Raw genomic sequence first — 141,654 nt, 5'->3', positions numbered from 1 at the left:
GGGTCTTTTTACACAATTACATATGCTTATACTGAAAAGGATAGCAAACTTGAAGTAAAAATTCATATATTGTTGGATTAAGCTAAAGTAGAAACACTTTTAACAACCCTGACAAATTTGACTGAATGAAACAATTAAGGAGAATTTTCAATAAGGCTTTTAAAAATGGAGAAAACAGCACGCTTGGATTCGGTGAGTGTGCGGATCGAACCTTCGACCCTGGAACTGTCGCCATGTAATTTTACAAACACTAAAAGCAAATTATTGATATATTGCATGCGTCCCTAGAACAACACCATCAACACTAACCATTAATTGAATCAAGAAGAGTTTGACATATATACTAATTGATGTGGTTGGACAACCTCACTTGGAAAAATATGTACATGTTAATAGTGTCAAAGGACACACTGTGTTGCCTTTTTCTAGCAGCAGCTCTTGTACGTGATCGGCTTGTTCAATACCCCATTGAACTTTTGCTTGTTAGATGGTGGTCTAAGGTCACAAGGGGTGCATGACTAGCTCACAGTGAAGTATTAAAAACCTTGTGACAGACACAGTCAGTATGTAAGGTCATAGAAAATGAAACCATAGCAAAATATTGACAGTATTTTACAATATTACAACAAATTAAAGGGCGGTGGTTGCGTTATTTGTGTAATGTTATCATTTTCGTCGAATCAACAGGATAATAAGAAACCTCGTCATGTGAGGTGCCCCAGAAGTCTTTCAATTGGGAAAGAATATATAGCGATGGCTTCAGCTTGAGCTAATGGGAATAAAATAATTACTGAATTAAATAAGACCAGTGATGATTTTTGAATGGTTAGCCTGTAATGCACATTTACCCCTTTTATCACTTTAGAAGTTAAAAATGAAAAACAACATTTAGCATGTACGCCTGTGTCAACATTATGCAGGGAAAAGGCATTCACATTGTAATCCCAATATTGTGTACATGAAAACAAATTCTTCCTTTGGCATTCATGAGTTTGAGCAGAAAAAAATAAATCAAAGTCAAGTCTGAATGTGTTTAAAAAGAAAAAAAGTCCTAGCTTCAAGACAGGATTGCTGTCACAAGTGATAAATTGTCGCAGAGCTTCACTTATTGCCTCAGAAAATCAGAAGGAAATAACTCAAAAGGCAAAGAACAGCTCTTTTACCCAAATGATAGCTTTTCAAACTTTCTGATTGCGCTCACACATAATGCATGTTTCCACGCGCTGGGGTGAAAACATTGTCTGATCTTAACAATGACGTTTGCATTTGAAAACACAGCCTACAACAAGGGGTGTCAAAATAATGTCAAATCTTGAGTGTGGCCAGCAAATTGCAGTTGAAAGTGGAATAAAAATGATGTTGTAACTTTGCAGTTAACTGTTGAGGCATTTACAATGCACTCTTGTCACATTTGATGAATGAAGCTAATTAGATTTTTTGCATTTGTCTGTCCCTTTGTGTTGAATTATTTTTTAAAGTTGCAAAGTGGGTGAGCAGGCTAATTCATAAATTTGAAGAAATATTTAAAAAATTGTCATTTACTCTGGTCCTCAAGAGCAACTATCCAATCTGTTTTCCATATTTTTCTGTCCAACACACCTGAATCAAATAATCCGGCTCATGATAAGTCTTCTGGACAGGTTGTTGAGGAGTTGATCACTTGATTCAGTTGTTGATGACGATGACCCTCCGTGTACAACTACAAACAATGAATGAAACACAGTTTGTCAATCTATGTTTTGTTATAATTCTTGAACATTTCAAGTTATGAAAAGCATAGCAAAAACAAAACTCTGTGTGAGCGTGAATGGTTACATTAAAATCAATTATGAGAAGAGAAGAGAGTATCATAAAGGACAAAACACATCCTGTCTTCCACCACTTCAAACTGCTGCCTTCTGGAAGGCGCTAGAGAGCCATAACAGCCAAGACAAACAGACTCAAGGACACTTATTTATGTATCACTATTTCTTGATGCTTTTTCATCATTATGTGTTTGTTTGTTTGTTTGTTATTGTGTCTATAGACTCAGCGAGTGGTGCACTCAATAACTTGGCTAAGGAACCTCTTTGAAACCATGGAACTCATCCTGGACCTCAAAAGAAGACCGCTCCCCTCTGCTTATCTCGCATGGATTACCCATTTATTTATTATTGATTATTTATTTGTTTGTTTGTTGTTGTCATTTGCGCACTTCGTGATGTAAGCTTTAAATCACATTGTAATTGTATAATGACAATAAAAATTGAATTCAATTTATCTAGTATGAATGTATTTTTTTTGGCCACGTGGGAGATGTTTAGTCCTCTCATTCTACATTAGCTTAAAATCTAGATCCATTTCAATTATGAATGCTAGCCGCATAACCAAACAGCAGCAAATCGTATGATTCAAAGTGTTTTGGGCATTGTCAGCATTATATTCAGGATGAGGTGAGAGGAGCTGCTGAGGAATGTTGACAAGCAGGCAACATTAGAAGGAACCTTTGGGCCGACTCGGCAGGAATTACAAAAAGGGCTAACCGTGATGCCTGCTGAGAGGATTGAGTTGCTTTTTTTTCTTCTTCTAGTCCTGCAAGCGGTCTTTTGATCATCTGGTTCCTCATTACGCCTATTGTTGTGTGCAGCGTGTCACCATTTTAGTCTGGAGGGTTTAAACAAAAAAGACTTCTCTGGAAACTCAAATCACGGGAATTGTCATCCTCGAAAGGGAGGGCAAATTATGTCACCTGTGTAAAATTTCAAATAATCCACAGACAAAATACAGAAACATCCACTTGTGTAAATCGTAGTTGTCCTATGAAATCAAATATCAATAACAGAATACTTTTGTTTAGTGCTAACCTATTGTGGTTCTTTGTTTTATGTATCTGGAACGTACTGTAGGTAAACAAGATCATTATCATTCACATCATTATAGCGGAAAGATGAGTTCTGCTCATGCTGTCGGCGCTAAGATCTTGATACCAATGTATTATTTAATGCTCTTCCAAGTAAAAGTCAAGGTTACTAATCGCCTTGAATAAAGAACAGAACTCTTCTTGTGCCTGTCACTGTTTCCAGCCATTATTAATTGGACACACTCAAAAATTACTTAGAGAAATCATAGTTGTAAAATTTAAAAAGCACCCCTTTTCAATCCAATAGGAGGAATGGGATGCTAACACCTTTTGTTCATTCCACAATAGTCAATTTTTATGAGGATTTACTTTTTAGGAATGCTCTTCTTGTCCCTCTTTAGTTCTCTATTTTTATACGTACAAACACGTCGAAATATAGTCAAAACGCATTCAAGTCCAACCCTCGACACATGCAGCATTAAAAAAAGAAACATGCTCAAAAGAATACAGTGAAGCACGTACGGGGTAATGAATGAAAACCACAAATCCAGTGGTGAGAAAAACAAAACAGCTGGTCCTGTCAAAGCTTTAATATGCCTCACCGCATCATGGCTTCTATGCTTCACAATCTGGTCAGTAAATCCTTCTTACCTCCTTGTTATTTTGTTTGTTATTGTTTGTGGTGACCATGTCCAAGTCAATGCAAATGATTTTTGTTCAACGCCCAATCCACTTTGAACTGGGAGAGTTTGGCAGAAAATATTCGATGTTGGTCTCCAACAGTCAAGAGAGAGAACGTTTTTTTTTTTTAACAATTGTATGTACCTGTACCAAAATATGCCATCTGAAAAAGACGCCTAATTGAAAAAACACCGCCACCAAGAATAAAAATTGTGATAAAATGGGAAAACATTGGAATTATTCAATGATAAACTCATCCCCTGATTATTAGGTGTTCAAAATAAAGAGCAATAAAGTGATTTGGAAAAAGTTTAACTGTATTATATACTATATTATACTTTTAATTCTGAAAAAGAGACATTCACACGTTGACCCAGCTGGCCTAAATTATGGCCGTGAGACTTAAATGTCTATCAGAAAGTAGGTTTATGGAGAATTCATTTGATTTTCAAACTAAATGAGAGCATCACTGTCTGCAACCATGATTTGTTTAAACAGAATATAATCTGATGCATTACCTCTCTCTACTAGAATATTTGACAGGCTGTGGCTGTGTCTAGCTCCTCTTGGTTTCTTGTTTTGTTTTTGGAGCCATTATTAACTTCCATCCTTCAATGAGTTTGTCTAATAAGACATTTTAAGATATGAAAAGTGAAAGAAAAAAAACACTTTGTGCCACGTGTTGTTTGAATGATTAAAAACCTGCAAAGAAATAAAAGATTAAATGCAGGATGGTACTATCTGTGTCATGTTCTGCTGCTGGCTGCTTGTAATTTTCCATGACACGCTCCAGGTGTGTGGCAGTGGGCGGAGCACCCTGTATAACACCTGCGTCCCATCTCGTCAGGACGACATTTAAAATCAGGCCAGCCAAGGGAAAGGTGTCGAAATATTGCCTTACTTGTTGCCATTGCCCATGCGTCATCCTGTGCATTTTTTTGTTCATATTAGTTGCTAGATGTGTTTGTCTTGGATTTTATGGTGTTTTTATGAGGTATTAAGAGGGTTTTTTTGTTTTAGTTTTAGATCAAGTCATCTGCATTAATTTCTGCCAACAACCTCCCCTGTTATCATTAGTTTTATTTGAACATGTCTTTCCATAAATGCAAATTATATGTAATGAAGGTTGTAATGCTGTTTTGATTTTCAAACAATGTAACCCTAACTTTCCTCATTAAGTGATTTATGGAGCACACAGAACAAAGTTTCTTCTGCTCCCAAATACATGAATTTCAATTACACAATAAAATACAAAACTGCAAGAAAAAAAAAATCAAATTCACCCACAAAGTCAAAAAATGACTCGAATAGAAACTCACCTGTAGCCCTTTTGTTTGTCATTAAATCTGAATATCAGTATTTCATAGCATAGACTGACCTCAATGTCAAAGTCTTATACCCAGTCCTTTATCCTCTTTGTATGCCATACTCACACAAGTATGCACACACACACACACACACACACACTCACACACACACACACGGTTTTCTCTTAGCTCCAAGGAATTTTAAACCTCCCAATGTCCTGACACTATTGCATTTTTCATTGGTATTTTAAGCAAAGAGTTATGCGGTCTTAAAAGAGCGTTGGCATTAATTCCTCTGAGGTAGATGGATTCAACTTCTCCCTGGAAAGAGGCTTAACATGAAGTTCTCCCCCAACCCAAATGATTGAACTACTCTTTTCTCACATTTGACTGGCCCGTAGAACAATAGAATGACACTTCAATGTTCGATGAATTGTAGAGAGACTAGCATTGTTGTGCATAGACTTGAACACATTTGTGGATTTTGGTCTCCCCGATGTTACACAGAAGACACCGAAGTCTACACCTAAATTGACGTGTGAGACCCTACCAGAAAAAAATGATGCTTAAATGTTGTTTTTCTTTTCCACCATGTTTTTTCTCCATTTATTGTATTAAAAAAAAGAATGATTTTCAGATTAATGGACAGGTTGGATAGGAACAATCAATCTAATAAATCACTACATTTTTTGACCGCAACTAGATATTTAATGATAAAGACACTCATTACAGTGCTAACACATCACAGTGTTGCATTGATATTAATTAACACAAGTCCCACTACATAGAGGATAATGACTCAACTTTGCCTTTATGAATCTAAAGGCTGGATGCTAACATGAATATGAACACATTTTGTAAATAAATTCCATCAACTTTGCAGAAGTGAAAAGATTTGGAAGTAAAAACTTACAAGTGCTGGCCTTTTGCAAATTGTATTGATTTATATAGAAAGTGGTCAAGTTTGCCACCATCTTCATTGTATTACTCTTCCTTCTTTCTCTGAGCCTCCACATAAAACCTTTTCTGTCCTGCTGCATTCTCTCAATAATTAAAGCAATATAATGACGGGACTCCAGGAAACTCCCACGTGGCACATTAAACCTGGTCCTCCCTGTAAAGACATTCAGATTTACACATTTTCATGTCTAAGAAGCTGAACAGGACAGGTTAAGAATGAAAAAATGCTTTGTGTGGCTTGTTGAAATAACATTTTTTTATCTGCAGTCAGACCCAATGCGTCCAGGGAAAGGTCAACAATGTTGCAGTCTAAGGTTGTGGGTTCAACTGCAGTGCATACACACATCTGAAACATTTGTTAAGATTAGAAATCAAATGAATAATTAAATAAAATAGCTTAATCAAGCACACAGTATACCCTAAGTGCAATATGATGTAAGGACCAAGTCTTAATTTTTAATGATTGATGATGTTAAATACCATCACATATTTATTGGTGAAATATATTAAATCATTAAAAAAATCATAAATAAGCACAATTTGTATATTAAATCTATCCATACATAGTCTGTGCCATTTTTTTCAGTGTTGTGGAATCTAACCATTTTTGGTGTTGTGATTAAATAATGAATTGAAGTGTTGGGGAAAGAAATTTCACCTTAGTTTGTTTTAGCACGACCACTCGTGTTTGTTCCATATGGAATAAATGTGTTCTTTCTTTTCTGCCTGTATAAAGGTCCATGAGGACATTTGACAGAGCTTTTGTTTTATTTTCGATTTCCCAAATAGGACTACTTTTTCTCCTTAACACTCGACCGTCAACTGCAGAATTGCACATTATGACCACTGTGAATGTATTGAACACAACTTAGAAGCAGCTTGTCCTTGAAGATATTTTTCTATTTGAGGAATGGCCATTATGATTGCCTTTTTAGATCGAATCTTAGTTCTGTCAAAAGATCAATGACATCATTTAAACTTGTTTTTTTGTTCATTGAGTGCAAAAAGATGTTTTGCGCTTAATTACACCTCATCGTTCATTAATATTTAAACGGAGGTCATTAAACCGTTTGAGTTTTTGTAGAAATTAACTAATGGAACATTATTTTTTATGATTTATTTTTCAAATCATTCCGCTATTGGGAAGAGAGGCAACTGACAACACAGGTCAACGACCACCATAGAAAACTGAATATCGCCTAACTCTGGACTATGTTGGCAGTTCCCTCATTCTTTGCTTGATTCGACTCCTTCAAATCAGTTTCCTTTTCCATCAAGTGATGTACAACCAGTGCGACCGCTCATTTTAAGGGGATGAGATGTTGACTAGTGAGTGGCAGCAATGGAGAGGGCTATTATTACACTCACACCAGTGCAAAGCGCCCTCTTTAAAAAAGCGGCTGATAGTCACAACTGTACAAACCTACACAAGATCTAACTTGAGATGGTCACAAAAAGAGATTCCAATGATTTTTCTCATTCATTCATTTCTCGACCGTACAAAAAGAGGCGTCTACTTGAGAGCAGGAATTTATTTCGTACGGTGGGCCGGTAATTGATTTTGCCGTGGCATTTCTTTGAGTCGCAGACCCTGCTTGAGCCATTACAGACCATTTTTTTTCTTTTTTAGCATTGAAGTGAAATAATGTGCTGCGCCATCCCAATTTGAAGAGGTCTTTTAGAGGAATTTCTCCATGCGCAACACACTGATTCTGGCCAGTTTGGAGATCCAGCGATTGCCATGGGTGTTACTGTGGGACGACGTCTGAATAAAGCCATTTTTTCGTAGGAGGGACATGGCCCCCGTTTGTGGTGAGCTGACATCCAGTATAAGGCGAGCGAAGCCCCGCTCTTTGCAGAACTCCAATGCCCTTTGGGTCAGTTGGTAGCCCAGCTTCCTACGACGCCACAGGAAAGCCACCGCCAAGTGGGACATCTCGCCGCTATCTCCGCTTCCGTCGGCCGACGATCCCGTCCCCACACCGCCGTTCGAGTTGCCGTGGTGCTCGTCTTCCACTCTCCTTTGCGCCCTAACCGTCACCATGCCGACCACCCTGGACGTCTCGTTGTCTCCTACCTCCGCAACCCAGAAGCCATTATCTGGGTTGGTGAGGTAGTTAGCTTGGATGTCAGCCATGTCTGTGGTGAGCCTTCTCAACATGTAGCCCTCATAGATCTCATGGCAGCAAAAGTAGATGAGCCCTGCCCAGGCTGCGCCGAAAAGTAGCGCCTGAAAGTACGAGCTGCCTCCCAGCACGTAGCCGGCCATGGAGATGCTCAGCGCCACCCCCACGTGGTCCGAGTGGCTCATGGATTTGAAGAAGGCCGGGTATATGTTCTCGCGGATGCTGTCAAGAAATAGCTCTGTGACCATAGCTTGATCGGAAGGCCGGTATTCCCTGATGGCCAGCTGGACTGGAAAGTAGGAGGCAAAACTTAGTGGGTCAGCTTTAAAGCTTGAAAAACCTTCATCATGAGTCAACTTATATATGCCTTTCCCATATTTTAGATGTTGGTTTACTCATTTAAAAAAAAAATGTTTTTTTGTTGTAAAATTGATCTCATTTTACCCATTTCAGCTCTAAGCCTTGTCAACTTCGACTGCATATATTGTCATGCTTTCAGCATGATATGCGTATGGGCATTCCTCTTTCACACGTCTGCCTTTTCACTATATAAATATAGCGCATCAGCAAGCAATATGCCCAGAGAGTCAAGCTGTCAGCGTCATACAGCGACATCTACAGAATCTTGAATTTAGTCCATACTGATTGGGCACCCGGTCGACTTTGGAGAAAATTCTATACTTTAAAGTGCACCCTATGTGAGTAAATATCTACCAATGTACGTTTTTTTTAATCACTTAAAAGGAGAATTACAACCATTAATAAGGGGAGCAATTGATAGGTATGGATATGTAAGCTGCCAAAATAACTTGTTCTATCAAAGCCATTTCTATTCTAGATAGTTTGGAAGAAAAAAATCCACACACACAATAAAAAATAATAGAATAACTAGATGACTAATGCCTAACTCAATTGTGTGCAAAGTTCAAAAAAAATTAAAAAACTTACTGTTGTTTTTTTGGGCCATGATGACGGCTTTTCTTCCACAATTTCCGTGGACTATGAACTTTTCGACGCTGTGCTTGGCCCACAGACTTAAGCTATTGCTAATCAGCGAATCACAGAGGGGATGTAAGTTATTTGGAACAAATCCCTTTTACACCTCCCTCCAAACACAAACACACATTGCGATCATCAAATGAATCCGCCGCCTAAGTGGACACGCTTCAAATCAAATAAATCAGTGTTGTTTAGAAGAACGGAAGTCTTTCCAAACTTAATTACTATCTCAGCTGAAAAACTCTGCAGACGAGGAGGATGAACACAAAACCTTATTAAAGCAAAGCCTAATTTGAATTGGATTTGGCTGTGCGTCACCCCATGAATGAACGTTTGTTGCGGTCACGTCCTCCCCCGTGATTTCTTTAACACACCTTAGTGAAAGTAAGGGCTTATAAGGTAACGGACACAGTGGCAATGTCCGTGTTTTGCCCAGTAATGCTTCTCCCTCATGTGTTCTAATTTGCTCTGCAGTAAAACGGCCTTTGGACCCGCTTAAAGCAGTAGAGTCCTTCATGAATGCGGAAGTGTTGGAAGGGGGTCAAGCCTGTATCTTGAGCCATCTTATAATGACTTAGGTTCACACAACCACGTCTAAGAGCTCCTATCCATCCAATAAGGTCTCATCGGCATTCATATTCACCAACTTTTCCAGATGTTTACAGTGCTAGGTTTTTCAGAGGAAAAACAACTACCGTATTTTCACGACTATAAGGCGCACCGCATTATAAGGCGCACCCTCAATGAATGACATTTTTTCCATATATAAGGCGCACTGTATTATAAGGCGGACTGTCTATTTTGGAGAAAATTTAAGACTTTTAAGTGCGCCTTATAGTCGTGAAAATACGGTAATTGCTATTGACTTCCAGGTATGAAGCACTCACTACAAAGTCACCTCTAGAGCCAGCCATTGTTGATCTTTTGGATTTTTTTTGTATAAAATCTTGCAGTGGGGGAGGAGCTATATGATGGAATATTTTGTAAACTAAGATGGCATCAGCATATTAAAGAGTATTGTTTCAGTTCAGGCGTTTGTGTTTTTTTAATATCCGACAGTGGTGGTTTTTCGTTTTTGGTTTTCTGTTTTTTCCATATATAAAGCGCACTGGATTATAAGGCACACTGTCTAATTTGGAGAAAATTTAAGATTTTTAAGTGTGCCTTATAGTCGTGAAAATACGGTACATTATCTTTGTTTATTTACGTTTGAAAGGCGAGTGAGTCTGTTTGAAATATTATTTCCATATAACCTCAGTGGACGCAATAAATCTGAGATCCAGATTTGCTGTTTTGGTTGAAAAATACAACTGAACACTTAACAGACACGTGCATGATCTTCTGTTTATCAACAACTAAAACAATGAGCGGGCCATTCACAAACTTTTTCCTTTTCCCATTTTTGTGTGCAGAAGGTGGGCTTTGTCCTGAATTGGTTGATAGGCAATTGAATTTAGTTTTTTTTTTTTTGTTTTTTGTTTTTTTAGCTTAGGCATTTTCTCTCTATTGTCCGAGGTCTAAAAAATGCAGAGTTGGAGTTAATGCCTTGTGGCTTGATTTGACTCTGCTTATAACATTCCTGCTATGATTACAGTGGTTAGAAAGCATTAATCAGGCTTATTTACATATGTACTTCAATTCTTTTGCTTAAAATGATTCAAAAGTACTTGGGTAATTTGATATTGTCTTGAGCAAAGTTCGGGTCAGTATGTTGCTGTGGAAACAAGCCACTGTATGCGTTCACACTGCTTGGTATGCTTGACACATTGAAGATGCATTAAGAGTGCAAACCATTAAAGTCCTCCTCATATGCAGGCATCATTTAAACAAACTCCAGCCCACTTTCCCAAAACTTTGGAATTGGACCCAACTTGCCTCTAAAGTGGATATACATATGTCGTGCAAAAAAATACTGCATAAATATCCATTTAGTCCAAATGCCTTTCATTATTTTATGAACCCATTTCTCCACGTTCAAAGAAATGTTTGGGCTCTAAAGGAAAGCTTTTTATCTGTGAGTGCTCGTCAAAGCTAATTGAGGCAGGGAGGGTACTTTTTTTTTTTTTTTACTTAAGGTGATTTTTGGAATATGCTGGAATAAAAGTGACCTCAAAGGTCAACGGCATCCCCGAATTTCAAATATATTGGGGTTTGTTGTCAAAATAAAAGGATAAATAAAAACAGAATACAATGAGTTTCAGGGATTTAAAGAGAAACATAACAAATATACAATATATTAAATAGTCAAAGTGATGAACAATGTTTTGGGGAGCTGAACACATTGACACAATTCGACTTTCAATCCATTTTGATTGGGAGACGCTGCTTGCGAATGGTAGCGACCAAGCCCCCCGCTCAACATAGATTGGACATCTATTTGCGTCAATAATACTAAAACACGAGCGCCAATCCTTCTAGTTCAATATTTTGTTTATAACAGTACAATCCTGAACAATCTTAAACACATTTCAGTAGCAGCAAGGCTGTAGGGGAAATTATTATTGTTATTTATTTAGAACTTCCATTACCTGACGGTATTCAATATTCCTTTTAAACATCTACTATCATTTGACTGAGAGCATTTTAATTCAATGCATAATCTGTCAAACTCTGGCAGAGTCCCTAACTTTATTGATGCAAAAATTAAGTGCCAAGTTTTCTATGCATCAACTCATTATATCTAATGTAACAACTATAATGCACTCAGCTTTCCATAAAAGCCTGACTCTGGGTCACCTTTGATGAGGGGAGAGGAATGCAGATTAAGCTGAGGGGTTGCTTGAGTGCTTGTGTGAATAAATATTGTTTATACCTGTTTATCAAATTTCGATACTGCTGGCTGATATAAACAATTTCCAACACAGGCGGATCAGCGGATGAGTGGTTCGCGCCTCACAGTTCTGGGGCCGTGGGTTCGATTCTAGGTCGATCCTGGCTGTGTGGAGTTTGCATGTTCTACCCGAGCGTAGCCAGTCATAAAGATTTATGGAGTCTTATGATCAGAACCTGAATTTTTACCCAGACATGGTAAATGCTTAATATGTGATGGTAGTAGTTATAGATAACAAAAATGATGACAATATTCATTTTAATATTGTTTTGGCAATACATAGCAGCATATCTGACAGCAGTGGAGCCCGGCTGAGCTTGAACATGGAAAGGGAAGAACCCCTGACAGTTCATGATGCAATCGTGGGGTAGATGCAGATAAAAGTGACAGAGCAACACAGCCAACAATTCCAAAACAAGATCGCTTAGCTGTCTGGCTGATAGGATGAAGATTGTGTGCATGCTCTTTATTCTAAGGAACTTGTTGTTTTCACCATTGCAGTGCCACTAATGTGGTGAGGTGTGTTCAGGTTGCTACTTCTTGGGGGTCAATTTTCTATTCCGGTCAATTTTCGGTTCCAGGTTGTCTTTTTTACACAAAAATTTTGATTTCTCACATTCACTTATGAGTGCCACTACTGTAATGGCATTTTAAAAAAAATGTAATCCTATTTTCCCGGAATCTGGCACAGAAGTAGTGTGAAATAGTGTGAAAGGCAGGGAGCTTAAAAAAAGAGCCGAGTGGGGGCCAGTAATCAGGGGGATTGAGTCTTGACGTCATTCTGACCAACATGGCTCGGCTGTGGTGACTGTGTTAAAAATCCAAAGCATGGAATAGCATTAAAGGATAATTTCTCAACAAGTGGTGGTGGAATGATGTTGCTAAAAGCTTAGCTGAAGTCAACTTTCGATCCCCCAAAAAATGTGTTCATGCAATGAGTACTGAGTGCAGTGCAGTTGCTTAATTGTGCAATATAGTAACACTAAAACACTAAATTATTGCTCGCCTCTCACTCAACAACTAGGGCCCTGTTGGCGGAATACATAGTAGAATCCATACACCGTGTACTGGTGCACTTTTAGTTGTTCTCTCTGCTAAATAAAATTTGCATAGCAGAAAAACAGAGCCATACTGATTCTCTGCCTAGCAAATTGTAAACATATGTTAAAGCCACAGTGGAGATGCTTTTTGCTACAATGTGGAGTGGAAATTTTGATTTAAACAAACAAACAAGTCATAATTTCTCCTTGTTATCCCTGGGTTGTAATGTACAAGTACGCTGTAAAAAGCGTGCCCTCGTGAGAACGACGACGCTACGTGTTGCTGCAACATCAATTGAGGCTAATTGGCTGACAGCAGAGCTGAGTCGGTGCGCGCTAATATGACTGATCTGCTCTTTTAAATGTTTTCTAGAACATAACCCTGCTGGGTTGAATGCAGAGTATTTATCCTTCGCAAGTAAATGCCATCGCAGGAACACTGCGTAACAACATGCACACATTAAATTGGCTCGCTAGAGCCACCCAGAGGTCGTCAGCTTGGCCAATGTGGCCCTACTGATTGTCACCGGCATTGTCCACATCAATGACATTTTGCAAAGTTTGGAGAATGGACTTTTTCATTTTCTGTACCGCTTATCCTTACAAGGGTTGCGGGGGGTGATGGAGCCTATCCCAGCTGAGTTCGGGCCATAGGCGGGGGACACCTTGAATTTTTGGTCAGCCAATCGCAGGGCATAAGGATATGAAAAAAAAACATTTACGTATAGCTAGGGGCAATTTAGAGTGTTCACAAGCCTACCATGCATGTTTTTTGGAATATGTGAGGAAACTGAGAAAACCCACACAAGCCCAGGGAGAACACACAAACTTCACACAAGAGAACAAACCTGGGATTGAACCCATCACTCCAGAACTGTGAGGCCAATGCACTAAACACTCATCAATTAAAATTCAAAATGAGGAACATTTTTAATTATCCAAATTCCAGTCATTTACTGGTGCCACTAATTGGCTCTATGACCAATGAAGTTATTTTTCTGATGGAAAAAAAATACCTGCTCATTGAGTAGTTTAATTTTGGACCTTCAAATTCATACACCTTTCCAAAATGACACAATTATAACAACCATTTTTTTTCATTTGTAAATCCAATTCATGGATTTTGGATAGGACATTTATGGAAAACAAGGGGTAATTCATGCAGGTGTTTTCCTCAGTCAGACAACCCCAACCCCAGTATTTGCTCACTCTTATATTCTAAGCAAAGTTTACACAATGAAACGTAGACATAAAAATGTTCAAAATAATTGCAGTTCTTTCATACCGGCACTTACTTGCTCAGTTGTTCTGTGACACAAATGGAAATGCAGGCAAGACTTTATGTTGCACAAGGGGTATATGATTGTTAGAGTGGGAATTAAAAACTCTGGCTTCCCTTGATTTTCCTTCAAGTCCTTCATAAATGAAGATAAAGAAATCTTTAAATAAACCACAAGCTTTTAGCTTGGGGACCGCAACACGTTCCCAGTGTACTCGCCATTTTTTATTGCAAATACACACACAGACTTGTCTCAATGGTCGCGATGCTTTGTGTCGCAGTGTTATGTTTGTTTTTAGTCTTGCCTGATCAACATGACAGATGGAAATAAAATGAACAGCATCTCAACAGACCACTGTAGATGTTCATTGAAAGCAGAGGGACTGACCTCATTATAGACAAACTAATAAAAGTTTCAAGCATAATATATCTTCTTCCAACTGTGTGTGTGTCATTTGCATTTGTCTTAAATGATCGCACACAGCAGGCTTGATACATTTCAAATTTCAAATCACTACACAGCTCGCACGACTTAATCTTTTCATGCATCATACCTCAGATCATCGGTCTCTGTGTTATCACTCAGAACCTCAGTGAGGTTTATCATCGAGTCAAAGCAGGTGTAATACAACAAGAGCACGCTACTACCTCAGATTTTAGACAACAAGCAATCCCCAATCTTGTTCCTTTCTGGCCACCAATCTAAAAAACAATTGCTTTTCAGCTCATGTGAGATGAATAAAAATTTGGTGACTGAAAATGGTCTGTTCAAAAGTGATTGAACATATGATTTTGGTCCAAAACGCTTCTTTCACTGACAAACACGACCAAAATCAGATACCCGGTGAATGAAGGTATATTGGCGCGATGCAACTCGAAGCACTTAGACGTCTTTGATTTGGTGGATTTACGCACAGAAACCGACTCATTGTTTGTGCGGGAGGAACCATTCCTGGTGGCAATGAACATTTGTGACCAAATATACAGTACATTTGCAAAAAAATAGCCGGACTGAGATTCTTTGAGAAATCTATTCATCCAGCGCCTTCAAAACTTGCTGAGGTCTTACGAATTCTTTACATATGGCAGCTCATTTTAGGGTTGTTATGACTTTTACACCCCCAGAAATGGTAATATTGTTCCAGGATCTATCAACAACCTCAGTTTCATGGTACTATGTATGAGTTTTGCACACGTTGTATGAATCTCATTCATTTATTATCCTCACAAGGGTTGCAGGGGGTGCTGGAACCTATCCCAAGTAACTGTTGGCACCAGGCGGGAGACCACCTGAAATGGTGGCCAATCAATCGCAGGGCCCAAGGAGACAGAGAACCAATTACGCACGCTGGTACTTTGGAGCAATTTAGAGTGTCCAAACAGCCTACTCTGCATGATTTTGGGACATGGGAGGAAACCGAAATACGCAAAGAAAACCCACGCAAGCCCCGGGAGAACATCCAAACTCCGGCCCAGGTTGTTGTGGATACTTTGGTTTCCTTCCACATTCCAAAAACATGCATGCTAAGATAATTTTACACTCTAAATTGTCCATAAGTATGAGTTAAGTGTAAATGGTTAGTATTTCGTTGTGCCCCTGTGATTGGCTGGCAACAAAGTGAAGGTGTCCTTCGCCAACTGCCCATAGTTGGCTGGAATAGGCTCCAGCATCCCTGCGACCATTTGTCAGAATATGTGGAACGTAAGATGAAGGAATGAATGAATGAAAAAGTCTCAAGGCTGGTGCCTTTCCATGAATGTAAGGCACAGCATGAAATCAGTAAACAGTAGTTCTCTACGTGGATTTGTTTGACCATCTTGACATTTTGAATGTGCGTCTAAAAGCAAAGGGCAAACACAATAATGTTCTTTCAGTGTAGCATCCCAACAAAGAGCATGCAGCTAATACTGAGGAACATAAAAAAAATAAAATGACCTCCACACTCGTATTTCTGTTGTCACAATTCATTTTCCTTATGTTTTGCAGTTTCGCTAATCATGTTTTACTGCTGACAGTTTTAAAGAAAAACACCCCTAAAACAGTGAGGTCACCTTTCTCAAAATGTTTTTGTTGTTGTTATATTAGCTTCAAATTGTTTTTTTAAAGAATATTTTTTGTGTCATTGTACAATATATATATATATATATATATATATATATATATATATATATATATATATATATATATATATATATATATATATATATATATATATATATATATATATATATATATATATATATATATATATATATATATATATATATATATATATATAGATATATATATATATATATATATGTTATATATGATATATATATATGATGCGTGTTCGTTTTATCTCATTATTTGAAGCACATTGTGTGGTATTTGGATGTACTATGAAAGTAGCTATACATATACCACTAGTTTTATTTTATTTGACTGTCACTTGTTTAGGATTCACCGCTGGAGAAACAGCGTCGCCATGTGGTGTATTTTTGCAGCCACCGTCACTTAAATGAGAATGGCATATATAAACGAAGGCTGTCAAATTCGTTGAAGTTCAGGGGGTGCATTTATTCATTTATTTTCCGTATCGCTTATCTTCACTGGGGTCGAGATGGGTATTAATGACGTCAGGAGGAAGAGGTTGAGAGACAGGATACTTGAATTTGAAGGATGCCTCCACTCATGATGGTCACTTCCTGAGAATACTGGATTTCATTGACATTTTTGTTCACTAATTTGAAGATAAATTCATTGTATAAATCAAGATGTTTTCTGTTAGGTTAGAGAAAATAGAGGAAGACAGACTGAAAGAAATACAGTTGAAAGGCATTTATTCATTCCTGCTCTTTTTCTTCCATCATTGTCCTTGTTATTCTTTGTGTTAACATTGCAGGTCGGCTCCAAAATGACCTCCTATTGGTGTCAAATGTTCTGTAAAAGTCCTGAACTGGGGGTTTGTCCAAAATTCCACTTCAGCTTTCGTCCGCTTCCAAGTTGATGTTATTGCCAAATTTGGCATAGAGCTGCACCTTCAGTTCTGAAAGTAGTTGCAGGATGGCTGACACTCGCTCTTCTAGTTTTTTGACCTCCAGCTCCAATTCTTCCTGTTCACAGAACCACAGGACTAGAATTACCCACGTTGGGGTCCAAATGCAATTTTCAAGCTATGGCCGTATGTCATTTTATCTTCCAATTGTTCATTTTAACAAAATAAATTTTGAGGGCACATTGGGAGAAACCGCATGAATCTTAACAAATGAATATGAGCTTCCTAAATGTGGTTTCCCTAAATGTGGTGTCCATTGTCAAAAGTATTTGCTAACCTGTCTAACTTATTCTTAGGCTGTAAGGTTTAATATGATTTTAACACCTGAATGTAATTATTTGGAACGCTGAGCGATTACTTTTGATGAAACAGTGTACATAAAACAATAAGAACCGAATTGCATTCATTATATATATTTTTTTCATCTTACATGTACCGTAGCTCAGTTTTGAACCTACCTTAGCGACCTCCAGCATTTCTTGTGTTTCTTCTTGCGTGTGACTAATAAATACGTCGCCAATTTGATATGGAACCAACAGTGAGTCGTCATCAAACATCATTATGTCATCGGAAGCATCCTGCAAGTTCTGCAATGACTTCTGCAAAGCACAAGCATGCATCAGTGATGGGAATTGGAAAATAGCTAACAATATATTTCAGTTTTACAATTTAAAAACTATTCATTTCTTTCCAGTGTGCATTTGAATGAAGCAGTTCAGAAAATGAATGAATGAATGCTCTCTTGACACAGGATAATTGTTGAACAGTTATACAAAAATTTCAGGTAAATATGATTATCCGGCCCTTTAAGATTTAAGCACAAAAGAACAAATACTAACTAAGCTTTATGAGGGTAAAAATGGAAAAAAACTCACCTTCTTTAACTCAATTTCTTTTTTAAGCTCTGTCATTTGATTCGTGCTCCTGGCGAACTTGTTGATCTTCTGCTGGTCCTCGAAAGTGACATTGACATCTTCGACTCCCTGCAGGATAGAGAGAGATGGCTTTGGTGCAGTCTGAACAATAAACACTGTCAGCTTGGCTTTGCTGTAGCTTGCATCAATTTTGCAAAATTGTCAGTAGTCTTACATTTTCTTTATGTAGGCTCCTAATGCGGACTCTACCCTTAAAATACTGAGCATTATGCAATTATTTTTAAAGTAACTGGTATTACAATATGGCCCCAAGATCTTGCAAATATACTTTTTTAAAAATATATTATAGACAGTATGGGTACTGGTAGTATTGGTGGTGCATCCCTATGCATTTAAAGGACGGTTATAGCTTATCTGCATCCACGAGAAGATGGAATTAGATAATAAAACACTGCAATCAATATAAAAAAGGAAAAATTAAGGCAAAAGTAAATGTTGATTTGTCTAGATCTCCCAGAATGACGATGAGCAAATTTATCTCTAGAAGAATAGATGGAAAATCAGCTCTGAATGTCTAAATAAGGCGAAATACGAAAGGCGAGGCAGCAAATTGACGATTAACTATTGTGATTGACATGAGGGTGTGACTGCGATTTAGAAATATTCGAAGCTCGGTCTTGTCTATCGTGTAAAGTTCTTGTTTATAACAACCGATCCACCGCTAATCTAAATATGTAAAAGAGAGACAATCGTCGTTTTGAATGTAGACTTACCACGGCACACTTCATGGTTGCAGCCATCATTTGTACCTCGTCTATCCCGTTTGCCACAATAAAGCCACACAGCTCCCCTAGCGTACGGAAGACCACAGCTTTCTCCCCTGGAAAAAAAATGCCTCCAAAACAAACAAAATCTAACAAAATACTTTACTGATTATGTCAACTATGCATTTCCAACACAGGTAAAAAAAATAGAAGAAAATACCTGGGGAAATGTTCCAAAGATTAATAAATTTGCTTGTTCTGTAGTCTAAATTCATTTTTAAAACGGATCCTTTCTCATTTTTGGTTGTTAATTTATCATCTGTCATCATTTGTTTCCCCCTCTATTCTTAATGCAGTACATGCCAGCATCACTTTACCCTGCAATTCAATGTGTTTGTGCCATTAAGCCTAGAAAGGAGTGCAACAATGGAACAGTGGCTGGTTTGACCACCCCACAGTGTGACACTTTTCATCATGCCCACCATACAGTTCTGCTTGGCCAATGGTAATAGGACTCCTGTCAGAATGACAAGCAATGGCAGGATGCTGCTCATGTATTCTGACGCACAGCCAAGAAATTGGAAAGCAACCGCCCTGGACAATGAAAGCATCATTGTGGCCCATGAATACATTGCCAACCACTTTGCACTTCCAATAACTTCGAAATGCTCGTCTTTCTTTACCTTCAAAGCTCAACAAAACCTGTCCCTACAACACATGTCAGACTTCATCCATCATTACACCTCCTCAAATAAACTTGTGTTCGATCGATTTCGGTATCGTCAACTATCCCTCGCAGAAACGGTACATACGTTGCTGGAAAAAAATGTCTCAGGTGTTACAGAATGAGTGCATTGTCAATATTTCTCCAGCAAACAGTACCGCACCCAAACTCAAATATTTACTGAACACATCTGTAACAGCATCATTAATTCATTCTAAAATATGTGCTTGGCATCAAGGCAATGATATAATAATAAATATATGAAGTGAAACTCTCAAAGTTCAACATATTTCTTTCTAAGTGCAAGTTTTAAATTTTATTTTTATGAACAATTAAATAATTTATTAGTCTAAGAAAAATCACAATTTGATGAACCTATTATTTTTCACTTTTTTTGTTATACAAAGTTGTTTATAAATTACAATTATATATGTATTATATGTATATATCACAGAATTTGAAAAACCACCAGACTTTTATTTTTAGTTTTTAAAGTCAATGCAATGTTTTTGTAGTTTTTAAATGTAGTAATTTTTAAAATTACACAAATAATAATAATTTCAAAGATTAAAATAAAAGGAGCCACTTTAATATATTGATAACTTGTAATATTTGGACTGTATGTCATTTTCTTTTTCAGGTTTTTACATGCAAGATTTGCACTGCAACTTAAATTCTATCATTGGTCTGTAAAATTGCAAATAAACATTTTTTTTCTTAAAATGCTTGAGTACAAAACAAAAGTTTTATTTACAAAAGCAATTACCGTCACTGGCATACACTGTCATTATGTTAACCTATATAAAGTGTAGAAAAAATCCAAAAGGCGGGGAATCCAACTCCCACCTTCTTGTACATAGCACATTCCACAATCCTTTCTTTGTACTCAAACATTCCAACAATTACCATCAATACAGCACATTTAGTGTTCATTTAAATAAAATGTTTATTTTTCCCAGTGTAACTGACGTGGATGTTTGCTTTTAAGCAGAACAAACACAAACATTCAGGATCTTTTGTCCCTATAATCATGACACATTTCCATTGCAAAAACAAAGAGTGATGAAAGGGAGGAAAGAGTTGATGAGTTGACGTCTTTGACAGCTGAAAGGTTGGCAGTATTGATGTGCTGATGCCCCACTGTGTGCCCTCAGGGAAGTATTGTGCTACGGATGCATTGCTAGATGATCTCATCACAGGGCTCTCTGTCTTTTCTGATGAGCGCTGATCAAAAAGAGCCATTACTTGCTCTTGACAATCTGCAAAACTATTTGCTTTGAGAGGAAATATTGTGATTTTAGATATTTTAAGCCACATGTCAATTTTGATTCCATGGAACAGTAGTCCTACTTTGAAAACAGCATCAACAACAAGAACAGTCAGAATGTCAGTCAGTTGCGCAAAAAGCCAAAAAGGCAAGAATGTTCATACACTAAACTTTGAAATAGGATTCTAGCAGTATTTTTTATTGGAGGGAGGAATGAAGTCTTTTTCTTTTTTTTTAATGGACCTCAATAATTATTAATTAATTCAAAAGGTTAAGTTGAATGGCAACTTTTACTCTCCATTGTAGTGATTGGTCACTTTTAATGCTAGAATATATACTTATTTCATATATAACAACAAAGATTACTAATTGAGTTTCTAAAAGAGTACTAATTCTCTCCTAAAACACAACTAAAAGGGGTGACTTAATGCCGATAAAGCCAATCCGTTCTAACATTTTGCCATATTTTTAAAGTACTGTATTGTCTTTACCTTTTAATTCACTCACGGTGAAACCCAAAAACATGCTTTGTGTGCGGCTTGCCATGTAAACATCCTCAATACACATCCTGTTGCTTCACAATATACTGTGCTCTTGATGAAGTAGGCTCACAGAAGGATCAGTTTGAACTAATCATGTGCCGTTGTCCATCTTTTGGGTTTTTCAAGAGGAGGAAATCCCATTGATTTTGGTTCTTTAATAGTCACACCCATCTGCAAAGCACACATATAATGGCCTGTCAGCAATAGTCGCAAACAAACTTGGGCAGGAGCAGTGAATCCACCCCTTTGTTAGGGTGACACTCCACCTGTGGTTGACTTCCAGAGTAAGGATTTCCCATACTTGAAGACTTGAAGAGCAGCTTGGGTAAGGAAACTGATAATTACTTACTATTAAATGCTAGGCTACAAAGTATATGACCATTTGTGTGCTTATGTTCTCTTGGCTTCAGTAACGCTGAATATTTAAATCTCAAGTATGGGCAATGACCATTCCAACACCAAAGATCCAAGCCAGGTAAAATGCTGAAATTCATTTGAGGGCAATTTAATAGTACTGATAATGAAGTGTATGATGGTAATAATACGGGAAAACCATTCACGCTATATTACAGCAATTATTTGGTGTATTTGGATATGTACCCAATTGTCGAGATATTTGTTTTTACAGTTGTTGTTAATTACTATTCTCTGCTATTTGTTCATAGATTACTCAAGATGATAAACATGGAGAGTTAAATGGCCAGGCAGTGAACATCACATTCAATGGATCTGATATTGATGGTAAGTTTTTGACATGTTTGGTCCATACAACAATTTTTCAGGGATTTGGAAATGGTTCTCTAATGTGTTATATGAGCTATACCATGTGAAAAAACTTAAATGTTAGCTGACTTCCTGAGTATATGAAGAATAACTTTCTTAACTACAGTACATGACATATTGGTTGGAAATAAAACTTGCTAAAGATTGTATTTTTATGGTTAGTGTCATTGGACAAAAAATCAATAAATGTATTAATTCATGAAAATATGATATAATGTATCATGTCAAAAAAGTCAAAACATTTACGATTGTATTTTCTGGAACTTTTAAAAAAAGTGCAAAATAACATTTTTATGATATCACACATTTCTTTAGAATCATGTCTTCCATACTTTTGGTTTACTATGACTTGTCAAGATCATTGTAGCATTCCTCCTTTTACTTTATAATTGTAACTTGTTAAAAACTGAAAACTTTTACTTATCTAAAACCAATTTCTTATCTAAAACCTATCGTTAGGTGACCAATCAATCTTCTATTTTCAGAGTGAATCCTTTGGACTTTGCAATGCTGTTTATACAATGAATGTTTCTTTTGCTCTCTATTATGATCTATAGGCGTTGTCGCTGAAATGGACTATTTAATCTGTCATGGTGCAGTTATTGTCCCTGCAATGAGAATTATCTCAGGAGTAGATATTGACACACTGCTGATCGAGCTAATCTCGTGGTCATGGGCAGACCAACCTATGTTTACTTCTGGGAGGATTGGCCTTTAAAATGAAAATTGCTGTATCATACTATGCTACGCCTACTCCAATAACTTAAAAATGCAACTAACCAACCCTTCTACAGCAAGAATTCAGTTTCATTAAATCAATCCAGTGTACAATCCACATATGTAAACATGCAATTGGCTCCTCCTGTTTAAAGAATAAATGAATCAGGTTGTAAAGGTCTTAATCTATGGATTGTGGAATCCCGACCTCGAATCTCTGTTTATTTATCCCTCTTCTATTCATGTAGTGGACAGTTTGCTGCCAAAGCAAATAAATGGCAATGCGCCAATCTTAAACACTGACTTGGTCGAATCGGGAAGTCAACATTTTGAAGCGGAAGACAACCCCGAGAAAGAAGACGTAAAACAGGAGGAAAAGGTGCCATTTTTTGACAGAATTTTTACAAAGAAGGATCTTGAGGCCACGGTTAATACAGAGAGTGTTGCCGAGAAGAATGAGAATGTTTCGAACGTGTCCTGTGTCCCTGCCAACGAAACACAACTGGTGAGTATTTTCCTTTTAGGGTTTGGGTCTGGGTAATGAGATTTGAGTTGAGCTGATCTAATGTGTTTGTAAGTGTGGGTCAATTTTAAGGCCAGGCTTTTGGCTTCATTTTTAACTTTAGTCCTCAAATTCTTATGAAATATTTTGGCTTCAGGATGGAGAAGGAGGCTCATCAGATGAAACACTAGTTAGGGAGGCTGAGGTCAGAAGGACAATAAATGACGCGCCATGCGTCTACTTTGAGCCGCTGATCACGGTGATGGAAACAATCTCAGAAGAGGAAGAACAGTTCATTCTAGTCAAAATGGAGCAGGTCTACGGAAAAGGTACCAATATTTCTCAAGAAGATATGGTGCTTGAAGACTCTTCGAAAAATTATGCTGCTTGGAACCAAGAGTTGTCAACCATTGATGAAGTTCCTGAAGATGAATGATGAGTTTGTTACATTTCAGAAACCCAGAAGTGAAATCTACATAAACAATGCTGCTGATTCCGACCCGCCCTTCTTAGAGACCAATATTCTTCTTAAATTTGAGCTAAACTCTGGAAAACTGATATACGCATAAACCGGCGGAGTACTGGAAAGTATTGAAGACAATACGTACACCTATCCGAGAATCCTCTCCCCAAAGTGAAGTTACCGAAGGATCTGCTGAAACTGTACCAAAACACTCAGAAGCGCTCATCCAAATCCTAACAGTACCTAAAACAAGCTAAGGTGTCTCTCCTAGGATAATGAAAGTTCACATGAGGATGAATCTGTTGTGGTTTTGGAGACTATTGTTGAGGGAATGTCCAAGAACCCTAACGTTTGTAAAATGGTGTGATTTGACAGCAGAACCAAGAGGAGCTGGTTTTAAGAAGCTCAGTCGAAGAGGAGCCAGTTGAAGAGAACATTACTCAAACTAAGGAAAACCAGGAACAAAATATTTTTTCTTACCTTTTTCTGGTGACCTGTTAGAGAAGATTGAGAGCAGCTCAAGATATTTTTAAGACAATTCTTGAGCCCGTTGATACCAGAATCAGCATCAGAGATAGCCGCATTAGAAACAAAGTCTCTCTCCAGACTTGACAGTTGAACATATTATATTTTGTCAATCGATTATAGTAGGAGTGCAATACAAATCCTATTTTCTGCTGTGATCATTTTATTGGACTCATTGTTATAATACTGTTTTTTTCTTATGCCGTGTATGTACTGTTACAAGTACATGAAATGTGACTGTGTGTGTCCTGTGAGGAAATATTTTTCTTTTCTAGCATAAAGTTTCTAAAACATATCTGAGTTGGCACCTCTTGTTTGAATCTCTGACGGGATCTTTCTGTGTTGACTTTTTCCTATATTTTAACAATTGAAGATTATTTCACTGGAAACTAAAGGGAAGTCTCTACCTTTAAGGGGTAAATAATAATGGAAAGTTAAGAGTTAAAATCCAAATAATATTAAAATGACACCATTAAAAACACTGTCCCTACATCATGGTTTACCAACATCGGCAGAAACAGCAACAGCATGAAATCAGCTCCTTTTACCCACAAAAGCCAGTAGGCCGACACTCTCTGTTTCTTCCTTGACAATGTTTCGTCCTTTCTTTCTGATTCTGATTGGTGAAATGAGGCTTTGTTCTTCCCACCTATATTGTTGCATTCGCGCACTACACTGTGATTCCGCACACAAATTTATCCATTCAAAGGCTTAATAATCAGCAAAAAAAAACCTAAGACTTAAACTCCAAGCAGAGCTGCTGAAGCCGAGTCCTTGTCACTAAAAATTCACTACCTGTAGATTTGTTTAATTTTATCTCAAGGGAAAATAAATAATTCTCCACCTTATCTCTTATAGGTTCTAGTGTTGTGCTCAAAACCAAATTAATATGTGAGATCAAGAGCCTGTTTTAACTGAGACGCAATGGGATAAAGAGGAAAAAAACGATTTGCTTGGACACAATAAGAGCTCAAGTTGGCCCGAGTGACACCGTGAGATAAAATGAGATCCAACTAATATTTATTGGAATTATTAGTTTGACCTTTTACTAATCATCTCCTAAATGAAGCTAACAAATTGCTGGCCACAAGCGACCCCAATTCTCAACTAGAGAACAAGATGACACAATGACTCTCGGTCTTAAGCCTTACAACACTATTAGATAAAGTAAAAAAGAAATTAATATTTGACACTTCATAGGGCCTCGCCATTGAGACACACCAAGGTTTTGGATCTTCTGACAATTCTTGAGACACGACCGTCTGACATAGTTGAATATCAATGAGTAGGGTTGAAGGGGGGGTTATACGCAATCATAATGGGGTTATTGTTTACAATGTGCAGAGTAGGCAGAGGCATGGTTGGAATTGTGCTCCCATCTCAATGCTGTTATTAAGAAGACGCTGCTGCATTGCTTTGCTTGTCCATAACCCCCCCCCAAAGGCTAACTCTGTGTGATGGTGCTTAGGAGACAGCTAACCAAAAGCAAGAGGCACTGACAGAAGCTGAGGTCGAGACTACAGACCACACTGACAACGCTAACAGCACATCTGCTGAAACGGAGGCTAACTCAGAAGAGAGTCCAGTTATGAATTTCTTCAAAAATTTAGTAAGTTATCCATTTTAAAAATTCATCAGGATTATGATCATGTGTGAATTTGGGGAATTTTGACTGTTCTTTTTTTTCAAAACTAGGCTAAATATGGTAAATATTGGTGTCTCAATTCATCTTGATCTCGCTATTCAAAAACAATATTGTCATGTGAATGGCTTCAGCTTGCTAATATTGAATTAAATTATAATAATTAGCAATAACAGCAATGATACTGTATCTACCGTCTAACAAACTCTCCTCTGATGTACAACAGGCAGCCATTGTGTTTCCTCTTCATCATGCCGTTGTTTGGAACGTGTGGCGTTTTAAAGAGTTTCAGTGCCCTCGTGCCAGGATAATCAAGGCTTAGAACATGCGGGAATGTGGTGGCACATTGTTGGAGCCATCGCTTGAGCTCACAAGGGAGGCCTGTGCGCCTGGAAGTTTAGATTGGGAAAGATAGAGCCAGTGCAGGCCTACGCCATCTCCTTAGTACAATGGTGGCCACTTTGTCAGCATACGCAGTGTCCAAACATGGCCACACTTATTTTATTCTAAAGACTCATTCTTATTTTGTACACTGTCATTTTCTTTACGTACCATATGTGCAGCCTCATCGTTTTAAATTGCTTGGCATCTGTATTTTTAGCACTTGGGCACAATGTTACTCTATTTCATGTTTTTCTTTTATGACAGAATTTAACGCTGACTGTCCCTTCCGTTGTTCGGCAGATGTCTCCCACTAAAACATCCAAAAAGGAAACTCCTGAAGTCCCAAAGGATCAGGTGACCAATATATTTTAATCATTGAATAATCATAGATGATCACAATGGAACAAACAGGACATCAGCCAATGCTTGGTCATAATTTACTGTCATACATCATTGTCGAGCAGAAACCTCTTATGTCTAAATTGAGTATATTTCACATTTTATTCCACAAATTTACAAAATACTAATGGTCCAACGTAAATCATTTGCTTTTAGTTTTCTACTCGACATCCATTTAATATTAATCCAATCATTTATTTACTTATTTTTTATTTATATCACTGTCTGATGGCAACTTCATGAGTGTACTTCCTCATAATCATTTTCATATTTCATAATTTTCACATTTTAAATGTTGCATAGTGGCTAGGTGATTCTGTCATTTATATGAGCTAATTTTTTGCAGCAGCTATAATGATGCAAAATGGTTATTGCCGACATCGATTGCTTATGCATATATATATATATATATATATATATATATATATATATATATATATATATATATATATATATATATATATATATATTCATTAATATGTGCTGTCTCTCATTAGATAAATCAAACTCGTGAGCCAATGCATTGATTCAAAACAGATGTCGACCTTATTTACTGCCAGTCACCAAATATGCAAATTTGATCCCAAATAAAATGCAGCTATAAATAAACAACAAGAAAGTGCTCTCAGACTTAAAAGTAATGTTAGAATATGAATGGAGTAGTGTTGCCTTTCATAAGACAGCAACATTGAAATCAGTAAACGAGTTGTGGTCAATAATATATATCGAATCCAGCGACTTTGGTCAGACAAGCCTTCTTTTTGCTGCGGCTGAATAGATTATTTTGGCTTGTGGTCATTTTTGTTTCTCGACTCTAAACTGCTGCCTTTTTTGTTGCTTAACAGAGGCAGAGGGAGAACCAGTCAGCGACAACCACCACTGTGAGCATATTGTCTATTTCATCCTAAAGCCAAAGGGCTCTTTTTTGTTTGTCTTGGGTTCACCTTCTGTTAAAGCTCTTTTGTCTTGACAGATTCTTACACAATCTTGATGTTTCTGACTGTAAAGGGACAGTTTAACACCTTGCAATCACCCATTTATTCTAGCTCATGAGTACATGACATAGTGGTTATGGTCTGGGGAAACTAATTGAAGTCTCAGTTGGATAATCTTGAATCGCTTTTGTGTGTCTTCTTTGGGTATTCTTGCTTTTATACAACATAGTATTTGGAAAAAAAGGTGAACCTAAGCTTCTAAATTGGTGTGAATGAATATAATTGTTTATCATAAAGTACCCAGTGATTGATTGGCTAGAAACTGATGAAAAACCCGATAGAAAATCGTGTTTAATTTCCAATAAAAACCTGAATTCTGACTCAGTTTTCCTCCCAAGGTTGCACAAATTTCTGATCCTCCGGCAGCTTCCAAGGGAATGTTAATCCCACCACCTCCTCCTCCAGAGCTTCCAAAAGTGGAAGTCAAAGCAGAGCCAAGTACCAAATCAGCAAAGCCCACCACCACCTCCAAAGAAAAAACAAAAGCTGTGGCAAAGAGTGCCGAATCCCCCAAATCAGCCAAAGATGTTCTGAGCAAATTCTTCCGTCCAAAGGTAAATGAATAATATTGCTTTATATATCACACACTGTATCTGTTTGTGACAATGTTCTCGAAGTGTATGAGATGAAGGCACAATCAACACCCCATAACAGTATATGCCATTGGCCTCTTTATACAAAAAGATTCACTTAGTATCATCATTCAAGAGCAACATTCTGGACAAGATAGGAATAAGATGAGAAAGTTAGGATTTCAGCATTATTTGGAATTGTTTACATGGTGGATATTAGGAGGTGAGTGATAGTCTATGTGAATTGAGAAGAAAATTCATCATTAGCCTTGTCAAAATAGAGCGACGGGGATACTAGTACACCTCACTATATATTTGTTTTGTTTTCCCCTTGCTATTTTTCACGTACCATCTATACAGGCGATTGGATTTAAGTTTTTTTTTATTTTTTGATTGTTCATTTCTAAGTTACTTCCAATCTTCTGAACATAAAAGTCAACCAGGATAAGTCTTGAAATGATATTGTTCTTTTTTGTAGGGCATTGTGAGACTTTTATATTCACTATTTTAGCAGAACAAATAGCCTTTTCCTTTAACTGTAAGATTAATTTTTCATGATATTTTTTATTTTAATATACACCATTATAAGTGACTAAACATGAAGTGATGGTTATTTTTATTGTCTTATTTGCACGTTGATGTCTTGAAGTTACTTCAAATGAATTTCATTTTGCAAACTATGCATTTCATGCAACTATTGAAAGTGGAAGGAGTTTTTGGTGAGGTTTGCCTTGAATAACTTGATGCTTTATAGTTCGTTATCTTTTGATAAGAAATGTTTCAATGTGCTACAGACTAACAAGGAGACAGAGCTGCAAGCAGCAGAAGTTGAAGTAATTTCCATAGTAGAAAAACAGGTAAACTCATCCAGCTGAACACTGGAAGCGGGTATAAATGTATTTGTAGCGACTTACACTGAGCGGCAAGAGCGTATTCTACTTATTTATTCTTAAATGTACAATAATTTCACTTGCAGGAAACGTCCAATGATGTGCAACAAGCATCAATAGAGGTTGAGGTATTTAACTGACAGTAAATATTTGACTTCTTTCATTTATGCTAAGAAATCCTAACGAGCTTTAAATAATGTTTTTATTTGAATTTGCGAATGAGGCTGAAGAACCTCAACAGACACCAAAGAAGGCAGCACTGGTGATTGTAGTGGAGAAGGTAAATAAGCAAAAAATGTGCTACTACCAGTTTATCTTTCTTTTGCAGCTGCTCTCATGACGTGATTTTTTGGCGGAAGAAATGCACGTCTCAAGTAGCGTGTGGGATATTGACTTTTAAATTGTGTGTTTAGCTGTATAGATGAGCATTCATTAACAAGAATTCTTGGAAAATTTGACTGAAATATAAGAACATTTAACTAGTTTTCTAGAAATTGCTCAATTCTGTCATATGCCTTGCACTACTGCTATTTAATTGGAAGTCCCGTATTTGTCTGGAATATAAGTCGCACTGTTTTCATAGTTTGTTCTTGGCCTGCAACATATAGTATGTTTTTTTTATCTTTTCACTTTGATTGCCAACATTTTGTGTTTTTTTAGGCTATAGTTATCCATAAAATGGTTGATCTGTTACATAAACAGATGATTATTGTGACTTTTTTCACTATTTTCCTATTACTTTCTACTATATACTATTGTATAACACATACTGAAGTGCAATTGATAGATATTTTTCTCTTTCATTGTGCACTCTTTGGCTCGTGTGACTTATAGTTTGAAAATTATGGTAGCAGCTACATTAAGTGTTTGAATCTTTGATGTGAAAACTATAAAACTTTTTCTACAGATGATAGTAGCGGCATCGCAAACGGAGGTAGAAAACGAGGTAATGAGGTAGAAAGGTTACGTTTTGTGGTGGGACATTCCTATAGTACATGCATACTGTACTATGAACTGTTATACTGGTTTTATCTGGTTGTGGTATTTCTCATTTCTATCAAAAAGACGACACTTCCAGATTTTCCAAAATGTATTTTAACTTTTGGAAGAAATGTCTTCTTTTCCCCAGCCTGCATCATTTAATGAACCTGCACTTTTATCTACGCTTTATCTTCTTGATATCTTCTTTGATTTGCAGATGTCCACTTGGTCTTTTATTTATACGCTTGTCTGGTTATTGGGTACAATTATTCATCCAATTGACCTAAAACTTCAAAAAGAACACATTCCAGTTCGGTGCTGAGACCCATGAAGGTCAAGGAATTTATTTCACCTTGAAAATGTGTAACATGACATCTTCTTTCTTCTTCAAATGATTAACTGATCATTTCTTTCAACTCCTATAAGCACTATCTTCAGTTATGGGTGATCTAGGTGTGCTGCTTTTCGATTTTGGTTGGGTTTTGCTTCCAGTCTCAATCTTTTCCCTTTCAAAATCAGATTTCCGTCACATTAATGGCATGCTTATTGTGGTTCTTTTAAAATACTGTGTGTTTATGATTATTTGTTTGTTTGTTTCTGCTTTCTTTAAATGAGAAAAGGTGGATGCCTCCAAAGCTGGGACTCTGGAGGCCACTGCCAGGCCGGAACCACCACCTCCAGTTCACGAGGAGAAAAAAACACCAGCAAAGTCCTCCTTCCTCTCTTTCTTCAAGCCTAAAGTAAGAAAAGTGTTCATTTTCTAGGTCACTTAGAAAGATATACTGTGGACGGTTTTGTTGCATCTGGGGTTGAAATATAAGGTTTTCCTACAAACTCATGAAATCATAACAACGAACAATTGGACTCATTCAACTTTTTTTTCCGGAAGACAATCACTAAAAATCCCAAGGCGAAATTATACATCGACAATATATATATTTTCCACTTTGAAATCATGACATTTTTATTTTCTTAAAATGACTTTGACCCATTTGCTTACGGCAATAACACAAATGTTCTTTCTTGACACACATTGGGTAAGAAACGCTTTTCTATCAAATTTTTGACCATTTAGAGTCAAAAAGTGTGTTTGTATTGTAGCAGGAACAAAAATAAGCAGAGGGAGATGACTTCAGTCAAATAACGAAACAAAATATCTTTGGTATAATGCATGTTGTGCTCCACTCCTTTCAGGCTAGTGAACCCAAAAAGTCTCGACCTGATCCTGCCAAAACTGCAGAAGCAACTGCCGTGGTGAAAGCCAAAGAGGAACCCAAAGCGACAGTCAAGTCACTTGAGATGGTCATAGACGATAAAGTGACCTCGCTGGCCCCCAAAACTGCCGACGGTGTCCCCAGTGTGGCCCAGAAGCCAGAGAAGAGAAACTCCATCCATCTCTTCTTCAAGAACCTGGTAAATTGAAAAAAAAGAACAAAAACGTCAACGAAATTAGTTACAAACTCAAAACTTAAAAAAGGAAGTTATTTTCAATGATAATATGTTATAGCATTGTTACCACTAGATGGCAGGACTACCTCACCTGGTCGATAAAGTCAATTTAGGAGACTGGCCTAACCCCTGTTTTGCCTAAAAACACACTACTATCTACACTACTAAAAATGAGGGGCTGACCAGGAGAAGAAACTAAGAACATTGAAATCAGTTAAATGAGAAAAATGGTGGGTTGTTAAGATTGCAGTCATTTACAGTGGTTTTAGTAACTCAAAATTGAAGTGTAACCCTGCATATTAATGAAGTGCCCCACCGGTTAATCCAAGATACAAACAAGACCCAGACTTTTGGGAGTCACCCCTCAGACAAGACAAAGACCCTCAAAATATGGTTTCAGGACTGGTATTAATACCAAGACAGGTCTTCAGAGTCACAATACTAACTGTTAACTGACTTTGATCTGTTCTTTTGCCAACTTCTCTTATCATGTGTTGAATAAAAATGTTGTTAACTATTCCTGGATGAACCCATTGCACTCCATCCCTGTTTTTGACATGTTTGAAAGGGTTAACAACCTCAAAATATTTGTTTCCAAATCAAAATATATATGATGTCATGCTTCATTGTTGCTGAATATCTAATAACTCTATGGTTTCCTCAGTCTACTATGTTTGTAAGCATATTCCTAAAGAACATTGTCAATGTTAAGAAAAATCTGATGCATGTTCTACTGATCTACAGGGCCAGAAACGTCATTCGACAGACGCCGGTGTGCAGACCGAGCCACTGAAAGTGGCTGCGGCAGCCAAATGAAAACAAAATCAATTCCCAAGTTCTTCTGTATAGACTGCTCCTTATCGTTATGATTCTCTCTGGCTTATGTCTCCATTTTGTGGAGCCTTCGTTAATAATTAATGCTTCACTTTTTTATCCGTTAAACTGCTTAGAGGCCTATAAAATTGGAGGGAATGAAAGTGAACAAGTAGAGTGGAGTTAGTTGAAGATTTATAATGTAGCGATTTGTGACTATGTGGGAAAAGGTCTGTTTTTTTGGTTTATTTAAGGAATTGACACATGTATTGGCATATGTATGTATATGTAAAATGTTCATCAATATTGACACTACCTATTGGGCCATTGCTATGAATCACAATCGTTATTGTGTCTGGAGATATTTGCAGTCTTAAAAAAAATATTAACAAACTCAAGTGGGAATGAATGCAAAATGGGAATGATGACTTATTCTATGTTCTAAATGAGGTCGCGTCTATGTGAGCTTTTAATTTAATGGCTGTCCTGTGGCATTGTCCTCTGCAATTAATTTGATGCTTTTGTCTGCTTCAAAAAGTGTTTAAGGACAATAAAAAGGTTTGTTGTTTCGTGCTTAGTGCAAAATATTACAACTTCAATCAATACAGTCACTTCATAAAACAACTGCAATGAGTCATTGGGTTTTGGAAAATCTTAAGAATGTGAGTATGGGTGTGACCAACTGGTGGGAAAATGTGTAACAACCAAACACTTGCTCTATTTTCACAGTCATGATTGGAAGAATTTGGATTTAGAGGGTCCAATCAGGATAACATGCATTATTTTCTGAATGTGTAGAGAAACTGGAGTACCCGGAGGAAACCCACGCAGGCCCCGGGAGAACATGCAGACTCTACACAGGTGGATCGGCCTGGATTTTGAACCCAGGACGACCTGGAATTTGAACCCAGGACCCCGAGCTGTGAGGCAGATGCACAAACTACTCAAGCCGCCGGGCCACGTTAATAAGAAAATAGAATTAGCATAGATCTTCCCAGCAACGGGCAGGCAAAGGGTAAGCAAAAAAAAATGAAAAAAGTAGTTCAATTCAATTTAATGATATGCACAAAAAATATTCTAATAAGCTGCTTTTTTGGGGGTGACTTTGGTAGAGTAGGTCATTTTTTGACCTGTTGGAAAAGGGGAGTAAAGGGAGTAAACGGCATGTTAAGATAGTAGAAGTGCTTTGCAGTTTCATATACTGCAGCTAAAAGAAGCTTCAATGCATTTCCTTTATGATGTCATTCTTGTGATTAACAGCCCGGTCGGTGTAAGTCTTTGGAAGGATGTGTTTTGGATGGCATCCTCTGAGAGCAATGCGTTCAGTTGCTGTTTAAGCGATGAGTCACGGCCCTAGCAGCCATAACTCACGCCACTTCTTTGTTATCAAGGAAAGTCCTCTTGCGTTACCCTCCATAATAGGTGGATCATTTTCAGTTGAGCATCGGTGTAATTGCAAAAGCAATGACGGAAAGAAAATGACGACATCGCCTCAACAGTTTAACACACTTTTCGGTTTAGGAGGGAACTGGGGGACCGGGGGGGGGGGGGGTGTATTTGTTGAACAATTTAGCAAATAACCTGAAATCCATACAGATGTATTAAGAAATGTAGTAATCGAATAGTCCCTTCGGCTCTATATGCTTTTAATCTCCATTTAACTCATCAATATCTTAAACCCTGTCTTCCACCGTTTATAAAACACAACATAGTGAGTTAAAGAACAGATTTTCAAAATGCATTTCTTTCTTTGGTCTCCTCTAAATATCATTCTAAAATTAAGCATGGTATGTCCACAATTGGTGGCCCAGTAGGGCGAGGAAGGCACAGCGTGTCGGCCTTACAGTGGGAGACATGGGTTCAAATCCAGGTCAGTTCACCTGTGTGGAGGTTACATGTTCTCCCCGGGCCTGCGTGGGTTTTCTCCCTGTACTCTGGTTTCCTCCCACATTCCAAAAGAAATGCGTGGTAGGCTGATTGAACACTCTAAACTGCCTCTAGGTATTTGAGCTGGAATGGTTGTTTGTCTTTATGTGCCCTGCGATTGGCTGGCCACCATCTTTACTCATTTGGCACATTCTTTTGAGTTCCTTCATGGTTCAATTGTACAGTTGTTGCCTGGTTTTTCAGTCACCATTTGTGTAGTCTTCACGACCTCATTCAGTATTTTAGCGCAGAAGAATACCAACCCAACTATTTTACCTGAAAAAAGCATTTCCCCCAAGCTAGACTACAGGTCAACAATAACCCATTGCATTTGTTTACACCATTTTCTTCCATTTATTTTGCATTAACTATCAAATCTCCACATTCTCATATTCATTTGACAAGTTATGACATTTCAGTGCAGGCCCTCGTGGGAACGGCTATGTGTATGGAATTAATCATTCAAAGGATTAGCAGCTGCATAGAGCACCATCCAGGGAGGTTCATCCCAGGACGTGAAGCTCAATGGACGGCCAGGCCTCAGTGGGGGAATCCTGTCGCCCCCACTGCACCCAGCAAAAGAAATGTGCTTCTCGGTGTAGGGATATTTCTATGAAAAACGGAGATGACAGTTACAAATAGCAAGTGAGTGCTTCTCCAGGCTTGATTCAAAACATCGGCGGCTGCAGGCTGAATTTTGGAAGGCATTGTTATGGAGATGCTCTCTCAAGGTCTCAACAAAAGGCATCTGAAAATGATACTGGCAGAAGACTTGTGTAAGCACTATAATGAGCCTAAAAATGACATTTAATGAGGCTCGTTTTAAATCAACAAAACCTTTTTTATAATTACTTTAATAAATGATGCATGGCAGTTGCGACATAATAGAATATAGCAGGTCCTAATTAAAACAAAAGTCCAAATAAGTGCTTTACAGACTGCAGCCATGTAGCAGGACACGTAAAAGTATCATATTATTTATATAAGTAAGTCTAAAAATGAAATATCGTATTAAAATGTATTCACATTCCTTATAGGCCATTGTATTGATGGCTGAATGTAGCATGAATACAATCTAACCAGAAATACTTCTGAATTAAAAAAAAACATCACTGTACATAATTTTAGATAATCTAGATGACAACATTTGAAACCTGTGTGGAGGCCATTACTCATCAACAGTTATCTCATGTGTAAACCCTAAAGTCAGAAAAGTCAAATTCGAGAATGTTTCCAGTGATGAACGATTCAAAAACGGCTTTAATCGAAAACACAATGAAGGCTACAAGGGTTGTGGAAGGAGACCTTATCCAATCACTCTCTTTTTTCAACAGCCATCATGAAAGAAGGGGGTTGGGGGTCATGAAACTAGAGGAGAACAAAGAAGTCAGTTGCTCCTGACAAGGCGAGATAAAAAAAAAAAAAAAGAAAAACACATGCTCTTATGCATTCATCAATCTCTTCAGCACATGTAGAACTCTGTTACAGAGTTTTCTTACTGGAAGGAATTTCAATTTCAAGAGTACACGAGAACAATAGTCCAGTCTGATGAAAGTAAACAGCAGTTAATGTTTCGTCATTTCCACTACTGAATGCTAATTAGGAGGGATCATTAAAACCATATTTGTATTGTGTAAAACATGCAAAGTGTTTAAGAAAGGACAAAGTCTACTACTAAAGTTTAGTTTTTTTGTGTAATTGTGTATGCAGAGGATTGAATCTATATATATATATATATATATATATATATATATATATATATATATATATATATATATATATATATATATATATATATATATATATATATATATATATATATAATGAATATTTTGATGTTGTAAAGATAAAGTGAAAAAAATTCATGCTGGCAATTCCCTACACATCATGCAATTCATCAAATAGCACAAACAAGTTCAAACTTGAATCCATTTAATACTCATTCTCATATGCGAATGTTATTATCAGTATCACCTGAAAGATGCCAACAATTATTGCACGTGATGAAAATCGTTAATGTTCTTTGTGTGTTCAGTTTGGTGCATTTGCCAAATATTTTTTTACAAGTATAATCTGTTTAAAAGCAGATTTTTGTCTATTTATATACAGATGCTAGTAATACTAGTTGTGTTCTTACACATATCCTGTATTCACCTTTTGAAAAATGAAATATAGAGGCTAACAAAAGGTGGAATGCAGAGTAGTAGTAGTAGTAGTAGTAGTCAAACTTATGTACTTTGGCCTCACAAATGCTCTTTGTTACAATTTTCCTCAGCTGGGCGTGCTTCCACATAAAGCTTGCCTTTGACTTTAGGCAGCCAGACCGTGAGTAGTGTAGTGTGGCCAGCTGAATATACTGATTGATTGTATCATTGTACTACTGTATGTGTGTGGCTTTTAAACTGCTATCAATGCCTGCTGTCTGGCTACTTTGATGGGTGGAGGATGGGTGGCTTTGCTTGGCTTCTTCACACTCTCTTCCATCTTTACTGGAAACTGGAAAAGGGTGTCAAACTCAGTTTGCCTCATGGGCCACTTTAATGCCAACGATAGATCTCATGTGAATCGGATGAGTTTATTTTTTGCCCTGAAAAGTTAACTAACTAGCCGCCATTGACGCTGCTAGGCGTCAAGTTTACTTTGACCGGGCGGGGCGAATGAACGAGCTGGATGGGTCGTCCAGCGCAATTCATGGTGTTGAAAGATGAGCACTCACTGCCAGTTTAAGTGAATTGGACATTTAACATTGTCAATGACAGGCAAGGAGTTAATTTTGGGTCACTTTTTTCTATTCACAGGTCACTTACAGTAAATCTCGAATAATTTCCCTTGGTATTTCGGGGACATTCCGGGATGCTTCTTGTTGGTTTGTCAGTTTCTGCTGATTTTGGGGCATTTTCAGGTTACGGATAGGAAATTCAGCAAAGTTTAGTCATCCACTCTAATGAAAAAATAAAATACAAGTATTTATTTCCGTACATAGATTATGAATGAGCCACAAAGTGCCCGTCAGGCAGAACAACACCGCGGACCGGACCGGAGTCCCCTGGCGAATCACTTCCAGCCCACGGGCCGTACCTTTGACACCACTCCAGTAAACTCCAGTTTTTATTAACTCAGTTGTAGTTTCATTTATGTATTTTAAGGAGGGGATGGTTGCCCCAATCTCTTGAAATAAGAGGAAGCCGACTGACTCAACCAACCTGCTTCTGCAGAGAGAAAAAAAAACAAAAAAACAAAAAAACTCCTCATGTAACTGTGAAAAAGTTGGAGATGGCCCCTCCTCCACCCACACATTGTGGTTTAAGAAAAAAAAAGAGGAAGAAGTAACTGAGCTGAAAAGGTGGTTAACACCGACTTTAAGTGAGTTATTAATGCCCACGTATTGTTCATAATGAATAAAATTATGATTGAATATGTGCGGGGGTGTGATGGTTCAGGGGGGATTGGGAGGGGGGCACTTAAGCATAGACAGACGTGATCAAATCGCTTTTTCGCAGCTGATGATTATCGTGACGTCGACATGGCAACAAGCGCCGGGTAACTAAATTGCCAGTTCCGTCAACAATTAGTAAATTGCATGTTGGAAAAAAAATGAGTCGGGAGTTATCTTTTTACTTTCATCTCAGCTGTTTGTCGCCACCACGTGACATCCCTCGTCTTCGGAGAGAGGACGCGCGTGCACGTAAAGCGAGGTTAGTGTGTGTGTGTGGGGGAGTGTCGTGCACGCGTCTCATCTTCTTCCCAACGGCTGACTAAAATGATTGGAACAATTTGTTGGGGGCGGAAAGGTGAGTTGGGGCGAGCAGGATACAAGTTATCATAGAAAAACTTGCTCAAGATCAGAGATCACCTCCCGAGAAACAACAAAGCAAATGCCAACAAAAGTCGATGTTATTAAACCGGAAACGGGAGATGAGAGTGCTTCGGTTTGCTTTCTTCCTTCTTGATAAAAAAAAGCAAAAAAAAAGCAGTAACTTGTTGACTGTTAAGTCGATGTTTGGACTGAGAGCGCACGACAGATACGCCCGAAGTAAGTACTACACGTCCCGCAGAAAAGGGAAAAAGTTTGTCTTCTGAATGTGGAGGAAATCCAATTTATTTTGAAAGCATGTGCGCGAGAGGAAGATAATAGAATTGTAATAGGACGTTTCTTAACTTAAGTCGGATCTCGGGAAGCGAATGATAACGTTAGCAAAAGAAGACGAGCTTCCTGGATGGGACGCTGGCTAAATTGGCAGTTATTCACTTTTGTTCACCTTTTACTTTCATCAGGATAGTTTGGCTTGTGATTGACAAGGTTCTGGGAGAGTGTTTAGTGTGGATCACGTGATGGCAACGAGTTTTGGACTTTAAAACGGAGGATTAGGTGAGTTTTCGCGAGTCTTGATCGCTTAGCGAGCGATTTACCTAGTGCCACAAGTGATGACGTCACCCATTCATTTAAACCATCAGTTATTTAAATGGAACTGAGTGTCTCGTTGCTTTGTTCGCTTTTGATGATTTAAAGACATTTTCCGGCAGCCAGGATGGACGATTCAGTTGTAATTTGGTAGAAGTTACATAATCACTGTTAAAAAAAAAAGGGATTGAAATCAATGTGTACTAGTCATTTTTTTTCAAAGGCCTCCATTGACATAATAGAAAAACTGCTATTCAATGAACATTTGTTTAGTTTCTGGATACTTTCCTTGTTCAAATGGATTGGACATTTACTAGTGACAAACAAATTCAAATTCACAGCAGAAGTATGAAAAGAGAAACATGATTGGACATCCGTCCTTGTTGAGGCCACTGAAAATGGTTAACTGTCAATTATATTAGAAAAAGTCCCACTCTTGATTGAGTTCATTTTATAAATGTATATTGGGATTTGTATATTTCCCTATAGTAATTACATTGAAATCATGTGTTTTAATCTCATTCGTTCCCCAGAGTTAGTCTGCCAATCAATTAATTAATCAGTCATTCAGGATCGTAAGTGTGGTTGTGTTGTCATCTGCAAAAGGTTATTCACAGTAATTAAGGAAGAGAACATAGATATTCTTATATTATAAAGTACACTAACTAACTACAAAGTTTTAGTGATCATGGCCCGGAGCAATTCTCAATTTGATTTGCTTTCATCTTGTGAAATCATTGTGTTCTTTCATCAAATTATCAATCTATTCAGCCTTACAAAAGTTGAGAGACAGTTAATTTTACTTTATAGAAGCCATATTGTTGAAAATCTTTGATGGCTAATTGTGAGCAGCAAATGCAACAGAAATAATGGCCCCCACTCTATTGATAACTAATCAAGCCTGATAAGGCATACCTGTGAAGTGAAGACCATTCCAACTGACAATCTCTTGAAGCTCAAGAGAATGCCAGCAGTTTGCAAAAGGGATCATCTGAGCAAAGTGTTGCTATGTTGAAGAAACTAGAATACAAGTTTTTTTTTCTTTGCTGAGTACATAATTCACATTGTTCATTCATTGTTTATATACCTTAAGCGAGACTCTTTGATTGTAAATGGTCATTGGAAAAGAAGCGCAAATGAGGTAGGTGTGTATAGGCCTGTGTGTAAAACTCAAATATTTTAAAGTAAGTGCATAAAACTATATAATACATTCCAAAGAAACACATGCATGTGTTGAAGCTTCATAGAGAATAGTACCATGAACTTTTTTTTAGTCTTTATCAGTTTTTGACTTGTGAGCTAGATAATTTCAGAGAGACCACAAGTGATTGCTATTAGAGGATCTTGGTAAGTAAAAAAATATATATATTTTTTAAAAGTAGTACTTTTGTAAATGGGAGACATTCTATTGGTTGGTATTCCAAATAAATTAAACCCTGAGATCATAAAATAAATACATTATAACAATTATACAATTTTAGAATAATAAAGGAACAAGCAGAATTTGTAAACTTTGAACAACTATCTGAAAATGACAAATGTCTTAATCCCTGTTTTAAAGTTTTATTTACTTGAGAAAATATCATTAGTTCATTATTTAAGCTTGTTAATTATTAAAAAGCTTTTTTTTTCGCTACAATGTTCAGACATTTTCTTCATGACATGAACAGTTGTGATCAAAGTTGTGTATCATCTCTGACCAAAGCACTTGTTTCATTTGCTCACAGGCTGTCAGTAGTTTTCACTGGACTGTTGCGCTAGCCTACAATGCCAACTCGGTCTCTGCTGCCGTATGTGGAGAACCCAGAGGGATCCACCCAAGAAAGTTTGATTACCAACCGTTCCAGCATCCCGGGGTCAGGCTCCATCATGACGCCTCACGCCCCCTATCCCTCAAAGACAGTTGCGCAGTGCGGAGCAAACGAGGTGCCTTCGTGCATGTTTTGCGACAAGACCTTCGACCACCAAGATGAGGTGGGGGTCCATGTTCTAACACAGCACCCCACGACTTTTTTTGAGCCGGCCGTGCTCAAAATCGAAGCAGAATTTCGGATCCCGGGGCAGACACTTCAGCCCAAACCGAGCAGCTTTGCGCTTGACAAAGAGGATGTCCACGCCTGTGTCGTCTGCGGCCTGGTGTTGCAAGATGGCGCAGAGCTGGAGACCCACCTGAGGAAACACAAGGACTACTTCACCTACGGCTGTAATGTGTGTGGACGGCGTTTCCGGGAGCCCTGGTTCCTGAAAAGCCACATGAAGATGCATGGAAAGTCAGGAGCCAAGAGCAAAGCCATGCAAGACCAGGAGCTCCCCATCACCGTCAATGGGGTTGTTCAAGAGACCGCGTCTGAGCCTGTGACAACCGCCTATAAAATGTGCATGGTTTGTGGGTTTTTCTTCCCGGACCACGACAGCTTGGTAGAACACAGTAAAGTACACAATCGAGAGTCTTTGCCAATCAAAGAGGAGTCAGAGTCAAAGGACGCCACTCCTGAATCGTTGACCAGAGAAAGTTTTTTGCACAGTCTCAATCTCACTCCTTGTGTGGCAGGCAAATCCTCGGAACCTCAGAGACTGTCCAAATGGATTCCTCAACTGGATCCTTATAACACATTTCAGGCCTGGCAATTGGCCACAAGGGGCAAAATTGCTGTCGGTCCCGTCACTGCCAAAGATTCAGGCCCAGAGCCCACCACAGACAATGAGGATGGTGTCTCTGATAGGGAGCAGATGAACTCTACCTGGGCCGATTGTCAAGCAGACAAAAGTATTAAAGAGGTTCTGGGCAGGGAGCTGAGATCTCAGCGGCAGGCTGTGGCGACGATCCTGCAAAACAATTCACCAGTCTCGCAGCGGAGATCCCTGATGCAAAAGAGCAAAGAGACTGAGAGGCCAACCACATGCGAGGAGTGCCAGCGCACCTTTAAGACTTACCACCAGTTAGTGCTTCACTCCAGAGTGCATAAGCGGGAGGGAGGCGTAGAGGAGAGTCCCGCCCCGTCCACCGAGGGAACGTTGTCCAGAGCGGGTTCAGCACCCCGCGTCGATGATGAGGCTGAGGAAGGCTTCGAAACGGGTATGTATTCATACATATTCAACTTACCGATATTTGCCGAGTTGACACTTAATGTCCTTCTCTTATTGTCATTATTCCCATCCCTGTGCATTTTTGTTTCAGGTGAGGATGGATTCTTTTCATTGAAAGACCGTTCAAAACAGTGCACCTACTGTGGAAAATCTTTTCGCTCAAATTATTACCTCACAGTGCACTTGAGAACTCATACAGGTAAATTTTATATATATATTTCTATATTTTTCTAGTGAAACCTCTGAAGTTTAACATAGAAAGTTACTTGGACTATTTCTTGGAAGTTTGAAATGTTTTCAATTCAGCTTCTATTGGAAAAAAAATTAGTCACAGGTACAGACTTTAGCCAGTATCGCTTTCAATGACTGACTTTACCACACCATTCATATGCAGTAGTGTGAAAATGGCCAAATCTATGAAGTACTATATAAAAAAAAAAAGTTGTATACAGTATATGAATATCTTAAAACCTTTAATGCGCTATGGAATGCAGAAACCGCCCACCAATGAATACGATTTGTGGTTTTTAGTGCATTGTTTCATTGTGGTCAGGAGACATTACAGCTCAGTTGGCCAGTCACTAAGCCTAGATGGGCCAATTGTTCCCTGCTGTGCACTGTCCGTCACCGCTAAGCACTTGCGGTACTTAAGTCTTTGGTAGAAAGCTATTGAGGGAAGATTTGAATAGAAATGTACTCATTTAAGTGTTACTCCACACACAATGTTTACATCGATCAAAGCATGTAAATGACACATTTCAATAGATGGAGAATCTGCACATCTTAAAAAGTATGCAGCTTTTTCTGACTTAAGTCCATCCCCCTTGTGATCGGCTTTGATTATAGTGTAATTTGCGATCTAAATTGTGACTGATGGCTAGTGCTTCTTTATGGTACAGTTTGAGTTTGTTTGATTCTGTCAGCATATTTTTTCTTTATCATATTCGTGGGAAAAAGGCCAGCTGACATGCACGCCGGTTTTACCGTCAAGTTTCACACTGTCCTGTTTTATTCTCTGGAAATGTGTTCAGAGTTTCATTAACAATCACATGACGTTTTTACGACAGCTCCAATTTAAATCACACTTTGCTTTATTTTCTTTCTTATCCACCTTCCGCTGTACCAGGTGAAAAACCCTACGAGTGCGTGTATTGCGATTACGCTGCCGCCCAGAGGACATCCCTGAAATATCACCTGGAACGACGTCACAAAGACAAACCTTTCGTGGACGTCCCGACCAAACCCGTTCCTCCGGTGCCCTCCCCGGGTGACGGGAAAGGAAATTCTGCAGCGAAAAGATCCAAACTCTGGCTGCCTGGGGCCAAGGAAGAAACACAGGATGACTTACCAAACCCCGAGGGTGAGCTCGACAAAAAGACTGCGGAGAATAAAGAAGAGCTTGAGAAAGTAATTCTTAATCAAGCTTTCAACCCAACTAAAAATGTGAGCATAGAGTGCCCCGTAGCCGTTAATCTGAAGGTGGAACATGAGGAGATTAAAGAGGAAGACTGCGAGGCTCCATTAAATCTGTCCTTAAAAATGTCCCTCGCCGTCCCTGCCAGCACGCAAGGCAGAAACGCATTAATTTCGTCTGTGTGTTCATTTTGCACGTATAAAACCATTTACCCAGAGGTTCTGATTATGCACAAAAGGCTGACTCACAAAGACGAGTGCAACCGTGCAAGGAAGAACACTTGCGGCAAGCGGAAACGCCTCACGGGTTGCCCACCTGCGCTCTTGGGAAAAGACGTGGCCCCACTTACCATGATAGACCAGTGTCACCCTCGCCGAACCAAGTCGCCGCCACCTCAGCCTGCAAAAGCCAAAGAAATTCAAAATACCAACCTGCCCCATGCTCCAAAGCGGATTCATGCACCTCTTTACGTGGGTCCCCACGAGAAACAAGGTTTAACAGACAATAAGGAGCCCAAGCCCATCAAAGATTCCACTCGCTTGAGAAAGTCAAGCGTGTTAGGCATGTACCACCGGACGGAGCAACCGACGAGTACCTTAACCGCACTGGCGGCCGCCGAGAGGAGTTTCCCGGAAAGAAGTGCCGCCATGTGGAAATCGGATGCTGCCCACCTCTTCCTGTCGAGTCAGTTTGGGAACTTGTCCAGGATGGGTGAGCCGTCCGGGAAGAGGTTAAAGCCAAGTCAGCCCGCAAGGGGTGCGGCCACCGCCGCCGCTGTTAGCGGATCGTCCGCTAGCAATGGACCACATCGGCTGCATCTTCCCAGGGATAGTGTAAAAGCAACGTCACGGGGATTGCATCCATCTGCGGAGCACTTGGCTCCAAGAAAGAGCACGTCCCTGAATGTCGGAGTAGGCTTGGCGGCCGAGTGGAACATGATGAACCTCTTGCATGCCTGCACCCCCAACAACCTGGCATCACTCTACCATGGCGTGCCAGTGAGCCAAAACCGCATGGGGCAGGCTAACCCAAGAGCAGGTATGTAAATAAGCGATCAAAGGTTGGGGTTGGGGGATAATGTCGGGTGCTTTCAGACCTACATGTGTTGAATCTAATGTGGATTTGTAAACTTGAACTTTTTCCACACAGTTCTCTTTCCTTTTTTGGTACATCATTACAATTAGTATTAACTCTCATATAATGATCGATTGTCTGATTTCCCAGTTGGGGCAGATTGTTTGGGCAGATTTTGAACAGGGCCTAAAAAAAATAGAGTCCAATTGGGATGGATGGTTTTCTATTGGCTTATTTCACTGGAACTGAACTATGAAATTTAACACGCATAACAAAGAAAATAGCACATTGTGCCCAAAGGTGCAAAGTCCATTTCCTTTGTCGAGAGCCTCCTATCGTAATGCTAACGGTTAACTGTTCTCATGAGAGTTCGTCAGGTGTTGACCAGTCGTAAGCGCAATGTCGCGTTTGAAAGTACGTTAACGCCTAATCAATTAGCTGTACCAAAGAGAGGAATCTAATTGGGCAGATTCAAATGCTGAAATGTGTTTGTGTGAAAGCACTCTGAGGCAACTCCATGGCAAAGTGTTGCGGACCCTAATGTGGTGGAATGTCTTCTTCAGGTGGAAGAAGTATGCTGTTCCAACATTTACCGTCTATTCCCATCCTGCCAAAGCGAGAACAAGTATCCCCCATATCCAATCAACCCTACAAGACCTCTGAAAACACACTTTAAAAGTTCAAAACACACTGAAGGACTTCTAAAGAATCTTCTTTTCATGCGTGTCAGACAAATGAATTATTTTGATGATCTGAAATCTTTTTCTTATGCTGCTACATTATTTTGGAAATACATTTGGGGCCATTATGCCCCCTTTGCACCAGAGACCAAGAGAAAAAAACATATACTCTTCTATTTGTGAACCAGAAGCTTTCATTTGTTTACCCACACAAATGTTCATCTGAATGGACCACATTTGTCTGGTTGTTTAAGTCTGGCGAACCTATCCTGTGTGAAATTTTACTACTATGTTCATTATTTGGAGCTCAGAGATTGTAATACCAAACCTTGAAGCGCAAGATGGAATTTATAAGTTGCGGTAGAATTACCTGGCTTGTTTTTTGTGTGCGTTTGACTGAGGGTGGATTGTTTTTTTAAAGTGGTACTCAGATTTGGTGGTTATTAGTGCTTTGGGTTGTTTCTCTATGGCACATTTTCTGTCACTTTTCAGACTTGAAAATGCTATTTAATTTCACAAGGTAGTTGTTAGCTTTCAAATGATTGAAGTCTCGGGGTCAATGTGAATAAACCATGAGCCGGATTTGTGCCACTTTGAAAAATTGTGTTAAGTTATTTGTTATTTTTTGGAGAACATGTGTAATTAAAATTATTAATTCTGTTTGAGATTAGTATTACACATGAAATAAAGAGAGGAAAAGAGGTGCATTCTGAATTGCTTTTTTGATATAGGCTATTGCTATGGCTATTGATATTGGCTGTTAGTCAGATTTTGCAAATGTGATTAAAGCACAGTCCCATTTGCGTACATGTCTTGTATTTTTTTAAATATTTTAAGCCCTTTCATCTGATTAGAGGACTGACCGTAAAAATCAAATAAAAAATCCAGTACATTACTGTCATTTTGAATACAAAATGCACTAGGTTACATTTCATTTAGGGTTGTGCAAGCACTGTACTACTGAATATTGTGCTCCACAATGCTTTTAAACCTCTACCACTAGAGGGTAATATTTACAAAGTTCTGTGTTGACTGAAGCTCTATGAACCTGGCCAACTCAATATGCACTCCTTTGCCACCAATAAGAACTGTGCAGACATGTTAAATTTGATTACATTGTTTGTCTGGATTAAAACTAAACATTTGGCTCATGCTCAGTTTGGTATGTTGTGAGTAACAGTCGTCTCCGGGAAGAATACTCATAGTTTGGCTACAGATCATTGTCGTCAGGCTTCTAATAGGCTTGAAAAGGTTCTCTATCCTTGTGATGTAATTCGAAGCAACCAAAATTGTTGCCAACAATTTTATGTCCTTGGGAATATATACTGCACCTTGCTAAAATACTTCGCTTTCTTCCAGGTGGCAAAAGTACTTCAATGGTACCACCAGAAAACAAAAATGTTGGTGTGGTTGGACTAAGGTAGAACAATTGAGGAAATAACCTGAAGCTCTAAACGTGTATTTTGTGTAGAGCCACCTTCTCTACCAGGATTCTTTGACTTTTATTACCATTTTTTTAACCCACACTTTTTGGGGTATAATTTCACGAGAGAGGATGTAGAACTTTGTCGGGCGATTTCATTTGTTTTTCAAAAGGTAGACTAATTCTATAGATTGATTCTGTTAACATGATCATTGAGGTATTGGCTAGGTTAATGAAATATTACATTAAATGCATTGTTTTTTTGTTATAAATGACTAAAGTTCCAGACTATCTTAATTTGTAAATCAGACAATTATTCATTTATTTATTTGACCTATAACTTGAGAGACGTATTGTCAATTGCAATTATGAAGTCACTGACAGTTAAAAAAGAAAGAAGTCTATTTGAGGCCCAGCCTTTATCTTATGATCTGTTTAATAATCATCCCCAATTGCAGGTTGAGTTGGCTTCATTTACTTGAAGTTTTTTTTCAAGCTTTACTTGTCAAGCACAACAAAATGTTTAGGCAAGCCTCCCCTGACTAAACTGGGATTTTGTATTTGGGTCAAATGTGAGCAAAACAAGACTGAAACATCTGAGACCGCTTGACCATTCAACAGCATCAATAGATGGATTCTCAGGCGATTTATATTTACTCATAATGCTGAACATAATGACAGAAATAATGATTAAAGAACATTGCACTGGATGAACAATAGACTGAAAACATTACAATTAATGTTCTACAATTTTTTGAATATCTTCAAAAATCAAACTTGAAAAAATAGTATATTTCTGCAGATAATATTTCAATCCTGAACTATAAAATATACAGCAATGTTTTCGAGGGGCTGTTAAGTCAAACTTCATTTAAAAATAATATACTACTAAACACACGCAATTACATTCCGATAACTATATAACAAAATCTTAAGAAAGTGAAACTTATGCACATATGAATATAAATATGTCGTCCTTCAGAAGTCCTTCTGGCTCGAGTCGACACGTGGGTCAAGAGAATGCCCTTTTCTGGCCTGTAGCAGCACAATGGCTATATTTTACCACCTTAAACAGGCCGAGTGTCAGAAATGCAAATCCATATAAGCGGAACCGCAGCACGATGACCAACGAACTCCAGCTAGAAAGCATTTTACCGTGGGTGGAATCATTTCCCGAAGGCACCACGTATGACATGAAAGTGCCACAACGGAGAGCAATCACATTGTAAAGGTTCACTCGGGTTGTGAAACAAAACACTTGGTAAACTCAGTAGACCTGTTAGTTTTACTCGGCAATTGTTTGTATTTTGTTCAAAACAATTTGGACATGAACTCAATGGCTGCCATTGAAAGCGATATACGTCCAATCCATTGCCAACCCTCTCATCGACTAAAAAAGTAAACTTTACATTTTGATGCCAAACCTCCCAAAATGGACATCTACTAGTTATCAAAGAATTTAAATCTACAGCAGCAGGATTAAAAAAAGCACCACATGTCTAGAAGGCGATCATTATCAATGCTTTTCAGTTTACATCTTTTTTTTCATTTTGAAGACTATAAATAGACACCAATTGGTGCTTGTAGTTGGCTGGGATAGGCTCCATCACCCCCAACAAATGAATAAATAAATGTACTGTATATGAGGGAGAGTATATACATACTATCATAATGAGGTCTGTTTGATCCTCGGACTTTGATTTTTTTTTGACTGTTGATGTGGAGCAAATGAAAAATTGCTCTGTCTAGTAGATTGAAGACTTTCAACTTTGGGCTTTTTTCTTGTCCCTTCCCTCGCTCCCTCCCCTTTGAGCAGACCACATCTGTTTGCTGTCTGCTCCCCTGGGCCAGCACTGTGTAATCTATTGCATTAGCTCACATTAGTGCATATTGCCCATGGGCCTCGGCAATCACGGACGCAAAATGAGCATTTCACTTAGCATCACCCTCATATTCCCCCGCATTGCGCAAACACGCAGCGGCCGTCGCCAGTCGACAACAGCTTATGACATCCGTCCGCTGACTTTTTTGTTTTTTTTGTCTGTCTCTGGGCCTGCCAGGATATGTTTTAGGTTATTTCTTTAATGGTGGTTTTGACGATAAACAGCTGAAGATAGTTTATTTGCTGGAATACAGGAACATCAGGAACAACAGATTGTGCCAGATGTTTACCTCCATCTTAAGACCCAACAAGAAGACAACATGACAGGCCCTCTTTTCATGATCATCAGAGTCATAAACCTTAATTAGTGTTTTTCTGGAAGAAGTGCTTGCTTATTTACTGAACTTCCGAGTGAGATGAGAATCCTTATTTAGAGGAATGCGTGTTTGAAATATTCAACAATGTTGCCACTCTATTACTTTTTATGCCGAGGGAATTCGGAGACTAAATAAAGACAACTATTATGGAGAATTGTAGTGCATTGGCAATAACCGAGGCTCGTAGCTTTACAAAACATGGTGGAGCGATGGCGTCAGTTACTGTAACTGGGAAAACTTGAATGCATCACCTTTACGACTCTTCAAGGAATTTGTTCACAGCGTGACAAAAAATCTACTTTGAAATTCATTTGAGGGACTGTTTTTACACTTTTGTCGGTGCGGCTGTTTTGGTTAGCATTTGATTCAGAAAAAAGCTCTGCAGTTACATTTTTATTCACCGTATGTGGATGTCTGAGAAGTGTCTGTGAACGTAAATAATTTGAAATGAGGGAGAACACACTGGCTTTGAACAGTAATAAAAAGTTTCATACTCGCGTTATGCTAGTCTCATACCTGTCAATTTCCCTATATTTTATACATTTTTTGATCATTTTAATTTTTTACCTAGCTCTACAATGTCTTCTGTGTCTGTCTTGCTACTGCAACCAAGGAAATTTCCCGTATACGGGATGAAATAAAATTCGAATCTAATCTAAAAAAATTGCGTACACTGTATAATATCTTTTGTACAGGAAAAAATTGTTTAAAAAATGTTTTTTTTTGTAAAACCAATCTCGTCTTCCCCATTTTGGCTCTAATCTGGATCGTTTCAGTCACTGGTAGACAAAACGACATCGTCGATTGCTAATTTTTTCATGCGTCGAGCGTCAGTCAAGTCTTCCTTTTCACTATTTAAATATAGCGCATCAGCAAGCAATGTACTCAAACAGTCAAGTTGTCAGCGACATCTGTAGAATCTTGAATTTAATGCATACAAAAGGTGCATCGACTGATTGGGCACCCCGTTCACTTTGGGGAATTGTTTTAGACTTGTAAGTAGGCCCTACGTGAGTAAAGATGTACCATGTTGTGTTTGTATGGTTTGTTATTGCTTAATAAGAGAAATTGTAATTGTTAGTAAGGGGAGCAATTGGTTGAGGTTTAGAGTTATATAGTCTCCTTGTCCATTTGGCGATAGTGTCCTTGTCCATTTCACATGTGAGGTCTGGTCAAAGGTGGATCCACATTTTGATGGGGAGTCTTCCGTTTTCTTCCTCTCAACTCTTGTGATCGTCAAACTGCCGCTTTCATCACTCCTAATTGTTGCCTCCAGATTGTCAACTTGCATGAATTAGCAATTGGGCCAAATAAAAGGCAGTCGAGTCGATTGTCGCACATGCTGTCAAGGATATCGAGGCAGAATCTGGGCTCTGGCTGTGATAGCTCATCATCTTCAGCCTGCGCCGTTCCTCTGAGGAAGAGGAACGATGTAGTGGTTCCCGCAAAAACAGCCCCTGGCCTCAGGAAAGGGATTTGGGTGTCTGGAGACAACAGAGGCCATATGGAGTGAGCTGAGATAGCAGGGCACATGTACAGAATAATGGATGATGTGTCATGTTTCATGATGCCCAGAAGCCATCAAGAGACTCGGTTTGGGGAATTCAAAAGACTCATATACAGCAAAAGTGACTGTTGGACCATTAGGCTTTTCGGGCACTTATTTTCATGTTGTCAGGGTGCTGATCTTATAGCTTAGTCTTAATGCCTTCAGGTAAATTTGAATGGGATTTACCTCTTTATCTCTCTTCATTCATTTCTTTTTTAATAATGGCTAAAATTCTTTCCTCTATTGACCCATTTTAGCAAAGTGCCACCAACCAGCCAATTAGACTACTAAAGTCTAGATGCAAGATTATATCAACATTGTCATTGTCAGCCTGCAGTCAAACAATTTTCATGGCATCACAGTTGTGATTGGTTTGGGAGATTGGCAAGCTGAAATCTGATTGAAATATCTCATTTTATCACTTTTTGCCCAATTGTATCACTTTTCAACTCAACTGAAACACACTGTTATCAAACTGTTGTGGCTTTAAAGATATTGTTTTTTCTGTGTATCTAGGTGCATGTTGAATTAACGGTCATGCAAAAGATTCAGAGCATGTAGCGTGTTGAATAAAAGGATTAGAGTGGTTAGAATTTCGGCTTCAAAAGTTTTGAGATTAGATAACCACCTATTCAGGATGTCCCTAGCTTGGGTAGGCTCCAGCACCCTCACGACCCCTCTGAGGCATGAAAAATGAATGGAAAAATGCCAGACCCTCTATAATTACCTGTTTAGTATTTTGAATTTAGTAGTGTACTCATTGGACCAAATGTTTTACTTTTCTTTACAGCCTTTGTTTGATGTTTTCATTTGTAAAAGTTCACATTTTGATACTCACTGAAAGATTTCACATACCACACAGTTTTGTTTTGCAAAGTGAGTTGAGCCCATGACGCGTTCCCACTGGTGTCCAGTGCCCTAAGGCCAGGGGTTCCAGTATACATGACTAAGTCCTCTTCCCGGCGTGTATATGCTCCTCCTACCTGCATGTGGAATAAGCTCGACAGTAGACCTCTGTTTCCCGCACAGTGTCAGAACCACACTTAAGTGCTGTTTCCGATACCCATGAGTGAGCCCCATAAAAGCCGAACCGCCACCACTGCAGCGTTATTGTTTCTCGCGGATGATTGATTGATGGATGAGGGTTGACACACCAATGAAGCTATTTCCACCGGCATTTCTATCTGATGATGTGTAGCGTATATTTTCAATCCACGCCTCATTGCACGCCTGTGTCATTCCTGGAACTTCATTTACACCACATTCCCTGAAGGACCTTTCTTTTAGCCCCATCTCCATTTTACTCTCCCCGGCTGCTCTTTTTTTTATCTCCTCCCTTTTTCCGTGCCATAAAGTAATGCTATTTCTCATCGACTCTGGAGGGGTATTGGATAATTTTTGTCAGGGAACCATAAAACCCAAGGCATGGAGGGGTTATTTACAAGAGTCCAAAGGCTTCCAGTTGAGATGGCGTGTCAGAAGAAGGGGCGGGACAATGGTGTACGCGCTACGTGGCTTTTACATTCTGGCACAATCGCTCTGGGCTTATCTGCGCTGACCAAATAGCTCTGTCGCGTATTCTCCCGAGATGTGGTCCAAAGGCAGAGAACATGTTTGGTGTGATAGTTCAATGACAGCGTGATGGAGGTGCCTTTTTTGCTCATATGGGGAGCAGATGGTAAGCAGGCATCACTGCGGCAGGGAGGTTTTCTGGGATGGCAGCCATGTGATTCCCCCTCGGGTGACATCGGAACCTCCGACAGAAGCAAATGTTGTCTGTGCTGACTTGCTACGCTTTACAGTTTGTAGTGGGACACGAGAATACGTTTCTAGCTACAGTTTAAATGAGGATGACAAATCAAATGTGTCCGGTCAATATTTTCCAATTGATATTTGGAAAATAATCATGTGTCATGGCTGAGGAGTTAGCAGGTGCACCTCAGCGTTGTGAGAGCATGGATCATGGAGGGTTTTCTCCAGGTACTCCACTTTCCTAAGATGGCACGCCAGATTGATTGATCCAGATATACGCTGAAAAGATATTACACAGATCCATCTGGGAAACATCCAATTGAGATCTTTTTCTTGGGGGTTTAGGGGCTTAAAAAAATACATGGCTGCTGATTGGATGGTGGCTCTTTTCGTCATCTTCGACCAATCCATATTAAGCCACTGATTGGTCTAGAAGAAGCGGGGAAAACATTAATTTTCTGTCAGAAAAAAATGTTGTGCTGCATTTAACTGAATTCTTTGCTTCTCTTTTACTGAGAAAATTAAGTATATTTCACAGACCAAACTTTTGACATCTACCAGATGTTTACAACCTGTTAGTTGCTTCCTGGTCAAACGTGAAGCTCCGCCTCTTTCTCTTAATTGGCTCGGTCATCAGATTGACTATCAATTTACCACAAATGACAATAAAAAATAGTTCTGTTTGATTCATTTTCCATAATACATTTATTTTGTCTCATGCAAATGTCGACCTTTAAAAACATCGTTCAAAATGGCCCTTGCCGCAATCTTCTAGTCAACAGATGAAACCAGTCACAAGAAAAGAAACACTACTTAAAATAAAAGTGTTATTACGATGTTTCGAGTGTAAAAATCTGCCGTAAGGTAAAAACATCAACCAAGAGTTGTCCCTGTGATGCATTCAATGTGCATTAGTGTGAAGTTGATCCGGAAATATGACCAGTCGAGCGAGACACGTGGATGAACTTGCACGGTCTCTGCATCCCTAATGGTTTCCACTCCGTTTCTTTTATGGTCACTCACTAGGTGAGGGAATTGTGTCTCACCACAATGTTTGTACATTAAGCAAGGTCTCCCTGTCTACATGTGGAAGGAGAAGTGATTGGAGCCGAGGGTGATATCGCTCATGCCTACATTGGTGTGTCACCCATAAACCACCTTTGGGAGTACTGTTGCTCTTGCTCAAGGGCAATTGACTTCTGTACTTATGGTCCATGGGTAAGGGAGGGCAGGTGCGATTGTATGTCATCCGTTACCTCAGTCACACAAACCACCGCAGTTTTGTTCAGGGACTCTTATCTTACTTGGGTTTAAGGTGTTTTAAACTTTTTAATCATTGATTATTTTGAATCAAGCCAAGCATGGTAATTGATAACAGTCTATATAGTAGAGTACAAATAAAGAGGCATCTTTACAGCCAATTTTACACTGTATGATTCCTGGTTCCACTCGAGAATGGTCAATGTTTTGATTAATTCCAATTATTAGGGGTCTTCTTTGGCTTGGGTTGTGTTTCAGACCTATGTACTTGAAATATGTACTAGAGTCGGAATGTGTACTCTGTAAATATTTTAACAAAACCAAGTACCAGTTCAAGAGTGCCTGCTTCTTAGGCCTAATATTGATCGATTGTTATGCCATAGCCAGATGATAAGGGGCTGCCTCCATGGTTTATTTCAAACAAGCAAAATCATTCGATATTTGTCTCACCAAACCAGAATTTTGTTTGGAGTAGTCTTGATGTCTTTCGAATGAAATTGACAGTGACTCTATTTAGATGGACAGCCAGCTCAAGGAAAAGTCCTGGTGGTTCCAAACATTCTGACTTAGAGCTGATGGAGGCCACTGAGCTAAGTGAGATCTTCAAAGAGGTAGATAAATACAAAATGGCTTGCTTCCAAAATCTATTCCTACAGTCATACAGGTCAAACGCAACATTCCTTTGATGTTGCGCTTGGTTTGAGCTCATACATGCCATGTCAACTACGGTACAAATACCTGATAAAACTGGGTGTGTGTCTTTCCAAAGTATATCATGTGAACAATCTCAAACCTGTAGACCAGAAATTGAACCAACACAACATCATTGACGTGACATGTAAGAATACACGACAATTACTGTGGCAATTTGTCCAGATGTATTTCATTTTTAGCATTTTTTTCTTTTCGTAAATGATTCAGGTTCCTACACTTCTGGCGAGCCCAACATTAATGGGATAGTGAAGCAAAGCGCTTTGTACTCTTTTGATTGGGTGACACGGAATCATAAACATCACAAATGGTGCAATTTGCACCAAGTATCCATTGTGTTTCACACAGCATGATAAATGCCGGTACTAGAATGGATGGAGACATTGTAAAACGGTAGCCAGGCCTGTAAAGCCACCACAAAACTGCCTTCACAAGTGAAAAATCTAAGCGCTTATATATGTTCACACATAAGCTTGTATCCTGCTCTTAAATGCTTCACTCTAAACCATTATCTGATTGCAGAACATTTACATTTAGCCGTTTGTTCCACCCGTACTGCAAAAAAAAAAGAAAAAAGAGCAAATGAGCCACTACAACCTGAGCAAGGAAGTTAGACATCCATCCCAGAGAAAGCAATATCTTCTGTCTGCTAATTCATTGTGACACTGAATACTACACAGCACGAAACAAGTATCCTGAAATTGGGTTATTCTTCCTACCTGCCAGTAATCCACTTGATAAGCACTATACATGTAGATTTCAGGGGAGCAGAGCAATCAGATTAGTCCTTACCGAACTGGGATTTTCCGCCTAAATTGGCTGTTGTTCCTTGGGTCCCTCATTGTATCAGGATGATTGAAGGGAAACAAATGATTTGACTTTGCACCAGATAAACCGCCCGAGGCTCACGAGCAGGCAAACGCGCAGAACTGCACGTGTGTTGGAAAGTTACAAATGTGCAAATAGGTTTCATGTTTCATGTAACGCCTCTGAGGACTCCAATTTAGAGACACCAATTTAGATGTATCCTACCTGCTGTAGATAGAAACGCAAGTAGGGGGAAAGACAAACTTTCTCAATGTTTCTTTATTGAATAACAAAGACTAACAGTCGGCAAGCGAAGGCAAAGATTAATCCCTTTCCTGAAGCCGACTGGGGCTAATGAGATTCCGGTCCCTTGGTTTAACGGGACCAGTTTATGAGCACTCGGGAGGGAAGGCACCGAGCTGAACGCTAGCGTCAGCATTCTCGTACTCTGATATGCCTCGGGCCAGCTGCAACAAAAAAAAAAGATGTAGTAGCTAGGGACGGACGGCGATCGCGAGCTCCGCGGTTCGATTCCCCGCTCCAACTGGAAACAAACAATACTTGTCGTGTAGCGTTGGCTGTTTTACTGCCGGCTTTACTCAGTCTCTGCCATTGGCAGTGATCACTCTGTCATTATCGCATCAAACACATTTTTTCTTTTCTTTTTTTATCCATTCTTGAATGCCACGCGAGTGTAAAATAGCGATCTGTGGAAGCAGTTAAAAAGGAGATTCAGGTCCAGTTTTGCTGTGCTATAAATTGTCCACCAAGAACAAAGTAAACAAGAAAAGCATCCTTTTCTTAGCTAAACTCTTGTCTAATTTAGGCATTTGTATGTTTGCTATTTTAGCTTTGGGTCAGTTTCAATTTGTCATTGTTCAACATCTTTCATGAGACTGGTAAATTGTATTTGATTAATGTTCAACTGGTTTAAATGCCTTCTTGGAAGCCAGGGCAAATTAAATCCTCTGTCTGCACCTTTATCTAGATCCAGACGTAATGGATTCTTTAAATGGGCGATGTCTATTCAGTTTTGTATTTTTATGTCTAATGTTTAAGGTACTATTTCATTATGTCAAGACGACTGTGAAAACGGCCATTAAAAGCCAAAGCAAGGTTGACTTTGTAAAGTGCTTGACGTTGAACGCAGTACGTTACAATAGTCATCGCGGCGCGCCTTGCAAGTGTTCGTGTTTGCTGCAACCGTGAAAGCCACATATGCATATTACCCTGATTTATGTCCCCAAAGCAGCATTGTGTTGCATTGCGAGTAACCAAACTCGCCTGTGCTTTTTTTGTCCTTATTTTCTAACATGGCACGCCAATACCCCGGAGAGCCAGTCAGAATCAAATGAAGCAGGTGTAGCTGTAATATCCTGGCAGTATCCAAACATTTCCCTTAAAAGGAACTGGCACACAGGGGCCTATAAATTAAGGACCCAACGCCGCTCAAGATGTCTAGCTTCCAATAAGACTGTACCCAGAGCAATAAACTTTGACATTGCCATTTGAAAAATGCCTGCCCTTTTTCATTGTCAAGTGTTACAAATTGATGAAATGAGTTCATCGATGTTCCTCGGTCATTATCCCTCCAGTGGCACTTTGTTTTACAGACAGTGGGAAAAGGGAGCGTGCAGATTAGAGGCCTGGGCACAGTTTATCAAACAAAATCTAATATCATCCATAAGAGAGGGAATCTGGAAATCAATACTTCATTACTAAATTGTTAGTGGGGGATGAAGAGTGATTGTGCCAGTTCAGAGATGTGTCTCGGCGGCGGGGGCATCGGAAGTTCAATGTCACCTGGGAAGTGATAAGTAAAAGCACTGATGGGAAGAAACATTTCTATAATGGTCGGGTGCAAAAGGAGGCCAGTGGTCCGAGTACAGAACACACAATAGACATTTTGCCATTGATTGCTACAACTATAAAGACAGAATGGCTTTAAGAGTGGATGGAGATTGCCGGGTGGGGTGGGGTGGGGGGCATTGGGAAATGGAGCCAGCATGACTGAACTTGGATCTTACCCTTGTCCCCATCACCTGTTTTTGTGCATTGCGTCAAGTCTTCGGAAATGTGTCCAATCAATCATTTCTTTGATGATGCGATGGCAATGACGACGGTATGATCTGGTTTATCTTTGAGATGACTTTGTTATATCATGTACAAGTGATGGGATGATACACTTGAACTCGGGGTTCAGCCATCGATAGGCCAGGGTTACAATACCTGTAAAACATAAAAATAATTGTCATTAAAGCTTGCATAAGGCCCTGTTTTTTGTGCTGTGACCTGAACTAATAATGCATTCCATTAGTCCCATCCTTGGCTATAGAAAGAAGTGGTCGTCTTCTCTAAATCCCATCAAACCTGACATGTCAATCAATCCAACAATCCAATAGGGCAAAGGCAGCCAGTTAGCCATTTTCAGGAAAAGAGGAGTGGGCTGCTAACAGTGAATAACAAATGGACTCAGCCCGCAAAAATAGAGTGTAAGTTTCAATTGAGAAAATAAATAAAATAAAAAATGGATATTAAAAGTTTTTGTGATTATTTTTTATACAGCTTGCTCCAGTTTTAATCTATATTATAAAATCTATTGGGAATTATTGGGAGCCACTTTCATTTTTGTATTTCATCACACGATAAAGTCAACGAGTCTAGACGGCCTAACTACTTGAATTGACTCAGCTGCCCCGAGGCGGAAGATCTCCCTAAAAATACGTCTTTGGTTTCAACTATGCAGAGACTAACTGTTACAAAAAGGATTTTTATCGCACAATTTCAATAATTATATCCATCTGCGTGCATTTTTGCAATAGGTCTTTTTAATACCTTTTGAATAGATTCAATCATTTTATTAGTATTGAAAGATGCTGACAGTGGGATTTTAAATACAATATAAGTGTACTTAGTACTAAACGTGAACCATCTTGATGCTTATTTTTGCTTATTTGACTATATCTATACGGTTTTGCTTGAATTTTGATCAAGTTCTTTTGCCGAGTTTAAGAAGCGCTCCCCCAGCCACTGCAAGAGATAAACATTTTTTATCGCACGTCTTTGACGTGGGTGAAGCGAAGCTGACAGGCCAGTAACGGGGGCCGCTTGCTAATGATTTTTGAGCAGCCCCCGACTGAGCCCTAAATGTCTGCGATATCCATAAACAACTCCATACTGTCCAATTAGGCAGACAGAGATGTACTAGGCTGTCAGACAGATTTGCATGGCTAAGCACCTGAGATCCAGAGGATGATGTGGGTGGGGGTATTAAGGGGGGGAGGGTTCACTGGCCAGAGAGGGAATGAACGTGCACAATAGATGACTTTCATTACAACATTACTGCCTTATGTAGTACACACTCGCCCAATTACCAAGCAGGATTAATTGAACGCCCTGCCTTATTTTCTCAACCCTTGCTGATACTCCTTTCGTCCCCCTCCTTCTTTCTGTCCAACTCCGTCATAAAATGGTCCGAGGAGACATTTTGAAAAGAAGCCTTGAGTTTGTTAAGGAAAGGTTTTGTGGGCCACCACTGCGAGGGCGGCCATTTGCAGCATGTCAAGCATTGGGAATAATTAGAATTTATGTGTGCTCATCAATCCCGCCTTCATCGTCTCGTCCACTGTCTTCAGACCTCTGGGTTGGTCTGGAGGGGCGTCTAGGGGGGGGGGGGGGGGTGGGGAGGCTCGCCGGTGCATGACTCATCCCAGAGCGCGCTTGATCTGAATGAATTATGCCTTTTAGATTCATTATGGCACCTTATTTCTCCTCTATGTCCTCCCCCCTTGTCTGCTCAGCTTGCAGCAATGAAATGTACAAGACAGGCTACATATTTTATAGTACGCACCCTGTCACGCACATGCAACCTGGAAACAAGAACGACTACTCACGGTATAAAGCACAAATTCACGCCATTTTCATAAATAGCCTACCTCTTAAATTGTGCAAAAGAAAATGGCCATACAAAAAAAATCTGTGAGCACCTATACACTGATTTTTGATTGTTTTTCTTCAGATTTTGGGCCCAAATAATACTTTCCTTCTCTTTATTATTGCTTGTTCAATTTCCATGAAAGAAATCGGATTTCAACACGGACTTTCTCCTTCTTCTGCTAAGGTGGGGTTCAACGTGGAAGAAGAGGCCCGCTGCGAGAAGACTCACAATAAGGCGTCGTGAAACCACTTTAATTTGACAAAAATCTAATTGATCTCACGCTGTTGGGTGTACGCGACTATGACAAGTGCTAATGGGATCGTTTAAGATGATTTAAAACACAAACGACTCCTGACTTTGTGCTCATTAATTACTGCTAATTATACAAAACAGCTACAGCCTTGGCGGGGGGAAGAGCATTTGGCTGTCTCTGAGTTGTGAACATCAGGTCTGAACTAGCGGATGTGCACATTTCCCTTCTGGATGAATGACTGCTAATGTGTGGGATGCAAAGAAGCAGAAGCCGGCCGGGTAGGGAGATTTTGACCACTTCAATAGCTCTCCATTACATTTGTCATCAGTTACTTCCAAAAAAGGAGGTTTTCCTTCTCTTGAATTATAATCTTTATTTGTACACTTTTTAATAGAAAGCTCCTGACAAATAACCTATATTGATGCTACTATAAAACCCATTTGACTTCTTTGTATTTAAATCTTTGCTCGTATTTGTTTAGGCAAGCCTTGGTGGGGGTACACATTTCTAGTTTTAGTTTTTTTATATTGCTTTTTTTGTCTACTGTCAAATCACAAATACTAAAGTAACTTCAAAATACATGTTTGGCAGCTATGATATATTATATTTAAAATCTTTTTGTACTTATGTATAATAAAGCTTGTAAAATTTGGAAAAACATTTTTTTTGCTTTGATTATACCGTATACTTAAAATCGAGAGGCACACCTGCACACACACCTGCACACACACCTGCACACACACCTGCACACACACCTGCACACACACACACACACACACACACACACACACACACACACACACACACACACACACACACACACACACACACACACACACACACACACACACACACACACAACACAGATACAGACACACACACACAAACACACACACACACACACACACACACTCTCTCTCTCATACACACACACACACACAAACACACACACACACATACACATACACACACACACACACACACTCTCTCTCTCATTCACACACACACACTCTCTCTCTCATACACACGCACACACACGCACACACATACACTCCCATTCATTAGAAAGTAGTAAAACAACAATACCAATCTCATATGTTTTTAAAGGTAAGAAGATTTCCATCTAACTCTAATTACACTAATTTATTGAATGCTGGTGTACTGTAACTACTATACGTACAATGCAATTGAATGTATAAGTTTTTCATCAAAACCAGCCTTATAAACAATGTTTTTAACCTTACTTGGAGGTCCAGTAGATACAGAAATAGCTTTTAGTACTTTAACAGCAACGCGTCAAACAATGACTGTCTGATTGGCATATATAATTCTAATTTGTATTTCATAACAATCCTCTGTGTTAAGTGATGCAGGCCAGTGAGTTTTTGTTAGATGTGCTTTAATAGCGAGCAAATGGCATCCATTTTTTTGTTGGTTATTCTCTTGATTTGCATGTGCTGGTCCATCATAACAGAGGGATTACAAACTCAGATGCTGCTCAATATCAGCCGACCACCATCTTTGTCGTCCCAGCTGAGCGCTTAACAACGCGAGTACCTTTCGCTATTCATTTATGTGCGGTCACATTACCTATCCGAGTGAGCGTACAAAAAAAAAAAAAGGTGATCTGCAATATACTTACAAGTAATTGCACCAGCAAGTGGTCAATCTCAACGCTTGTTTTCAGCCTCCATCAGTAATCAAGGGTTAATTTCACACTTCAGTGGAGCGCCCGCCATGATCTCTATTCGCTGTAATTAAATCTGTCCAATAAAGGGGTCGCTTTTCCTTTTTGTCCTCACCCATCTCCTAATCTTCTCCATTTTTATTGTTTTTTACACTCATCACATCTCCTCAGTTGAACTAAGGCCCATCTCGACTTGACAGGCGGAATCTAAGTCGTAAAATTAAAACATTCCTGAGCTAGACTGGTTGAAGGAGTGTTACGGCGGCAAAGGAAATGCAAGCTGACACATAGAGTGTCCATTTTCCTTGTCTTTTCCTCCCTCCCCCTTCTCATTTGGGTAGAGATTTGACCCTGTCAATCAAGCCTCTTGACAAGTTTAATCACGGTGCGCCTGCCGCAAAATCGCTGCTAAATGGGAATGCAAATAATATGAAGCGCCTGCGTCTTTTAAGAATGCTAATCAAGGCGACTAATCAACTGACAGCTCACTCAGGGAGTCTATTTTTTTGTCTTATTTCTTTAACTCACGTCAAGTAGAAAACTTGGTCAACTTTGCGGGAGTTTAAGATGAACTCTAACAGAACTTAATGCTAATTTAAATGATAAAACGGGATAGGGATCTGTGTGACGTTTGATTGGCTGGTCAACACAGGAATTTCTTCTAATGGATCATTGCTTTGGATGGTTGACTTTATTCACTTACTTTATTACAAGAATTATACATTCAAAAGCTGCTTTTGTGACAATTATGGTGATGTTTAAGTGACTTTTTAATGTCAATCAAAAGTTCATTTAAAATGATTTTAAGTATGTAATGCCCCGTTTTAACATTTGATTAAGCAAAGGATGATCATTCACCTGGCAACACATTTTTTTTACCCCAAACTTACATTTAATATGAATCAAGAGAGATTTCAAATCAGTTCCACTTTATATAAACTAGCATTTTAAAATAAACAAAGCATTTTTCACGTTTTTTTTGTACATGACCCAACAATGTAAATGAGTCTTCTGCTATGATTTGCAGCACGAGTCAAAGGCTCCGGGAAGACTTTGAAATGTTGATCCAATGGTGAGCCGCTTCGCCCCTTTTGCACTTTAGAATAAAATACAACTGATCTAAGTTTTATGCACTCTTGAAAGTTCTGAAGGTTCCCTCTTGTCCCAATTGTCAAAGGTGTCAAGGCTACTGAGGAAATTCTATCATAGCCTGGAAAAAAAAGCGTGGGTTTAGTTTTAAAGTCCATAAATCCTGCACGTCTGTTCACTTGGATCCATAACATCTAAAAAAAAACCTCCTAATAAAATAAAGGAATCACTTTGAGTGTTAGCTTTTTTTTTGTTTGATCATGTTTAAGTAGAGCCTAAATTCCATGTCTCGTACTACTGTCTTTACTTTATGATCTTGAGTCTTTAATGATTTTTTTAGGGACACAGTCAAGTTCACTTGATTTAGCACATGATTTAGATAGCTTGATTTCTCACTCTATTAAAATAATAAACAACAAACAAATATTGACGGTCAGATTCATACCTATGGATCATTTTCACCGTATTCTACAACAATCCTACAATGATTGTTTTGGTTTACAAGCATATATTTCTTTTCAAAGAATGACTAAATTAAAAAATCCATTCCTAAATTTAAGATTATACTTTACATATTGTTTCAGGAAAATGCACAGAATTTTGGAAAAGCCAAAACTCTGAACAAAGTGCATCCCACAACAAACTAAATAGCACAACTTTAAATTACCATTCCATTTCTTTTCCTTCGCAGTCCACTGGGACACATAAGATACATTTGGAGGAAACTTATTGGCGATAACTCAGTGGCAACAGGTCAACCCTTACGGAACTTTCAGGCGAAGATCAAATGTCCAAACAGTGGAGCTGCCCGGACTAGACATCATTAGGCTCTTTAGTGCCTTACAACAGCCAAGGAGACTGACATGCAGCCAATTTAGCCATGCTAGCGCGTGGCTACGAGGGGTCTGCAAACTCCCAGTGGAGTAATGATGCTCTAAACCTGTCTCGGCCCTTCACAGCCACTAAACAAATGCACTCTCAAGTTAGGGTAAATGTACACTATCTTAAACCATGTTTACCTATTTGAGAGCCAGCCAAGTTTAGCAGAACAAAAATGTGAAGCCATTCGTTACAATCAGATTGTCCGTCAGGCTGGCCAAAATGACAAATATGTCATTAGCAACGATTCTTGTCATCCAAACTGTGAATTCATCAAGCAGCGGGATGGATGCAAACATAAGGGGGAACGATGCCTGGTATTCACGGCATCCGGATAACCCGAGTCCGTAAATTGGCAGGCGCGCCTAATGATGCTCCACCAAGTGGGCGTGGATGTCGACCGAGCGGACCTATTCCAAATGGGGCCAATCCTTGTTGACAAGAGAGCCGACTGGCCCAGCAGCGAGCCCATTGTTTGAACACCCCCGCACCGTGGCATTTGCCGCTCTTCCGGCGGACAAATGATGGTCACTCTGCCAGGGAATGTCAGTCATCAACTCACTGTCACTTAGTTCACGTAGCGAGCCCTTGACAAGTTGATGAATAATTATCAGAAAGAGTAAAATGACCCTCTAAACAACACTATTTCAGATGCTACAACAAAACACTACGGGTGCTTTAGAAAATAGAAATAACGTTCATTTGTTTTATGAACTGCTTGCAGGGGGTGCTGGAGCCCTACCTGAATCGATGGCCAGCCAATTACAAGGGACAAGGAGCGAAAGGACGACCATTCATGCTCACATTCGTGCCTGGGAGCAATTTAGAGTGATCAAATAGCTTAGCATGCATGTTTTGGGGATGTGGGTGGAAACCGGAGAATCCGGAGAAAACCCACAAAAGCCCAGAGCGAACATGCAAGTTACACATAGTGAGGACCGATCTGGAATCGAACCCTCGTCCCCAGAGCTGTGGAAAAAAGCAAAAAATCAAATTTAAACAGATATACTGTGAATATAAAGCTGTTATTTTATTTATTTCGACTCATGCACAGATACGGCCATTTAAGACATAATCAGGATTCAGTGTTTCGGTCAAAAACGGATAATAAAGTTTCGCCCATTTCCTCAAAAGTCTCCTTGTCCGAAGACGTATGCTTGAAAATAGCTTACCGTATTTTCACGACTATAAGGCGCACTTAAAAGTCTGAAATTTTCTCCAAAATAGACAGGGCGTCTTATAATCCAGTGTGCTTCATATATGGAAAAAATATAAAATGTGTCATTCGTTGAGGGTGCGCCTTATAGTTGTGAAAATACGGTAGTTTTTATTTTAATAGAGAAACACTGGATGTGAAACGGTCCACAATTAAATGGCCTTTAGGCTGTTTTTCGTATTCCAAATCTGTTGGAGAATTGCATTGAGACATGAATTAAAATCTCCATCCCTGCCTGTATATAGGATTTCTGCTCCATACTGCATATCTACAGTAAATCGAAGTAGTTGTTTAGCAATGGCACATAAACAAAAGGAGCACTCTTACAGTCAGTCATGATGAAGCCACCCACAGCTGCCACTGGGACCCCCATTAAGTGCAGTGTTCCTGAGATGCTCTGGTCTTATCTGATCCATCAACAAGACGTTGCCTGGCATGATTTATCTATGCCACTTACTTGTTTTCATTTTGCCCGGGGGCTGCTGCCAGCGTCAGAGGCGTCGCTTCTTCTTCTTTTTTTCCTTTTTTTTTTTTTTTTTTTTTAACGTGACAGCTCCATCTCAAGAGAAAAGATTCCCCATGCAAAAACAGTGCATCATAACAAATAAGGCCTGGGCCACTTAAGTGAAGTGGCTGCGTTCAAGACCCATTTTCACCACGTCAGGCAAATGAGACAGCAGCATGCCCGAATGTGCTTTGCTTCTGTGCTCATTATGCATTTGTCTCCAACTTCTATGCATTAAAAACAAGCCAAATTCAAAATAATCATTCCCTTTAACAGCATATTCTTTTTGCTTTTTGCTATCTATTTGACAATCCAGTAATCCGTACATTTTGCTCCAATTATTAAATGTAAATATTGTACTTAAGTCATTTTGTTTTCACTCAGTATCTAATAAACATGTTTTTCACTTTTAATATTACACTAACAGAGTCGAAACAAATATAATAATAAAATAAAAGAACAAACTTTCAGTAATAATGTAACAAAAGATCTACAGAAATAATGACTGACTTGATTTTTTAAAATTCTATCATCACAAAGGGTTTGACAATTATTTGGTGCTGGTAATTGGAGGTCCAAATGTTTTTTTTTAATCTTATTTAAAACCTAGTGATAGCTTCTTTGCGAACACATCCAGGTGCCAAGCGGAAAGTTCACAGATTTTGATTTAAACGTATTTACCACTGTACTGTGACTACATTGAAATTTCACATTCACATAGGCAGTTTGTATATCACCATGAGACTCAGTGGCAATGGAAGCTTTGTCTTCCTCCCTATTTGGTTTCTCTCGGCTCCCTCCCGTCGGCTGCTCCTGTCACAGACCACTCTAACTCCAGTCATGGGAATCGACAAACTCAAACTGTGAGCACATTGATCATGCCATTGATATACTATGCTAGCAATTATTGGCTGTGCTTTCTACTCAATGGGCTGGCTCAATATTTACATATACAGCACTTTGTTACAGATGTCGTGCTTTAGTGGATAAGCAATGTTAACTCTGGTTTCTGGAAGAAGTATTTTTCTGTACTAAAAGTGCACCAGATTGGAAGGTGCACATTCAACGAATGCTATCTTAAAATGTGTTTTGTATATAAAGCGTTCTGGATGATAGGATGCTTTAGTAGTAGTGGTGGTGGTAGTTGTAGTAGTAGTAGGGGATTGTGTTATACATCCACTAGATGTAACGGTTAGGAGTTGGGTTATACATCGACAAGATTGAACTGTGCTAAAGGGAATTTCATACAATGATTAACCAATCTTGGTCAATAAAAAAGACACAGCAGACTATGACGCACAGCCTGCTTTTGAGAAAAAAAAGTCTTTTAATTGCAACTTATAGTGCAGAAAATACGGTAAGCATAGTCTTGCATGTAAAGGAGAGTAGGGTAAGTTGAGACAGTTTTTACTGAAAACAAGATCATTCCAGTAATTGCTCCAACTGAAATTGGTATATATATATATATATAGGGTGTAATAAGGAATAAGCATAATTTATATTGCAAATGAACTGTGTGAAATATAGCTTGAAAAAAAAGCGGTTTTGTGGCACAATTTGCCCCTGGAGGAAGGCAAATTGCACTTTTAGAGAAAAGAAACTAGGATAACTTGTGAATTCATTAATTATTTAAATGTACTTTTATCTCCCTTTTTAAATGTTTTTTTTCCAAAGTGATACAGAAAAAAATGCAATAACCATCTTAAAGTGCATTATTGAGATTAATCTGGTTCGAATTGTGAAATGAATCGTATGGCCAGATATGAGGCAATACACACATCCCGTTTCTTGCTATGACTCAAGAGATTCTACACTCAATTGTTTTTGCATATATTTTCAGCATGTATCTTCAAACACATTATATAACAAACAAATGATTTATCTTTTTTTCCATCATATCTTCCACCTCCCCAAATTTTCTCTAACCTAAAATTAAAACCAAAACCAAAAGATCCGTCTCCCTGGTGATGATAAAAACAGGTTTGAAACTGACAGCAAAAGACACCCTATTAGTTTCCTTAATGATCTTTCAGTTTTTTACACTTCCGCCCACCTTCCCTTGTTCCGCAGCCTAAATCTACAGGCGACGGGACGCTTTGTGGTACATTAAATAAGAACTGTCACCCTGGGCGAGTTGCAGCGACGAAGCGTTTACTCTGCCTCACATTTCCTGGCACTTGGAATTATTTCCTTCATGCCTGATAACCAAATTACAATATGGCAGGTCTCCCCGGAGCCACGGGATTGTTAGTGCCAGCTCACGACATACTTTCAACCGATGTGGCATTTCATGTACAGCTGCCAATCAAAGGCAGCGGAAGGGAGAGATGTAAATGAGGGCGGGCTCGACGGTGTTCAATTACGCCTCTGAGCTCGGCATAATCCCCTTTCCCGCTGACGGACGGACTGACAGCTCCGCGTTTCTACTCAACGTAGACTTTCCCCTCTAATTTTCCTGACTTGGTTGTTTCCTTATAGACGGAAAAGGGTGTGGGGAGATTTATGTCACTTCAATATTTGGAATATATAGCCCAACTAAGAAATACTAGCTAAAAGGTTAACGTGGATTTAGGTGAATCTGCTCCAAGGAAATATTGGGCCTAAACATGCAACATTCTTGGGCAAACAATGTTCTCCTTTTTAAAAGACAGAAGATGACGGTGTCTGTGCTGCACATATGGTAACAAACCTTTGGAAACGTGACAAATTAAGAGAATCTGGGAAGTGAGCCAATGCCTTTTTCTATTTGCTCCTTGTACTCTGAAGATGCCTCCTAATCCTTACATAAAAGATGAATGGGTTAACTCATTCTATGCTAGATTCAGAGTTGCTCCATTGGTTTTTTTTCAATCTATGGTATTTTCTATACTAGTAGGTCTTTGTATTTCTTGTACAATTGTTGTTCCACGAAAAAATAAAAGCAAAATATTCCACCATCATCCATCCTAGGGCATTGGAAAGGCTGTTGCGCTACCTGAGGCTCAGAAATGAACTCCTCAGGTAAAAAAATAAGTCATAACTAAGCATGTCAGCACATTTTTGCAGCCTAATGACTAAAGCGCAAGAGATAAAAAATTGAATTGGATTGATTTGAATGTCTTTATTGTCATTATACAAGTACAATGAGAGCTTCACCCTAAAGTTCACACATATAAGTAGTAAATTGTCATTGTGTTCAGTGGGCATCTCATTTAATTGACTCCAGCTATACTGTATATATGCTATTGCAGTAAAAATTGTAGTTATGTTGTGGCAAATGTTCTCAATGCGACACTATAATGTCAGACTTACAGTATGGCATATAGAGTGGCAGTCTCTGTTTAATGGTATTTGAAAATAATAGATTGTTTTTCTTGGTAGTGGTCAGATTTCTGTCGTTCTAAAAGTGGCACTTTTGTCGCCTTGCGAGGGCTTGATAAATCAATCCATCAAAAAATTCTTTGCGGTGAAACTCAATCAAGAAAGGTCATGTCGGCGGGAAAAGAACAGATTAAATTAGCATTGAATTAGACATGGAAAGTGAGCTCTGTCAAAACCATCACTGTGCTCAGCACAATTAGAATATGTTAATTATGCATTTCATTAAGGGGCCTCGGCGCTCTTTGAATGTGAGATGAAATGTCACTGGTGTAGGCAGCCGAAAAATGGAAGATTGCCAGCCACAACTTTCTTTGTGCAATGTGTGACACCTTCATTAACATCAGGGATTGTTAGTCTGATTAGACTTTTTGTATTAAGCCTTCGGGCTCTCCAATTCGATGCTTTTCTCTCTCCGTTCTGATGCCTTGCTTCGGTCCCAGCTCCATTTCTGAGCTGATCTTGTCTTTTATTTCCTTCTTTGTTTCAATTTTCCCAACATCTCGTTGCCGTTGCGAAGTGTACGCCATTTGCCGCCTCTTTGTTTCACCTAATCTTCAAACACGTTGGATTTAACCCGACAAATTCCCACACTTATGGCTAATAACTGAAATTCTCATATCATCCTTAGCCTTGTTATGAATTATCACCAGTTTCCAACATTTTAAAGTTCATCTAGTGAGGATTAGTAGATGATTAGGAAGGTTATGTTTGGGGAAATGGAAGGCTGTGTTTGGCCATTGTTTCAATGATAACGTAGTACTTCTCTCTGCGATTGCATGGGTTTTTTCCCCCTGAAAAATCCTTTGGACATGGTAGGTCTTAATGGTTCTTTATGACAAAAGCAAATACAAAGTCCATATACAAGGGCAGCCCAAAGTCAAGTTTCGAACACTAACCCTCCAAGAGCAAGGCAGGCTTGCTAACCACTCTACGACCACACCGCCCTCGTTAAAAGGAGATTAGATCAAGTATGACTTTGTAGCTGGGTAAATAAGATTGAATTACTCGGCTGGATGATTAGATAGAGTATATAGACGGAGAATGTATTATTATAATGCATCCTGTGACATTCATACATAAGCGATCCGGCAACTTTAAAAAGTTCATTAAAACGGAATGAGAAGACTTGGCGGCGCACCCCCATTAAATTCAAACGTTCTGGGACGACATGATGAAAGCTTGAGGTGGGAGCTCTCTGACAATTTCACACACTTTGATGACACCAGATGATTCTTTTGTGGCGAATGTGAATGGTAGCAATGATTGCCTCTCGGAGAGCTCATCTCACAGATGTAATATAGATGTCGCCGATGACTGACTACCTGCTGCTTGCTTTGTCTTTGCACCTCCCACCTCGCTAGCTGAACCACAAGATTGTCTTTTTATGCTAACCGCATAGGACGAGACCTCTGCTATCATCATGCGCCTGCAGCGAGGGATCAATTACTTTATGTCTTTACGCTTTGCGGTATAACGGTCTGTCTTGTAAAATCAATCTCGACCTGGCTATTATAATTTGATAACAAGATTTCCTTTCAGTAATGTACTAGGAAGGGACACAAAATTGTCTGTTTTCTGTTGGGAAGAAGAAAAAAAACGATTCAGAAGTGCAGGTGGCTTTTTATCGCTGCTTTTCATGCAATCTTTTTTATGTATAAGGTAACACTGAACACTGGCTTTAGTCACTTTTCAACTAATCAATGAAAACGTGGGTGTGTGTATGTAAATATACATAGGCGGCCCATTCCTATCTTATTCCTCAACCCATTTTCACACATTGTCGAGGACAGCCTGTATTTCTTTTCCTACTTGATACAAAGGAGTTTTTGTATTTTATGCCAATGTTTTGAACACATTGCAAAATTCTAAAAATTGCTAACTCGGGTTAAGATGTTGGAAAAATACATTTTAATTGAGAAAGTGATATATAACTAATATCTAAATATTCTATTATAAAGTCGTTGGGGTCACCAATGACCCTACTTGATCATAAGTACAGTAACTAAGCATGTAATCTATTCATTCATTATCAAAATCGCTTATTCTGGTCGCAGGGTGCTGGAGCCAATGCCAGTTGACCAGGCAGTCTATACCCTAAACTGGTCTCCAGCCATTCATTCGTTCACACCGCCACTGATTGGGAATCGAACCCAAACTGCCTGCACCAAAGTCAGGATCACGAACCACGACACCGTCAGGTGGCTCACATCAGTTTAATAATAGCCTTTTCATTTTCTTGGTTTGTCACAAAATCACACCCATTGGAAGACTGATTGCAAAGTAAAATAAATGAATGATTCATTCATTCAAATGTGAGCGTCAATGTTTTATGCTGTGTGTGTGTGTGTGTGTGTGTGTGTGTGTGTGTGTGTGTGTGTGTGTCAGTCGTCAGATTGTCAGGTAATTAGTACGAAATCACGAATTGGCAAAATGAAACTGTCCATTTTAAATTTGACCCTCTGATATATGCAGGACGGAGTTCTCACCCGGGAGAAATTGAGTGCCTGCTAAAGTTTACCACAGGTGTTGTCATTCCGCTCTCACGTCTCGCCGTCGAGCGTTTGTCACATTAAAACCTCGGGAGCTGTGACAGGTGTGCTCCTGCGAGAAGAGAGCTAATTAAAATGTATCAATCAGTCGCTCAGCAACGCCATTTTTCCTCCCCACTTGATCCATCGGGTGTGGACGACAGTAACAAAACGAACAATGAAAAGCTCCCTGTCGCAAAATAATCCACTTTCAGGTGCACCACTGCAGGGGCCAACTCGATCAAAAGAGAAAAATGGAAGTGGGTGTCCAAGGCCTAAATGTATTCCATGGCCAGAGAATGAACCTGCCGCCCATGTGACACATGATTTACACAGGAAGAGGCCTGTGACTCTCTACAATGATAGATCTCCGTCCAAGTCTGCCTGGGCTCACTCTATGACACATCATCCTTCTCTTTTAGCTCATAAGATAGAGATGGATAACAAAATGCGCTATTGATTTCCCTGTCCAACATGCGGCTGCCTTTTTAAGACTCCACGTCTGAATTTTGACCACAGTGACAAGTGCCTCGCCCGTCACCGTCGTCGTTGCTTACATTTGCATCATTAGATCCATTTGCTTGCTCGACATTAGCGCCGCGTTCTGCATGCTAATCGGCTACTCCAGGAAAAACACAACTTTAAGGCTCGGAAGCTGTTTCTCGCCGTTCCTCGATCCTCGAGCTTCGTGTCTATTTGACTTCTATTTGATAATCTGGTTGGCTCACATCATTTAAAGTTTGCGTTGAATTTACAAGGCTTGATTTGATTGCTTTTTTGGGGGGAGGGATTGGTCTGAAGTGGCATTATTATAATGCAGGTGTTTAAACACTGCACTAGTTCCTTGCCTATTGCAGTGCACATCCGTCAAGAGAAGCAATAGTTGACACTTATGTTGAGATCTGCCGGCAATGTGGGAAGAAGCCTCGAGAAAACTCACAAGCGGGTTCGAGCTGAGATTGAAACCCTTGGCCTCTCCTTCGAGACGGGAATAGTGCTACCACCATCCTGCCAAATCAGAACCGGTGCTCGGCAGGCTATTGCCATAACTGTGCATACGCCATCAAAACCCTTTCAGACCAATAAATACACAATTTGCATCTTTTTTTGCCTTTGCAGTGAAAAACCTTTTTTTTTAATTTAAATATTCTTCTTGACCATTCTCTGCCCTCTCTTGTAGCTTAAAAAACATATATAGTACCTTTCAATCCACCTATTTTCAACTACATGGTTCAATATCATTCATGTAAGAAAAACGACCATGACATGCAAGAAACGCAAAGCATTGAATCACTTTAAATCTTTATTTATTACTTTAAATCTCATTACACTTGTACAATGACAATGAAATCATTCAATTCAATTCACAAAACCAGATGTAGGGAACCTATGGCTCAGGAGCCACATATGGCTCTTTTGATGGGTGCATATGGCTCTCCGCTAACCTGTGAGGTAAACTATGGAAATTACTAAGAAAGCCCACGAATAAGAGTGTCGAAATGGTAAATTTCAACGATTTTAAGGCAATTTTAAGGGTGCAGCTTACACACAGAGGCGGTCAATATGCGGGAAAATATGGTAGTTTACCTACAACCAGTGCCCAAGGAGAGTTTTGAAGGTTTGAAATAGTGTGAGGCCTTTTCATTTGATCTGAAACCCAAGTTTTCCTTTTGCCCAATAAAAAAAGAAATAATTAGCTAAGCAATGAGCCAAGTTTTTGTTCACACATGGCCTTGTGATAGGTCGTCAAAACGTGTCACTTTGATGAGAGGCTGAATCTGAGCATAGCAGCTGCACATCATGTCACATTAGCTGCCTGTCATTTCACATTAGAACCTAGCTGTTTCGCAAATAACCTGCAACAACCTACTTTGGCTGTCGTCATTCACCAAAGTCCTTCTGTTGTGGGCAGGGCAACATCGGCCTGTTTTTTTATTTCTTTTTTTTATTTACGTTTGCTTTGAGGCCACCGGACCTGCGTGTGTGTGTTTACGTGCATTTGAACACGCCGGCGTCAATGCTGATTCGTGTCACGTTGAGTGACAGCTGACCTGAGAGCTCGCAGCCAGACACTCAGACGGATTACAAGGCAGCTAAATGCACATAACCCCTGGCCTGCTGTGAGGCAGCATGATGACAACGTGGGAGGGGGCAAGCGGGAGGGCCGGGGCCAAGAGGTGGTGGCCCCCCACTTCCATCCATCACCCAGCCCTTTTTTGGCCAACATCTACCCTAGCTGGCTGCTAAACCAGAGCGAACCATGTAAAAGGAATCACATTTGAAAGGTAAACGTGTCATCTTGCTGTTCATATGACTGGAATTTCAGAGTCTAATAATGGGTTTATAGTTTTGTTTTGTCCCCACATTAAAGCTAAAAAAAACATTCTGTAAGACGTTGCACATTTGTACAAAATGCTCAGTTTTTATTTCAGCAACAATGGCAAAGCTGAAATAACAAAACAGGTGAATATTGTGTTTGTGCTGTGTACAATATTAATGTTTAAGATATTCTTTTTAAATGGGTGTGGCCTCCTATTGTGACTCATCTCTAAAAAAGGAGTGAAGGGCAATTATTCAGCCTTACCCATAGAAAAGTAAAGTGTTCACGTGTCCTTGTCGGTTGCAACCAAGCCAACAAACCAGCAAATCTCCTGACACAATCTAAGAGGTCCAAATCCAATTGCCTTCAATTCCGCTAGTTAGTTGAAAGCAAGGGCGACCTTGAACGGTTCTGGCAATCTTTCCCCAAAACTTTCATAATTGTCAGACCTCAGCAGCTTTTCAAATCTTCCAAGAAAACATCGCAAAAAAAGTTTGATAGTTAAACAATCTCTTCACACAAACAAACGCACGGACACAAAATATCCCCCATTTTGCTCATTTTACACCAGATGTCTGACTTTATTTTTAAATGAAATTTCCCTGTGGAGCAATACAAGTAATTTGGATTGTCAGAAAGCAGACATCATATGCAGATTCTTTGAAATTCTATTCAAAACAGCCATTTGTGATTGCTTGAATGAAGTCACATCTTTTTACATTTGCTCACATTAGGCAGATTTATTATTATTATTTTAATTATTATTATATTTTACTTGGTACCTTTTCATCAACTTTTTTAGGGCCAAATTACTGTGCAAATTTTGAGACTTCTGATATTTTTTGTGGCATTAGGTTTATATTCTTTTGGGATATATTTGGTGTTTTTTTGTGTTTTTTAGGTGGCTTTTTCCCTCTCTGTAACTTGTCATTGTGATTGGTCATTGTTTTCACCTGACTTCTCATTTGGCTTCCTCGTGTCTCACCCACCTGTTCTCAATAGCTCATTAACCCATGTCAGTGTATTTAAGTTCGCTTTGCTTGGTCCTTTCTTGATGTGTCCTCGTCAATGTGAGTTGGGCGTTTAAGCTCTCTTTGGTTTTTTGATTCTGTTGCTTTTCAAAGTTTGTACTTTTGAATCTCATGCAAAGATTTTGGAGTTAAACTTCCCAAGTACATCAATCAATTTCAACCACTGACTGTTGTCATCTCAGTCAAAGTCAAAAGCCAAGCTTTAATTTCTATTAATGATGTACAAACATGCTCAGTGGAATTTTAAGAGTGCAGTAATGGATTCACAAACATGGTAAGGAGTCAACCACCATGCTAAATGGATGTTTTGTAAATGCTCTTTTTGTTGAATACCAACCATCACATTGCAGTCCTAAAATGTGTCTTCATATTTCCTACAAAAATGAAACCAGCCCACTACAGTCAATACCTATGTTAAAAACACAACCTTACCTACAGTTGGGTGTGTATGCTCAATGAAACATTACTCAGACTTCCATGGATTTAATCCATCTTCCAAGCGCTTCATCAACCTTCAGCAACCCCCTCCCCCCCTAGACGAGACACTAGTTTCAGCGTGTATGATTAATAAGATACAAATGTGCAACGGATACTTGATAAATGACTGGGCTTTCATATTCATGATGCTCAATGAATATGCAGCACCGGCGGCTTGGGCCGATACTTGATTGATCAAATGTATTCCATTCATCACACATTTTGTGCTTAATTAGCATATTTGAGGCAACACCATTAAGAGTGCAGCACTATGGGCTATTTGGGAGATATGATGTATATATGCAGATGAGTAGACATTCCTCTTTGTCTAGTAGGGTTCTCTATCATCACAAGCAAGAAATCACTCCTGCCAGTCTGAGATCAAATATAATTTATTCCACAACGCTATTGCTACCTCAGTCTACGTATATATACATTTTTTTTTATAATCATTGTTTGGTTTGTTTCCTAGCAAAAAAAAAGTATGAAAGTTACTGTACAAGGCATTTATTTTACACTTGTTTTTGAAATTCTGATACAAATTTTACTCCGGTGTATATTGGTATATATTTGCTCATTCATTTCCTAATCCTCACAAGATTCACGGTAGAGATGGAGCCTATCCTAGCCAATTAGGGGTAGTTGGACGGGGGACACCCTAAATTGGTTGTCGCCAATTGCAGGATACAGACAAACAACCATGAAATTCAACCAGCATGTTTTTAGGATGCATGAGAAAACCAAAGTACCCAGATAAAACCTACACAGACACAGGGAGAACACAAACTCCACACAGGAAATCTGTAACCTGGGATTGAACCCTTGATCGCTGAACTGTGAGGCGGATGTGCCCTTATGTATATTTATATTCAATGAGATCCTCTATAGTAAACACATTTGAGACGTAACAGAGGAAATGGCATTTTTACTCACAACCTGGGATATTGCTGATTGGTTATTGAAGAATTTTAAGATAATTAGATATCTGATTGATGCGTGTGACTCACCTTCACATTCCACTTTTGCCATTCATGCAAATGTTAGCCTAAATAACTTAATGTTTTCACACTTTACTTTTGAAAGGATATTGTTATAATGCAATTATGGAAAAAAATACAAATGATTTGACGTCACGTTTTGTCTAAAGCTGATGGACTATTTTTCTATGATTGTCTATTGTAGAATTGATTTTAAAATCATAACAAATTGGAGGTCATTGAGCATCACAGTGGTTTGTGTTTGACCTTCATATTCCTGTGCACATTAATCTGTTGTGGTTTTTCAACAGTGTGCTGAGAGGAAAATGAAATCATCTCTTAGAAAAAAGAACGATGCGAGGCTCTCGGCAGGATATTTTGTGAAAAGGAATGTAATAACCTGCACAGGGAGGATAAATTGGAGGAAAGGGAGTCAGGATGTGGGTCATTATGGCTCCAAGTTCTAAAGGCCTTCATTAAACACATGAGCTAGTCATTACCCTGCTGCAGACTTGATGAACATTCTCCGCCCACCTCACACTAGCCAATCGCCTTCTTTTCCTCCGTTTTAGTCTTGATGATGCAGAGGACCCCTTATTGTGTGGCGCGGGGGCAAAGTCACACACACAAAAGCTTGTTGTCGAGCCTAGCGATGGCTTTTGGGCAGCATTATAGTGCCACATAGGTGTCATCTGATCACAATTTCTTTGTATGCATAATGACAAGTGTCTAAATAAGTGTTTTTTTCAAATTGAAAAAAAATAAATGGCGTAGATGTGCACTTTTATGGGATGGTTCAAAAATTCTACTGTTGTCAAGAATCTATGCTAATTTTGATGAGGGGACTCTTCTTCCAAGGCAACATTGAAATAAAATTAAAAAAATGACACAATTTGATGACTTAAATGTAAAAAGGCAATCAGGTAAATAATGTGTTAGCTGCTTATTTCTGCAGATATTTTTTACACAAGCCGCAGTGAAAAATGCAGAATCATTAAATTACACTTAGTGATGATAATTGTTTGGGACCTACAAAAGAAAAAAAAAATAATTGCAAATATAGTAGAAATATTTAAATGGATTATCAGGGAAACTGTCTTGATAAATACTCATAAAATATGCATGTAGCAAAATAAAACAGTGCACTACATATAATACAGTATTTATAAAAAGCTATTGTATATATAATTTCAGTAAATACATGTAGACAGTGAATATATATGTATACTATCTATTTACTTGAGTAAAAGCATCTGGATTTTGTCACCACGTTTCTATGTTGGTTGTTCCCGTACAAAGGGCGTCCTAAGAGCGGCGCTGGCTCTCTAACATAATGGCCTTGTGGACCAATCAGAAAAAGGCTTTAAATAATTGATCGCTTTAATCTGCTCAGCGAGGTGTGGGCTCTTTGACAGTAATTATAAATGCATGCAAAAATTATAGCGGAATACTTTAACTGCATTAGGAGTCATCTGATGAAAGAGGTGATTGCCGACTCATTTCTAACAATGGGGGCCACGTCGGTGTCACACACATTGAAATGGCCGGCGCTTTCCCCTCATTTGCCATCAAATGTCACTCGCCTGTTATAAAATAGAGATTTGATGGCTGGAGTTAATTGAGGACTTGATTGCTGCGCAAAAAAAAAGAGATGAATTGCATAAAATGTTTATGAATTTAGGAGGCAATTATATTTTAATAGCCTTGAAATAATAGAGCTGGAGGAAATATGTTTAATTGTTATGATACCATCTTGCAGGAAAGCAATAAAGGCTGAGGAATATCTGGGCGCCGCATCTAAACGCCATTATGTGGAGATGAGGAAGTATATTGTACAGTACAGCCTGGTTGTCCTTTATCTCACATTGCTTCTTACTGTGGGATTAAAGCATGTTCCTGTTCCCACAATTGAATTAGATGCATCCTGCAGCTCCATCATTTCCTAATAATGTCCTCAGAGAAAACGTGGTACTTTAAGTCCAGGGCAATATTCATCACTATTAGATGTTGTTTACACCATCGCCGTTTGCCATCGAGGCCGTTTTTGGGTGAGTCGTCAAATAGGGGCAAAGAAGAGTCCATTTATTTCTGTGCTAATCGGAAACTAAAGAAAAAAATCACCCAATAAATATCAATGTTGTTGAAAAATTAGAAACAAGGCATTCAATTATAAAAGCGTTTTTACAAGTGATAAAACACATTTGTCATGAAGGAATAGCATGCTGAATACTGTCACTGAAAGTCCAACGGTTGTCACAACAATTTTTGGGGTTTCCCTTGTTGCATCATGATGAGCATATCGTATTAAAAATAATAATAATAATAATGAATCAAACACTTAGATTCATTTAATCTACTTAATCTCTTGCACTAATATATTTCATTCATTCGTTCGATGTTGCATTTCTTTCTTGCCTGGTTGGAATGGTTTTGTTGTCTATTTTTGTTTGCGTTGTGATTGGCTGGCGGCCAGTCCCGTTCTTTTCGTCAAAGTCAGCTGTCGTCAGCTCCGCCTCTTTGCTTCCTTGAAATATACAAGTGGTTTACAAAATGATTGGGTACATACATAAAATATTTGTACTGAAAATCCAGCTGTATTGGACCGAGTATACCACATTTAAAAAAAATATATATTCACACGCCCTATCTCGTTTCCAACTTCATCATACACATGTTGAATATTTACAAGGTCTCGAAAAATTTTACTGTAAAATAATTTGGATTATTCATATAAGCAGACCGAGAGGTGACAGTTAATGGAGTTATTTATAAAGTAGTCGAGGAAAAAAAACAAATACATCCAAAATAGAATACAGTACTGTATCTCTCTTATTTGCTGTCACGTCATAGCACGTTACATTTATCGTTTGATGTAAAAAAAGGAAAAAATGTTGAGCTATGAACGTGCTGCCACTGTCTCCTGTGATAACCACTGAAGCTATCAAAGGTACAAATTCCACCATTGAAACATATGTTTGTTAACACCGTAATTGGTACAACATTGCAAGCATTAACATTCAGTATAGTCAGAAAAAAAAATAGGCCGTCTTGCTTTATTCAATATGTAGCTCATTTTTAATTCCTGGTGCCACTAAAGGTGTTTCAATCGATTAAAAGACAGAAAAGAAAACATGACAAGCCTGAAAGCCCCGTTTCTTGCCTGTACAAAGCTATTAATGGAAGAACTTGGACAAAGAACTGTGTTTTTGCTGTCAATAAATCCATGGAAAACTGCTAGATCTCCGTTCTTAAATTAAATTCTTTTGAGCTATTTTGGTAGATATCATTATTCTGTATGTGTTTGACGGGAATCAAATTATATGCATCGAAAACACGTTCCTTTAGTGAATTAAAAATGACTTAGAAACAACAATGGTATTGATGTTTTATTTTTCTATAACTATTTTTCAGTCAAAGAATAAAATAACAATGCAAGCTTTTATCAAATGTTAACTCTTTATTTCAATGAGTAAAAAAAGGTGCAGGGATCACAGATATCATTTGTCTTGCAGTTCGTCCTCATTGCATGTGATTTTTTTTTTTTCATTTAAAACATAATTTACACATGGAAGAGTTTTGCTTTCGAAATGCTCGACTCAATTTTGAAACTTTTACAGAATCCAGATTGCTGATTAAACTTTAAAGTGCTTTCACTTGTTTCCTCTCTCGACTATTTTGCATCTATGTTGGCGACAGAAACCACGTTTAAATAGAAATAGACTGTACAGATTTGCACCTGCCGCGCATGTATTCAGGTGTTCTGTATTCAAAAGCCGCAAAGTACAATTTTCATCTTTTAATCATTTTGCCTTGGAAATACAATTGAAACTTGACATATCATACAAATAATAAATAGTAGTCAAAGCCGTGGCTACGCATGCAAACATCAGCATTTATGTTTCTTCAAGCAGTAATAGAATCCATTACTGGTTATGCATCGGAGCAGGGTGCAAACATTTGTCGTAGTGTCTCCTAACGGTTTCTAACCAGTGTGTCTTTGCAGCCACTTCATCAAATATACAGTACTACACAACGCTAACTGGGGAAAAACTGTTGAAATGTCCGACCCGTGTGTTAAAAGAGAAGCGTGAAAAACTATTCCTTGTCCATCTCCACGTACTGTGAATGGTTGTCAGGGGATTTGCTATGAGTTTTACTCAAGTGGAGTTTGACGGCGTGATTGCTGGCGAATGTCCGACAACACAGCTTGCATTTAAACTTGGAGTCAACGTCCTCCTCCGGGACCAACGTTTCCGAGGCCCGGACGCCGAGGACTTTGGGAAGCTCTGCCTCGTCCACCTTAATCTGATGCTCCACAGGCATTTTACACATGTCTTTGATTTGGAAGCCCAGATGGGACTCCAGGTGGGAGATGAAGGTGATTGGCGACCTGAACTGGGAAGCGCAGTCATTGCAGTAGAAGACCGGGTGGCCCGTGTCCATGTTCTTGAGGAATTTGGTGCCTCCCGTTTTCCGCAACTGGTACTTGACGTTTGCTAACCAATGGCTTATGGTGGTCATGGAGAGTCCCGTGAATTTAGAGATGTGCATTCGCTCCTGGGGGCCAAGGTCAGAAAGGAGATACTTCCCCTCAGAGGTGAGGAAGAGACTAGAGGCAAACTGAGCTTGAAGGATGAGAAGATGGCGAGGATTCCAGTTGGACTGGCGTCCTTTGCGCTTGTGGACGGAGTAGACCTCGGCGGACACGTCCTCGAAGCGCCTGACGTCCGATTCCAGTTTCACGGGCGGGAGTCTGGGTACTACGGGGGGTTTTGGCGTGGTGGCTTTGGGAAGAACCTTAACCATGTCGGCGATGTCGGACAGCGCGTACTTCTGTGGCATCGGGGCGGATGGCTGGAGCAGCGAAGACTTGGGCTTGGCGTGTTTCGATTTAGTCAGGTCTATTGGTTGGTCAGCCGGTGCATAACGGAAGGTCTCTTTTATCTTATTCCTCGGTGGATTAGCGAGGGCCAACGAGGGCTTGTCACCGCAATTGTTAGCGTTAGCAAAAATTGACCGGATGTGAGAAGATAGTTTGTCTGCTCGCAAGTGATGGTTCTTATTTGCCTTTCCCAAATGATTGTTCAGAACAGACTGCAGAGCACTTAGAGGGTTCACAGTGAAGAGATCCAGAGTGTCTTTGAGAGGCTCTGTGGCGCTGGCAGAAGGGCTGGGAGTTTTGCCCCTGTCAGAAAAATCCGGGCTCAGCTTCCCTTTGATCGGCTCGCTCACGTCGTTCCCACATTCGGCATCGGGCTTTGAAGAGAAAGAGGAATCATCCTGACAATCGCTGTCATCTGTCTCCATCAGATCAAGCTTTACACTTTGACTTTCTTTGCCGTCACTAATCACAACCATTTCTTGTTTGATGTCCAGGTTTTTGTGAGAGCCCTCGGGACTTTCGAGGCCCGTGGTGGCGCCGTGGTGCTTCCCCTTTGGGGCCAGCGACCTAAGCTTTTGGTTGAATGTATGCTTCAGCTGAGCAGGGGGTGACACAGCTGTGACAGGGGTGCTTTTGATAATGCCAGAGATCTGATAGGCCGCGTGAATGCTTGGGTAGGCACTCCAACTTGGCGTCCCCGTTTGAGCTTTATTGATGGCAGAGGCCACTGTGTTGGCTAAAGATTTAAGAATGTCCCCCCCTCCACCAGAGTCCTGCTCTAGATCTTCCTCCCGGAGATAAGGGTACTTCAATTCCCCGTTTCCTGTCTTTTGATCTTCACTCTCTTGCTTGTCATCTTTTGCCTCCGTTTCTTCCATTTTTTCTGATGCGAGCTCGCCTTGGCTGTCCCTTTCGCTGCTGACAGGCGAGACATTCTTAGGAGACAACTTTTCTCCCTCTTGCTCACCGGCATTGGGCTCGGCTAATCCCTGGATCTTTTCTACGGCCAGCGGGTCCAGTGCGAGCTGTTTACCTTTCTTGGAAGCAGAATTGGTAACCTTGATGAAGTGCCCGGTCACCATCATATGTGTAGTGAGTTGCTGCAGGGTGTCATGGGAGCTTCCGCACTCCATGCACTTTAAAATCTGCGACTTGCAGGTCTCAAACTGCCACGTGTAACTAGCCCCGTTCTGATAGCCATAGCGATTATTATTAGCATTGGAAACGGCACCAGCGCGTTGACTGTCACTGTACCCGGAAACCCCGGTAGTGGAGTCTGGGGAGCATGGCCTGGCGCTTTCAAAGGCGCGCTTCTTTGCTGGTGGCAGTAGTTTGGGTGTGATGACTGGTATAGGCTCCTTTAAAGGCACTTTTTGGTAATGCTTCGTTTTGATCATATGGACGCTCAAATCTTGGAGTGAGTCGAAAGAATGACCACAGAACATGCACTTAAGAACTTTTTGCGCGTCCTCTTTCCCTTCCAGATCCTGCAAACTGCGTTTCTTCGATTTCGAAGAGGAGGCTGCCGAATTACCGTGTTTGCTGAGGTTGTTGTCCTGGTAGTGGCCACTCTTGTTCATGTGGACCGTCAATTCCACAAGCGTGTCATATGCGGCACTACAGTCCTTGCAACGGAAGCGGCTGGCACCCGTGAATACTGAGCCGCAAGGTTTGCTGCTTTGTCGGTACAAGTGGACAGAACTGAAGAGGTTAGGTTTGGACATCGGCTTTTGGGAGGCTGTCGGTTGCAGCGTCTTTGACAGAGCATCCTGGTGCCAGTCAAACTCATTCTTGGCACTTCCATTAGTACTGTCACAGTTGGCTTTGCTGGTGCTTTTGCCTAATTTTAATTCCATTCCCACTCCCGTCCAGTAGGAATCTGAAAGAAAGTTTGCATATGCCGCCTTCATTTTCTGCAAGCTGTTGCCCGACTCATCTTTACGTTTAGAGCTATCGTCCTCCGGGTGGGGCTCGCTTGGCGAGGAGGTCTTAAAGTCAGAAAGTCTTTCACATGTGTCGCTCAAATGCGACTCCAGCTCTGCCTCTTGGTTCGAGAGGAAGCTGGCGGGAGAGTTCTGGTTGCTGTAGCTATTGGTGCTCTTGATGTCCAGCTCGCGGTCCTCAAGCACTTTTGGGCTCGCCTTCTCTGAGGATTCCTCTTCCGTCTGGGTGTCGTTCTCACCATCCTCCTCGATGATGGAGTCGTGAAGTTCGACGTCTTCGTCATCAGGCATGTATACTAAAACAACAAATCAAAGACATTGAGAAATTAGTGACCTCTAATTTCATTCGTTTTTAAAAAAGCTTCATCCTTGCATGTCATGTTCAAATTTGCCTACTACTTTTTTGTCAACTCTTGTCAGTTATGGAAATGACAAAATGTTTAGGGAGAAGTGTTAACTGTGACTTAAATCACACATTAAAAAGAAAAAGTTAGACTTGTCATGTGCCTTAAGTGCATCAGGCACAAGAGAAGTCGTTTAATTGTACATAACGCACTACAGCTTGTGAATTAGGTTCATTTTCCATCATGAATTAGGTGCTACTTTTTGCAAAAGTTCATTCCTAATAAAGGAAAAATCCAGACACATTGTAAACAAAATTTGTGCCTTGGAAGACTGGCGCTGGACACAATGTCTTTACTAACACACTGCTGCACTATGTGATTCATGATGGGCCATCGACTGAGTGCTGCGTCCATGGCTTTTCAGGCCTCAACTTGATGTGTTTACAACAGTCATTGGCGACTGAGTGACAAAAGCAAATTGATTCTTCTGAGCCCTGTTAACTGTTATTGCAAATGACCTATTCCAAAGTGATTAAGGAGGCTGGAAAGTGCTGTGAAAATGCGAGTCTTGTACTTCTTAGTCCCATTTCTGCCTCCACCCTGGCCAACACAAAAATTTGACGTACTAATGTCGGAGCACACACCAGCCACAAATTAGAAGACGTTCGGGAAACATGACTTCAGCAGATGGTTTGTGAGCAGTTCGACATCAGGAAACTGATTTTGCTGACGGTGAAGCAGAATTATGTCGCAAATGTGAGCGATGATGAAGCGCAATGAAACTGTACATAAATAACAACTTTCGAGAGATTACGGGCAATCTGTCAGGTCTTTATATTCCCCCCGACAGCCTCATAAACAGTAATTACATCTTTCATTATTCACCTGTTTCCTTCCCCCAACTCATACTGCACAAACATTATTGCTTTCATTAACAGATAATTAAACAACAGTATCACTAATTGGCCCACTTCCCGTCACGCAATTGTGTCTGACTCAGCACGGAGAATTTACGCAGGAAAAAACATCTTCCATAAACGTCTGTCAACAAGATCAGAAACAGCATCCCTTTCAGTAGGCACTTTGCCCTAAATCAAGTTTGTCAGGCACAAATCAGAGATGTTTTCAACCTCACAGCCATGTGAGGAAAATGTGCATTTTGGGAGGAAAAAAACTAACTTGGCAGATGTGCTCTCACTTAAAAATGAATGGGACATAACAGCCGTGTCCGGGTGCACTTATGCCTTTCTCGTGGTTAATATTTCCTCCCTCTGCCGAGCAGCGTTTGACGGTCCCACATTGGGCGGCTCCAGGAATGGCTCGCCTTTTCGCTTTCTGAAAATAAAACTTTTCCCTTTTTAAATCAATATTTCACAAGTGCCTCCAGAGAAAGCCTGGAGGTGAGTTGCTTGCCAGCTAATGGACACAAGATGGAGATGTGCTTTGGACATCTTGAACAAATATAGAGAATGCAGCATCATGAACACACACAAGAAGCCCCGAACACACTGTGACCTTGATCCATCGTAAAAGCGACATTTTGATTGGCTGGCCGACATCTGTGATGGCCTCTAAAACACCCTTGATGCTAAGGGAGTGCGGATGTATGTTTTATTTAGAGGTTAGAAAACACCGGCGGCTCTGACAAGCTCGACTGGCAAGAACAAACGTCAAAGTGGAGCTATTAGCGTTTTTTTTGGGCCAGGGGAAACTGAACACTGGCTAGTTTTTAAATTTCCAAAATTCCACTTAAGAATCCCTTTTTTGGAAAAAAGAAAGTGCATCCCCCAAGATAGTCTCACCACTGTTACATCAAACTTAATATGAAGGTCCGTCTTATCACAGTGGGAGGAATTGTGGGAGATTAACAGCTTGGCCTCCGCGTTTTTCTGTGTGCTCCTATCAGATGCCCAGAGTAGCAAACTTCCACAGGCACCAATTAACCTTCGGGCTGGCATTGACAGAATGTCTGACTTTTGCCTCTCACTTGACGTTTGTAACTCAAAATTTTCTTTGCAGTCTTTAATTTAAATTGGGATTCAAGGGCGAAAATGCCTAGGGGTTTAAATTTACACACACTCGCGTACTATGTGCACACACAAACATAGATAAAGGCATTCAATTCAATAACCAGCTATTGAAAAAGGAGACATTTATTTCACACACAAATGGTTCTAATGAGTATATAATCTTATTATTGTGAGTGCCAACAAGATTTACGATTCAACATCTGTCTTCCTTTGACCGGTATTTTCTGATAACTCACGACTGACTATGTATGTTTTGTAACACTCTGGTCCAGATGTTAACACCTGCATAGTGACACCACCTTTTTTCTACCTCGATAAGGATTGCATTTGTCCAAGAGAGCTGATGCTGCACTCCACTATAGTTGAGGCAACGGATTATATTGCAGCAATGACAAAAAAAAAATGAGATATGGAGGTTAATGCAGTTGCTAAAATTCTGTTTTCTGGCCATGTCAAGTCTTGGGCAGAGTCTCCAGGCTACAATGATTACTGCCAAATTCTATAATCCTGACTCATAATGACGATGCATTTAAAAGAGAGATGGCAGGAACTCAGTAAAACTCCCCTACAACTCCCCTTAAAACTGTCACAATGTTTGTAAAAAATAAAAAAATAAAACCCTTGTTAGTATATCTACATCGGTGCGCCTAAAGTGTTTTAAAACAGGAAAACAAATGAAACCTCGTATTCCAAACTACTAGGTTGACAATAGCACAGCTCAAAAATCAATGTTCCTCAAGATTAATGGCAGATTTTGTATCTATTGAGGAGCTTGCGTGTATCTTTCACAAACAGATACCAGGTTGAATTGCTTTTTGTCGATTTAATAGCTTAACTTCTACCCTGCTGCAGGAAAACATTCAACTGTTCGGATTTTCACTATACATCGTTAGCACAGATGGATGTCCTCATACACTGTAAATGTGGGAAATAAACACTTTTCTGAAGTTGGATAATGTCCTGTAAATCTGCTAACCCGCTGCCTTCACCCAAGTGTCACAGCTACTAAAAAAAAACAACAACCTGAAAGCCGATAGCAACTCAATGATTACCCTCAAAATACTGCCACGGAAGAAAGAAGGCAACCTGACTACCTAGCTTGCAAAACAAGAAGCTGGCAGAGCTTACCAGAGATTTAGCACTTCATAAACCGCTGTTAAAGCCTCCAATCTGTGTCAACGCAAATTTATATATCTTCAGACTGAGATATGCAAAGGTCAAAAAAGCCGAGGTGTCCATCGTTAATCAAGCGACTGAAGTGTTTAGAACCTTTATCCGTGAAAGCAGGCGCTTGGCATAGGGAGGCCTAGATTTACAGAGGCAGCTGCCTGTTTGTCAGCCAACGCGCTCTTTTCCTCACGTCTACAGAAAGCAGCTAAGTGCTTTGGCCATACTAGATTACTTTTATAGCTGCATGCACCCAATGGCAGCGAGATGTCCAAGCCGATAGGTGCGAAAAGAATGCATTACCAAATAGTTAGTCTGCAACGTTAGCAAATTCAGAGTGCTCGCTTGTCTTTTCCAGAGACGAGTCTCAGGATGTGTCAATCATTTGAGGAATTTCCTGTTTCAACACGCCGGCATGCAAGAATGGTTAACCCACCAAAGGTCAAAATGCACTTCATTAAATTAACAGTAGAAATGCTTGTTACAGCTCTCAAGCATGAGACAGAACATTATGTTTTCAAATTTTTCAGTGTTGACAAAGTAAAATTTAACACTACTGATTATTGATTTTTGCTAAGCGTGTGAGAAATTAGTCCCTCATGAACATTAGCGCCATGTAGGACAAGTGTGGGTGGCAATTTAAGACTTCACAAGTTCAAATCGTTAGCCAAACTCATTATACAACACCAAATACTGGATTTTTAATCATGATGGGAAGATTTAAAAAAAATCTCTAGCATTTATGTATTTGTGCAATCTCATTAATTCAGTTTAGTTCTTCAATAAAACTAGGTGTAGATAGATAATATAAAGTCACATCAAAGATAGCCTTTGTTACAAAGACTGTGGACCATGAATCTGGTTTCAGGTCCAACATACCAAGTTGTATTCTTTACTTAAGAAAACATGCTGCAGCAACAGTAAGAGTATATTCTGGTTCATTTACAGTTTCTATGACATACCGGTATGACTGTGTTTGCAACCCTTAATCCTCAACTATTGCCCCCCACATACAATCAACTCCCGCACCCGCAACCACACCCGTGAATCCTCTCAGGCTTTCTCAGGCTTCACTTTTGCTTCCCGCCAGTCGATATTTTTTTTTTTTTAACTTCTTATTGATTGCTTAGCGGTGGGAGCGACCTAAGCAGGACTGTTATGACATTTCGAGATTTCCCGCTGTCCTTGCAACAATCAATTACATGTGCATGGCAATCAAAACCTCTTTGCAAAATGAACCTGCCCCGTGACATTTTCATCTTCTAGATTTATGCCACGTAAAAGCACCCGTGAACATTCTGTGGGTTGCTCCTTTAACCATCACCCACTACCTCACATGAAAGTACCAATTAATGATGTGTGTCAATTTCAAAAGACTTAAATTAATTGTGGCAGCCTCAGTAAAAAGACAAAAAAAGTTGGGTTGCAAACAAAGTTCAGGCATTCTTTTTGTGTGGAGAACAAGCAAAATAAAAGTCATGTCCTCAGTGAGCTATGATTAGAAGGCGGTGCACACCCGCCACAAGGTGCAAAATTTGACATCTTGATATCTGACGACGTGTGCGAATCACGATCAAACGGCGACGCTGTCAGACATCGCGATGACAGACTTGATGACACGCTTGACGTCTGAAGTTAATTCCGAATACAGTCACAAAAATGCAGGCAAAAAAAAAAGATGGCAAAGTGTTAATTCCGAGCCCTGCAGCCATCTGTAAATATCTGTGAATGCTTTCCCTCGTCACCGTTTCCTGTCAGGAAACAGCTTGCTGCACGTGAGGACGCAGACAGAACAATCAAGCTCGGCTTGCCTCCTTTTGACAAAATATGTCTTCAGGTTAATTGACATCACTGGATGAAAAACTGTTTGATTTTCCTTTAAACAACAGTGTGTCATTACCTCCCTTCTGACCCATTATTTCCTCGCAAAAACTTGAGTCAAGCGGTTCTGATGGTGCCCTCGGGGGACTTCAGCGACTCTGACATGCTACGACTGATATTTTCAGGGATTTAGCTAGGGGGAGAGTGTGGCTATAAGCACTTTCGAGATGGGGACAAGGACTTGTTTTCTTTTGGATTTGTAAGAAAATCAACTCTCACTGACCCTAGTGGAAAGTCAATTGCAATAATTCTGTAGTCTTTGGTTATGCTAGAACTACATATCCCAATTTCACAAAATTGTTCAGATTGCATATTTGCAGGTATTGTTCCTAAATCACAAACATGCATGGCAAGCTACCTGATCACAATAAATTCCCCATATGTGTGATTGTGTGTGTGTGAGTGGTTGTTTATCTAGAAGAGTGCCTTGAAATTGGCCTTCTGCTCATAGTTAGAAGCTGAATGAAAGATGAATGGGCAATTCAAATTGTAATCACTTGGCATTATTATCTTAAAATGATTTGAGAAACTACAGAATTATTATTGTTATACAGATGCCAATGTGTTAGCATTGCTAATAAAATTACACAATTGACATTTTGAGATAAAGGGTTATATCTTACAGCAATAAAATACCCATTCAGTGAAAGATTATCTTTTCAGAATATTATGTGACCAGTCATCTCAATTTAAAAATCTGCATGGTCACCACAATCCGCGCAAATCAAAGGCATATTCGTGGACTTCTCGTGCACATCCTAAAATAAGACCATAAAATGTCTTTAAAAAAGAAGCATGCTTGTGCAGTTTTAGCCTTGAAAAAGGAGCAGTGTAGAAAAAGCCCATCTTGACTTCTGTATGCATGAAGGAGATGCTACTTTCAGCACATTACGCCCTCCACTAAACACAAGTTATTCATGCAGATAAATGCCTCGTTCTTGTACACCCTCAACCTGAATATTTGATGCCCTAATATAATCACATGGAAACTTACGGCTCAAAAGAGAACAACAGATTGTGAACGCAGCAAATGACGCTCAGATGGACCCGTAGCCAGATTAATTCGACGGGATGGCGGACGCGACACCATCTCCTGCCATCTGGTTCTTCATTTGGCCAAAAAGGATCACAATGATAAAGGCAATTAATAAAAAAAAATGTTTTCACGGGGCCCACATTCCGAAAGTTTAAAAACCAAAAAAATGGAGTATATCTAACGCTAATGAGCAAATTTGACCAGCCTCCCCTCAGCTCCTAATGCCATATATTTCTGCATACTCCCCCTTTTGATGATAGAACATTCCACATGGTTCGGCCCAAAAGCCTAATTGGAAGCGAACTGTCCGAGAGCGGCACAATCTGCTCCTGAGAAGCGGGAGTCATCACTTTGAACCAGCCATGGATGCATCACGCGAGGTTGCACCGAGAGATCCAGACGCTGGTCATGCACTACACACACACACACACTTTTACACCGGCATAGTATATATATATATATATGCATATTTTGACACATGCCCATAATGTCCCGTTGCTGACATTCTTCAATTTAATACATATTCGACCAAAAGAATGGTGCAATACTGTGAATATCTTTTTGTTCCAACGTCATTTAAAAATATTTATTAAAATAGAGACTGCATAGAGATCATTTTATCTTACCAACACAGCTTTTGAAATGGATCCAACTCAAACTGATATCAATGTTTTGGTAACACAAACTTTGTATTGAATGAACAACAAAGAACCAAATGTAGGAAATAATAATAATAATAATAATGAGCCCCTGAGGAGAAATCCAATCAATGTAAATGGACTATACTATTATTTTATTTAACATCTCGAGTACTGACGTAGCATACATACATGCTATAATAATAATGTTTCCTAATAGATCCAATCACGTTTACATATATTCAGCACTCTTATGCCTTCAATCATGCTCGAGATGATATTGGCATTTTTCTGCCCACGGATTATGATAAATTGGAGCGCTACACACACTTTTAGACAAACTCAGGCACGATTTTTAATTAATTTTCAGAATGGAGTATATCAACAAAAAATCACATTGTGAGACAGAATAGGTTACCCTAAAAAATAATTTAAAAAATCCAGCTAGAATTTTTTTTCTTTTTCCAGTCGGCAGTTACAAGAAGCGAGAAGTCTGGCTAGCTACCACAACTACCAGGCGCAAAATTGGGCGGTTATTGATAAACATTTATACCTCTTACATGTATATGTAATCATTGCTGATTTTTGATAGCACCCGCTAAGCTGAGCGGGGTTGGGGTGCAAGATGTCAGCATGATATGTACGCCCACTTTAACACTGTATTATAGCGTGTGTATTGTCATACATGATTTTTAAAGCATACCTTTGCCCACCCGAGTCCCCTATAGACTCCTATTAGGGCCGCCTCTGCACATGAAGTGTATACTATCTCCTTTACAAAAGTACTAGACAATCTGGTGCCGACCCAAATCAAGTTTGTTAGGCTATCAGAAAACAACTAATACCAACGCATTTCACTGCGAACAGGCAAAGACAAAAAAATAAGTCATCGTCACAAGCTTGCAGGAAGAGAGGAAGCCAAAAAGCTCTAGTGTCTATTTGTCAGATTATGGATGATTTTTTCCCCCCGCCCAACCCTGGCTGATCCACTGAGTCAGCCTCTCATTTCCAGTCTATTGGCTTAACCGGGCCGGCCATGCTTGTGACACAGCTCCTCCGCAGAAACATGATGAGGTTCGATACTTTCTTTCCGCAGAACAGCACTTTACCCCTCGTTCACCCTTATCAGAGTAGGGGGAGCCATCATCTCGCCGCACGCCACTCAAAAAGTGGCGCGTATATTGGAGCTGACCGCTCCAGCAAACAGGGCGGCGCTAATAAAAGAGCATCCTGCTCCCCTTCAGATTTCCCTGATGGAGTGTCAGTCAGGAATGTTTGCGTGGCGACCGCCAGGGAAGTGGGCAGCCGTTTAAAGGACCTCGCAACACATGAGGCCTTTGTTCTGGTTAGGAGACACTGAACGCCTCATTTCACTCACTGTGTGAATGATGAGAGATGAGCATGCACACTAACGCTGTGCTACATCCCCAAAAATTGCCTTCTTTTTCCAATCCAGCGCTATTGCTACACACACTACATTAAGACAGTCCACAAATAGGTTTTCTGAATGGAGATGAAATTATTTTCATTTATTTTCAGCTAACTGGATTCCATTTGAATAGTTGATATTCCAATTCCAACACTTTTCTCTGAATGGCCGTTGGAGAAGCAGGTGTATACGTAAGTAGCTCGTGAGGATTGGCAATCCATGTTGTTTCTTTGACAAATCACAAAGATGTGGACTACTATTGTTTTTGAATGACACATAGCTTTGCTACTGGCTCACATCGATCATTTTTTTAAACATGAGCAAGTCAAATCACTGTTTAATTGCATTTGTGCTAGTGCATGCTTTTAAGATCTCCTTCTAATTGGTTTCATTTTACTGCATAAGACATGGTGAATAAAGGTAGTCTTCTGTTTTACTTCTTTGGTCAAACACATCCATGTGCAAGGGCTCCTGTTCGGAACAGAGATTGTTGTCCCATTATTTTAAAGAAACACCGGGCGCTCTTCTGCATCGTCCGTGGCACAGTAAGAAGGGGCATGCTGTGCGTACTTCAAACTATATAATCTGAAATATTACGTAAAAAGCTCAACATAATACCAGAAGTGCAAAAATGCCGACTAATTGTCCCAATGACAAAGGCTCTTAAAAATCACAGACTAAGAAAATGTTGAAGCAATCAAGATCTTTACCAATGGATCAGTAATAATCCGATCTTGCACGCCCTTGTGAAGTCACTTGTTATTTCATTAAGTGGACCCCTCTCTTCCCCAACGGGATCTTTAAAAACTCCCCCTGAGAGCACTCTCGCCCGGCAACATCAACTTCATGTGAACCCAAAACAATGACTTGCCCTCCCCCAAAAAAGTGCTTTCCATCAAGGTCGGGCCTGATGAATGTGATAGTGCAGCTGTGTGTATCCTATTAAAAACAATCTGCATGTGTCTACTCCTCCTGTCTCCCTTTTTTACGAGGCTGTTGGATGTGCTCCAGCCACAGCTTTCCTCATACAAGCACTTTTAAGTTTTCAGCAAAGGGAGGCACTTTTTTTAACATTCCCACTTCATTAATAGTAGATTACCACTTTTTCCCTTCATTAAATACAATGAGGAGGCTGTGGAAGGTACAGCTGCAAGTGTGTGTCGCCCTGTTGATTCTTACAGGAGAAAAATGCAGAAAGACAGGGGGGTATTGAATATAGATTTTCATAAGAGCAACCCCCCCCCCCCTCCCCTTCATAAAATGATCATGTCTAGTGCAAAATCTCAATAGGGCTTTGTCATTCTGACAGCCCCATTTAACAAGGCTTCCCAAATAAAGGTGTTGGCAGGCAGCAGTTTGATATTTCCCCTTTTTCCAAACAGGCCATTCATTGTGTGTGGGTATTCAGCAGTAATAATTGGAACAGAGAATAAAAAATTAAAAAAACACATTGAATCTGGGCATTTAGGGGCAACAAATCAGCTATTGTCTTCTATTGACAATCACACCAGCTATTTTTGTTTCCAAAGCTTCTTGAAAAACTACTGGTTTGGAATTAATTAAAACAAGTTGAAGCTGTTGCAATAATCAACTGGCTGGAACTGTTTACTGCATTTTAAAAATATAAATAGTATAAGTCGCACTTGAGTAAAATTCGCAGGCCTAGTTAAATTACGAAAAGTGACTTATACTCCGGAAAATACTGTATATACCTTTGTCTGACCAATGATTTTAGGTCCATTACAGACCGACCCCGATAGATTTACTTTGATGAAGGGGACCAACAATACAATAATACATTGATAAAGGAGACCAACAATATAGAAGCGATATACGCTTTGCATCTTTTGTTATATCAACCACTAAACCAAATGGCAGTCATTAAAAATTATCTTGACTTAAACTGCAAATACTTTGATCACATTTTTAGCTGGTTTAGGTTTGATATACATCATGGAAAGATTTGAGGACTCAGTGTTCATCACTACATACCTGACAAGACATGCATTACATATTCAGACAACATACAGGGATTGCCGTAAAGATATGTCATTAAAATACCAAGCTTTTAGAGCAAATCTTAACCACTAGAAGACTGAACCCACCTATGTTGAAAAATGGATGCCTCTTTGTCTTCCCTCGCAATATACAGTGTGCAATACACACCAAGTTCATAATATATGCTTAATTCTTAATCTCATGGGGCTACAAGATATTTTCACTAGCTTGCTGTGGAGGTCTTGACTTTGCAACAAGAGGCATAGCCTCCATCTTAGCTTGCAAACCAACAGTCGTGGCCGTAAACACGTGTCAGCTCTTCAAATGTTGCCTCTAGAAGTCAGTGGCACAACAATATTTTCCCTATGTGAAATTTGCTAGGTAAGAAAGGAGGAGTAGGTCGTGGACTTTACTTCTTTGTTCACGCACGGCACGAGTGGAGAGTCGTTAATTTATTGAAAAGAAGGTAGGCGGACGAAGCAGCGGCACGGAACTGATACCTTGCACGGCTGTAGATTGTGCACGGAGGGAGGGGGTGGAGGGAAGAAGGCTGGTAACAGGGGGTTCGGGGGGCGAGGGGTTGTGCCGACCAGTGCGACAGAGGAACGCTTAATGGAAATGAGTGACAGGCTTTCAGAATGATTTACAACGGGTGGCGCTGCGGCAGAGGCGGCACTTGATGGATGATACTGAAAGACGGAGACGAACCATAAATCATGTCTGGGTATCATTGACAGAGATAAAGGAGGGCGAGAAAAAGCAACGGCATTGACGTTCATTCTTCCAATAATGTACATTGACGAGTTACACTACAGAGCCTTAATTAAAAAGTGAACATGGGTTCCCCCAGCAACCCCCTACTGCCTCACACCCCCACACCACCACTGCCCCATGGTCCCTCAACACTCCCCCTCCGGTTGTCCTCCCCCAGCCTTCTGTATTGCCTTATCAATGGTAATTAAAGATGCAGCATCCTTGGCCCAAAGACACTTCCGCCACGCAAGATTAATGCCGTGCCAAAAGATAATGTCCATAGCACTTCCTCCTTAAACAAGATCTGACCCAATTGTTTATAGGGTTTTGCATAGAGCTTCATTGTTTCATCCGGGCTGCACGCTAAAACGTTTGCAGTCTTGGAAAACAAATCATATTTTCGACTAACTTAATTTATTCAACGCATATATGCATGCACAACAGGAGTCGGTGTCATTGACGACGACGGGAACGGAAACGTTTCGTTGAAGAACATTTTTTTTCGTGATAGTGACATAAGGGCGAAGAGCTAAAAATGTGTTTTAGATGATGGTAACATTCTAAGACAATTGCCGACCTGGCAACTTATACGTTTTCCGGATCGCCTCGGTCACTGATAGCAACTGAAAAGGTCATTGTCTACTGCTAGTATTGTCATTCTTTAAGCATGATATGTGCATCTAAGTGCATATAAATGTAGTGCATCTGCAAGCAATGCACCCTGACAGTCCTGAAAGTGCGTCCTATGTAAGTAAATATGTTTTATTTGTACATTTTTTATCACTTAATAAGGGGAATTGCAATTGTTAATGAGCAATTGGCCAAGGTTGACAGTTATGTGATTGTCGTGACGAGATGAAAGTTTCTGTCGTATGTTCACAATGCCTGACATTTCTTTATTGTATGAGTAGTAGTAACATTAATGTAGGTAATGGATTGATACAAATAAGCAAAAGAGCTAGCTCTGCCCAACAAAAAGCAAACTTGTACATTATCTCAGCCCTAGTTGCATGCCTTTCCATTGCTGAGCGTGCCATCTGTCAATGGCTAAATGAGTGCCCCCATTTCTTTCATTCTTTTCCTGCATCCACGTCTTGTACTGTTTGCACATTGTTCACTGGCCACAATGTTTTTGCATGAAGGGTTTATGGAGAAGAGTGTGGAAATGCGTTAGCTTATCTGATGTCTTTTCTTAAAATAAACAAATGCACAAGTAGTGCCTCCATCTTTGCACCGGGCTCCTCTTAAAGATGGCGTCAGAGCGCCTTGAGTGCAGATGGCACCTGGATAAACTGGAGGAGCCCTGCAGGAGCCTGAATGAGTGGCATTTCACATCAGCTGAGCTCGCTTTACGTGCACACAATAGAGCAACGAGGTGAAAGTAATCCTAAACATCTGTCTGCTGGGTCTGACACGCACAGGCCGTTTGTTCAAGTTCTAGGAAAGACACTCGAACGTGGGGGTGGGGTTGATGGAGGGGCTGTTAGAGATATCAGTTCATGCTCGAGCCTCCAGAGGGATTAAGCTTCTGATGTCCCTCCTCGCTCTGTTCTGACAAACAAAACGTGCATCCGTTGAAGCATACTTGAATAAAAAATGCATAAGGACAAGTGGAATGAATCAACCGAAATTGATTTTTGTCCATCAAGATTCTTGTCAATCATGAGACTGGAGGATCGATGTAACAATTGCATCAGATTGATGGAACCAAATTTGATTTGGAACCACCGAAATTGACATATAATTCGAAATATGAATGAATATTTGAGTGACATGTCTGAGCCTGACAAAATGAACTGGGCTTCATTTTGAAAAAAAGTAAAAATAACCAAAACATTCAAAAAGATTGAGATATCATGAATAATTTCTAAACATGTATAAAGTGCTCCAATTTGCGTTCAAATTGGTGTATTTGCATTTATCTGCCATATAGCCATACTAAAATGAGAAGAAAGACAGTAGAAACAACACATTAGAATTATAGTACTAATCTGACAATGGATTTCAAGGAGAAATAAAAATGATTCTTACAAATTTGAACATGTTGCAGACTGAAAATATATATATGGGTATGTTTCAATATAAATACAATAGTGTTTTTCTGTGGATAAAAACAACAGTGTAGCAATAATTTGTCTTTGATTTCAGAGTGGGTTTGTGTGCTATGAGAGGAGATCTAGAAAGGGGGAAATGGTTCTCCCGCCATCCCGCTGTGAGTAGACATGTTGGCAGACCGGAATGAAAATGAATAGACAATGGCCATCGAGCGTTGAGAATCTGTGCTGATACAATCAGACCTGTGTGTGTGTGTGTGTGAGTGTGTGCGCATTAAAGAAATCATTCCCATTTGAAGGCTTGAAGTTGCTTGGTTCATGTTTGATCGCATCTCTACATCAAAACACACTTTGATAGACAAGGCAAATAATAAGGTGTCAATCAAATGTCTTACTTTCTTGTATTTTGTTGTATTTTTTTCTCGTTACTTTTGGTTGCTCAAAACACTCAAACCCAAGTCGCTCATTGACTGTTGAGCTCAGCGAGTCAAAGGTCTGCAAAGTAATGAAGTCTTCCAAGTCATTAGCACACTGCAGTTCCTGCTGATGTTTAACTGTCTTAAAAGATGATCCATACTGTAATAGAGCTAGCTCTGACGTTGGCTCAGGGCCCAAAATGGTAACTGCTCAAATTCTCGAGGGATGCGGGAGGCTTCTAGGGCACTTTCTTGATTTTTGACCTTTTAAGGTGCAGGGTTCGTGGGTTTGCAACACTTAAGTTAATGATATTATGAGATTACAATAAAAATAGCTCCGTCGGAAGACTTCATTTTCAATTTTACTGTTAATTTTTGCATGTATTTATTTCAGCCTGAAGCAATGTCTTTAATGATGCCATATGTTGCCTTTTCACTTAAAAATGGAACTCTGTCTTCCACTGATCTTCAGTTTTATAATCATGTGCGATATTACTTTGTATGATTTGCAATGAGAAGCTCAGGGTTCGTTTGAAGATTAGATATAAATAAATAAAGTCTTTTAGTGTGGTTTATTTTGTGTTTGTCTTTCAAATGTTCAGGAAGTGGAACTGATTGTGATGTAGTAACATGTCTCTAGGGGTTTCTTCCTAGGCAACAAATACGTAACCAATAACAATAGAAGAAGGGAATGCACACCGGACACTCTAGTGAGCTATGTTTAGTCTTAATGTGACAAGACTCCAAAGCAGATCTTCTCATATGTTAGAGCGGCCCAATTTGGGTGGTGTGGTGCAATGTTTGGGTGCGAGAACATACATTTGTGCCGCATTAGAAAAAAGTGTGACGAAACATGCATTGCATTAAAGATGTCCGTAAAGCTCTCGTTGTCGGATGATGTGCGGGAATTACTATTTGCTGTTGGTGAAGAGTTTTTATGAATTGAACTCGGTTGGCTAGGGTAAGCTCCAAAGAGAGGGATATACTGAGACAAAAAAGTCAACCTGTAGCTAACCTGATGAAATATGACGGATCTTATGTAGCACTCTGCTTCACTGGGACTATGGCAGGAGACGAGGAAAGACCTGGTGTATTTACTGTGTTATAAACTGTAGGCAGCAGACAGGACGAGGTCAAATAAAGGAAAGCGTCACTTACAGTTACTACTCTGCAAGCACGCTCATGAGCTACTTGAGTTTTTTTCCCAGCATTTTTATCCGAACAAATCAGAGGTTCAACACAGAAACAGATTATTTTGTTTGGGTTTGAGAGGATTTATTGTGAACAATAAAAACGTTGGTTTTGACATCTAGGCATTCTAATTCAAAGCATGTTTCTGGTCGTAAAAAGAACCCGCAGGCCGACTCACAATGTCTTGCAGCACTTTCTGTCCGAAATTCTAAGCCCTCCCTTCTCTCCCCCACTACTGACGCTTCTGCCGGGACCACCCTGCTGACCGGGTTGCGCCACATGACAGGATGCTGCTGCTCAGAGCTCAGAGCCGTCGCATTGTTTTTCTTGGAGGACGCTGAAAGCAAATCGCAGTTAAAGGGCCGCAGCGCTCGCAGTAAAAAACAAAAGCCGCACAGTCATTCATCAAAGTCCAAAAATACCCCCAACAGCCGACAACCCACCCACTCCCCTCAAGGCCCAATGCACCTCCCACTCTGGGCTTTAACTAGGGCTCCAAATATTTCCAGAAATGACTAATGATACTTATATCTGTGGCCTGTGCCGAATCAATAAGCATTCAGAACAACAATCCATCTTGGGACGTATCGACAGATGTGGCTCAACATCTGCGAGATGCGCTTGGAGGTTTCAATGCGGTGGGCGGGGCCAAGTAGAAGTTACCCCGAAAATGCTTCTATTAAATAGAGGATGGGGGGTGGATTCACCCAATGAGAAGCTAGATACGGGTTAGTCCGACAAGAACAATTCGCTATGTGTACATGACCCCGTTATTAAAACCAGACAGAAAATGCTAAGCTACAAACCCCCACCTCAAAACCACAAGAGCAGCTGACAGATCGCACTTCAGGGCAGCTTTAGCTCCAGCTCCCCTTGAGGGCCCATGATGGATGACTCCCGCAACCATCTCCATCCTTTTTCTATTCCAATTTGACTAGTCACAGGTAAATCTCAAAACTGAGCTCACGTTCAAGTGTTCTGTTCTGACTTAAAAAATATAAATCAAAAGCGGATTCCAACAGAGTCAAAAGAAGCCATCTTGAAAATAAGGAATCTTAAAAAAGCAAGCCGATGTTGTTCCGGGACATGATGTCATTAGTACGAGAAGAGATGTTCACACCCCTGCTGGTCTGAAGGCGTTGAAGAGCAGTTAGCTTAGCCATCTGGTAGACAATTACGGCAGAACAAACGCACCGCCTCAGCAAATAAACCTTGGCTCATCAATCAACACAATGGCCGCAAGTCGGCCTCGTATTGGCTCTGATTTAATAACCCGATGAACTGTAGTAGTGTCAGCTGGTGAACATTCCTCTAGCATTTTGTGTCCGGGAGCTCCAAATGTAAATATCTTATGGAGAACATTAAGAGGAGGTATTTTAGGCTGTCTTTTGCCAGAACGGTTTGTATTCCCATACTATTATTAATGAAAATTTGACTACATTTCCTTACACTCTAGGAAATTTGGGCATCAGATGACAAAATGTTAAATCTGAGTTTGAGTCGACTCATTTTGACGATCTGGTGATAAAGAAAGAAATTTTTTAAAAGTATTTTTTACATGCTGCTTTAAAAGCACCCTGTGCCTGATCATGTGATTGTAGTCATAATACTCGGAGTAAATATTCTTATTCTTTTAGTGCTGCAACTTAGTCTTATAACATAGCATCCCCAACCACGTTTCGATTCCAACCACTGTTATTAACGTGGCACCAAACAAACTTGTAGCTGTAGTAAGTGCTGGTGCAAGTAAAACATCAGCACCTCAATAACTTTCATTTGAAAAGATGACTGACTCTGAGGTTTTCCACTTCTTTCCTTTTCAGTGTGTAATCATTTTTAGTAGCTTTCTAAGAATGGCCTGTTTGCCAGCTGCTAGGCACAGCCTAGTGAAGCGTAGACTTCACGGGCATGGTTACAGAAGCACCTGCCTCAGGGCTCCCACCTTCTCTCAAGAGGGTCTGGCGGCGTTGCACTCCAGGCGAGCCTCAGTGAGAATTCAATGGAGGCAAAGGCCAAGGCTAGTGGTTTGTTTAGCTATTAGTTGGCGCACTCAACTCATGCATGGGTTTCCAAATCAGCACGATTACACGTATGTTCGTGGCGAGGGGAGCCAATTTTAAGTGAAAAATAAAGCCTGAAAAGTAAATGATTTGCCACCTGGAAGTATTATCATCCTTGCATGGGTTTCCCAGTGGTTTGTGTATTAGAAAATGCATATTTTTTGTTGTTCTTTCTGCCAATTGGATTACTTTGTGGTTTCCTAGCCCTAAAACTTTTAGATCAAAAGCAATGACATTTTAAAACATGACTTTTTTTACCATGACATTACATGTGTGTAAAATTGATTGATTCATTAAAAAATGCTTCACGGAGCTGAGCAAGACCAAGGTCGCATTTCTATATCCCATCATTCCACAGCTAATGATACTTTGGAGTTCTTTAAACAGCAGATTAACTGTGTGAAAAGTGCCTCTGCTGGTTGCACTTCTGTTATGCATGCTTTTTGGTCTCAAATGCTTTAAGACGCAATTAGCCAACAATCAATTTCGCACAGCCAAAATAATTGTTTCAAGTCAATTAATTGATTGTACCGTTGTCTCTAGGTACTTGCAATAAAAAGTACACAGACTCTTAACAAGCGTTGACCTATGCATGTACGGCGTACTGATTAAACTTGAATTGGAGAAAATGCACACAATCCCAACACAAAATTTACAACATCCTGTTCAGGTGAAGCCTTTACTAATAAATCATTTCCTGACCATAGTATTTGTATCACAGGAGTATTCACAGTAGGAGAAAAAAGGCACACAGTGCTGATAAATGACTCTAATTGTGAAGCCGCAATGTCAAGGTTAACTGACAAGCATTAGGCTTAAAGGACAGAAAAAGTTTAGAGTAACTACAACTTTTTAATTACTAAACGAAATGGAAGTGTGAGAGCCTATCAGGTTGGTAATCAAAAGAACCCTTCTAAGACAATGTATGTTCTTAATGACGGACAACTCAACACCAAGAACAAAAAATAGTGTTGTAATCTGCTCCAGTATAAATTAGCTATAATTTTAAAAAGCAGATGGAGGTCAAAAGTGACAAACATTCACAACATCGCCCCTCTCTGGTCTTAAGTAGTTTTCTTAATTAACATTTGCCCGATGGATTTAATTGCAATCACAGACACCCGTGAGAACTGAGTGAGGCTTGTCTGGTAATTGCAGATGTTGAAATGAGATGATGGTGTCGCCATGTTAAGTTAAAATGCAGAACTTAAAAAAAAAGAACCATCGGGAGGAGGAGCTAGGGGTTGATTGCCTGTTAGTGCGGCAGACGCTGAGTTTCACCTGAATGCAGTCTTTGTCAGGAAGAAACAGATGTGTTTTTTGGGTTGTGCTGGCCTGTGCTGCAAGAAAATAAGTAGGCCACCGCCGTGGTCGCCAGTTCTGCTTGGTACACGCGTCACCTGCCAAGTCGTGTTGTCCCATATGAACTCGGACGTGAGCTGCTCTGGCAACAAGCAAATGTTTTCATTTACCTCAGGGGCATCTGCACTCTGCAGTGGTAGCACCAGGAAGGGTCACAAACTCTTGGTTTGGGAAACCACAATGTAAGTAGAACTTTGTGCAAGACAGAGTGGAGATGACTTGCTAAAGCCATCAGGCCGGTAATTGAGGCTAATGCACAAGCATCAAAATTGGGTCTATATTTACTATATGGTATATTTTGGACTGAGTTTAAGTCACACCAGTCAACGAATAACAGAATAAAGGAGTTTTCAAGACATGTCAGTCAATTAGAACACTATGAGCTTAGGAATCTGTTTTTGGAGGACACGTTAAAGTTTCACCCATTTATTTGCTGCCATCACAGCTGAGTCGTTGGCGACAGCTTGTCATCAGTCGACTGCTTTGATCAGCCGACTCAAAAAAATGCAGGGGGTTGGGAAGAGTAACCATTGCTGACAAGTGAAAAGAGAAAGCAAAAGGTACACAAAATGTTTATAAAGCACAATTTGAAAGACCAAAAGAAGCAAAAAAGTGTTGATAAAAGACAGACAAGGATATGACAAAAACAGTGCTAATCAACTAACCACGGAACCTTGCAATTGCCAACAAGGATTGGAAGGATTCAAGAGGACAAATCAAAGTTTAACTGTTCATTTCAAATCCGAAAATTGTATCTTTGAGACCATTAACAACGCAGCCAGTCTTCACAGCAAAGTGAAGAGTTACTCATATCCTGCCTCCGTTTAATGATTCACCACGAAGAGCATCCACTTGCTTCCAAGAGGGTTCAAATCCCTTTTCCCACAGCCTCTTTCAGTCGGCATGATAAATGACACACGTCATTCCACTGCTGCCAAACAGTACAGAGGGGAATTGTACTGATATATGATTCACAAGAACAGGAAATAAACTCGGCCCTTCAGTGCAGTATTCCCGCTCGCCAAGTAGAACGGACCTGGACAGCGTCAAACTCTCGGGGAAGAAGCAGTAGGGAGGGAGGCGTGCGGGTTGGGTCCTCCTGAAGACCAAAAAGGGAATAAACGGCAGGTCTAAAATACTTCTAACCGCTGATGAAAGACACACAAGCCTCGAAAATAAAACAAAAGCAAGGTCGGAGGGTTGGGGGGGATTGAAAACAAAAAAAACAAGAACTTGCAACCTCCATCTGCCCCCAATTAGACTGCAGTGAGCAGGGCTAATTAGCGAGTCATTGATTTGAGAAAGAACTCGCACAGATCCAATGTGACCATAGACATTTCTTTAAAACAAAATGTGCTAATTATAGACTATGTTTCTTAATGTCCAAATCTGGGGTGACCTTTAGTAGTGCTTGACTTGCGTCCCAAACGGAAAAACATAAATGGCATGAAGAATACAGTTATATTTATATAGTTTGGCTTAACTGGTTTCAAAGCACAGTTTAAGCGTACAGAAAATGACTCCAGCTTTTCTCTTCAGAAAAAAAAATCCACTTTCCATTATGTAAGTATCATTATAATCAAGTCACTTTAATACATCTTCCGTACTGCCGTACTCAAAGGGTTACCGTGGCCTATCCCAGCTGACTTCGGGGGAAAAGGCAAGCTACATCCTAGACTGGTCGCTAGTCAGCCAGTGAGACTCAAACCCGAACCTGTGGGCACCAAAGTCAGGCAAGTTAACCCCTCCGCCATCAGGCGGCTTTACTTAAATACAGATTGGGAATTATTATTGCATGTTATAGACAGTATCGCATTATTTTTGTCTGCCAAATAAGTTGCCAAAATTATTTGACCACTGCATGCGATTAATCTCAATCAAAAATTTTGAAAGCATTAATATATATATATTTTAATTTACTTCCGTGGGCCGCAGAAAGTGATGTAGCAAGCTAGATCTGGCCCCCCGGACACCACTTTGACACCAGTGATCTAGAGTATACTCATTAAATTGGGTCAATACATACAACACCCCAAGACCAGGGTAGACGGCACCTCCAACTGCATGCCCAAACACAACCATCCCCCCATTCCCACCACCCACACTTCACGGCCCCCCCACCCATCGATGCAGCATTGAGCATTGGGCCATCCCAGCGAGATGTGCCCAGGGCAGCACTCAATCACCCGGACAGCGACATCCTTTAGCCATCACTATCAGAGAGGCCCTTTTGGAAGGGGGTGTTGTGTGCTCCTGTGGTAGATATTTATGAGTGGAATGAACACGCATACGCACACATACACACACTTGATGATAAACTGTGTGCTGGAACTGTGTAGTTCATCTCCTCCTCATTTCCAACCTCTAAGCACACCCCAGTTGTTTGTGGCCCTCTTAGCTTCCCATGTCTCACTCAGGGAATCTAAAGTCAGTGACAGGGCCACACTATCAAAGATTGCTTTGTCGAAAGATGTGGATCAAATCACCAAAACTTTCCTGCCGGTTTTACTAAAGACATTTTAAGTGATGGATGGCTATATTCTAAAAGAGGAGGGTTTTCTATTGTTTCCCGGTTAGAATGCTCGCTTGGCGGTGTGAGGTGAGCCTTACACGACAAGGTTTTTGACTAAAAATGAGTACAAACGCTCTCATTTTTGTTTATTCTCTCATTTCTGCTTATTCTTCTGCACTTTGAAGCTTAAAAAGTGTTTTCCAAACAAAACGACAATGGTGGCCTATATTGTTTTTGTGTTTCGACGACATATTCTTCAAGTTTGTAAATTTGATCGTCAACACAAACTGCAATGTGTACATTACATAATAAACGCATTGTCCAAATAAGTGGCATGGCCTGCTACATACTTGTCTTGCATTAAGTGATCATACGTTTGCATTTTTTGCCGAACACTAGGAATCTAAATGCCTCAGGGCAGACATGTAATTAGATTAGATAACTTTATTTATCCGATATTAGCCATGTTTTTGCCAATTTCAAGTTCCTTAAGCTGCACGAATATGTTTTCCGTCTCATTCGTTCCATTGTCATAAATAAATGACATTGAGGAGCATTTCTTACTCTAGCACATTTGCCAGTGACTGAGGCTAAAGCCTCTACATTGTCATTCACGACCCTTCAAAGTGGGTCAATGATGACCAGACTTAGAGCTGAGTGGCACGTGCCCATAAATCCTCCTCACCACCTCTAGTTTGCTCCAGAAGATAACCATACGTTCAACCAGCTCTTCTCTAATTAAAAAAAAAATGTTTGGCTTGCTTGCTTACTTATGGAACTCCGTAAGAAATATCACATCTTCTCCAATCGAAACATGATTCAATGTAGTCACCCTCATCCTGAAAATAAAATACTTCTTTGAGGTGTAAAACAGGATAACACCAGTGGTTCAAATCCTGCTTTTCATCTAATTAGAGATTTGCATTTGTTTTCGCTGCCAAATGTAATTGTTTTCAAGTACTGACCATCTGATGAGTCACCTCAACTATATGTGTTAACAGTTAGCTGGATAGTTTCCCTGAGAAGTTTTTACTTGCGGTTTATAGAATTGGTTTTCCATTTTCAAACCGTAAGACTCCAAATGATTTTTAAACACATTATAAAGCTGTGTCATGTTTTAACTGGAATCTAATTCAGTGTGTTGCGTGATATGACATGCCAATAATCAGTCAAAATGAATCATATTCTCTCCAACATTAAACCTGTTTGATGTTTATAGTCACAAATCGTTATGTACACTATGTGGTAACCAGATAGTTGGGTGGTGTCACTGATTCTGTAGCAATGATGTGGAATACAAAGAACAATATTCCCTTTGGAAATGAGCTTAACCTTGCTCTGATCATGGAAACGTCCGAGAAACAACTGGTTATCTTTCACTAAAATAAAATTAAACAAGTTCATTCCTATAAAGTAAGGAGAAATTCTACTGTCCGGTGCTATCACATAAATCTACAAGAAAACACTCAAGATTGTCGACATTGATATCCTTATTTATTTTGTGCCGTGATGGCCATTTCAACTACAACACAAGCCACGAAAACAGTCAGGAAGCGCTACAAGGTTTCTTTACTGTGTGCTCCCCCACATTTTATGAGCCATTTGTTAAAAATCAGTGTGTGTCCTCCGTTTCAGAAAACAAACTAGTACTACACACAACATGTTTCCTTTTTCAGCCTCCTAACATTTGAAAGTGTGAACCTCCACAAGCTTACTGCACAAAAGGATAATGCTGTTATCACATGTGGCCCAGATTCACATGCCAACAATAGACACACAAGGTTCCGAGGGACATAAATCTGTGCGAGACACCCCTAAAGCCACCAGGCAGCCGCATTCCGCTTAGCTCACTATAGCACAGCTCTAGTTTGAGAGCATTGCTCTTTCTAGTTCTGCCCTTTTGGTCTGCTAAAACTTCATGATGATGCTAAAAAAAAAAAGGTGGACGCAAGCCTTTCCCTCACAGTGATGTGGATTAATTCTTTGGGTAGGGCTCAAAACAGAAACAAAATAAATCGACTGGCCATGTATAGATAAGAGTAGTGAGATGTCAATCACAGTCGCTTGCTCTAAAACCCTCTGCTGTACACGCCTCTAACTACATTCCAGCTTTTTATCCGGCATGAGGTGGAGATGATCCACACCCCCGGCAAGGCCTTTCCCTTTGTGTACTTAGGTGTTTGGCGTTGCCGTGACTACTGCGAACATATCCACACCTTGGCGAGTGTGGTGCCGGGCGGAGCAGAGCGAATAGGCTAACTGAGGTTCGTCATCAAACACTAGCGATAATTAGAGAGCTGAGTTACGGCCATATGTTATTTTGATGAACATTCACTTCCCGTCTAGGCTGAAAGAGTAAACAGCCACCCACAAGTATAATCACAGTGCAGTTATCTCTCTCTGTGATATCACCCCGCCCTCGTGACTTGACACTGAATGCCATATTTATTTTATGGGGAGGTGGTGGTAGATGTCTGGGAAGAGACAGGCAGAGGAAGCAGTCATGTGCACAAGACAATGGGCCAACTTGACTACAATAACAGTGTTTATGAACGGAGCGCCCGCATGCTGTGCGGAGCTGATCTGAAAAGTAACCTTCTATTTTCCTCTTGACGGCAGCTGACACAGCTTGTGTTTTAGCGGGAGCTCTTGAGGTTTTGCCACCGATTGAAATGCGGGCGACCTATGGCAGGAAATAAGAGGGGCGGGGGGCGGGAGCCAAGGCGGCTTTTCATCATTTCAGCCAAATGGGAGAAGGAAATGAATATGGATGTCCTCGGGCCGTTGAGGGGTTGATGAGGTCCCTTAAGGCAGTGATTTTCAACCACTGTGCCGTGGCACACTAGTGTGCCGTGAGAGATCGTCAGGTGTGCCGTGAGAAATTATCCAATATCCTTTTTTTTAAAATTAACATTTATTAATAGTTTTCTGCAAATATGATGTCATTGTCCAGTGTCCGTGCTGTAGTAAATATACTATACAGAGTGTCATTTTGTAAAATTTTTGGTTAGTGGTGTGCCACAAATTTTTTCCAATGTAAAAAATGTGCCTTGGCTCAAAAAAGGTTGAAAAACACTGCGGAAATGACTGGACAGCACGGCAATTTCTGCCTGGGTCATTGCCAAAATTACCCAAGATACAGTGGGTTTTGAAATGGGGCCACAAAAAGGAATTTGGAAAAAATATAGTATTATAACTAGTAGGTTTATAAACCAGGCTGCATTCCCTTTAATGGGGCAGTGGTTTTAGAGTAAAAAAAAATTTTGCATTTTGACTATTCAAATTTTATATGAAATAGCATCAAAAAGCAATCATTTATTTAATTTTGCCAATAAAAGAGTCAATCTTTCAAGACTATTTTTTACCTTTGTTTTCCATCAAGCCTCATAAAAACATAAATAGATTTACAAACACAGTCTGTGTACTAGTATCTACCATATGATTACAAAACAACCTTGAATAGGTTTGACAGAAATCTGCTTTTTTTACTTGGTGATATATTAATTCTAGAGGAGGGAAATCAAGGTAAAAAGAGAGAAAAAAAGAGAGGCGTCAAAGCTTACTAAGATCTGGAAAAGGCCTCTGCCTTTGCTCAATTGCTCAACGTAGCGAATAGCGGCAATGACATCAGCTGCCGCACCCACGGGAAGCGTGCGCGTGACGTGTCAGCACGGTTCCCACCAGCGGCCGTTGCTCTACGACAGACATGCGAGCTGCTTCCCGTACAAAGACCTCCCTGTCTAATATTAATCATGTGGGGATAAAGTTGTAAATCCTACTTGCATTAATGTCTACGAGGGGTGTGGCTTTAATCAGCTGTAAGTGTCTTAGAATGTCAAAGTGACAAACTTGCTTTTTTCCCCCTCCTGATACCAACTGAGCTTGCAAAAAAAGTATCAGGGAAAGATTTGATGAATTTTACCAGGGCAGATTCATAGAATATTGACAATCTAAAGCAAGTACAATAAAAAAAATGATAATAATGAGTTTCCCCCGCATTCATTTTCTCTTTTAAATGGCACCATTTTTCATGGAGTTATTAGTCCGACAGTCGATTCCAAATGCTTGTATTATCAAACTCAAATCACACGAGGAGCACATTTGTCATCTGGCTGAGATTAAACAACGTTATGGGATGCAAAAATATCATATATGAAACAATCACGATAGCTAGACTTGCAGGGAATGTCTTGATAAAATAATTCATGCTCCCATTCACATACATATGCCCATTTCAGGCTTTTTAATAACTAATTAAAACACTACAGTAATGTAATGTATTCATGGCTAACCTACAATGATTAAAAATATATATAAATTAACTTTAAATTCATGCATCTTTCAACATCAGATGCAATCCCGAGAAATTCCAATTCAGTCCAATAAATGATACGACTCCCTAAGCTTGACGATATTTCAGGACGTCCCGCGGGCGCGGCGGCCCGACAGACTCGTCAGCCGCTGTTGTTGCTTCTCTTAATCAAGTTGTGAGCACAACACAATTATTCCACATCCATCACGGACACTGAAGCTGTCACCGCTGTTTAATGAGTATCAATTAAGTCGTTTCAACTGACTCGCTCAGCACGTTGAGAAGACACAAGCAGGACGACCTCCAAACACAAAAGACCTTCAGGCACAATGATCTTAATGCGACAATATGTCGTCATTTTGTCATGAAATAACGGCTCCATTTGAAAGTTTTGTGAAGGGATATACAACAACTACATCACTCTCCCCACTCTTTGAAATTTAAAAAATAATTGGATACAATTAGATGTGAAGTAGAAGGTTTAAGTCGATGGTTACTATTGGATGTTAAAAGCTAAAATAATCACTTCAGAGTTATTCTTGACCTGAGTCATCACAACAAAACAGGTAATTGGCTAAACCCAAATGCAAGGCTGAAAAGATGGCAAAACAATAAGAAAAAATGTGCATACTATAAACACAATGTCCCTGGAATCCAACAGAGAAGGCCAGTTCATAGGATATGAATTGCATATTTTGGGCTCAAAATTTGGTTTTGTTTGATTTTATAGAAACAACTGAATGAGTAATAGAATGATGGAAATGGGCATAAAGAGGAATTAAAGACTTCAGTTCTAGTTAGGTTTAAAACACTGAATGCAAATAAGTACTGTACTGTGTCAAGATAAATGTTTTCAAGTTGTGCTTTACATCAAGTAGGCAAAAAGCAACAAAATGAGTATATTGCAATGAAGATCCACACTGTTTGCGCTAGAAATACATTAATTGACTTAGGCTTAAAATGGAGAAGTAAATCTAAAATTGTCTTTTGCAATGAAATACTGCAATTATTACCCACAGTGGGCATTAAATTTAGAGTAGTCTATGTAACTCGGTTGACAGCTAACGTTGATTTGATTAAACTTGGGCCGTCAGTCAATAAAGTCCATTTTAGACTTGATTTAATCTGTTTTTCAAAGCTTCTGTTCTTACTTTCTTGTTGGAATCTGTGTCCGTCATACAGGCAAACAGCAAGCTCTTCTTAAAGAAGCTATGCAGAAAATAATTGCACTATCCATGGAATTACAGGTGACTGGGAATACACACAAAACGACACCATTAGACTTCGCAAGATGATGCGTCTTCATCAAGGTATGAAAAGCTATTATCACAATGTATGCTATTGGTTTTTAATTTTTTTGTTTTCAGTACCTACCCTCTTTGGATTGTTATGTTTTTCTTTCGACAAATAAATTTTATTTTAGCGAGGCTAAATAAGTCCAAAAGACACGTCGCTTAAATTCCTTTCTTGTGCTTTTGTTTTTGCTTCCGCTCTTGCGACTCTGGGTATTATTATTATTACATTATACTGTTCACATAATATATCAGCTTGTTTTATGACCGCACACAAAAGATATGAAATGGAAATATTTAGCGGCACGAGCAACTGCATCCAAAAGACGCCAACGAGGGCTAGTTACCAAAATCTCATCAGTGATGCACAAGACCTCGGTTTGACCTGCGCTGGGAGATGGAATATAGCGGTCCAGCAAGGTCAACGATGGCAGCTGAGCATTGACTTGATTCATCAAATTAGATGGTGCGTAATTGCCTCACATGACGACTCATAAAACACGGGGCACATAAAGCTGTCGGGGCGCCATCAAGCTGGCGGTAAACGAAGTTACCAAAGGTGCAAAGTTCAGCACTTCATACAGTGCCGCGGGAACGTGTCTGGCAACACGTCGTCTGATCACATGCTCGCCGTTACCAAGGGGCTTTGGGCAAAGTATCCTTAAGAGCCTGTAGCCACTGTTTTAAGACAAGGGAGATGCTTTCGGACAGTGTTTCCCCCAAAAAATGAAAAAAATCTCTCAAAAACTCCCCTCGAGCTAAAAAATCTAATTTAAACCACTAATATTAACGATATACACTCGTTCCCGTCACCAGATATCAAATGATCCCTAAATAATGTTCCATTCTGCTCAACAATCATTCATATTTTTTGAAAATATCAGTTGACGACACTGCCAGTCATTAAACGAACACTGAAAACCAAAAGCACATTTTACTATAACCACGATATTTCAAGTAGACTTTGAAAGTTTTCTTTCTTTGACATAATGTTTTATTTTATCAAAATATGTTGTCAATTCTTAACACCCAGTCAAGTAACCACATTTTTCTACTCATGAAGAATCAAGTATGTATTGCCGTCAATGTGTAACGCTGATTTTTCTTTGCAATTACGTACTACCAAGCTCTTGAAGAATTAGCACTAATGTTGTCATCTCTCCTGCCATCATGAGCAGTCAAAGGTTAATTTGCATAATTCATCAGAATTATAACTCATTAAGAGTTTGATAAGAAGCAGATAAGATACCTTAAGATGGATGTTTTTTTACTGCTATTATTTAGAGCATGTATTTCTATGTAGGATATTTAATAAAAGAAATATAGTATATTATCTGACCAATGGAATGATTGTTTCTGAATGATTTTCACTTACAACAAAATAGGATCTGGAGTAGAAAAATAAATAGAAAGTCACATAGAGAAATTCAGGGATAGTTAAACATAAATATAAAGATTTCACTCGGTGAAAATGTGCAAAAGTGACGTGGTGGATCATTTGGTACTTCATTATCAAAAAATCGGCAAGCATACAAAAAGAAATCGGAAATTGTCACAAAAACAATTCACTGGGAATCCCCGTTTTAGGCCTACACGGATAAAATAAACATTCCCTTTTGTTAATTTCATACCCATTTTTAACAGTCATTTGGCTATCTTGGCATACAGTTGTCGGTCTATTTGCTCTTGAGCTAAATTTGATTCAGCACTTGAAAAAAGTACTCTTGAGGTTGGTTTATTTGGGAGATTTAGTGACTGGTTGGAGAATATAGAAGTTGCTCGCAGTCCGAATTAACTGTCGGTTTACATTTTGGATGTTATTGGAGGTGCATTGGCAGTGAACAGCATCAGACTGCACTTCTGGGATGTGATCATGGACATGCAGCTAGCGTCTGGTAGGAATCCAAGAATGACTAATCAATGGGAATTATAATAACGATTCAGGTTTTGACTGAGAACGAATGTTTCAATTTCTCAGCGATGTTGTGGAAAAATGGTCAAAATCCAGTAAAATGATAAAACTGTTCCTTTTTTAGATTTTCAAAGTGCTGCTGAATGAAAGCAGAACATAATTCATTTGTAATTTGCCTCCATATGGCCAACAAGCCCCTCCCCCAACTTCCCACCTCCCGATAGAACACATGTAGGTCAACAAGTACAAGAGGAAGGTCTAAATCTCTGCATGAAAAAGACGGAGATGACGTGCGACACAAAGTATAAATTACAAGACGAAAGCTCTGGAAGAATGTGCGTCGTAAAAGTAATACAAGGCACACGAGGAAGTGTTGGTTTCAGAGCAAGAAACATAAAACACACAACCCCACCAGCACTTTGTAATCGATAGCAGGGTCCCCTTTGCCATTGTATCATTCTCGTTTTATTTTTTTGGTTGGTTTATAGTTTTTTCTTGCATGGCATGTCATACGGACATGATCAAATTTCCCTGGCTTGCTTTGAATTTACAAACTTGTTCTCAGACCTAAAGAGAAATAGGTGAAAAATAGACACCGCTACAAGTAATTGTCTATTTGCTGCATGGTATATACAATACATGAATCAAATGGTGTCATTTGCTCGGAAACTAGCGCACGTCTCAAGAGGGACGGCGAGGTAAATGAACGCTAATGCTGGCACAGAGACAGATGGGCATTTTCTTATGTCTTGAAGAGTTTTCCTGATTTTTCAGCTGATCAATCCATATGTATACAAATACCTGTACATATATTTTTTGTACAGATATCCGAGAAACCACATTCGGTGATGTGAGATGATAATAATACCAAATGCTTACATTGAGTAACAAGCAGTTTTTTGTGGTTTCTCAAAGATAATAAACAGCAATGATATACTGCTTAAAGTTACAATTTGGAACTTCCAGGTCTCTCAATGAGTGCAGGGGTCAAAAGGTCATGAGAAAAGGTGTACTGATGTTTTTTTACTACTACAAAAATGACTCACCGAAGGAATGATAACATATTTTACAAAACTATTGACCAAGTGAAATCCTGCAATTCATATAAACACAATGTAAAAATCTGTAAATCTATTTTTTTAAAATTCAGTTCATCAATTTCATACACACTACACTACACTACACTACATTTATACAGAAAATGAGAACATCTGTCCATCTATTCAGATCCAGATCATATAAACATCCATCCATCCACGCATACAAAACATCTGTCTGTCCGTTTACAATATAATATAAACATTTTTTGTCAATTTACATACATACAGACAATGTCAACATCTGTTCACATACACACCTGAATATAGATAGTATGTAAGTCCATAAGTTGCAGACACAATGTAAATATAGTTTTTCCATGAATATAAACAAAGCATGAGAGGTGATTTACACAGTATTTATCCATTGACATACTCATTATACACTCTGTCCTCTCACATTCAGATTCAATGTATAGGATTCAGTAAATGTCTATTGACATAATGTACACGACTAGTATTAATATATCGTCGGAAAAAATTGTCAATTATTCAAACGATATAAGCATTTGTGTCCGTGTGCATATAGTACTGTATTTTCACGACTATAAGGCGCACTTAAAAGTCTTAAATTTTCTCCAAAATAGACAGTGCGCCTTATAATCCAGTGCGCCTTATATATGGAAACAACTGAAAACCAAAAACCACCACTGTCGGATATTAAAAAAAACACAAACGCCTGAACTGAAACAATATTGTTAAATATGCAGATGCCATCTTAGTTTACAAAATCTTCCATCATATAGCTCCTCCCCCACTGCAAGATTTTATACAAAAAAATCCAAAACATCAACAATGGCTGGCTCTAGAGGTGACTGTGTAGTGAGTGCTTCATACCTGGAATTCAATAGCAATTACCGTATTTTCACGACTATAAGGTACACTTAAAAGTCTTAAATTTTCTCCAAAATAGACAGTGCGCCTTATAATACAGTGCGCCTTATAACACAGTGCGCCTCATAATACAGTGCGCCTTATATATGGAAGAAATGTCATTCATTGAGGGTGCGCCTTATAATGCGGTGCGCCTTATAGTCGTGAAAATACGGTATGTCCGCAATCTAGCTGTCCACTCGCACATAATGGAAACATCCAGTCACGCACAGGACTTTCGCTTCTCATCATGTAGAAAACAACTCCATCATCCCCGCGTGCACGCAAAGTTGCAACAGCTAGAGCACACAGCTAGCGGCACCTGCCATCATCTCACCTGACTTCAAATTTCTCCACGTGATTTTACAGTAAAAAGTCGCTGATGAAGAGGAAGTTTATTACCAGAAATCTCTACGGGTGGAAAGCCGAAAACTGCGAACGCTGCAGCGAAATGCGCGGTGCTCAGGAGACTGCATTTGATCAAAACATTTGTTGACGCAACCTCGTCGCACAGAAAAAGATTTAATGCTCGCTAATGATTGCATCACTATGCAACTTCCTAGACCTGGAGCCAAACTTTGGTCCCCCCGCCCCCCAAAACACGCTAAAGTTTTGCTCGTATTACCGTCAAAATAAATCGAAATGGCATTTTTGCTTATAAAAAAAGTTTTGTTTTTGTTTTTACGATGGTTGCCCCTATTCTGAGAGTAAGCATTTTATGCTCTCGAATCAACTCACGAGACGTCATCAAATTTTAGGTATCACACCGCTATGCTTGCTACTCGAACAGAAGGATGACAAAATGGAGCGTAATTTATTTTAGATCAGTAAATATAGGTCACGCGCATTGCTGTTTGTTTATTGGCTGGATAACGCATTAATTGCTTTCCCACAAACTTTGGGAACTAGGCCAAAGTTAGAAGCCATTAATTTTGCGGGCCCAATACTTTTCGGCCTCATTTTTAAATACAAATTTTAAATTTAATTTACCGTATTACAGAAATACAAGTTTCACATTTTTTCATCATTTGGATGGACCTTCAACTGGGACTCAAGTGCGAATTATATATGTATTTCCCGTGTTTTTAGGCTGTTTAAATCTGGAAAACTGTTATGCTAACAGGTGCCTATTTCCCCGGTTGTTCTCCATTTCACAATTGTTATTTTGATGTTCGTTTGTTCTTGATATCTGATCAAATAAAAAATTGCCCTCCCAAAAATGCGATTTATTTTTTTTCCACTTCCGTGTGCATTGTTTGGCTGGTGCGACTTATTGTCCGAAAAATATGGTAGAAAAGTCAGGTCGTCAAGAAAAGCATCTTGAATAGAGACCGATATTTAAGTGCTCGAAAAACCTATGTTTTAGCTTTACCACAGCTTTGATGTTAGTAGTTATGCTAACAAAAGCTCAATTTACACACACAAAATATTTCCTAGTTTAAAGAAAAGAAATAGACATGCCTTGTTTTTCCGTTTTGAACCTTTTCCCAACTTGAGCAGATCAACAACATCTGTCGTGATGCTAGGATGTTTTCTGAAGTAACCACTTAGGAGGAATTTCTGCAAGGCCATTCCCACAAGCTGCTGTCAGTCACGAGCTGGCGCTGCAACATTTAATGCCTTTGTCTACTCCCCAATTCATCTTGTTAACAGCAAATTGGGTTACAGGCACAGCGCTATTGTAAAAATTAAAAACAACAACAGCGAAAGGGATCCTCCCACGGGTTGCACGGTAACATATGGCTCCTTTCACTCAAACGTGAACCTTGCGCTATTACGGCACCCTTAAACTGCGTAAATGGACAACGTGACTGATGTTTCATTCGAATGCTCAAAGTTGCCTAGATTAACACATTTTATCAGCCGATTTTTTTTTTACATTTTAACATAAAAATCCCCAAATATTATAGGTTTTGGTCATTTTAAGACTATACCATAAGCAGCTAATGTTCTATGGATTTGATCATTGCAGCTCTCATACCAATGTTGTTTATTTGTGTTTTTAGTTTTTTTTTTTTGATTGGGTGCAGCCGAGTGTCATTTTTTCTCATTTTTTTTAAATGAGAAAAAATGACACTATATTTGTAAATGGTTGTTTTTCTCCTTGGGCTTTGTGACTGGCTAGCTACTAATTCAGGGTAAACCCTGCCTATTTACTACCCAGGGTTGGTTAGCTGGGAAAATATCCAGCACCCCGGCGACCTTAGTGCATGGAAGATGAATTAATTCAATGTGTTTTCTATGCATCTGAAAGCTGATCTGATTTTTTTTGTAAAATAACCCATCCCTCTCCTCCCCCCTGAAGCCCGAATAGATTGACAGACAGAAAATCTGATATATGCATACTCTACACGTATATGCAGTAGTAAAGGCGTGCCCTATACATTGATTATTTGATGCGACTCGTGCCGATTTGATAACGACTCGTGAAGGTCCACAGACGAAATTACTAAGCAAATCATGCATGAATCTATGGCATATGAACCTATTCAAATTCATTGTCTGCAGGGATGGAAATTGAATTCAGAAATGTTAGGCCTTTTGGGGGGATATCATCTCAACTGGTTCTATTGTAGTATTTAGAATTTTTTTTTTATAGTACTTTCATATTAGATATCAGTATAGTAAGCAGGTATGCTTAATGTAATGTCCAGTGGGGGTTATCTATGAGCTGACATTTCCATAAGCACCTATTAATAAATGCTACAATTCCCAGAGGAGAATCTTGACTAGTTTTAAAAAAAAAAGAACTGCAAAAAGAGGGACAGGGCGTCTTTAAGAGCCCCCGCATTGACAATGAACACACTTAAAAATATATTCCTTTGCATCTTGCCTGTGCTTATTTCCATCCTACTTTCTCCTTGTTCCCTCTGCACACATCATTAAACATATTATTATAACATGACTGTCAGCCGCCGTCTCCGCTCGCTCTATTCTTGCTCTGCCAGGTAATCAATTTGTCGTCACTCTCTGTAACCTCAGTAAAGTCATCAAGTGAAATGAGTTACAGCTGCAAAGAGCCTTCAAGAATACCCGAGGAGGAGGGGGCACGGAAAAATAAGAAAAATGACAACCACGGCCGAGAGAATATTCTGCGGCACCGGCGCAGGTCTTGAAGATGAAATATTAATGCACAATTTGTTTATCTGTGAGCCCACATCTCACAAGCACAAAGCTGTTAATTTTCAAGCAGAGGGGGTTGGGAAAGGGGAGGTAGGGGGGGCTAGCAGACAAGGGATCAGTCAGTCATGAACTCTTCACAGCCATTAGCGGGCCGACATTTTGATGAAGTATTCCTAATGTAGTGGATAGGAAAGAATGAAAACACTCTGCCTGCCAACTTTTGATTGACCATTAAGCCACTGATGAATGTGCCTGTCAGCCAGGAGACAATTACCTCAACAATGAAGAAACTCTTCTGGAGGGCTTATTTGTACGCTTGCACAGGCCCGACACATTTAGGGAGCGTGTAAAAGGATCACTTAGGCACCGTCCAAAAAGTTGGCCCAACCCCCTTTCCAAATGATAAAAGCAAGAGCATTGTTTTTTTTTAAATTTTATTTCGAAATGTGGGAAAAATACTGTGCCTAAAGGAGCAGGGTGACTAGATTTTGAAACTCAAAACATAGAAAGCCAAAGAAATCGAGTGGTGTGTGTGTGTGTGTGTGCTGGAGGGAAATAAAGAATTTGACTTTAACACTACCAAGACAAACATAAATAGTAAAATAACGTGTTCTTTTTCACATCACAAAATTGAATACGAGTCCCAATAGACTCTTTCGACACTGAAAGAAACAACAATGGGAAAAACACAAAAGCTTTTCAGGGGAAGTTCAGTAAAAAACAATGAAATTCCAATTATTAAAATGGGGCTATTTTAATGCATTTTTAACGTCTAAATCGCTGTAAGAATCAAAATATGTTGTGTAGTTACTGTTTAGACTTAAGATTAAAAACAATGATGAGATCGTTAGAACACACACATACTATAGAGATATATAAATTTATATATAGAAAAGATAAATATATAATGCGTATACGAACAAAGCTTCACAAACGTATTCCAAATAGTTATACTAAAACGAGTTCTCTAAACTTACAGCTGCAATGACGATGCCACTTGTCTATACAATGGTTGTCATAACACAGGCGGTAATGATTGACACACAACCAATCAATACTGCTTCTTTTATGATTGACATGCATGAATAGCCAATGACGGTATAAACAATCATGCTTAACTAAGGAACAAATTATGGAGATTGAAGTGTGTGCTCTCAGTGGTTTGAACACAAATTTATTTTCAAGAACTTGTTCGAATTTATTGGAGGAACGAGAGAAACGACAATTACAAATTAATATGTGGGTAAATATTTTCGTACATCTCTCAGCAGGTGCTTTTGTGTATGTGCGAGCCCCCACTTGTGTGTGTGTGTGTTTGTGGAAAACTCAGTATCTTCCTCACGTAGAAATGCTGCGCTATTATTGGCGGAGAAAATAATCGCCATCTGCTCACAGCATCCGCAGCCATAATAAAGACTGATAACTTCACGCAGCCAAATACGCAAGAAAAAGAAATTGAAAAAAAACAAGCAAACAGACATGGCATTCTTTGACGGCCTAAAGGTTGAAGGGATGGGGGCGGAGGCTGCTGATTATGACACCTATTGTAAAGTAAACTCGGAATCCCTAAAGGCTAAAATGCAAAATTGTAACAGATCCAGATTACAGCGGACCAAAAATGTATTTCTGTCCGGAAGATGACGAAGAGTTCACCGAGAGTTCACGAGCAGGATACAGCAGCTCATCGTGCAGCCATGAGGGACTTGCAAATTATTTGCTACTAATTCACTTTGAGGCGGAAAGTGTGGATCATTGGAGGTTTACAACTTGATGATGATCCAAAATGGGATTTTTTTTAATTTATTTTTTGCTTTGAAGGAGCTGCTGAGTTAAATAAACAAATTGAGTTCTTTCTCCTTTGATTTAACAAATACCCGATAAATATGTATACACATATAGCGTCTTTTATTAGTAACATTTTATTTCCATGTTCTCCCAAAGCTACAACATTGAACATTTATTCATCGTTTATCTTCACAAGGGTTACAGGGGTGATGGAACTGAGCTGCAGGAGGCGGGGTATACCCCAGACTGTTTACGCCTACCAACAATGAACATATAAAAAAGACAAACGTAGCAATATTTACATTTAAAGGTACTATCATTGCATGAGTCATTATCCAGTCAGTCCAGAATGCACCCCACCACTTTCTGGGTGGGATAAAGTAAAGTATAACACGAATGAAGACTATGTAATCAGGTGTCCCTTGTGTAAGATGACTTTTCCAAAACTTATTACAGCAGAATAAATATGCCTGCAACATACATTTTGTATGAAAACAAGTGCAAAAAGTTTGCAGGGAGGAAGAAAAAGGCGTGCTGGAGAGGGGAGTGCATGAATGGAGGTGAGGCGGTGACCATGGTAACAAAGGCAAAACAAGCCTAACAATGTCCCTAATGAAGAAAAAGAAGAAGGGACTTCTTACCCGCAGCCCGTCGGGGAGCCTGCTGCTTCCTGCGCGGCATGGTGCCGGTGACGGTGCCGGTGCCGGTGACGCCGGTGACGCCGGTGCCTCCGCCGGTGTTGGTTCCGCCTCCGCCGGGTGTCTTTTCACGCGCGTGCCCAGGTGCAACCACGATGCGGGCTTGCGCTCGCGCACGTGCATAGAGAGCGCACACGCGCGCGGAGTGCGTGCTTTCTCTTTTTTTTTCTTCGTTGTTGTGTTTTGGGTTTGTTTGGATATTTCTTTCCGGATGTCGCTCGTGGCTCTTAAGCAGAATCCAGTTCGCGATGAGACGCGATATACACTAGAGTCAAAGAAAAAAAATCTAGCAATAAAAAATCAAGTAGAATTTTAAAAAAAGAGAAATCAAATCGGGGTTTCTTCCGTCTTCTAAGCGGGACGGGGTGATCTCCTCTTCTTGTCCATCTGATCGATGTCCCCCGCGTGTGTGCGAGTCCGGTTCTCCCTCCGTGGACTCTTTTGAGAAGATGGCATGGAGATGGACGGGGAATACAATTTTTCTTGTTTTTTATATATATAGTATATGGTTTTTTTTCGCGGACTGTCGGGTGCCGGGGGGACGCGCAGAGAAGAGAAGCGATGTCAACGCGGAGACATCCACGCGAGAAACTGAACATTGAAAACTCCTCCCTCCAATCCCAGCCGCCTACCCTCCCTCTCTCCGTCCCTCTGTCTTTCTCTCCCTCTCTCAATCTCTCTCACTCTCTCTCCCTTCTCTCCCTCCTTCTACCGGGCTGGACCTGACGACGACGATGATGGTAAGGAGACATTTGTGGGAATAGATAAGCATCAGTTTATTAAAGGAACAGAGACTCCTATATTGTAGTTGCTAGTGTCAAATAGTTTGCAGCCTTTTTCTGGGCACATTTTTATAGTTAAAATATGTACCTGTCATACTGTGCTGAATCTAATCCCTGATTTAAAACTTTTTGTCTCAGCCCCTTCTTGCTTTTTTTGCATATTGAAGCTCTACTTAAAACTTCATGAAGCTGAAAAACAGTTTTAACAAATCTTAAGGTTTTGATCACATCTGTATTCGAGTGGCCTTTTTTCTTTTTTATCTATAGCCTGGTGGGCAAGTGGTTAGCCCACTGGCCTTGCATTTCTGGGGTCGGGGGTTCAATCCCAGGTTGGTCCTCACTCTGGGACAAAGAATTTTGAAAAATATTGTCATATTAATCAACTTTATAAAAGAGGATAAATAAATGGCTGCACATTTACATGAAGAAAGATTAAGCTATCCAATAATAGTAATAAAAATAAATAAATAAACTTCTTGGAAAATGTCCAGTGGACAGTAAGACAAAACTGGAGCATTTTTTTCCATCTGAAATAAAATCAATGGAGTCTTGTTTCTGTATGTACCTAGTACAAATTGGCAGTTTAAATATCTTGTCCAGGAATATTTGAGAAGTGTCTGTCTTTCCTCAAAAGCCGTTCATGACTTCATCCAACTTGAAGCCAAGGTGATGGATGACTTGATACCAGAGAGACAACACCCCTCAGAGATCCAGGCTCAGCCCACGTTACAAATGGCTTCCTGATAATATTCCATCAGCCTATTTTGTGTCTGTCACTCACTCACTCACACTGAAGCCGATACCAGAGACCTCCCCTGAACTCCACCTGAACTCGAGCGATCAATCAATCCTCAGATCAGGTCTGAGTTGTACCTGTCTGACAGTTGGAAGCACCTTATGTTTATGCAACCGCCACCCTCACCCCAACACAGACATGCACCTTATCACTTGGAGCATTTACTGCTGGTGCCCACATCTCAAGAACTTCTTTGAGATCCAGTGTTTGGAGCAATGCAGATGTCGACGGCAGATTGATGTCTTTCTTGGAAGTACGTGGTCACAACAGATAACTACAGTCCTACAAAAATTCAACCAAATTGTTGGGGTTGTATTCTTTTGGGATTTAATTTGTGTCTTAGCACTTTCCCTTCAGTGATGAAGTTCTGAAACGTAGTCCCTACTTTTGTTGTCTTTGTGGCAGCCCGCAAATGATCCACCATTGCTTTTTTTATATTTGGGTCACAGAGGGCAGCCTCTAGAGCAGTGGTCTCAAACCAGTTCCACATAGGGCCGCAGTGGGTCCTGGTTTTTGTTCCAACCAATCCAGTGCCGACATTTTAACCAATCAGGTGTCTTTAAAATAAGTAGCACCTGACTCTAATTAACTGATTGCACTTGAAAATGGTCTCCTTGGTGAGTTGGAAGGAAAATCTGCACCCACTGCGGCCCTTTGAGAACCGGTTTGAGATCACTGCGCCCCTTTGAGAACCGGTTTGAGACCACTGCGCCATGCATAGTTGTCATGGTGAGAAAATCCCTTCCCTTCATTGTATCATTTTCTTAGATAAGTGCTGTATCACAAGGGTAGCACCTCAAAACACTTTGATTTCAGCAAAAATGTGTAAATTGCACTACAATTCTTGATCTTTGGCATATGTTACTTGTTCAGATCCATTGAAATAGTTTTATTTTTTTAAAAAGTAGTATTGCATGACAAAAACTTTGGCAATCCTCTGATTTCAGCAAAACTGTAAACTGAGAATACTTGATCTTTCAAATTAAATATTTTCATTATGTAAACAAATAAGGTAGTGTTAACATTTACCTGATGAGTACAGTAGTATCAATTTTATGTAGGCATAAAAATGAAGTGGTCAAAGGCATCTTAATCTGGATAGTTTTAAAAAGAGTTAAAAAAAGTACTTCAATCAGAATTCTGTGCTATTATTTGAAGATGGCATCAAGGCAAACCACAGGCTGTTTATTTAACTGATGTATTTAAATTGAGTTTGATTCTGTTCAAAGAGGAACTCTGGTCAAAACGTCTGCTTGACTTTCACTCATGTGCTTTTCCGAGAACGAAAAACTGATCCTACAAATTCAAAAGCATATAACAAAACATGGCACCTGATTGACAAGCACTTGAAAATGAAACAATGCCAGCCTTACATCAGCCACTACATGGGATTATGTAAACAACACTCATGACACCTCTCTGCTTGTAGTTTCTTTTCTGCAAGGCATTTAAAGAGCAAAGGGGTCAGAGTTGAGCACATTTTTACAAAAAGGGCACATCACATTTGCGCGCTGGCGAAGAGGTGGATCGAATTGACGTGAGTGTCGCTGCTGTTTGTGGTTGAAAGCAGTAAAAGCAGCTTTGTGCTCCACGCGGTGGTATGTCCTCAGGGCTGAATGGAACAGATGACTGAGATCATTACAGTTATTTTATCCTCAATACAACTCACAACCTGATCATATTCTTTCTCTGTACATTACATTAAGAAATGATGGTGCTTATTTTTACCGTATATTCTTTATATTTTATGCCGATAATTAGTGTTTTTTTTCCATACGATGTTGCAGATATTACCCATGTAACTTTAGTTGTGCCCATTTTTCTTTCAAACACAGTTGGCGCATCGTTAGACAGCATTTTTTTCTCCAAGTATGCATGTAAAACAGGCGACATTAATTTGAGACCCGAATATGTCCATGGGGAAGTTTCAATGGCTGTTTGTCCATTGGTTGGCAAACTCTACCTCTTGTCCAAAGCCAGCTGTGTTGGCGTCAACAGAGAATAGAAGACATAATGGAGATTAGATTTAAAATGACCCCCTGTTAACCCCAACTAAATTCCCAGCAGATCGGAGCGCATACATTGCTCAATACACATACACACACGCTTCTAAATGCAAAAGACAGTCTTGGATAGACATCTGATGATGAAGTCTTCCTGACATTGATCAAATGAGGTAAATTTGTCGATTATCAGTTTCTAGAGTGTACTTCGCTTTAATAGTTACACTGTACAATGACAGATTTTGGCACAAAACAGGTAAAAATGTTAAAGTTGGGTCAGAATGTCCCAGTTGTAACCCTGTAGTGTATCTTATTTGCTTTTAATTGAACTAAGGTGTCACCAATTGTAAAGAGGTAATGTTGGCTATTGACTGAAGGCAATAATAATAAAATAAAATACAATAAAAAAACACGCCAGCGATCGCACTCGCACTGCTGCTTGACCTATTTCCTCTCGTGTAATGTATCGTTAAAGCAGCCTTGTGAAAACGCTTAATTATTCATGCTTGATTTCAGAATGAAGAGCTTTGAGAACATGGCTCCACGGGAGGATCGACACACGCAATGCACAGAGATGAACACACACACACACACACACACACACACACACATCCGTACACACACCCAGTTTTGTGCAGAGCGCATTAAAGTACAAGTGAAGATAAATGCTCTGTCAGCGCCTTTAATGATTTATTTCAAACATTCCACTGGATCCAATAAGGTTGCAAATCCATGACAGGTAATTGTTTTTACAGAAGCAAAATTGCAAGGCCTTTTGTTTGCTTTTATTGAACATTGAACTGAGCAAAGAACATTTTCACCAACAATGTAGAAGTATCCACTGTCGTATTTGAAGACAAAAAAAACATTTTTCCTGATGCTTGTTGACAACTTTCTGTATGACAGGAAACGCTGTTGTCAAGTATCCCAAAAACGAGGTCCAAATTCCAGAGAGGAATAAATCGCTGCCGACCAATCGCTGAACCACACAATCTTAACAATCTCAGCAGAGTTTTCATCCTCTGTCGGTGTTTTCCTGACTTTCCTTACACTAATCTAGACAGATTTCTGTTAGGGTTAGTTGGGGTTGGTTTGTTTGCTTTTTGGCTCTTGTGTCCCTCCGGGCTTCCCTTCCTCTCGTAAACAGCTGCGTGTATTTTGTAATCAACCCTTGTCTGTCTATTTAAACTCTGTGTGTTGGTTAGTCCTTGGTCGGATCGTCGGTTTAGTTTTGTTTCATGTTCCATTTTCCTCGTATCACCATGTCTTCCTTTTCAGGTTTGATTTTGTGATTTGATTTCTGAGTCCTTGTTATTTTCTGAAGATTTCTGCCCTTAAGGTAATAGAGCACTCCTTCCACAAGTCCTTGACTGCTTCTCTTGAATTTGGGTCCTACATACATAACAGATTGGAAACCCATTCCAAACCCAATACAACGTTGTTGCCCGACCCAGGGCCGAACCCAGGCAATCATGGTGCGTAGGGATTCAAATGCGAGGAATGTGGCGAGCGTCCGGATGCTGTTATGACAGCAGCCTGTCAGTTGTCGCTCCGTATTGCATTCCGTGTGTCCGGACAGTGCGCCCATGTTGGGTTTGTCAGCGTCTGTTCCGACCTGATCTGTCTGCTTGGAGCACAAGGCCGGATCATCAGCCGGATACTGATGGACGTTTCCAGCGCTTCTTCCCGGTGTCCATCACTCGGCTCGGGACGTTCACTTGACGCGTCTTCCTTTGAGTTCCTGAAATCTGTTGACAGCTGCAGAGGGTGGTCTGCACTTGTGTCAGCCTCCATTACGCCAGACGGGGCTGGATCTTGACGGGAGGGATGCAGGTTGCCTGCTGTGCATAAATGCTCAATTGCGGTCGATCGATCTCTTGCTAATAGGTTTTGAAAATTGAAAACAATGCGAGGAGAAGGACGAGTAAAATAGTCGCCATGGGATTTTTCTTTTTTTTTTTTTTTTAAGGTTCTTATTTTCAAATCCTGCCCCAGAGGGTAAAGTGAAGCTGGGGCTTTGGGCCATGGCTTATTTATTTATTTGCTGTCAGGCTAGTTTAGATTCACTTGAAAAGCTTTTATGTTTGTTGCTTTGCAGCCTACTTCATCTCATGTTTGTTCTCTTAATTTGTTGCTAGCCTGTGAAGAGAAAGACGCACTATTTAATTAGCGCTCCCTCTGTTCTGCCCAAACTGTTTTATGTAGCATGTGTGTGTTTTTTGTTTGTTTGTTTTTTTCCAATGGCGATTGAGGGCCCTACATTGCACCCTCCCCTTCCTCCTGAAGAGGACAAGTTCAGCTTTTAATAAACACGTAATAAGAAAGAAAACAGCTGGTAGAGGCTTCGCAGATGGCATCGTTCTCGGCATCTCCGAGGAAGGGACCTCACGCGTGCAGATGGCTCATTATTCCAACATTTGGTGATGCATATTGCACAAAATTTTATTCCAATGCTTAACAACCAGGATAAGCCGTACAGGTGTTATGATGGTGTCTTCAAAGAGTTCAGACCTCTTCAATTTTCTTCACATTTGGGATGTGGCTTCCTTATGCTGGCTGGGAAAAGATATTCTTCTAGAACCTTACACCATCTCCAAACAGGATGTTTCTGAGCAGCTATTAAGGTGAAATTGACCATTTGAGAATTTCAAATGTCTTGCTTTTTACTTCCCTTTCCTTTGTTTATCTTAAATTGCAGTCCCGGAGGAGCCTTTAAATAACATTTCCTATTTTTCCCTGTGATTATTATTACTATTATTTTCATTATTATTCAATTCATCCACTTTCGACTTAAGTTTAAGTAATCTGATTGACCCCAAAATAAAATGTGTATATATTTGTCACAAATGTATTCAAACACCACAGGACCCCTGCTAACTTCTAAAGCTTGATGATATGCACACGTGAAGGTCTTATTTATATTTATGTAGAAAAAATAGCACTGTGAAGACTTGAAAAAAAGGAAAAAAGAAGGAATGGAACAAGGGAAAAGGGTTCATTCCCACGAGAGAAACGTGCTCTTTGTTGAGTCTTTTTTAGGTTGACTATTTTAAATTACAGATGCGCTCTAATTGGCTACGGTCAAATGAAACCCACCTAATGAGGCATCGCAGTCATTTGCTTCTTTCCTTTCAAGTTGTTTCCCTTTGGATCTGAGAGCAAAGAATCTGCTCTTCTGCTCGCTACTCTACTCCAAGACTGCTTGAGTCTTCTTTGTCAAACATTTATTTTGCCACTAATAAACTTGAATAGGTTGTTGTTTTTGTGCAATGAGAAGTTTGGGCAGAAATGTCGCCATTGCCATAGAATTGCTCCACCTATGCACAATTGATAACAGGTAAAAACCACGATTCAAAGACTACGTTATCCACCCAGACATTCAACTTCCCATGGTTAAGATTCAAGGCTGAAAACTAACAGTGGATGCCCATGATCTTTGTACACTGAGAGGGCCATGTACCTCATAAAAATGTAAAAGGAATCGCAGAATGAGCTCATCGCTAGTTTTAGACACCATTTTTGGTGATTCCGATCCACCGTCTTATCAGCGTTTGGCGGCTGAAATACTGAAATTTAGCTTTTCTAAGCAAGATCCAGAAGAAGATCTAAAAGTTTTCTCTGGGCCACAGCTCATTTTAGATGGACTATGTATGTCAAAGTGGAAAACTGTTCTGTAGTCAGACCAATCGTGATTCAAATTCCTGGAAAATTGGAATGAAGAATAAAGAGGATCAGGACAAGGCTAGTTGGTATCAGTGCTCAGTTCAGAAGCCTTCATCTGTGATGGTATTGGGGTTGCCTGAGTGTGTGTGGCATGAGCAGCATCTGGAGAGGTGTTATTAACGTAAAAAGGTATGTTCGGTTTTGAAAATGACGTGTGTGCCCATCTAAACATTCTCTCTTACAAAGAAGACCTTGCTTTGATCATTCAGTTTGCTTTTATTTGCAATTAGTGGATTCCAATTTGGGGGTTTTCAGTCTGTCCATATCAGGATCTTTAGCTCGAGATGTGAATGTGTGACCCGGTTTAAGTTCAGCTTTTTGATTTGAATGCAATCACTTTTGTAAATCAAACTCCTGTGCAAAAGATTGAATTTCATATTGTTGCAATATTTTAACGTGGTTATATCTTAGAGTTTTGAACACAGGTAGCTAACCACCATTTGAAGAAAAAAACTGGTTTTAAAAAAGTTTTTGTAATATAGTGTATGCTTAATGGATGTCAAAGAAAATCTTGAGTAATAATTTGAAACATTTGTAACACTTCAGCCTAACTGTAGTGGTTCTTGTCTCTATGGGAGTCGTCTGGACTGGTAACCAGTTGAGGGTGTGGTCCGCCTTTAGCCCGGAGTCAGCTTAGCTCAGCTCCAGCACCCCACAACCCTGACAATGTAAGCGTTGTTAAAAATGAAAGAATCGATAAAACGGTGTAATATTGGTTTTTACCTTGCAGAATTTTTCCAGATAACTTTGGGTGCTGCCATTTTATTTCAAATAATGATTGCAATTTTAGTGACAGTGCACATTTCCCTTTAACGTGATGATTAAGTGTGCGGCTAATTTCAAGTGTGAGAGAGACGTGGTGCGTGCATGTCCCAAATCAACCAAAGGATTTTTCTTCAGCCCTCGTTCCATTTGACACTAGCTGTATGGCCGGGCTGTCCTGTCCAATTTAGAGCAGCAGCCAATGTGACCTTTATTCAGGCGATGACTGTAATGGACTTGAGCACGTGTCAGTCTCCCCGCTCGTGTCATATGCTTTGTCGTACATGTTTTACTCTCACTGGGGAGCCACGTCATGTCTTTTCCGCTGCCGTCGATTTGACTTGAAATTCCACTTAAGACAGGTGATAAGATTCAAAAACTGTGTTTTATTGCTCCCGGGATGCTTGACAGGGGTCCTTTTTAATAAACTATGTCACATACCAATGAGCTTAGCTAGACACATGTCGGTTTTTGAGGGACTTTGGTCCGACCAAAAACTTGTAAGTGGTCGAATTAGGCAATTTATTGGAAAATACTGTTGTTTCATGGGCATTGAAATTCATACATACACAGTTTGTAATATTTGTCCAGTAAATATGGAATATAATGTCAATATCTATACAAATAAAAAAACTAACTGAAGTCAGTGAACTTTACACTTTCATGTCTTCAAGATGATATGCTTAGTTGTTGGTTTTTTTTGTTTTTTTAAAACACGAATGGTTCATGTTTACAGTCTTATAAACAATGTTTGTGTAAAAAAAGGAGCTTCCCTTTAATTGCTGAAATGATAGGATAAAGTGCGTTAAAAGAATAATTGAAAAGTTTAGTGACAATGCTCCCCAATATGCAGTTGTTAGTAATACAGAGATTTGTTCATTTAAAGTCCATAATATCATCAAAAGGTTCAGCCTCAAGATTTTTTCTAATTAACATTTACCTTTCCCTGAAGAAGAGTGAGTTTTTGTTTCTTATTTACTTATCTTTCTATCCCTACACACCTAAACCACCACTCATTTTCATTTGTCCAAAGCACATTACATAGCAATCTGCCAGGCAGCTCGGCTTGGATTCCACCAATGTCATGTAAAATATTATAATGGTCTTTGTCTAGTCTTGATGAACCTGCAAAGGCAAATTTGTTCAAACTTTTGTAATCACAAATGAAAAATGGAGTTTGGCAAGGTGAAAAAGTGTTCTGTGGTCAGATGAATCATTATTTGAAGTTCTTTATGGAAAACAGGGACACAATGTCACCTAGACTATAGAGGATGATTGGATAGATGGATAGATGATGGACGGATGGATCAGTATAATGTCAGGATGCAATTCATGGTACAGCTAGGTTAACATGTGTGCTTTTCACAGCCCATAAACTGCAAAAGAAGGCAAAGTTAGTGATGTAAATGACTTGAAAGCTTAGGTGGGCCGCACAAAATAACTGTCACATGTTTTTGGCTCTAATACCGCGCACCCCCATGCTGCTCTTATTGCTCATCAGCTAACTTGTCAGGTCCGCTATGTCCTTTTGATGGCATCACTGACAATTAGCAAGACGCCGCCACACAAAACCATCTGGACAGGCACGTCGCTCGCTGCTGAGCGAGACAGTTTTGCGGCACGACAAAAATAAATCTCAAGGTCACTGGCTGTCACTTTGCCAACGGCGCAGGTTCCTTCATAGGTGGATTTATTGGGATTGGAATTTATTTTGAGAAGGTTTACTCGCTAATGACCGAGACTCTTAAAGACGGGTAAACTGTGATGATGAATTAAATCAGGAGAGTCTGTGACTTTGTGTCACATTTCACAATCAGCTATTATTCACTTATGCCTCGGGTAGCATTTAGCTAATACGCAATTTCAGTAGAGATCAAGTGAAATGAGACAAATCGTAAAAAAAAGTGGTTAAAGAAGACTTGCATGTTGCATTTCCCTTAGTGATTGGTTCAAGGGTACAGGTGGTGTTCATGCTGACTACCAGCATGCCCCGCCCTCTTTCCATAGTGCATGTTTTCTTTCCACCATAGATTTCATATACTGATGCAGCTAGAAAGCTGAAGGCCGAGTCGGTAGAATAATTAACTGCTGGCCATCAGGGGTCGGGAGGCCTGAATTGAGTTATTTCCTCCAATAAAATGCTTGTATTCGCTGAGATTTAGAAATAGTTTTGTTTGTAACAAACCAAATAATTGTGGCTATAATTCAGGCTGGATAGAAATACCTTCATAATTATTTTGAATTATGTTGTTAATTTACTCCATCTATCGTTAAAACAAAAATAAAAAAAGTGCTTGAGGCTTCATTGGGAACTGAGCAATGTATAGCTATTTCAATGGAAATGAAGACACGACCCCCCCTGGTTAGTAGGTGTTGGGAGACAGCCAATGGGAGCACAGTGAGGTGTTGAGAGGTAGCCAATGAGAATCAATCATGCCAATTTAAAAAGAAAATACAGGAAGTGTGTATACATTTGAGAGGAAGTTTGTTTTTTGAGATTTTGAAACCTTACTCACAGAGTTAATAAATAGTCCCTGCACTATGACAATGACAATGCTTTAATGAAGTGGTGTCAAACTCATTTCAGAAAGGGCCGAGTAGGTGCAGGTTTTGCTTCCAACCCATAAAGACGACACGTTTTCACCAATCTGTTCTCTTACAGCTGTATTCAGTTGATTGCATCAGGTGCTGCTTCTTCCAGCAGACCTCCTCATTGGTCTAACCGTCTGCGCTGTTTCAGTAGGGAGGAAAACCTGCACTCTCTTGGCCCAGTATGACACCTGTGTGTTTAATGGGTGTGCAATTACACTTTATTGTAGTATGGGAACAACATGCACAGGTTTGGGTGGCAGCGATCCAGTATTTGAGTGGTAAGTACATCCGCCTCACAGTTCTGAAATCAGGGGTTTATGTGTGGAGTTTGCATGTATTCCCTACGCTTGTGTGGCTTTACTCAGGTTTCTTCCCATATGCCACAACATTCTTGATAAGGCTGAGTCAACACTCCAAATTGTCTGAGTGTGTATCTTCATCCCCTACAATTGGCTGGCAGCCAGTGGAGTGTGTACCCTTCCTATTGCCCATAATGCGATGGGATTGGCTCCTGCAATTGACTCTTGTAAGGATAAGCAGTACAGTAGATGAATGAATGAAAATTTGGTTTTCCATGTAAAAAGTCCCACGAAATGTATATATATATATTTAATTGTATTTAGTAAGGTGCTATTTTTCTCAAATGGGAAAAAATGACTGTGTTTTTAATGGCTAAGAAACTAATATGGTACTTTCAATAGAGAAAATTGGTTTGTGCAAATTAGTAAACTAAAAATGACGAGCTCATTTTAAATATCTAGTCCCTCTCCTAACTGACCTTACACTGACTTTTTGACCTCCCCGTCCCCTCCCTTGTCCGTGTATGAGGATCTGGACTCTGGAAAGTTATGCTGTGTGCTGGCGCAGAACGTCCTGCAGTCCCTGATGGTCAAATTGGTGCTAGAAGTTCAACACGTGAGAAACATCTGTCACTCTGACAAATAATAAAAACACAGGGCCTCAAGGGGGGAATGAGAAGTGCAAGCTCCATATTTTATTTCTTTCTGGGGAGAGCGAGTGTGTAATTTACATGTAATGCAATGCATGCTCACATTGACAATTGACATTTTAAGGGCATTACCCTTGACAAGGCGACCTGGACAAAATGAAAGAAAAGGCAAAGTGATTTATCAAGACACTTGGCAAAATATATTTCAATTTAGATTGTTCCTGTAGGTGCATTTCTAGAGGGATCAAGTGTGGATTTATGCCGGGAGTCTTAAGCTTTAATTGGGTTTATTTGATTTTGATATTTAAATAAATATTAAGACTAAAGACTCCATAGAAAAATAAATCTATAGGAATTTTCCATCTGAATTAGTCTGAATTTATAGTTATCACACTTTGTCTTCATCGTTTTAATGATCTGTATAAAATTTGCATCAAAATATTTGTTCGGTAATGTTACATGCAGACTATATATCATCTGTAAAGGTCAATGTATGAACTGAATTTATAATACAATCTAGTTCTAGACGTGTATCTCACATTTATTGGCATTCTAACCTCTGAGCATTGACGGCCATTTTGATTTACAGTGGTTGCATTGTTTGTGTTGATATCCTTGTCATTGATCAGCAATATAGAAAATGTGTTACATTCCAATACTATTGGCAGATGTCTTACTCATATCTCATTTCCATCCACATTAAATCCAGGCACTTTTCTAATGATGCTTTCCCAATTGCAATCTTTTAATCCGAAATGTAGTTTGTTTGAAACGTTAGCGTTGTTTGGATGGTAAAGTTTCCGATTACGATAATTAATTTCCAGCTCCTTTGGATCGGAATCATTTGCCATTTCAAATAAAGCAGTAGCAAAGATAAAGTTCAGAAAGACAATTTACCAAAGTCAGTCACAAATTTGGACGGTAAAATGGTGCCGGGATTGGTTTGGCTTACACTACGTTGACAAATGTCTTAACCGTGCCATATGGGAGGGATAAAATTTGAATTGGGCGTGGTAGGTGTATTGTAATCCACCTCGAGATGTACGAAGAATAAATCAGTTTGCATAGGGGCCTCATGACCTGGTAGCAGCAAGCTAGGGTCACGATTCCCGAGAGTCCCACTGGCTTCGAAGACAATGAATGCCATTCCGCATCCCTTTTCTTCTTCTAGTTCTGCCAGGTCCAAGCGGCTTAATTGAGAATTTGAACAAACAAATTAATCATCGCAGCCCATAAAGATGACAGGATTCATGCAATAGCATTCTTCATTCTCTCCAGCCCCCACAGCGTTTTTGTGCTGAATCCGCTAGTTTAGCCCCCTTATGAAAATTACAAATACTTGTCAAGGTTAACGAGTTAATATTCTCATTCAATATATTTATTTTATGGGCAAAATAATGCGTCTCCCTTCAGTGCTTCCCAACATCCCAGGCGTGTTAATCAAACTGACAAGGACAGTGTCCTTTTGATAATTCCCTGAATCATGCGGAATAAAAAAAACGAACTTTATTCATCAGCCTCCTCTGATTAATTGTTATGAAGTGTTGCTCATCCATTTCCTCCATATTTCCGTAGTTTTCACGGATGCCTAACAATCTCCCAGATGACTAGAAGCCGTTTGAGCTCAGAGGCAAATAAATAGGCGAGCAACAACACAACGCTCGTTTGGTCCTTTTGTTTACCGCAATGCATTTTCATTCAGTAACTCTTTAGTTTGCACTTTTTCAAGTGTTCTGTAAATGTCAATGTTGACAGTGACTAAAGTTCCTTCATGTTTGCACCTTCCACCATCCGAGAGTGAAAATGACATTTCAGCAAATATTTTTATCATACTTTATTCAATCGTGACGGGAAATGATTTAAGCGTCCTCTCAAAAGGCCGAACATTGCCAATTATTTTATAGTTCTGGACATGAAAATGCGTGCCGAAAAATTCCAACGCATCGCAAAACGGCAAGTGAATTTGCCTATCCTGGCATGCCAAGGCATTTTTTGCAAAAAAAAAAATCATCTTGAGTAAAGCTATTTCTAAAATTGGGTGGTAAAACACAATAGAATATTTTTAACAGAATCAAACAGAACTCAAATGATTAGATTGGATAAATAATTATGTTTAATGTGTAAAAACTAGATACATGTTGGGTTTTAAATGATTTGAGTTTAACAAAAAAAACCAAAAAAGAGGAAAAAACTGAAGGATTTTTTAAATCCCTTTTTTTAAATGTACATATTTTCTTCTTTTTCCAATGAGCTCATGACAAGCTCTGTGAATACTATATATAGTATATATTGTATTGAATTGAATTGAATTAAATGTTTTTATTTTCATTATACAAGTATAATGAGATTTAAAGCTTTCACCATGAAGTGAAAAAATAACAACAACAAACAGACAAATAAATAATCCATAAATACATATGTAATTAATACTAAATAAATAACTAGTAGTAAACCTAGTAATATACCTTTGCTGGCATTCATGAGTGAAATGTAAACGACAAGGGCCTCACAAATTAGTGTTGAGCTTGGACACCTCCAGTCAAAAGTTTTGAGACACATTCTCATCCTACTGAATAGTGAAGTGTCTCAAAACACAACAACCATGAGCAGGGACCCACCAGCAGCGTAGACTTTGGGGGAGAAGGAGGGAGAGCTTGTGTGCAGATATCAAAACACTTTGGGGGGAGTTGATGACAGAGAAGGTGACTTTTATTGTTTAAATATTGATAAATGATGAAAAAAAACTTGGGCTCTAGCAGAAAGGGCACTTTCCTCATCCGTGGCAAACAGCAGTTGCTTGAGCACCACTAGGGGTCCATCTGTGCTCGTGCCTGCTGCTATGGATATTAGATATTGCCTGTTATAGATGAGTATACATGTAAATTAAAGAAAACTTGTCACATTGCACCCAAATGACAATTCTTGATGAATAGTCATGACAACATTTGAAAAAAGTGAAGGATTTAGGGCATCAAAGCTGCCTTGGATCAATGAAAACAACTGAAAACGAAGGGAAAAATGGACTCTGTCCTACAAATATCATCACTCCTTTTAATTGAATAATTAGAATCTTTGAGATTCATTCCTCGATTTTTTTTCTCTTTTTGCTGGTGTAATTAATAGCCGAGGTGTTTTATCCATCAGGATGAATAATTTAGAGTGAATGTTAATAGGTGTCCCCAACTAGTCTGAAGGACGGCAGAAAAGATAATATTTCATTGTTTTTTTTTTTATATTGGTCCTTCATTTTGTCGTCATTGAAAATACAGATGAAATCAAGATCATTTGTCATGTAGCAGCAAAAGAAGAATCAAAATAAACTGACGTTGGTAGTAACCTTAAAAGTGTTTCTAACTTTACGCCATTCCAGCAGCCACAGTTTGATCTCGCCTATAAATTTTCAACAGATCCGCCCTACTTCAAAAACATGTGTGTCATGAGATCAACTGAAGGTGCTGTCATTGTGACCAAGATATGTATATGGAAGAAGTGTGTGTGTGTGTGTGTGTGTTAGTTGCCTTCTTGAGACGAGCCAAGTCCACTCAGCCTGAAGATAAAAGCCTGTGTTGTGTATTTATTTACTGAATACATCAACTCTGAAGGCAGAAAGTTATTTTCTTTCAGGAAGCTGAACAAGAATAACAATAACAATCTATTGTTGACCCGCCCAATGCCTTTTGGATCAAAGGTTGAATGTTTGTAATGTACGAGAACAGTTCTGGGTTTTTTTTCCATTTGACCTTTACAGATTAGTACTTTGAATTACTTGAATGATGGAGAATATGCACGAAAAAATTCCTGAAGTGGAATGATGGTGGCATCTGAGGTCAGGGGGCATCTTAACATGTTTTCTTCACAATTGACAGTGTTGTAGCAATAGTGGTTGGACTAAAAATAGAATGTAATCATTGTGTTATCTTTTCTGCTATTGATACTCACAAGGCTACAACTCAGAAAATCCAAATTTTATTATTAAAGACTATTATCAAAAGCTATCCAACCTATTTTATTCTCTTTTGTGCAAAGTAACTTCCAAAAGAGTGATTGTATTGAGTCAAAAATAAATAGACGAACCCATACACAGTGCAATGAAGTATTAAGCTTTTACTTTGTGTTGCATCCTTTTTTTGCACTGTATAATATGGGAAATTAGTTTATTTTTTAAATATATTGTCACCAAGGGGATCTATAAAACATTTGAGACGATGTATAGAAAATGAAAAACATACAAAACTGTTTTTTCCCTTCATTTTCTATTCTATCATTTTTACAAGTTGTCTTGATGCTTCATTTGCTTAATATATGTATTTATTTCTTATAAAACAAAAGTTATTGGAATGAACTTTAAAATAAAGATTCCAAGTGAAAGCATCAAAGCAGTGTGTGTGTCCCAAATGACTGAAGGCTTACATCAGAAAGAAGTCATCTCAGTCAGATGCAATCAAGTCGGACCGTCATGCACATTGGTCCCGATGCGTCGCCCACAGCAGTCGTCTTAGCGCATCAATTAGCAATGCTGACAATGCCCTTTTAAGGCCGCCATCCAATATTTGGTGAGGACTAGCGTCTCAGAAGGTTCCCTAAAAGTAAATCCAATTGTTGCAGTATTCATTGTAAGGCCCTCCCCCTGCTCGGCAGCCGTCTTTTTCATTTTTCACAAAAGGATTGACAAATACAGGAACCATTTTTGTACGGTCCCGTCAGATGATCTATGGCATCAGCCAGAACAAAAGGTGCTCTTTCAATGACAAGTGCCAAGTACATCATTCAGTCCTTCTCTTCAAGTAATAATTCCGAGTGAGGCTATTCAGGGTTTGCCCCGTGGCGAGAGAACTCGTTCTCCCAAAATAGCCCCAGCTCATCTTTCACGAGCGCTCAGGTCTTATCACGGGCACTGAGGTTAATTTGAATTTCTGTCTCTTCAATATGCCTGGCAATCATCGTGACCACTTAATATTGCATCCGCTCGGTGTTGGCGTCCTCTCACCGGTCCCCTCAGGCTCCGAGGCACGCCTGAAGAACATGTCAAGACATCTCCCTCTCGGTTTTGGACTTATGCTCATCTTAAAGTGGAACTAACGTCATTTTTTTTTCAATATTTGGCACTGTTTCATGTATAAGATGGTCGTAAGCCTGGACCACACCTTTGCTCAACTTTTTTTTAGCGACTTTCTGTTGCTTTTCCCAGTTTCTCAATGGCGTGTTCCCTCGCCATTTTGCAGTTTGACTTTTGCATCCTTGCTGCATTGCGGATTTACTCTGTAAATAGGTAATTACGGTAAAATAAGTACTAGCTTGCATAACATTTACTGTGATGGCCCACAAAAAAATTTACAGCCTGAGACAGTACCCCTATGATATGATAGATAGTGTAATGTACAGTGTACAGTATGTCAAACACATTTGATAAAACATGGAAATACTAGCCTACAAAACATTTCCCGGTAGGCCCACAAAAATGTAGAGTATTTAATCACTTAATACGGGTGGTGGTGGAACGGATTAATGCGGAAATCGAGGGAACACTGTATAACTTTTGTGTGTGTCCCCGCTGAACATCTGCAATACGATGATGACATCCAGTGAGTGATTTTCTTTTTTATATGAAAATAAGGAGTTTTAAAGAATTTTGGAAGCACAAACTCCTTGCAAAAGCTGGCTTCCCAAACGAAATATACCATCACAACGTCTGCCTATTTATTTTGATATTCTATGTTTAATTGTCCTATTCCTCGTGTTCACATGTTCATGTGATCAATACTTCAGTCACGTAAAACCAATTCAGTACAATTCAGAATCCTATTGACATTTTTCTATTGAACATATACTATGTATGACTGCCAATATATGCAGTTGTGTTCATAATTTGATATACCATGGCAGACAGGTGAAATATTGGATTTTTTTTCTGAGTTATGACTTGAACAGAATATAAGTGCCAGGCAATCAGTTCAGAGAGTACAATACCTTGGCTGGAATTTTTCCCCAATGTCACATGGAATAATCTTCAGCACACTCAGGAGCCAGACTAGTATAAGCACAACTATTTCGGTTTAAATTGGTTTCTTCTAAGCAAAAACAAGGTTTGTACCTACTACAGAAATTAAAAATAATTTTCTTCCTAACTATGTTACAAATACAATCAAAATATGATTTTCATCCTTCCTCTAAAAATAATTATTAATTAACTCACAAAAAAAACGCCTTGACAACTTCTTCACTTTAGTAAAAAAAAAAGAGCAAGGAAAAGGTTTCTCCTTGATGGCAATCAGATAAAAGACATTGCAGGCATTTTTTCCCGTGACATATTTGTTCTTGAACAACAAATCAGTATAGTTGAAATTATTTGGCACCTGCACAGGGCAGGCTGGTGAGATGAAGCGACAATTGTCTTCATTAAGCACATTAATATTCATAGTAAGAAGAAAACTGACACCGGCGAGGACTCACTCACCTATTTTTAAAAATATATATATTTCTTTGCACAATTAAAGTCCAGCAATGACTTAATTAATGCAATACTTCTGTCAGACACTTTCAAAAAGTGCAGTTAGGGGCCGAGTCCACCTGTCAGCCGCAAAGAAAGACCATTTGGAATCAGAGTACTGAATGAAGTGGCATCTTAGACACGTACCAAGATGTTTTTCTTTGAGATCGGATAGTTTTAAATCAAAGAAAAGATCAGAATCTAGTTCTAGGTTTTTTTTTTCTCGAGCGTATTAATATCAGCCTATTTTAATTAACCAATATTGTCACTGATCTGTGGGCACGGCCAAGTGATTAAATCAAAAAGACAGACTTCTCTAGCCACTTAAACGATGAACAGGTAAATGAAATATTCTCATGAGGACATATAGTCTTATTTGAGTTATATTAAAATGATTGGTACATATTTCCGATCAATTTTCAACAATATTTGAAATTTCAGACACTGTAATTCAAAGGTTGTCATATGCTTACAGCTCTTAACAGGGGTGGGAAAACAGGTCCTCAAGGGCCGCTGTTGGTGCAGGTTTTTGTTGCAACCAATCCAACAAAGGCACTTTAACCAATGAGATTTATGAAGAAATCAAGAAGCACCTGACTGCATTCCACTGATTGCACTTCTAAGACACCAGATTGGTGGAATGGCTTTCTCTTGTAAGTTAAAACAAAAAGCCACACCCACTGCGGTCTTTTCTGGAATAGTTTCCTCACCCCTGACTTAAGACATGACCAACATTGGTCAATTGGAGCTCTCCTTGTTACTCAATATCTTACATTTCAGGCATTAGAACTAGTGGTGCAAATTGTTTGCTTGTTAATTATCATTTTCTTGGGAGCTCTGTCATTGCTGTGATTCTAAGAGAGGACACTGCTTGGAAACGTCAACGTCGAAGATGGCTTCAGAAATAAAATGTCAACCTAGCAAGGTAATCATGCCGTTATTGGAGACGGGCTTACTAATTGGAATTACACTCCAACAGACAGCTCATTAAAAACTCCACGAGGTGCACAATTACTTTAAAGGGCAGACGTTGGTTAATATGACGAAGCCAAGCCTTTGTTTGTCACGTTCACAGTGAACACACCTGATACTTAAGCTGCTTACGGTCACTCTACAGTGATCATTCCCAAGTCTACTAACACTGATTTCCACACCTCATCATCATCATATGTACTGTAATCGCTTTTTCACACAGAATTTAAATTGGAGCTGTCTTACTAGACCTTGCAATGTCCAACTTTTTTTACTTGGGAAACAATGGAGCTTTAAGCCAAATTTGGCATGGTTAAACTACCTTTAGGCAATGTTATAATTCACCCTTTCTAACTTTCCGTCACTTGAGACATAGGACCGAAATTTTAAAGAGAACAAATCTTAAATAGATAAACTCAACAGAATTTGTAACATTGCTTTTAAATTCTAGCCAACACGGTTTACTCTGCAGTTAACAGAATTTTTTATATTGTACTGCCTTGGGATTGAGTGGCAAGCAATCTGGGGTGATTTTTTTTGCTTTTGCTCAGCTGGAAAATAGAGTGAAGGTACCTGTGACCCTAAAAAGGGTTGACTATACATTATAACACATAAATATATACAGTATTTCTGCATGTCTGTTCTTTATGCAGCCTCTTGGTTGATGACTGAATTCAAATCATCATTACCAAGATGCAATGTGTACATACATCCTTGACAGCCAAGTCTAAATGATTGGTCACAATCAGCGTCCAATCCATTTGAACTATGAGTGGTGATGAATACAATGGGATAGCCTCTCATTTTTTATGAGGTTTAAAAAAAACAATATACATATATTTCTTTATAGCTGTCAACTATTGTTACACACACAATGAAAAATAACTATGGATAAAGTAAGCAATGTCATATAAGTAAAGCACTCAGGAATCTCATGTTACTATTGCAAAAACAAGCAAAATGAAGAAGAAGAAATCCAATGTATCTGCCCCAACCCCCCTACACATAAAAAAATGACAGTGTTTTAGTATGCTTAGCTTGTTATGGACAATCCGATGCTCACCAAGCGGGAAAACGACTTCACCCAAAAATAACTGGATGTCCTCCTGCTTTCCAAGCACACTTCATTAGCTCCGCCTTGCTCAAGTCCGACTCTTTGTGCCATTTTCACTGCATTCAAATCTCCTTAATGCCATCTCGTGTGTAAAGACTGGCCATAAATCCCATATCAGCTCTTAATGACCACTGCAGGCCGGCTGCTAATATGTCATTGTTCTCAGGCGATCACCCAGCGGGGAATAGACCATGCCAGTCTTTGTAATTGCACACCCAGAAAGATTTATATTGCCATTATGCACCCCCATAAGAAATAATTCAAAGATATCATTGGGGGGGGAAAACTGCCTGCACATTGCTGATGCCCAAATCTCCACTGAGCACCTCATCCGCTCTCCTGGCCACAGTTAGCGTAGCTTTACTGTCGCCTAGTAAAGATGTCCCCCACCTTCATATTCCATAAGTCTATTTATTAGCACTGGCACCCCTCTCTCTTCAAAGGCACTTTGGGAGGAGTATGCAAAGAAAATGCATGCTGCCGTAAAACCCGCTCGAGCACTACGGTGTCTAAGTGGTGAGAATACGGGTGTGCATCAATCAGCTGATGCAGCATTCACAGCTAAACAAACTCCCCAGTGTGCACGTGGCTCCCGTGCACCGTGATTGAGGATTGCGGCTTTGTCGCCCGCTTTCCCAGAGTGGAGGCAGGTGTTGGACAATGACGAGGGCGTTGTCACCTTGGCGTCCGCGATGCCCTCTTGGGGGTGACGGGGGTGTCTGCGGGGACGATGAACTGCGACTAAACTGTGAAAGGACAAGTTCTCAACAGCCATAATGAAAAGGATTTTGGGAATGACATCAGATTTGTTGTCTTTGGAAAAAAATGAAAGGTACATGAAAGTAAAAGACACGAGCAAATGTCGAGTTAATGCACCTGAGGCTAGATTTAAAACCCATTTTTTGATATAAGTGGCAAAATGAGGATAAGTGGAATGGAGAAAAAAAAAACAGAGAATCACACCACAATCAAGCGTCTTCCAAATGTGGATTGTAATTTGATAAGAAGGCCCAGATTGAATTCAGTCACTGAATTCTTAAGTATCTGCTAGTGCAAGTGCAGTGTAAACACACCGGACTCTTAAACTGATAACTGATACAGTTAAAAAATGCATTACAAGCATTGTTGCAAAGCAAACTTGCAAGAAAAACAGAGGATTAATTATGAACTAAATATACTAATTTACAGGAGTGTTCATCATGAAATAAGCAAAACTATTTCAGTTTTTGACGAATTGAGTCATGTGTAGAAATGCCATCGTTTAAGTGCAAGCAGAGTCCACCCATGACAACATTACGATTAGGTACTTTATAATTGTTGCTTGTATGTTATGTTGTTGAACCTGAAACCTCTCCATCTGATGTCATCATTTGAAATTCTTGTAATCATAATGGTTTAATTACTGTAGTACCTCGAATTAACGAACATTTGTAGGATTCAGTCCAGCAAACTGTTTTGCGAGATGGATTTTGTAAGATTTTCATTCCACAAAGGCCACAAACAAAACTACTTGAGTACTTGTCACTTTGTTTTAAAGAAATCAAGTGTGATGTCATTCTTTCCTCGCGGCCAATTACTTAGCGGCCAACAAGATCTCGCCTGGCGCATTTTGGCTGCAGTCCGTTCTCCCAATCGACGTTGGCAAGGCCCTCCTTGGACCCTTTCATCAGACACAAAATGACAACACGCTTGTCGTCTTTAAGAAGGTTTGACAGGGACTCAAATATCGCAGCCGGTGTTATCATTTAAGCGAGGTGCGGCATGAACAAATTGAGGATTGTGGCTTGATTCACCAGATGTTTATTCATTATGAGACGCTTGAAAATGAGGTTCGGGAGTTGGATAGCGCAGGATGCTAGCACGCGGGGGGCCCTCAAATTGGAGAGTTGGGAAGTTAACTGTTTTCAGCGGTCATGTTGAAATCTTTAAAGTCCTTTGTCTTCTTTATGACGTAATGTTGGAGGACGGAAAATATCATCTCCAATCAAACTGGTGTGGCATCAATTCATATGGTTTTATGTGAAAATGTTGATCAAATAAGTCTTTTGCTTTTAGTGGGGAGGGAAATTTGCTATGAGTAAACAAACCTGTTTTGAAATGGAACTATGATTTTCAATTATAAACTCATTCATTAATTTTCCGTACGCTTATCCTCAAGGCTCAGGGGTGCTGGAGGATATCCCAACTATGTACAGGCCCTGAATCGGTGGTCAGCCAATCGCAGGGCACAAATAGACGGACAACCAATCATAGCTAGGGGCAATTTAGTGTGTTAAACCAGCCTACCATGCCTGTCTTTGGGATTTGGGAGGAAAATGGAATACCCAGAGAAAACCCACGCACCGTGCAAACTCCATACAGTGAAAACCGACCGCAGATCGAACCTGATTTTCAATTAAATGACATAAAAGTGTGTTTTAGATGAATGGCGTCGTGCTTTCATTTTTTTCCGTGCATGCTAATGCTTCTTTGGGCGTGAGGAATTGGTGGTCTTCACTCTCCAGCGCCAGTGCCCGCCTGATCAAAGCGGCCACCATCCAATTCAATTTTATTGGGTCTGTCTCACAGTATGGCACTTCAGCGCAAAAACATGTTTTGTTCTCTTTAACCTACTCCGCCGGGGATGCAAACCAACAGTGACACTGTTATTTGTGAGCAATGCGCTATGACTCCCCCGTGGTCCAAATGTCAGATTATACTGCGCCGTAGTAGTTATCCTCCCCGAGTGCTCCCCTCTATGCTGCCCGAGCCTGTCGCAGGAAATTCATGGCTTTTACGGCCTACAGTTGGAGAGCGTACAACTGTCACCCAGCTCAGGACGAGAATATAATTGTACATTCATATCACCCCTTCATTGCTCCCTCTCCCTGCCCAAAAAGACCTCTTCCACTCTGTTCACAACTAGCAAGATGTTATACATTTTTGTAAGAGCCTTTTAACTTTTGACTTCCATAATTGTACTTTTTAGTTCACATATTGCTATTACCTGCCTAAAGACTTATTGTTGCAAGATGAGTACTTATATAAAGCCAATATTGTGAGACAGCGATGGTTTCATTCTCTTTCAGGTCAGAATAAATTGAGCAAAACCAAAAAAAAGTTCCTTTTAAGCGTTTGTTGCATGTGGTTTCAAATCATCATTCCAAGTGCTGAATGTGTCACACTCCAAAAGACAGACCGGGAGCTATTTTTCCTGCTAAAGACGAAAAGAATAATTAAAAAAAAAAAAACAGTACATGGCAGCATTGTCTTCTGTGACATTTCAAAGATCTTACCAAGTGATCAGGAAATCAAGAGCTGTTTGTTTCTTTTTATCTGAATTTCACGATGCTATCGTGGGAGATGATTTCATACAAAGAGAAAAGGCAAAATTCCAAGCAAGATCACAGCTTCCTTCTCCTGGGGCTTTTTGGGTAAAGCTGGCGCACATCCCAAGGCAGCAGTTCCCAAGGCATGGTTGGGCCCACATTTTCTGCTCAGGTCTATGAAACAAGATGTATTTTTTTTCTGTTTTGTTTAGTGCGGATTAGCAGGAACAATCGCATAGCCATACATGAAAAACTGTGGCATATGAGCGTCATATTGTTGCATCGCCAAGTAGCTAAATGTCCCTCAAACATTCAGTCTGTAGAACTTACCTCTCTAACATACTATGTTCTTCTAAATTTGCAATGATGAGTCAAGTGTTGACAGTGTT

General features: G+C 39.6%; 5 protein-coding genes and 1 long non-coding RNA gene across 14 annotated transcripts; 3 read left to right on the top strand and 3 right to left on the bottom strand.

The window, feature by feature from the left end:
• Positions 1 to 5,472: 5,472 nt before the first annotated feature.
• pfdn4 (prefoldin subunit 4) lies at positions 5,473 to 18,860 on the bottom strand. Of its 2 annotated transcripts, none has more exons than XM_077731060.1 (4): positions 18,748 to 18,860; positions 17,975 to 18,082; positions 17,558 to 17,698; positions 5,473 to 5,941 (listed from the first exon to the last, which is right to left on the bottom strand). In XM_077731060.1, exons 1-4 carry the CDS (start codon positions 18,775 to 18,777, stop codon positions 5,879 to 5,881), a joined length of 342 nt encoding a protein of 113 aa, XP_077587186.1. In that variant the 5' UTR covers positions 18,778 to 18,860; the 3' UTR covers positions 5,473 to 5,878. The 2 variants fall into 2 exon arrangements, with proteins under 2 accessions (XP_077587186.1, XP_077587177.1); XM_077731051.1 differs by lacking the exon at positions 5,473 to 5,941 and adding an exon at positions 16,868 to 17,157.
• On the bottom strand, positions 5,954 to 8,968 carry LOC144206215 (putative N-acetyltransferase camello). Its single transcript, XM_077731038.1, has 2 exons — positions 8,862 to 8,968; positions 5,954 to 8,202 (listed from the first exon to the last, which is right to left on the bottom strand). The coding sequence occupies exons 1-2, from the start codon at positions 8,878 to 8,880 to the stop codon at positions 7,466 to 7,468; spliced, it is 756 nt and encodes a 251-aa protein (XP_077587164.1). The 5' UTR covers positions 8,881 to 8,968; the 3' UTR covers positions 5,954 to 7,465.
• A 2,483-nt stretch (positions 18,861 to 21,343) lies between the features above and the next one.
• On the top strand, positions 21,344 to 32,959 carry bcas1 (brain enriched myelin associated protein 1). 3 transcript variants are annotated; one of them, XM_077730988.1, is made up of 11 exons: positions 21,344 to 21,596; positions 21,682 to 21,746; positions 21,937 to 22,012; positions 23,020 to 23,276; positions 25,730 to 25,870; positions 26,552 to 26,641; positions 27,532 to 27,567; positions 28,020 to 28,235; positions 29,048 to 29,110; positions 29,230 to 29,271; positions 29,367 to 29,844. In XM_077730988.1, the coding sequence occupies exons 2-11, from the start codon at positions 21,708 to 21,710 to the stop codon at positions 29,481 to 29,483; spliced, it is 1,077 nt and encodes a 358-aa protein (XP_077587114.1). In that variant the 5' UTR covers positions 21,344 to 21,596; positions 21,682 to 21,707; the 3' UTR covers positions 29,484 to 29,844. The 3 variants fall into 3 exon arrangements, with proteins under 3 accessions (XP_077587114.1, XP_077587101.1, XP_077587108.1); XM_077730975.1 differs by lacking the exons at positions 29,048 to 29,110; positions 29,230 to 29,271; positions 29,367 to 29,844 and adding exons at positions 30,745 to 30,864; positions 31,319 to 31,537; positions 32,318 to 32,959 and having other exon boundaries at positions 21,372 to 21,596; XM_077730982.1 differs by lacking the exons at positions 29,048 to 29,110; positions 29,230 to 29,271; positions 29,367 to 29,844 and adding exons at positions 30,745 to 30,864; positions 31,319 to 31,537; positions 32,318 to 32,959 and having other exon boundaries at positions 21,380 to 21,596; positions 26,588 to 26,641.
• A 1,973-nt stretch (positions 32,960 to 34,932) lies between these two features.
• Positions 34,933 to 45,676, top strand: znf217 (zinc finger protein 217). 6 transcript variants are annotated; one of them, XM_077729542.1, is made up of 5 exons: positions 38,110 to 38,345; positions 40,442 to 41,790; positions 41,893 to 42,000; positions 42,928 to 44,253; positions 44,853 to 45,676. In XM_077729542.1, the coding sequence occupies exons 2-5, from the start codon at positions 40,482 to 40,484 to the stop codon at positions 44,963 to 44,965; spliced, it is 2,856 nt and encodes a 951-aa protein (XP_077585668.1). In that variant the 5' UTR covers positions 38,110 to 38,345; positions 40,442 to 40,481; the 3' UTR covers positions 44,966 to 45,676. The 6 variants fall into 6 exon arrangements, with proteins under 6 accessions (XP_077585662.1, XP_077585646.1, XP_077585635.1 ...); XM_077729536.1 differs by lacking the exon at positions 38,110 to 38,345 and adding an exon at positions 34,933 to 34,957 and having other exon boundaries at positions 40,442 to 42,000; XM_077729520.1 differs by lacking the exon at positions 38,110 to 38,345 and adding an exon at positions 37,871 to 38,007 and having other exon boundaries at positions 40,442 to 42,000.
• Positions 45,677 to 73,577: 27,901 nt separating this feature from the next.
• LOC144204143 (uncharacterized) lies at positions 73,578 to 113,301 on the top strand. The gene is made up of 3 exons (XR_013327833.1): positions 73,578 to 73,809; positions 108,180 to 108,307; positions 112,541 to 113,301. It is a non-coding gene; the product is annotated as an uncharacterized LOC144204143 (long non-coding RNA).
• tshz2 (teashirt zinc finger homeobox 2) lies at positions 78,433 to 118,368 on the bottom strand. The gene is made up of 2 exons (XM_077727934.1): positions 117,721 to 118,368; positions 78,433 to 82,110 (listed from the first exon to the last, which is right to left on the bottom strand). The coding sequence occupies exons 1-2, from the start codon at positions 117,758 to 117,760 to the stop codon at positions 79,085 to 79,087; spliced, it is 3,066 nt and encodes a 1,021-aa protein (XP_077584060.1). The 5' UTR covers positions 117,761 to 118,368; the 3' UTR covers positions 78,433 to 79,084.
• Positions 118,369 to 141,654: the final 23,286 nt, after the last annotated feature.

The sequence above is a fragment of the Stigmatopora nigra genome, chromosome 1 (genome assembly GCF_051989575.1).
Source record: "Stigmatopora nigra isolate UIUO_SnigA chromosome 1, RoL_Snig_1.1, whole genome shotgun sequence".
In the NCBI taxonomy this organism is placed as follows: domain Eukaryota; kingdom Metazoa; phylum Chordata; class Actinopteri; order Syngnathiformes; family Syngnathidae; genus Stigmatopora; species Stigmatopora nigra.
This window is presented reverse-complemented; position numbering and strand designations above follow the sequence as displayed.

Excerpts from the sequence above, each read along its gene's own strand:
- bcas1 (XM_077730975.1), top strand. The coding sequence starts at position 21,708 with ATGGGCAATGACCATTCCAACACCAAAGATCCAAGCCAG. Across the intron at positions 21,747-21,936 it reads ACACCAAAGATCCAAGCCAG|ATTACTCAAGATGATAAACA; the intron begins GTAAAATGCTGA and ends ATTTGTTCATAG. Across the intron at positions 27,568-28,019 it reads AGTCAGCGACAACCACCACT|GTTGCACAAATTTCTGATCC; the intron begins GTGAGCATATTG and ends TTTCCTCCCAAG.
- znf217 (XM_077729536.1), top strand. The coding sequence starts at position 40,482 with ATGCCAACTCGGTCTCTGCTGCCGTATGTGGAGAACCCAGAGGGATCC. Across the intron at positions 42,001-42,927 it reads GCACTTGAGAACTCATACAG|GTGAAAAACCCTACGAGTGC; the intron begins GTAAATTTTATA and ends CCGCTGTACCAG. Across the intron at positions 44,254-44,852 it reads GCAGGCTAACCCAAGAGCAG|GTGGAAGAAGTATGCTGTTC; the intron begins GTATGTAAATAA and ends TGTCTTCTTCAG.
- tshz2 (XM_077727934.1), bottom strand. The coding sequence starts at position 117,760 with ATGCCGCGCAGGAAGCAGCAGGCTCCCCGACGGGCTGCGG. Across the intron at positions 82,111-117,720 it reads GGCTCCCCGACGGGCTGCGG|TATACATGCCTGATGACGAA; the intron begins GTAAGAAGTCCC and ends TTGTTGTTTTAG.
- pfdn4 (XM_077731051.1), bottom strand. The coding sequence starts at position 18,777 with ATGATGGCTGCAACCATGAAGTGTGCCGTG. Across the intron at positions 17,699-17,974 it reads AAGAAATTGAGTTAAAGAAG|AAGTCATTGCAGAACTTGCA; the intron begins GTGAGTTTTTTT and ends TGTGCTTTGCAG. Across the intron at positions 17,158-17,557 it reads AAATGCTGGAGGTCGCTAAG|GAAGAATTGGAGCTGGAGGT; the intron begins GTAGGTTCAAAA and ends TTCTGTGAACAG.